The 137,244-nt window shown below is 61.6% G+C and overlaps 2 protein-coding genes and 2 long non-coding RNA genes across 16 annotated transcripts in view; 1 reads left to right on the plus strand and 3 right to left on the minus strand.

The window, feature by feature from the left end:
* Positions 1-3,218: 3,218 nt before the first annotated feature.
* Positions 3,219-116,932, plus strand: CAMK2B (calcium/calmodulin dependent protein kinase II beta). Of its 13 annotated transcripts, XM_058296685.1 has the most exons (24): positions 3,275-3,516; positions 49,817-49,911; positions 65,890-65,949; positions 73,616-73,670; positions 79,243-79,308; positions 86,132-86,204; positions 89,739-89,841; positions 89,906-89,989; positions 90,477-90,571; positions 90,855-90,977; positions 91,483-91,566; positions 92,522-92,564; positions 94,300-94,374; positions 99,211-99,248; positions 99,399-99,470; positions 101,585-101,629; positions 103,092-103,140; positions 105,193-105,306; positions 105,403-105,483; positions 107,317-107,430; positions 112,921-112,996; positions 113,143-113,237; positions 113,971-114,205; positions 114,778-116,932. In XM_058296685.1, exons 1-23 carry the CDS (start codon positions 3,452-3,454, stop codon positions 114,201-114,203), a joined length of 1,938 nt encoding a protein of 645 aa, XP_058152668.1. In that variant the 5' UTR covers positions 3,275-3,451; the 3' UTR covers positions 114,204-114,205; positions 114,778-116,932. The 13 variants fall into 13 exon arrangements, with proteins under 13 accessions (XP_058152675.1, XP_058152678.1, XP_058152676.1 ...); XM_058296689.2 differs by lacking the exon at positions 105,193-105,306; XM_058296686.2 differs by lacking the exon at positions 101,585-101,629.
* Positions 38,041-40,890, minus strand: LOC131278453 (uncharacterized). Its single transcript, XR_009185734.1, has 2 exons — positions 40,553-40,890; positions 38,041-39,076 (listed from the first exon to the last, which is right to left on the minus strand). It is a non-coding gene; the product is annotated as an uncharacterized lncRNA (long non-coding RNA).
* On the minus strand, positions 110,696-112,314 carry LOC139439012 (uncharacterized). The gene is made up of 2 exons (XR_011648779.1): positions 111,903-112,314; positions 110,696-111,002 (listed from the first exon to the last, which is right to left on the minus strand). It is a non-coding gene; the product is annotated as an uncharacterized lncRNA (long non-coding RNA).
* An 11,240-nt stretch (positions 116,933-128,172) lies between the features above and the next one.
* Positions 128,173-137,244, minus strand: part of YKT6 (YKT6 v-SNARE homolog) — a 12,205-nt gene continuing 3,133 nt past the window's right edge. The window contains exons 3-7 of the mRNA XM_004467591.5: positions 135,638-135,738; positions 134,318-134,422; positions 133,993-134,058; positions 131,438-131,539; positions 128,173-130,310 (exon numbers count right to left, since the gene is read on the minus strand). Coding sequence (XP_004467648.1) covers positions 130,275-130,310; positions 131,438-131,539; positions 133,993-134,058; positions 134,318-134,422; positions 135,638-135,738 — 410 coding nt within the window. The 3' untranslated portion in view covers positions 128,173-130,274. The remainder of the gene's footprint in view (positions 130,311-131,437; positions 131,540-133,992; positions 134,059-134,317; positions 134,423-135,637; positions 135,739-137,244) is intronic.

Genomic DNA, 137,244 nt, shown 5'->3' on the forward strand with positions numbered 1-137,244 from the left:
CCCACCATCCTCACCACCACCACCACACCACCACTACCATCACACCACCACCACCACCACCATCCTCACCACCACCATCACACCACCACCACCACCACCACCACACCACTACCACCATCACACCACTACCACCACCACCACCACACCACTACTACCATCACACCACCACCACCACCACCATCACACCACCACCACCACCATCCTCACCACCACCACCACCACCACCACCACCATCCTCACCACCACCACCACACCACTACCACCATCCTTACCACCACCACACCAGCACCACCACCCACCACCACCACCACCCATCACTATCACCACCCTCACCATCATCACCATCATCACATCATTACCAGCACCACTACCACAATCACCACCATCCTCACCACCATCACTGTCACCACCGCCACCACTGCCATGATCACTGTCACCACCACCACCATCCTCACCATCCTCATCACCATCACTCACGCCATCATCCTCCTACGTGCCTGCCACAGGATCCTGCATGGGCTGCCACAGCAAGAGCTGGATGGGTGAGGGTTGCTGGATCAGGGGCTTCAGTACCTGGGGAACCATTGTCTGCTCTGAGGGACAGACAGCTGAGCCTGGGAGAGGCAGTGGCAGTGACATCCCTCCCATGCAACAGCAGCCCCTGGAGGTGAGGAGGATAGGGGAGGCCATGGTGTTCCTTGGGAGAATGAACCCCATGCGCAGCACTTTTGGCTCTGCAGATGTGATGCTCGTTGCCATGGTGACTGTCCTAACAATAACCTCCCAGAACCAAAATTCCCCACACCCGCCCCAGCTGCCACCTGGGAGGGAGCCCTCCTCTCTTACGAAAGCGAGCCCGAAAGAACACGGTGGGAGGCAGAGATGGCATGGGGGCGGGGTGGTGGGGAGCAGGGCCCTCGAGGGCAGGGATCGGGTGGGTCTGGGCCGCTCTGACCAGAGCAAAGCCAGATGGGAGGGCTTTGGGGTTGCCAGGACCCCAGAAAGAGACGTGGCCGGAAGCCTTTCTCCCTGGCAGCTTTTCCACCCTGCTAGGGAGGACCCTCTGGTTCTGGAGGTGGGGAGTGGGCCACTCTGTGAGCGGGGCGGCGAGGGGTCTGGGCAGGGACAGTTTGGGGCTTTTTGGTAGCTCACCCCCTCCCCCATCGCTGGTGTCCCCGCTCACCCCCACCTTCCCAGCCTCAGCGCACTCCCGCCACCCCTGGGCCCGATGTTCCAGGGAAGCTCAGGTGCCAGGAGGAGCAGAGTGTGGAATGGTGCAGGACACGGGGCCCCTTTTGTCAACCCAACCCCTGGTGTAATCTTGGTCCTGGGCAGCCTTCCCGCCCAGGGGAGAGTAGCCCTGAGCCTGCTGTGTCCTCACCTGGGCCTGCCGAAAACTGTGTATGTGCAGGTGTGCACACGTGTGCATGCCTGTGTGTGGGTGTCCATACATGTGTATGCGTGTCTACGCATGTGTATGTGTAAACGGGGGAGGGTGCACGTGTATATCTGTGTGTGTGGGTATGAGTGTGTGAGTTAAGATAAAAGGCAAGGGACCCTTTCTGGGAAGCGGTTAGGAGCCCAGTCCCAAGGCCAGGTGGCTGGGGGTGGAGTCCGACCCACTCCTGAGTCGGATGACCTTGGGCAAGTTCCCTCATCCCTGTCTCTCCGTTGCCCCAAGGCGTAAAATGGGGATAATAATAGGATATGTCTCCTAGGAGTGTCTGAGAGTTAAATGAGATAATGCATGTCAAGTGCACGTCAGCATAATCAGAGCGAGCTGTGATTATTTTTAACACCGCTTATATCATCTTGTGGACTCTGCTTTCGGAGGCACCGGTGGGAGTGTGGGGGACTTTGGCAGCGGCGAGGGTCCTCTAGGTAGCCTGGAGAGAGCCTGCTTCGCCGAGGGAAGTGCTTTGGTTCTGCTTGTTTTTGCTAATTGTCTTCTATTGTGTGGCCCTGCCTCCCTCTCTTTCCGGAGCCCAGAAATGGAACACCGCAGATGCTCCCAGCATGTCTGGGGAGTGGCTCCTGTTGGGTTAAACAAACCTCAGCTGGGTCTAGCAGGGACCTGCGCCCTGGCCGCCGGCCACGCCAGGGGAGGAGAGTGTCCGGGCTTTCGGTGCAGACCCCTCTCTGTGCTGATGACCTTTCCTGCCTGGGGCTCTGCCAGGGCAAGGCCAGCGCACTCCCCTGGACGCCCGCAGCCCCCGCCCTGGACCGCTCTGCCTGAAAGTCCAGCAGAGGCCTTGATGCTCTCCGGGTGTCTGCAGAGCCGGCCAGGGCCAGGCTTGTCACCTGTGGCCCTTAGGAGGGCCCCTGCTCCTCCGCCCAAAGGCTTTTTGCTCAGAGCATCCTGGAGGGCGGCGGGCGGGTACTGTCCCAATATCAGACCCTTTCTGTGGCCTCTGGGGCAGGTCCCTGGTCCCAGCACAGGGTGAGAGAGCAGAGCTGTGCAGGGGGGATAAAGCCAACAGGTCAGCTCAGGTCTGGGCCGGATCCAAACTCGGCGCTGGCTACGGGAAGCGTCCTCTCTAGGGCTTGCTCCCTCCAGGTCGTGTGGGGGTGCCTGGCAGAAGCGCGTGCTCTCCGAGGCCTCAAGTCCTGGTTTCTGGACGTGCGGCCTGGGGAATCGGCTCCGCGCCCAGGAAGGAAACGGGGTCAGCCCAGCCTCTCCCGCGTCCCTCCTCCTTGGCTCTGCCCAGGGCCCCTTTCACGAGGGGTTTCATAGTCCAGGTCGGAGCAGGGGACAGGCGAGTGGGCCAGGCCCCAGAGGAGGACGGCCCCGGGCCCTCCGAGTGGCTGACGACGCAGCCCCGGTGCCCCTGGCTCGGGACGCCCTCGGCCTGGGCTCAGAATGCCTGCGACCCTGGACCCTCAGCATCCAGGCCTCAGAGGACCACCTGAGGGCGGGGCTGCGGCCACCAGCCTCTCCCTCTCCCAGCCCAGTGCCCCTGCCCGGCCTGGGCCGCGCGTGGCGGAGAGGGGGTGGCGGCCACAGCTTTCTCTGTGCGGATGGCGCACGTGCTCCGGTGCCGCGTGCGGGCCCGAGGCACGGTGGACCCTCGGGCACCGAGCCGGCCGGGGTCTTCGAGAGTAGTCACCTGCGCGAATGGGGAGCGCGGGGCGCGGGGGGCGCCCAGCAGGGAGCAGAGGCTCCGGTCGCGGCCGCCTGCGGGGTCCGGGTGCGCGGCCGGGAGCGCGCGCGCGTGCGGGTGTGAGTGTGCGGGGGGCGGCGCGGCGCCCGCCTCCCGCTCGTAGGTGTGCGGCGCGCGCCCCGCGGGGCCCGAGCGAGCAGATCTCGCGTGCGCTCGCCGCCCGGCGCCGCCAGCCGAGGTGTCGCCCGCGCCCGCGCCCGTGCCGCCGCCGCCGCTGTGCCCGCGAGCGGGAGCCCGAGTCGCCGCCGCCGCGCGCAGCCCGAGGCACGCCGAGCCCGTCCGCCGCCGCCATGGCCACCACGGTGACCTGCACCCGCTTCACCGACGAGTACCAGCTCTACGAGGATATTGGCAAGTAAGAGCCGCGGCGGGGCGCGGAGCGCGGGGACGGCGGCGCTCGGCACGCCCGGGGACCCCGCGGGGCCGCGACCCTTGGACGCCGCCCGCCCGGGCGCACTGCGGCCCGCGCGCCCCCGGCTCGCCTCGGGTCGGGCCCGGAGCGCACGGCCCCGCGCCTCCGACCCCCGCGCCCGGCCGCCGGCCCTGCCCTGCCCTGCCCGCGCGGCCCGGCTCGGACTCGGGCTCCGGGCGCGGCGCGGCGGGGGCGGCAGCAGGTGGCTCGGAGCGCGGGCAGACGTGACGCATTTGGCGGCGGGAGGTCGGAGGGGAGGGACGGCGGGGGCGGCCGCGCGGCCTGGCGCTCGGCGGAGGGGCGCCCGGGTCCCCGAGGGCCGCGCCCGGGGCCGGGGCAGCAGCGGGCGTGTGGCGCCGGCCCGCGCGCTCCCCACCCCCACCCGCGGTGGCGCGGGCCGGCGAGCGGCCGGGGTGGCGGCGCCGCCCGCGGGCTCCGCGTGTCCCGGCCCCGGGGCTGGAGCCCCACGGCTTGTGCGGATCCCCAGGCACAGGTCGGCTCGGCAGCGTGGGAGCGGCTTCTGCCGCGGGCTGTCCCGGGGAACTGGGCTCTGGAGGATTTCCCCCTCAGATTCTTCTGGAAAGGGAGAGTCTGGGACGCCAAGCGATGAGCTCAGGTCACAGGGGAAGGAGGTGGGCTGAGGGGGGGCGAGGCGGGGAGCCTGGCTGGGCTCCGGAGTTTTAGGGCCGTCGAGGTAGGTGGGGGCTGCTAGTGTGGGGGGAGCTCTGTTTGCAGTGAGGGACCCCCGGGGCAGGGGCTCGTGGAGGCGTGGTTTCAGATAGGGATCCTCACCCAGGCGGAAGGGGCTGCGTGGCTCTTAGATCTGCTTGGCATTGCGGGTCCCGACACCCGCTTGGGCCCCCCAGGATCAGAGACGAAAAGCCAGGAGACTCTGGAGAGCAGCGTCTCCTGGTGAAACCTGCCCTGGGCCTCCTCTGCCCTGGGGTGCCCCTCGGAGTCAGGGTGCCTGGACTTGGCACCCCCGGGGGTCTCCTGGCTTCAGAACCCTGGGGTGCCTCCGCCTGGTGCCTTCCTGCCTCCTGCATGGGAGGAGCTGGCAAGGTCCTTTCTCTTCCCCCTTTCTAAAAAACTGTCTTGGTGATACCTTGTGGTGGGCGAGGGCCGCCGATCATTGATAACTGTAGAGTGCGGCGCCGGAGGCGCGTGGGGGTGTGTGTCCACGAATCTTCTCGCACGTGCCCGAGGTGGTTCCGGGTCAGGCGGGGGTGGGGGTGGGGGCTGAGGAGCAGGAAGCACGTGCGCAGGGGAGGGCCAGGCGGGGCGGGGCGGTGGGGCCCCCCAACCCCAGGGCTGGTGGACGCCCCCAAGGCTTCTGTGGCCGCAGGGAACCTGCCTGTGAGGAAGCTTCCAGAGAGGAGGGGACCTCCGAACGGTGGAGGAGAGGGCCAGGGCTGCGCCCCACCATGGGAAGAGACCCCCATCTCTTTTTCCCACCGTGCCGTCTCCCTTCCTAGCTCTGTCGGGTGTACCTCCTTTTGTGGGAAGGCGAGGCTGCCCCTCTGGCCCTGGGCACCGTTGGGGCAGGGTGTGCGGGGACTGCGGAGGGGGCAGGCAGTGACCGTGTAGACCTCACAGGCGCGTCTGGAGAGCTTCCCCTGTCCCGGCACACTCTCTTCAGCCTGACGCTGCTTTGGAGCTGGGTCCCTCTTTGCTCGGTGACTCTGTTTCCAGCAGCATAGCCTCTACCGGAGCACACAGGGCCAGGGGCAACTGGTCAACCCTGGCGAGGTGAGGCCTGGAGGTCTTTGGGGCATCTGCGAGGGACGCCCGACGTGCCTGGGAGACCAGCTGAGGCTCCTACCCTGGGAAGCAGGCCAGTGAGCAGCCACGAGGGGAGACGGGGCACCCCAGGACGCGGGGGTAGGTGGCCCAGGAGAAGAGGGCCAGGGCCCTGCCAAGCTGGGGGTGGGCCGCAGAACTGAGTCGACCCACCACCCCTCTCCAGAGTCTATTTGGAGCTGGCCCCGGCGAGGGTTCCCCAGGGAGCCTGGTCCCAGCCCTGCCCGGGGGCTCTCGGAGGAGACGCTGCTGCACACGGGCAGAGTGGGGTGCTGGGAGGCTGGGCCGGTGCCCCAGATGCCATGTCCAAGGTGGTGGGAAGAGCTGGGCATCAGGCACGGCCTGTGCCGGGGCTCCTGCGGTGGCCGGGCTGGTTGCTGACGGAGCCCGCTTGCTGCCCAGTTGGTGCTGCTTCCCTGCCCAGGGGAGGCACATCCCAAGTTTATTTAAAGCTACAGCTCCTGGCACCCGGTCAGGCGTCACTGAGCTCCCTGCTTGGGGCTGCCCGCCGGGCACCGTGGCCGCTGCCCGCTGCGGCCTTTGCTCCCAATCCTTTAGCTGGCGGCCGGGCCGCCTGGGGGGCGGGCCTGCCCAGGAGCACTGGCCTTCCCTTGCTCAGCCGCAGACGGCTGCCCGGCTCAGCTGCCCTCTGGAGCCACCGCCTTGCCCAAGTGGGCAGCACCTGCTGGGATGAGGCACGGCACGGACACCCTAGCATGGCCTGGGCTTCCAGCCAGCCTGGAGCGGGCAGGGAGCAGGCCCGGGCCGAGGCGGAGTTCGGTTATATGTTGGATGGAGTTTAAAAACCCAGAAAAACACCTGTGTCTCTTCCATCCAGAACTGAAAACTGTTGCTGTTTTGTTTTTTGGGCTTTAAATTCCTTTAAAAAATAATCAAAAGAAGTGGAACCTTACAAATAAATAAATACGTTTTCCTCCAGCTGTCCTTGCACACTCGGTGTTTATCTTTCTAGACTCTCTGGTGTGGTCACACACATAAGTATCCAAAACTAATACCTAAAATTCTTTGGTGTGTGTGTTTTATTGTGACCTGATCTAGAAGTCCGGCCTCTCCAGTTTCTCCCGCTTAGCACACTGCTCCTGGCCTCTGGCGCGCTCTCGCCGCTGCGTGTGACCCGCGGTTCCACCTCGGCTCTGTCTGCTCCCCTCTGGCGGGAAGCCGGGCTGGCCTCTGGCTTTAGCGGGGGGAGCGTTGCCTGCGCGTCTGCGGGGCTGGCTGTGGTCTGCTGAGTGGCCTGGTTCCGCGGGCCGCGCCCTCCGTGGGCCCCTCCCGGGGAGCGCCGTGCGGGCGTTGTCCTGCGCGTTTCGGTTTGTGGGGCAGAAAAGGGGCCTTTCGTTTCGTCTTTGGGCTTGTGTGTCTCCCACTTTGGCGAGTTGTCATCACCTTTAAAGTAGGGACTGTCTCCCTAGGAGCAAGGTTTTGGGTGTGATCTCAGGGGTTCACGGATGGCCCCGGGGCTGAGAACCAGGGGTGCCCGTCTCGGGACAAGAGGTGGGGAAATGGCCGCGGTGGGCTCGCGGCCCCTGTTGTGAGGACATGTCCGCGGTTCTGAACACTTGATTGCTTTGATTCTCTCAAAAGTGGTGTCAGCCGCCCGGGAGGGCTCCCCCCCGCCCCAGCCCTGGGCTCGGGAAACTGCCAAGCCTCGCCAGCGCCCGGGAAAGTGAGGCGGTGGGGGCCAGGGTCTCCCAGCACTCCCGCCCTGAGCCCCCGCCACACTCCGGTGGGTCCCGAAGAGCTGACCTTGGCTTGTCCTTGACTCTGTGCCACCTCCCTGCAGCTGGCAAAACCCGTGGGATGAAACCACCGCACACGAGGTAGTTCATAGATAAACTTGGGAGGTGGAAGCAAATCCGACCTGTAGTCTCCTGGGCTCCAGAGGGAGGAGGGTACCTGGGGGACGCTGCCCTCGAGCGTGGAGGCTCCTCTGGCTGCAGGGCCTGGGCCAGCACCGGTCTGCCTGCCCCTGATAGCCATGCAGTGTCTCCCCTCCCACCCAGCCTCCCCTCTCCCCTCCCTGCCTCCGCTTTCTCCCCAGACTGGGAGCCATCTGACATGCCGCACGGTCCCCTCATGGAATCCTGCTGGCTGCGCTCTCCTGCGTCAACGCCCCGCACAGGCGAAGATGGGGGCGTCCCACCCACCACACGGTCGTCGGTCGTCGTGTGGAGTGGGGAGTGGACCGGTGCTCCCCCTGCCTGCTGGGTGGGCTCCAAGGATGCGAGCGGGACTGGTTGCTTAGCACAGCGCGTAGTTGAAAGAGAGGTCTCGGGTGTCGAAGTTGCTGGCAAGTTGTCCCTTCAGGTGATGCTGGTTTAGTTACTATTGAACGGTATTTTTATACCATAACCTACTTTGCTGGTAGCTAAGAATATGTCTGCCTGCTTGCTCCTTGTGTGCTCTTTTTTCGCTTACAGCAGCTAGCACCTAAGTGGTGCTTGTTTCTCTGTGAGATAGGGGCTGTGAGCATTCCCATTTTACGGAAGAGGCGACTGAGGCACAGAGAAGCCTCGTCACCTGCTCGGGGGGCCCATGGGGCACGGTTTGAAATCCAGGCAGTGACTTTGGAGCCTGTGCTCTCCTCTCAGACGCTCAAGGCCCAACTCTGTTCTGTGCTTCTAAAAATTCTCCCCTTCCACTGGCTGACTCATGGCCAGTCTGTGGTCCACTCTGACCCTTTGGCTTCTGGGGGACGCATCTGTCCTTAGCTGGCCACGCAGTCTGTTCTGCGCTCTTCCCACACGAGGGCACCGCCCACGGGTGCCCTTGGTAGAAACATCATTTTCTTCCACCGCTTCTCCTTGACAGCCGACATTCTGACCCCATTTGGGACCAGCAAGCCTTGAAATTTCTATTTTATTAATTAGTAAAGTTACGAGGGCAGTGTATTCTTGTAAAAAAGGAATCAAATAACATGGAAGTATGTGCAGGAAAGTGTGACTTTTTTACGCTTAAGTTTCCTCACTCCACAGAGGTGTCTACCTGGAAGGTTTATTTAGATGTGCTTGTAAGGAGATTTTATGTATGTAAAGTTATATATAGATTTATATATTACAATTGCATATAGATCGTAGATATATAATTATAAACATACGGGTCTTCTACCGATTTTTCACGTAAGTCTTTTCTTAAAGCCTGGTGCCCTCCAGTTCTGTAGTAGCAGAGAGAGGTGTGTGTTTTGAACCAAATATCGGGGCACTTCCTCTGAGGAGGGGGCCCAGGAGGAGGACAGGCCCGTGCTTTGAACCGAGGCCCGCAGGGCTGTCAGGAGGCCGGGTCAGCTGTGGATGAAGGGCTTCTGTCCAAGGGGCGGCCACAGGGGCGGGCACGGCTGAGTCCCGCGTGGGGCCCGCGAGTCTGGCCTGGAAGAGGCTTTCGGCCGCGGAGCCGAGGGAGCCCAGGTGTCGCTGGAAAGAACCGCCCGCCCCGGAAGCCGCCAGACCCGGAGGAGGGAGGCAGCATTGGAGTTTGCTTTCTTCTACTTAAAAATAGATTATACCAGCTATGGGCCCCTTATTTTTGCTCCATTTTAAAAGGAAAATTTTTGTTATTTGAGAGTCGTGGGTTCACAGAAAAATGATGCAGAAAATATAGTTTCCCCATATTAGTGTCCCCTCACCCCAATACACAGTTTTCCTTATTACTGACATTTTGTATTAGCGTGGTACCCTTTTCTGTTGGCTTTTAAAAGTCCATCCTGAACCATCCTGGGATTTAACAAGTGCTTTAACAGAAAGGACCAAATCTAAATAACGTGCGCCCCACCTGTTCCTGGGGAATGCTGTGCCTGTTGGCTCTTCGCTCCCAGCTGCTTCCCCCTTGGTCCACGCAAGAGGTGTAGCGTTTCTGGAAATTTAAACTGTATTTTCAAAAAATTTAATTCCCTCCCTTTCCCCAAAAAGGAGCCAGGGAGCAGAGACATACATATTTGGTCATTGGAAAAGCATTTATGACAGATGCACGTGTCTTTGCTAGTGTGGAAACAGAACAATGCATTATATATCAACATGGTTTGTGGGAAGTGGACTTGGCCAAATGGTTAAGGCGTCCGCCTACCACATGGGAGGTCCGCGGTTCAAACCCCGGGCCTCCTTGACCCGTGTGCAGCTGGCCCATGCGCAGTGCTGATGCACGCAAGGAGTGCCCTGCCATGCAGGGGTATCCCCCACGTAGGGGAGTCCCACGCGCAAGGAATGCGCCCTGTAAGGAGAGCTGCCCAGTGCGAAAGTGCAGCCTGCCCAGGAATGGTGCCACACACACAGAGACCTGACACACAAGATGACACAACAAAAAGAAACACAGATTTCCGGTGCCGCTGATGAGGATAGAAGCAGTCACAGAAGAACACACAGTGAATGGACACAGAGAGCAGACAACTGGGGGAGGAGGGGGAGAAATAAATAAATAAATAAATCTTTAAAAAAAACAACATGGTTTGTCACCGTGATCATATTGGAATAACACTAGAAAGGTGTATTTTATTTACATAAAAGCCTGATCCTATTGCAGATGAAATCATCTTGTTGTTGGAAGTAGAGTTCACTGCTCAGCCTCTGGGGGGCTTTATCCTCGGGACAGGGAGTTGTACTGTTGTCGGAGCTCTTGGTGGGCCCGGAGCATTTTTCCTTGCTACAATGACCCTAAAATAGCTGAGGTTACAGAGCTCCCTTATGTCAGCCACAAGCGTCTGTTGAGTTCCAGGACAGACTGGCAATAGCCCGGCAAAGTTTTAAGACAGCGGTGCGGGAGGAAGCTGGAAGCAGCCCTGTCCTCCAGGGGACGACCTGAGAACTCCTGCTTGTTCTCCTACCTTCTGAGCAGCAAGTGAGGATGGGATAGGAGAAGATGCTGTCCCGTCTCCCTGAAGGCGGAACGGTGGGGGTTGAGTTAAGCCCTCCTGGCATCAGGTGCAGCAAGGAGCCGAGGAGCAGCCCTGCGCCGCGCCCCCCCCCCCCAACTCGTGCTGCGTTGAGGTGCCTAGAGCCGTGCCTGGGACCCAGGTGAGTCAGCACCTGAGCAGGCCAGAGCTTTGACCCGCCTGTCCGCGTCGAGACCCTTTCAGGCTGCGAGAGGCGGGGGGCTTGGCCGACCCTGGCCTCGGGAGGCCCCTCTGATCCCGAGTGCCTGTCTTGAGTGCTGTTTTGGAGCCACTGCAGATGGTCGTCATCCCCCACCCCCTGGCTGAGGGTCTCAGCTCCCAGGGGCCGGCAGGGGCCAGCCCAGTCCTTAACGGAGTTGAATGTTGGGGCACAGCCTGATTCTCAGTGGCCCCTATAAACGCAGAAACTTCTTAAAAGATGGGTTTTACCCATCTCGTTGGACACTTCCTCAGTCAAGAGCTCGGGTCCCGTCAGGAGCAGGGCCTGCTGCGGAGGTGACCGGGCAGTGGCTGCCAGCCCGCTGTGTCTCCCGGGCCCCTGGGAGTTGGAGCGGATCCCGACTGCACCCAACCACAGCAGAGTCTGTGGGCTGGGACTTGGGGCCTCTGAAAGCTCCCAGGTGGTCCCGAAGGCCACCACGGAGGTAGGATCTCGGGAGGCACCTCCCAGCCGCCCCCCTGATCTTTACCACCCGTCACTCACCGATCGCGTGTTTTGCATGGACCTTCATTTTGCTGAGTACTTGCAAGTGATATTAACCCAACCCTGTCTGAGTTGCCGGGTGTATCCAGGGCATTTTATTTAACCCAGTGTTTTCAAAACACTGTTTCAACATGTAAGCAATATAAAGATAATTATTGAATTGTTTATCTTTCTTTTTTTTTTTTAATTGTGTTTTTGAAGCTCGTTGTGTATTTTACACTCAGTGCATTTCGGTTTGGACTCACTGCGTTTCAGGTCTCATAGCTCACACATAGCAGCCACCGTGTTGGATGGCGCGTGTCTGGAGCTTCACGGTCGCTCTTTAAAGACGTGTGCATTCCTTCTTCCTGGCTTCTTTGGAAGAGAACAGCTTCAGTTTGCATAACCATAACCTGCTCCGGACTTCCTCTGGCTTCTGCAGACTCACTCCTTCGTTCAGCATGTCTGATTGTACCCCTCCACCCTCTGGGCGCTTTCTGGGTGCTTGGGAGGCAGTAGCCAGCAAACCAGTAAGAATGCCTGCCCTGGTGTGGGGAGGCAGGCAATATACATAAAAAATAAATGATGTGATTAAGAGCTCTGGGAGCTCAGAAGCACCAAGTAGGAAGGTGGCGGTCATGAAAAGGACAGGTTGGGAAGAGAGATGACTCAAGTGACTGAACACAGGAATGAAAGGGACATTACTACCAACCTAACAGAAATAATAAGAATCATAAGTCAATACTATCAACAGTTGTATGCCAACAAATTGGATTACCTAAACAAAACAGGAAAACTCTTAGAAAGACCCAAACTATTGAAAATGACTCAAGAAGAAATAGAAAATCTGAAGGGACCTAAAATAAGTAAAGAGATGGAATTAGTAATTATAAACCTCCCACAAAGAAAAGCCCATGTCCAGATAATGTCAACAGTAAATTCTGCCAGACATTTAAAGAAGAATTATGAATCTTTCACAAGCCCTTCCAAAAAACCAGAAAAGGAGGGAGCACTTCCCAATTCATTCTGTGAAGCCAGCATTATCCTGACATCAAAGTCAGATAGAGACATCACAGGAAGAGAAAACGACAGCCTCCTGTCCCTTACCAATATTGGTTTAGTTTGCTAAAGCCACCAGAGGCAATATACTAGAAATGGGTTGGTTTTTACAATGCAGATTTATTAGCTCGAAGCTTAGAGTTCTGAGGCCGAGAAAATGTCCAAACCAAGGCATCATCAAACCAGGCGTTCTCCCCGAAGACCAGCTGCCGGTCACTCCTGTGTCACATGGTGAGGCACATGGCCCCTGCTGGGCTCTCCCTTCTTTTCTGGTCTAATTGCCTTCAGTCTCTGGTTTCCTTGGCTACCTCTTTCTTTCTGTCTGAATTTCGTTCTCTTAGGAAGGACTCCAGTAAAAGGATCAAGACCCACCCTGGGCCACGCTTTACTGGTGTAACCTAATCAGAAGGTCCCACGTACAGCAGGTTTACACCCACAGGGACAGTAGAACATGGTTTTGCTGTGGTCCGTATAGCTTCAAAGCGTCGCAAATATAGATGCAACATCCCCAACAAAATACTAGCAAACCTGATCCAGCACCGTGTAAATTGGATTATACACCAGGACCAAGTAAGATTTATCCCAGGAATGCAAAGTTGATGCAACATATAAGAATCAGAGTACAACATCACTTTAACAGCAAAAAGGAGGAATCATCTCAATAGATGCAGAAAAACATTTAACAAAATCCAACACTCTTTTGTGTGAAAAACACTCAGCAAACTAGGAACAAAAGAGAGCATCCTTGGCTTGATAAAGGGCATCTATGAAAATCCCACGGCTGACATCATGCTTACTGGTGAAATACTGAATATTTTCCTCTAAGACCAGGAACAGTTCAGGGCTGCCTGCTTTTACACTGCTCTCCAGCCTCGTACTGGAACTCTCACAGCATGGATGGACTTTGAAAACATTACGCTATGTGTAAGAAGTGGGCACAAAAGACCACCTCTTGCATGGTTCCTTTTACGCCGAGGGCGCAAGGCAGGACTGGGGGATGGAGAGTGGCGGCTGATTGGATGGAGCTTTGTTTTGGGGGTGATGAAAACTTCTGAACGTTGATTTTGGTGATGAACGCACCACTCCATAACTGTCCTAAAATCCAGAGTCATGCAGTTTGAATGGATGGGTGTCTTGGTGTGTGAATTATATCCCCATATGGCTATTTTAAAAATACAAGTTGAAAGGCTCCAGCCTGGGAGGGTCAACGTTCAAACGATGAGAGGCGAGCTTGGAAACTAAGGTGACCTCCAGCTCCCCGGCAGGGCCCACGGTCTTTGTTAACGCTCAGGACCGGGTGGGAAGCGCAGCTCTGCCGGCACCCCGGTGAGCGGGCTTTATTCTGCCGTGGACGTTTCCTAAAGGGAGAAGGGGGCAGCGCGGGGGCGCGCTCTCTCCCGCAGGCCCCTGCTGCGGTGGTGCCTGGTGACCGTCTCTCAGCGCCCAGCTCAGCTCGGTCTTAGAGGCCCTCGGGGCGCCTGGCCTCCGGGTGCCCGCACCCCATTTCGCACTCCAGCCCCAGAGCGGGGGCTGGGCCGCACCCCAGAGTCACGGCCGAGAGCCAGCAGGGGGGGAGGCGAGAGGGCTAAGACTGGAGACCCCCGCCCCGGCACCTTGGCTTCCAAAGACTCCAGCCCACCCCTTCCTCCAGAAAACACCCCCCAATGCGAATCTCAGCCAGGTGAGGGTTTACTGGACATCTCGGCCCTGGGCGGGGTTTAGTCCGGCACGTTCTCAGGGTGGAGGGGACAGCGTTGTGGCGAGCAAGGGGCTGGACGTCATCCCAGAGGCGGCTGGGGCCCCTTTTCTCCTGGGTGGCCTGGGCCGAGGATGTTTCCGGAAGGACCCAGTCCTCGCCTGGGCGGGCCGAGGGCGGAAGGTGGTGGAGAGGACTCAGGCTGCCGCGAGCAGGTCGAGCAGGTGGGCTTCAGTGGGCGAGGCAGGCGAGGGGTGGTCCCAGGCGGGGCGGGTGGCAGGTGTGGGAAGCGCGGGCGTGGGCACGGAGGGCTGAAAGGGGCTCCGGTCCCCCGGAAAGCGCTGCTGTTCCGGGACATCTGGCCGCCGCCTATCGCAGCCCGCGCCTGCCCACTCCCCTAGCTGAGGCTCTCGCCCTCCGCGCTCTGTCCCACCTCTCTCGCTACCCCTTCTTCTCCTGCAGGGGCCTGCCCCACTCCACGGCCCCCTCCCTGGCTCTGTTTCCTGGCCCCCCGCCCTCCCCCATGGGCCCAGTCCCTAGGGCTCTCCAGCAGGCTGCATTGGATCGGGGTCACCAGCCCCCCGGGAGCCCCGCCCCACGCGTGCTCCCGCTTGCTTTTCCGAGGGGCGCCTTGGCCCCCATCCGGCCCGCTCACCGCTCCCCGCTTCTTCCTGGGCAGCCTTGGGCCGTCCACCCAAGATGCCCAGGGCTGGAGCCTGGGCTGGACTCTCGAGGCCCTCCGTGCTCCAGCCGCGGGGCGGCCCGGGGTGCTCTCTGTCTGCGAGCTCTTTTGGGGCGGGGCGCACCCGGGGAGGGTGGCGTGTGAGGCTGGGGTCCCCCAGGGGCTGGGTGGAGGCCCTCCGTGCGGTGGCTGGACTCCCGCCGGCGTGCGACGTTGGGGTGCAGATGGGGGCTCTGGAGACGCGAGGAAGACGCTGCCCACCGGTTTCCAGCAGGCGCAGCCCCCCGGCGAGTGGAGGAGGAGACGTGGACCCTGAAAAGCCGAGTGAGGGGCTGTGGGGGGGCCCGGGGGTCCTGCTGCCCCCTCTGGGGACCCTGCGTCCCGGCCCCCTGCTCTGCTGTCTCTTGTCACAGCCCCTGGGAACTGCGCTCAGAAAACAGTGTCCCCTGCCAGAGCCCTCCCCGATCGCTACTTCTGGTGCTTTCCGGAGACCTCTGGGGCCGACGTGGGCTCTGTGCCTCCCGTTTTTCTTTTTCTGGTCATCTGGACCCCTTGCCCAGGGCAGCCTTTCTTACTGGAGGGCGCTGCGCTCCCCTGCCCCCCACCCCACTTTCCCGTGGCAGGCAGGGCGTCGCCTTGCTCCTCCTTGGCTTGGCGCCCTCCTGCCCAGGCCGCCCCTGTGTGGGCTGAGGGCCCCGGGCACCCGCGCCTTGGTGGGTGGGTACAGGCTCCGCAAGGCTGCCCTCCATCCTGCCTGCCCCGCCCCCCGCCCGCCCTCCTTCGCCCTGGCCTTGCCTCAACCCCCCCCCCCACCATCACCTGAGAGTCTTCAGCAGTTCTCGAGAGTGCACTTTGTTTTTTTTCAAAGATTTATTTTTATTTTTCTCTTCTTCCAAACTGCCCCCCCAGTTGTCTGCTCTCTTTGTCCATTCGCTGAGTGTTCTTCTGTGTCCACTTCTATCCTTATCAGTGGCACAGGAATCTGTGTTTCTTTTTGTTGTGTCATCTTGCTGCATCAGCTCTCCATGTGTGCACCACCATTCCTGGGCAGGCTGCACTTTCTTTCGCGCTGGGCGGCTCTCCTTATGGGGCGCACTCCTTGCACGTGGGGCTCCCCTATGTGGGGGACACCCCTGCGTGGCATGGCACTCCTTTCACACATTTGTACTGCACGTGGACCGGCTCACCACACGGGTCAGGGAGCCCTGGGTTTGAACCCTGGCCCTCCCATGTGGTAGGCGGACGCCCTGTCCGTTGAGCCGAGTCTGCTTCCCGTGACTGCGCTTTGGAGAACATCCTGCTGCACGTCTGTGTCAGCAGCGAGCCCCGGGCTGGACGCTGTGGGGTGGGTGGCCCTGCAGCCCCGTTGGGGGATGAAACCCAAGCCAGGGTGTCCCTCCCCTGGCTGTGGAAGGGGCTGCAGGCCGTGCCTGCTGTCCCCGCCCTGCAGCCACGTTTCAGAGCCCAACGGGGGAAGGCAGCTGGCTGCTGAAGGGTGCTGAAGGGTGTGTAGGAGTTGGCTGGCGCGTCTCCTGGGCTGGCATGTGCCGCATAAATGGGTTGGACCTGCCCGCCTCAGGCCGTGGCTGCGTTCTGAGGTCAAGCATTGTCCTTGGTGGCTGGTAGGTCACCGTTTACTGCCCACAGTCTATTGGGACATTTTTATTCTCTGAATTTTTCTTGTTTGCTGCCAGAGATTGAAGGAGCTTTATCCCAAAACCAGATTTTAAGGACAGAAGCACAAGTGCTGTTTCCCTTCCTCCTTTCTGGGTGATTTCTCGGTGATGTAGGCAGGGCATTGTTTAAAGGCACAACTAGCCGCCGGGCCCTGTGACTCGGGCCGCCCACCGCGTCCCCACCACAGTGAGCCAGGAGGGTTGGGTCAGGCGATTTTCTGGGGTCCCTTCTGGCTCTGTATATGGATTCTACAGAAACCCCATTTCTCTCCTCGCAGACTTGCCAGAAAGTTCACCGGTCACTGCTCAGGGCCTCCCACAGGGCAGTCCTGGACGTTTCTAAGCTGGTGTCCAGCCTCCCAGCATCCTCAAGAGTGAAACATAAGGGGAGTGAATGCTGGCTGATCTCTGAGCTTAGAAACGGGAACCCCGAAGCTCAGGAGGAGAGAACCGAGTGGACATAACTGCCCTCGTCGACTCCAAGTCCTGTGCGCGCTCCCGGGCGTGTGGACTGCCGCCCTGCTCGGGGCTCCGTGGGCCTCCATGGGTGGTGAGGGAGAACACTGGGCACCAGCTGCAGCGCGGGGCCACGCTGCACCCACAAGCTGTCCACTGTGAGCACGGTGGGCGCCGGAGCCAACGTCCAGCTTCCCAGCTGCTCTGACTGTCCCCGTGCTGCTCCCTCACTGTCCCAGGATGTCCCTTTGCTGCCCTCCTCTGTCCCCTCCCTGTCCACCGCACTGTCCCCTCACTGTCCCTCTCTGTCCCCTTGCTGTCCCCCGCTGTCCCTCACTGTCCCCTCGTTGTCCCCCGCTGTCCCCCGGCTGCCCCCCCCGCTGCCCCCTCACTCTCCTCGCCCAGTTGGCCTCCCCCAGCATCCACCCCGTCCCTGGGAGCCCGGCCCCTGTGCGGCAGGTGTTGGACCCTTGGGCTCCGACGGCCCCGGCCGCTCGAGGCTGCTCTTCCAGCACGCGCTGCAGGTCCTCCAGGGGAGCGCGAGGCCACTGGTTCTGCAGAGGCAGCTGCAGGCTGCTGGGGACGCACCTGCGCGGTCTCCTGCCGCTCTGCGGGGCTGGGCGGGGCTCCCAGGCAGGACGCAGCGCGCCTCTGTCCCGGCGACAGTTCTGAGCCGTGGGCAAAGGAAGCCGGTGGGGGCAGCCCAGGACCCGCAGGCAGCAAGGGCCAGGTCCCCACAGCTGTCCCCGACCGCGCAGATGCTGCCGAGGCCAGCCTTGTCCCTGTTTTACTCACGGGGAAACCGAGGCTGCCTGAGGCTTGCACAAGGCAGCGCTGCTGGGAGCTGGTGGAGCAGGGTGCCGTGCAGACACAGGCGCTGCTCTCCTTGCCCCGAGCCAGTAGCTCCATTCTCCACCACCGGGGCTGGGGTGTGATGGAGCCAGATCCAGTGCCGCGCAGGGCAGCACCCTACGCTGTGTGCAGGGGCCTAGAAACCACCACATGGGAGCAGGGGCCTAGAAACCACCACAGGGTGGGGAGGGGCCTGGAAACTACCACACAGAGGGCAAGGGCTGAGAAACCACTGTACAGAGGTGTGGGGGCTAAGAAATCACCCCACAGTGGAGCGGGGGCCTAGAAACCACTGCACAGTGAAGAGGTCCTGGAAACTACCACACAGAGGGCAAGAGCCTAGAAACCACTGTACAGGAGAATGGGGGCTGAGAAACCCTAACCCTAACTCTAGGGGCCTAGAAACAACCACACAGGGCAGTGGGGACTTAGAAAACACTGCACAGTGAGGAGAGTCCTGGAAACTACCACACAGAGGGGAAGGGTCTAGAAATCACCATACAGGGGAGTGGGGCCCTAGGAACCCTAACCCTAACCCTAGGGGCCTAGAATCCACCACACAGAGTAGTGGAGGCCTAGAAACCACTGCACAGTGGGGAGGGGCCTGGAAACTGCCACACAGAGGGCAAGGGCCTAGAAACCACTGCACAGAGGGTTAGGGACCTAGAAACCATCACACAAGGGAGTGGGGGCCTAGAAACTACCGCACAATAGGGAGGGACCTGGAAACCATCATACAGAGGAGAAAGTGCCTGGAAACCACTATATAGAGGGGTGGGGACCTAGAAACCACCCCACAGTGGGGCAGCAGACCTGGAAACCAGAAGACAGAGTGGAGGGGACATGGAAACTACCACACTGACAGGCAGGGGCCCTGGAAACCACCACACAGAGAGAAGGGGCCTAGAAACTACCACACAGAGGGTCGGGGGCTTAGAAATCACAGAGGGGAGGGCCCTGGAAACTACCATACCCAGGGGTGGCAGTCTGGAAACCAGCACACGGCCCCTCCCGACACCCTGGTGCCTTCCTGGGCTCGCTTCTCTGGCGCTGAGCCTCCCCTGTCCCCTCCAGGCACGTGCTTCGTTCTGAGAGGCCACCTGGAAGTAGAGGTCAGGCCCTCTCCCCACCTGCTCAGGAGCGGGCGTGAGCCGCTCCCCGTCAGCCCGAGCCCCCTCAGGAGAGCCTGGGCCCTGGGAGCTGGTGTGGGAGGCCAGCTGGCACGGGCCTCGGGGCCTCGGGGACACTGCGGCGCCCGCGCCCGGCCTGGTTTCGCTCTGTGACGCGGTTGCGGTCGTTCCGGCAGGTGGAGCAGCTTGGGACCAGCACACGGGGCCTACGAGGCCCTGTCACAGGGCATGCGTCCCTGGCCCAAGGCCTCTGGTGGCCCTCGCCCTGGCCTGGGCGCTGGGGGCAGCCGCCCCTGCTGTGCGCCCCCTGCACGCACCCTTCCCCGCCAGGGCCCTGCCGAGGCCCCCGGCTCGTGCCCTCCCCTTGGCGCTGGGCCTGCAGGAATTTGGAAGGAATTGACCTGTGCAGGGTGGGTGCTCGGTGAAGGAAGAATCCCAGTGCCCGGGCACTTCCGCCTGGGGGCCCCGCGGGGCGCTAGCAGGGGCTGCTGCTGTGCGGGTCGGCCCTGCGGGCACCGCGTGCCCCAGCGCGCTGGGCCCGGCACACAGGGGCCCTGAGCCCCCCTTCTCGCCGGCTCTAGTTCCTGGTCTGCTCACACCTTTGGCCTCCTTGGGCGACACGTGGGGAGTCTGTGGAAAGGAGGAGCAGAAGGCCACGGTCCACCAAGGGGCCCTGCCACACCCGCTGGTCTGTGTGGACCGAGTCCACCTGTCCAGCTTCGCCCAGGGAGGGCAGCAGGGACCTTCGGGGCGTGGAGAGAGCCGGTGGGGCTGGGGGCCGACGGTGTGGGGGGTGGAAGGAGCACCTGTATCAGGCTTCCCCAGGACCTGGGGGCCCCGCACGGGTGTCTGTGTAGGTCCCAGGCCACCGGCTCGGCCACCGGTCAGCTGTGTCACCTTCCTTCAGCTCGTTGAGCTCCCCTGCCTGTGAAAAGTGAAGAAAGGAAATGAAACCAGCGTTGGGCGGTCATCAGCCGTGTGCCGGGAATACTCACATTTCCTTTAACTTCAGCGTCACCCTCCAGGACCCGTGTCTATGTGCCTGTGTTAATCACTTCATTTGTACCTGCTCCCTCTTCCCCTCCGCCCCCGGTTTAGATCCCTAAAAGGCCCTGGGGGCAGTCGACTGGAAGGACTGGCTTTTTAAGCGGATGTGTGTTTAGGTTACAAGCTCACAGGTGGGAGGCCGTGGAAGCGTCGCGCTCGGGGTGCCAGCAGAGATGCCGTCTGCCCGAGTCACAGCCGCGGGCGACCGGGCACAGGGCGCGCAGAGTGGCTCTGGGCCCCCTCCGGGCTCGCCTTCTCCCCAGCGCAGCCCCGGGCGGCCAGGCGCCCCCGCCGCGTCTCTCAGCCCCTCTCCGCGCCCCTGCGCTCTGCCGGGTCTGGCCTCCAGCCTCAGGGACCTCTCTCTCCCCCTCTCAGGCTGTCTGTCTCTGCAGCTTTTTTCCTCTGAGTGTCTGTGGCTTTTTAGTCCCGTGTTTATTAAGGACTCCAGCTAGAGGGTTAAGACCCACCCAGGCCACACAGTCCAATCAGAGGCGCTCGTGTAAGCAAGAGTTCCCGCCTGCGCACACGGGAGACGCTTAGAGACAGGCCCCCTGCTTCCCGTTTCCAAAGGTCGGCAGTCGCGGAGGGAACGTTCCTGTGGCCACAGGGGCAGACTGGAAAGAGAGCAGGTCCCAGGTCCAGGCGGTTCTGGACGCCGGCAGGGCACGCTTGGTTCGATTTCCGAGTCGGTCATCTAAAGAACGCGGGGCCCTTCTCGGGGCTGCCCCCCCGCCTTCCCGCCCTTTGCCCGGCGGCCCTCTTCTGGCTGCCCCTCCTGAAGCACCTGGGTGGCGCCGTGCTCTCAGCCTCACCCTCCACGAACACTGGGGTGGTGGCCACACTGTCCCCAGTCCACGGGGAATGCGCCCCACCCTCTCTGGAGCCTGGGGCAGGAAGATCAACATGGAAAGCCCACCCTGTCCACACACGGCGGGGGGGGGTCCTTCTCCTGGCCCGAGAAGATGTCTTCATCCCAGACCTCAGCTTCCACGGTTTTGCCCTTGAAGTCCATTTTTCCTCCAGTCTCTCCATTTTTTGTCCGGGCTGACAATGGTTTCATTCATAGAAATCTCACAGAAAGCTCGTTGGCCTTGCCCACGGGAAACGGGTCGAGGGTGCCAGGCGGTAGGACTGCCCGCAGACCTTTCCTGCATAACCTCATCTCCAGTCCCGACCTACACGGAAAGACTAACTGGTTCCAGGCTCAGCGGAGTCCTCACCTGGGGCTCTGCTCTCTGGGGACTCGTGTTCCAGAAGCTCCTAATTTCCACAAGCATCAATTTCTGGTTTCTTTGTGCCCGGGAATCCAGTCTTCACCTTGTCTCTGTTCTCTCTCATTTTGCTGTAAGTGACAAGGAGGAACCAGACTGCGTTTTCCATGCTTTGCTTGGAAATCTCAGCTAAACGTCCAGGCTCATCACTTTCGAATTCTGCCTTCCGTCTGACATCAGGAATCCGTTTTGCCAAGTTCTCTGCAGCTCTCAAACAAGGATCACCGTCCTTCCCATTTGCAATGACACAGCCACTATTTCTGTCTGAGGCCTCATTGAACGTGTCTTTAGCGTCCATATTTTTTTTTACCAATAGTTTCTTCTAAGCAATCTAGGTCTTTTCTACCAAGGACTCACAGTTCTCTCAAAATCGTCCCTTTACCCATTTTAAAAGCCCTTTAAACATTTTTTCGGTATCTGCAACAACAGCACCCCACCCTCCTGGTACTGATTTCTGTTTTAGTTTGCTAAAAGCTGCTGGGAGCAATATTCCAGAAATGAGCTGGCTTTTTACATGGGGATGTGCTTAGGTTAAAGGCTCGCAGTTCTGAGGCTGTGGAAGCGTCGCAATCAAGGCATCATCAGAGATGCTGCCTCACCGAGTCACAGCTGTGGGCGGCCAGGCGCGGGGCAGAGCGTAACGGTGGCTCTGCGGGCCTCCCCCATCCCTGGTGACCTCTAATCTACCTTCTGCTTCAGTGGATTTTTTATTTCTAGTCATCTACGTCTAGTATGTAGTCACATAATAGTTGACCTTATGTTTCTTGCTCATTTAACTGAGCATACTGTTTTCAAGGTTCTCCGTGTTGCAGCAAGTCTCTACAGGTATACAGGTACCTGTTTGAGTCCCTGTTTTTATTGGGTGTATTGGTGGGTCATCCGGTAACTATATTTAACTTTTGGAGGAACCACCATATTGCTTTGCACAGCAGCTGCACCATTTTGCATTTCCACCAACAGTGGACAGGGATTCCACTCTCTCTGCATCCTCTGCAACACTTATTTTCCCTTTTTTTTTCAGTAACAGCCATCCTTGTGGGTGTGAAGTAGTGTCTTATTGTCCTTTTGATGTACATTTTCGCAATGGATAATGATATTGAGCATTGTCTCATAGGCTTTTTGGCCATGGTATAGCTTCTTTGGAAAAATGCCTGTTCAAGTCTTTTGCCCTTTTCTTAGTTGGGCTGCTTGTTTTTTGTTTTTTTTGTGTGTAAAAATTCTTTATATATTCTGGATATTAAGCCCTTATCTGAAATATGCCTGAAGACTGACATGGAGGCATCTGCTGGGCTTTCCCTTCTCTTCGGGGTTTTGTTGCATTAGCTTCTGGCTTCCTCTCTTTTGGGTTCCGTTGATCTCAGTTCCTTGCTCTTGTGGCTTTCTCTCTCTGCTCCTGTTGCTTTTTCTATGTGTCTCTCTCTGTATTCATCCTGTTCATACAGGACTCCAGAATTAAGCCCCACCCTGGGACACGCCCCAACTGAAGTCACCTAATCCAGAGAAGGTCCCCCCTACAACAGGTTCACACCCACAGGAGTGGGCTCACCCTGATTTTCACACTAACACTGACCAATGCAACCACTGTCGCTTTGTAGTACAAGTTGAATTTGAGACATGTAAGTCCTCAACTTTGTTCTTTTTCCAAGTTGTTTTGGCTACCTGGGCCCCTTGCAATTCCCTATGAATTTGAGGATAGGCTTTTCCATTTCTGAGAGAAAAGGCTGCTTGAATTTTTGAGTTTTGATTTTGATTTTGAAATACTTTCAAACTTTCAAAAACAGTTACAAAAATAATACAAACCCTATATAGAAAACTCCAACATACCCCAGATATCCAGATCCACCAATGTTAACATTTTGCCACATTTGTCTTATTGTTCTCTTTATCTCTTCATCTATTAATCCATCTGTCAACCCATCAGTCAGTTTGTCACTATCAGTCCATCCATCCATCCATCCATCCATCCATTCATCCATTTTCTGCATACTTGAGTATAGATTGTTTATATCATGCTCCTTCAATGCTTAATATTGCCATCTATATATCTATATTTCCTAAGAACAAGGATATTCACTTATATAACCACTTTAAGTGCATTTATCAAGTTAGCAAATTTGACACTGATATCAAGTTTACAGTCTATATTACAATTTTTTCATATGTTCCAGTAATGTCCTGTTTTGTTTTTTTTTTTAAAGATTTATTTATTTTATTTAATTTCCCCCCCTCCCTGGTTGTCTGTTCTTGGTGTCTATTTGCTGCGTCTTGTTTCTTTGTCCGCTTCTGTTGTCGTCAGCGGCACAGGAAGTGTGGGCGGCGCCATTCCTGGGCAGGCTGCACTTTCTTTTCACGCTGGGCGGCTCTCCTCACGGGCGCACTCCTTGCGCGTGGGGCTCCCCCACGCGGGGGACACCCTTGCGTGGCACGGCACTCCTTGCGCGCATCAGCGCTGCGCATGGCCAGCTCCACACGGGTCAAGGAGGCCCGGGGTTTGAACCGCGGACCTCCCATATGGTAGACGGACGCCCTAACCACTGGGCCAAAGTCCGTTTCCCAGTAATGTCCTGTTGAGCCTTTTCTCCTCCCTTGTTAGATCCTGTCCAGGACCACATATTTCATTTAATTGTCATTGTCACTTTAGTTGCTCTTTTTTAAATTGTGGAAACATAAGTACAACATAAACTTTCCCATTTCAATCACTCCCAAGCATACCATTCAATTGAATTAATCACATTCACAATATTGCAGTACCCTCACCACCTGACATTAAGAAAAGTTTCTCATTTCCCCAAACAGAGTTATGCAGTAACTCCTTAGTGCCCCTGGCCCCCCACCTCTGGAAACCTGTGCTCTATTTTCTGTCTCTATGAGCTTGCCTATGCACTGATATTTTCTTTGTGTTTACCATGGGGCTTAAACTTAACATCCTAAAACTATAGCAATCTTGTTTGCTTTGATACCACTTAACACCAATAATATATACAACTATGTTTCTATCCCCTCCTTCCGCCCACCTTTATGTAGTTCTTGTCACAAATTACATGTTTATGCATTATGAGTACAAAACCACTGATTTATTGTTGCATTTTATGGTTTTACCTTTTTAGATCCTGTAGGAAGTAAAAAGTGGAGTTACAAACCAAAAATATAATAGTGCTAATATTTATATTTACTCGTATCAGTACCCTTACTGGAGATCTTTATTTATTCACATGGCTTTGATCTATTGTTTAGAGTCCTTTCCTTTTGACCTGCAGAGCTCCCTTTAGCATCTCTTGTAGGGCTGATCTAATGGTGACAAACATCCTCAGCTTTTGTTTATCTGGAAATGTCTTAATCTCTCCCTCATTTTTGAAAAACAGTTTTTCTTAGTGTAGAATTATTGGTTGGATTTTTTTGCTTTCAGCACTTTAAATATGTTCCAATGAGAAATTGGCATTTAATCTTATTGAGGCTTCCTTATAAGTAACATATTGCTTCTCTCTTGTGGCTTTCAGAATTCACTCTTCATCTTGGGCATTGAACAGTTTGACTATAATATATGGGTATAGGTCTATTTGGGTTTATCCTATTTGAAGTTGGCTGAGCATCTTGGATGTGTATATTCATGCCTTTTGTTAATTTGGGACGTTTTCATCCACTATTTCTTTGAATATTCTCTCTGCTCCTTTCTTTTCCTTCAGGGACTCCCATACTGTATATATTGGTACACTTGCTGGTGTCTCACAGATTGCTCAGACTCTGTTCTCTTTTCTTCATTCTTTTTTCTTTCTGTTCCTCAGACTGGATGATTTCAATAGTCTCATCTTCAAGTTCACTGATTTTCCTTCCAGCTCCAATCTGCTGTTGAACTCCTTTAGGGAATTTTAAATTTTTGTTCCTGTGGTCTTCAGCTCTGTTTGTTTCCTTGTTATAATTTCTAGCTTTGTATTAATACTGTCTTTGTGTTCATCTATCATTTTCCTCATTCCTTTACTTCTTTGTCCATGTTTTCCTTTAACTCTTCAAGCATACTTAGGAGCATTTCTTAAAACTCTTTTGTCTTTTTGTATGTCCCAGGTCTGGTCCTTCTTGTTGTTGACTTCTCATGCATTAGTCTTACCCTTTGCCTGTGCCATCATTTCCTGTTTCTGTGCATATTTTGTAATCTTTTGTTGAAATCGACTCATTTTGATATTTTAATGTGTTGTTGCTGGATTATAGACTCTGAGATGCTTGTTCCTTAAGCTTGTATCCAACAAGTATTAGGATAGAGCTTTGGGAAAGCCAGGAGCTAACAAAAAAAAGAAAAAACATCTTTCCCAGTCTTTGGGTATTGTTCTGTAAGAATGCTCTCCACCAGAACTTGTTCAGACAGTGAGTTTAGAGACTAGCTCGAGGCCAAAACAGAGGCCTGCCTGATCCTTTCTACACATGCACATAGGTATGCATGTGTAGCTGTAGAAATTCCCCCATTTATGAGAATATGAATATCCCTTCTTACCTAGGAAACCTTTTCCTCACTTCTCTGGGCACTGTACTGTGTATCTTGCAGTCAGCAGTCCTTTTTCCTAAGCAGCTAGGACTTGACTGCTCTCCCACAGCACTCTGTAGAGAGCTGTATGAGTTTCCTTCTACATGCAGGGCAAGTTCTAGGGTAGAGAGCCTGCAATGAGTGTCCTGGTTCAATCCCTCAGGTTGCCTCCAAAGAGGTTGGGGCAGATGTACATACTTCCTGTATGTGCAAGAGAGTTACTCTGCTCCTTCTGGAACGGGGAACTGGTCCAGGCCAGCTCCCTGCCGAGCCAATGAGAGGATGGGGAAGGGGCCAGCCAGGGTCTCAGGAGATCGTACCCCTCTTTAATTGCCCTTTTCTTGATTTGGCACTTGCCCTGATACTGCAGTCCTTTTGACTGTTTTCTGGAGCTTTGAGAAAGATATTTCTACCAGTTCTTGCTAATTGTTCAAAACTTCTTTGGGAGAATGGAGCCTGAAGCTTCTCACTCCACCATCTCTTTCATGGTAGCCTCCAGCTGCTTGAATTTTAAAGGGATTACTCTGAATTTGTAGACTGCTTTGCATAATATTGACATCTTAACAATATGAAGTTTTTCAACCCGTGAAATGTCATTTATGTAGGTCCTCTTTTAATTTAATTCAGGAATGTTTTGCAGTTGTCTGTGTAGAAATCTTTTGTATCCTTAGTTAAGTTTATTCCTAGGTATTTTATTCTTTTATGCTATTGTAAGTGGAATTGTTACCTTAATTTCTTCTTTGGATTGTTCATTGCTAGTGTATAGAAACACAATAGATTGTTGCATGTTGATCTTGTACCCTGCCACTTTGCTGAAATCATTTATTAGCTCTAGTAGTTCTCTTGAGGATTTTTAATTTTAACAACTTTATGGAGATATAATTTACATACCTTGCAATTTACACATTTTAAAGCTTAAAATTTTAAAATTTTAAATGATTTTTGGTGTATTCACAGTTGTGTGCTACTGTTACCATGGTCAAATTTAGGGCATTTTCATCACCTAAAGAAGAAAACTTGGGGAAGCGGACTTGGCCCAGTGGTTAGGGCATCTGTCTACAGATGCAGTTCAAACCCCGGGCCTCCTTGACCCATGTCGAGCTGGCCCATGTGCAGTGCTGATGTGCGCAAGGAGTGCCCCGACACTCAGGGGTGTCCCCGTGTAGGGGAGCCCCACGCGCAAGGAGTGCGCCCCGTAAGGAGAGCCGCCCAGCGCGAAAAAAAGCGCAGCCTGCCCAGGAATGGTGCCGCACACACGGAGAGCTGATGCAGCAAGATGACGCAACTAGAAGAGACGTAGATTCCCATGCCGCTGATGACAACAGAAGCAGACAAAAAAGAACATGCAGCAAATGGACACAGAGAAGAGACAACTGAGGGGAAGGGGGAAGGGGAGAGAAATAAATAAAAATAAATCTTTAAAAAAAAAAAGAAGAAAACCTGTATCTTTTAGCTATCACCACCCCATCACTTCTCCCTCCACATCTTGCCCCCCAACTCCCCTACCTTTAAGCAACCACCAATCAGCTTTCTGTCTCTATAGATTGCCCTACTCTGAGCCTCATATGAGAGGAATCATAGTATGTTGTCTATGTAACAGTTTCTTAAACTTAGCATAATGTCATCAAGGTTCATTCATTTTGTGGCATGCATCAGTACTTTGATTTTTATAGTCAAATAATACACCATGGAACATACGACTTTTTATTCATCCATTCATTTGTTAATGGACATTTGGGTGGTTTCCACCTTTTGGATATTGTTAATAATGCTGCTATAAACATTCATGTACAAAATTCTGTGTGGACATATGTTTCATTTCTTTAGGGAAGCAGTAGAATTGCTGGGTCATATGGTAACTCTATGTTTAATCATTTGAAGAACTGCCAGACTATTTCCCAAAGGAACAGACCATTTTACATTTCCACCAGTATGTATGAGGGTTCTGATTTCTTCACATTTTCTTCAACTCTTATCTGACCTTTTGATCCTAGCCATCCTTAGCAAATGCGAAGTGGTATCTCTTTGTAGCTTTGATTTGCATTTGATGACAAATGAGTTTGAGCATCTTTTTGTGTGCTTATCGTCCATTTGTGTATTTTTGGAGAAATGCCTTTTCAGATCCTTTGCCCAGTTTTTATTTGGGCTATTTGTCTTTATTATTATTATTATTAAGTTGTGAGAGCGTATATTTTCTGAATACAAATCCCTCTTCAGATATATGATTTGCAAACATTTTCTTCCATTCTGAGGGTTGTCTTTTCATTTTCTTGCTAATGTACTTGAAGAACAAAAGTGTTTAATGTTTATAAATCCATTATATCTATTTTTTTTGTTGTTGCTCATGCTTTTGGTGTCATATCTGAGAACCCCTTGTGAAATCCAAGGTCATGAGGATTTACCTCTATATTTTCTTTTAAAAGTTTTATAGTTTTTGCTCTTACAATTAGGTCTTTGATCCATTTTGAGTTAATTTTTGTATATGGTGTGAGATAGGGGTCCACCTTCAGTCTTCTCCATGTGGATATCTAGTTTGTCCCTGCACAATTCATTGGAAAGACTATTATTTCCCACATTGAATTGTCTTGACACACTTGTCAAAAGTCAATTGATCATACAATAAGAAAACAAAACAAAACAAAAAACAAAAATCAATTGACCATTATGTATGGGTTTATCTCTAGACTCAGAACTTTATCCTGTTGATATGTATGTCTGTCCTTGTACCATTACCACGCTGCCTTGATTACTGTTGTTTTGTAGTAAATTTTGAAATCAGGGTATATGAGTCCTTTTAATTTATTCTTTATTCTGCTTTTTCTAGGTCCTTTGCATTTCCACATGAATTTTAGAATCAGCTTGCCAGTTTGTACAAAGAAGGTAGTTGGGAAGCTGATAGAGATTGTGTTGAATGTGTAGATCACTTTTGGGACTCTTACCGTCTTTTAAAATGCCAAGTATTCCAATCCATGAACATGGGATTTCTTTCCATTTATGTTGCCGTTATTTAATTCCTTCGAATACTGTTTTGTAGTGTTTAGTGTATAATTCTTAAACCCCATTTTAAAATTTGATTGCTAAATATTTTTTATGCTATTGTGAATGGAATTGTTTTCTTAATTTCATTTTCAGACTGTTCATTGCTAGTGTATAGATTTTTTTTTGCATATTGGTCTTGTATTCAGCAACCTTCCTGAATTCATTTTTTCAGTTCCAGTAATTTTTTAGTGGTTGCCATAGGATTTTCTGGATACAAGGTCATGTCACCAGCAAATAGAGATGGTTTTACTTCTTCCTTTCCAATCTGGTTGCCTTTTATTTCTTTTTCTTGCCTTGTTTCTCTGGTTAGAACCTCTGGTACAATGTTAAATAGAAGTGATGAGAGCAGGCAGCCTTGTCTTGTTACTTATCTTAGGGGAAAGCATTTAGTCTTTCACTATTAAGTATGTTGTTAGTTATGGGTTTTTCTTAGATGCCCTACATAAAGTTCAGAAAATTCCCTTCTTTCCTAGTTTGTTGAGTATGTTTATCATGTGAGGATGTTGGATTTTGTCAAATGCTTTTTCTCCATCTGTTGAGGTGATCGTGTAATTAATGTTTTTTATTCTATTGATATTATTTATTGCATGAATTGGTTTTTGTGTGTTAAACCAACTTTGCACTCCTGGAATCAGTTTCACTTGGTCATGGTGTATAATCTTTTATACATTGTTGAATTCGGTTTGCTAGTATTTTTGAGGATTTTTGCATCCATATTCATAAGAAATACCAGCCTGTATGTTTTTGTCTGGTTTTGGTGTGGTATCAAGGTAATTCTGGCCTCATAGAATGAGTTGGGAAGTGTTCTTTCCTATTTTGTTTTATTATATTAGCTTTATATTTTCTTTGAATGTTTGTTAGAATTTTGTGGTGGACCCATTTGGGCCTGGGGTTTTTTATATGTGTGAGTAGTGTGTGATTGTTAATTCATTCTCTTTATTTGTTATAGCCCTAATCAAATTTCTAGAATTTTTTTCATTTTGTCTAGCTTATCTTATATGTTGACCTAAAATTATTCATAGAATTCCTTTATAATCTTTTTTATTTCTGTAAGGTTGGTGGTAATTTCCCCTCTTTCATTTCTGATTCTAGCAATTTGAGTGTTCTTGTTTTTCTTGGTCAGACTAACTGAAGATTTGCCTGGTGTTCATTTCAGTGAATCAGCTTTGTTTCATTAATTTTCTCTACTGTCGTTCTATTCTCTTTCTTACTAATTTCTGCTCTAATCTTTAGCCTTCCTTTATTCTGCTTGCTTTAGGTTTAGTTTGCTCTTTTTCCCCCAGTGTGTTAAGGTGGAAGATTAGGTTATTGATTTTTACATCTTTCTTCTTTCTTACAGTAGGCTTTTACAGCTCTAAATTTCCCTATAAATGTTGCCTTAGCTGTATCCCGTAAGTTTTGGTATATTGTATCTTGCTTTTCATTCATTTCAAACTTGCTTCTGATTTTCCTCTATTTCTTTTTGATTCATTGGTTATTAAGGAACATGTTGCTTAATTTCTCCTTATTTGTGAGTGTCCTAGTTTACTCCCTGTTATTGATTTCTAATTTTATTCCACTGTGGCTGGAAAACAGACTTCGTATTATCTCTGCCGTCATAAATTTATTGAGGCTTGTTTGAGTGCCGTGTGGTCTCTTCTGGAGGGTGTTCCATGCACGCCTGAGAAGAGTGTGTGTCCTGCTGTTGTTGGGTCCATGTTGTTTTTTAGATATCTGCTAGGGCTTGTTAGTTTATAGCGTTCAAGTGTTCTGTTTCATTGCTGATCTTCTGCATAGTTGTTCTATCTATTGTTGAAAGTGGAGTACTGGAGTCTCCAGCTGTTATTGTTGAATTCTTTGTGCCTCCCTTCAATTCTGTCATTTTTTGCTTCATGTATTTTGGTGCTTTCTTAATGGGTGCAAATGTGTTTATAATTGTTGTATTTCCCTAATGGATTGACACTTTTATCATTATAAAGCAACCCTCTTTATCTCTAGTAAATTTGTTTTAAAGTTTATTGTTTCTGATAGTAGTATATAGCCACTTCAGCTTTTCCTGTGATTGCTGTTTGCATGATATATCCTTTTCCATCCATTTACTTTGTTTGCATCTTTGAATCTACAGTGTACCCTGTAGACAACATATAGTTGGTTCATATTTTATTTCCCAGTCCTAAAATCTCTGTCCCTTGATTGGATTGTTTAATCCTTTCACATTTATTGTTATTATTGATATAGTTGGAGATATGTCTGCCATCCTACTGTTTGCTTTACATATGTCTCCTGCTCTTTTTGTTCTTCTGCTTTTCCTTTACAGCTTTCTTTTGCATCGAGGGGATATTTTCTAATGTATCTTTTTAATTTCATTAGAGTTTTTTTTTTTAGTGGTTGTTCTAGGGTTTACCATATCCATCTTATTAGAATCAGCTTCAGATTTATATTAGCCCAATCAGTAATATCTAGAAACATGACTCCTATAGCTCTATGCCTGAGTGTCTTTTTTATGGTATTATTATTATACACATTATATCTATGAATGTTACAAACCTGACAATATGATGTTATAAAGTAATATAACAATACATTGTTATAAAATAAAGCAGCCATCTGTCATCATATCTTTAGCCCGTTACAATTTTTGCCCAGCTTCTTTCTGTTGTTATTGTCAAGTATATTATGTATATATTACATTTCTGTATCTTATGGGTCCAACAGTACATTATATAAATATCATTTTACTTAATTGCTTTTATGTCATTTAAGAGAAGAAAGGAGATAAGTGCATTAATAGTGTCTATTTTAATTACATAATTACTTTTACTATTGCTCTTTGTGTGGATTTGAATTCAACTGGGTTCACTTGATTTCAGCATGAAAAACTTCCTTTGGTATTTCTTGTAAGTAGGGTATGCTAGAAAGAAATTCTCTGTTTTTCTTTATTGGGAAAATCTTTATTTTTCTTTCGTGTTCAAACAATAGCATTTGTGGATATAGAATTACTTTTTTGTTGACAGTTCTGTTTGAGTGCTTTGTGACAGCCCACTGCCTTCTGGCCTCCATTGTTCCTTCCGAGTAGCCAGCTGTTAATCGTGTCTGGGTTCCTTGGAAAGTAAACGTCCTTCTTTTCTTGTCACTGTCAAGATGTTCTCCTTGTCTTTGGCTTTAAGCATTTTTACTGTGGTTTGTCTTTTTTTGAATCCCTTTGCATGAGCTTTCTGGAGGTGTGGGTTGTTCTTTTTCAGTAAGTTTGGGAAGGCTTCAGCCATTGTTTCCTCCAATATTTTTCATTCTCCTTTTGCACGCTCCTCTCCTTCTGCTACTGCTGCTACCCCTCTGCTGACTTAGTGGTGCCCCACATTTCTCTGAGACTCTATTCATTTTTCTTAATTCTTTTATCTCTGTCTTCTGGCTTACATAATCTCCTATCAGTCTATCTTCAAACTCACAAATTTTTCTGCCAGTTCAAATTTACTGTTGAGTCCCTCTAGTGAATGTTTTATTTCAGTTATTGGACTTTTCAACTCCAGAAATTCACTTGATTGCTTTTTAAAATGTCTCTCTTAATTGATATTATCCTTTTGATATGACATTGTTATCATACTTTCCTTTACTTCTTTAAGCATACTTTCCTTTACGTCTGTGAACATTTTTGTAATGGCTAATTTGAAGCTTTTTCTGTTAAATTAGACAAGTGTTCACTCTCCCAGGCAGTTTCTTTTGCCTTTTTCTCTATAGGATATGGGTCATACTTTGCTGTTTCTTTTCATGCCTTGTAATTTGGGGGTTGGGGGGAATTGGACCTTTTAGGTAATAGATTATAGCAACTCTGAGTACTGGTCCCCACTCTGGGACTTGTTACCGTTATTTGTTTGTTTGTTTGTTTAGTTACTGGCTGGACTATTTTAGTGAAGTTTTTTTCTCCCCATAGTGTTAAACCTCCGGAGTTGCTCCGCAGGGAGGCACAGCTTTGGCTAAGCCCACCAGCCCCTGGGATGACAGTAGAACTCTCTTCCACACCCGGTTGTTAAAGTCACTAATTGCCAGCAGTGGCATTGTTATTTTAAATGGTGATTGAGGGTATATATTCCTCTGCAAACTAATGCAATCCAATTGTGACTCCTTTGATGGAAGTTTCTGGGGTCAGTGTTTGTCTTGTCCTGACCCCAGGAGGGTGCTTCCCAGCTGCCGTCTTAGCCCGTGCCTCCCTGCATTTAGCCAGCCCAGGGTCCAGGCTGCCTCTGCCTTGGATTCACACTCTCCTCCCCTCCCCTTCACCACGACCTCCACTGACTTTGAGAGTGCTCTTAGGCTTAAATTTCTCCGCCCTCTGTTGCAGGTGAGGTCAGTTTCTTTAGGAAAAGATGAGAAATGACTCTTTTTGTGGCAGGCTTCTCCCCCATGCAGAGCTCTGGAGCTGGAGGGGTGGGGACAGTGGGGAGCTTCTCTCTGGGGACCCTTCTGTTCCAGGCGGGTAGTCCCCTGAGGGTCCTCTCGGCTCCCTTTTCCTGGCATGGAATCACCAGCATCCTGAGCTGGGGAAAGAGTTACTGGGGTCCCAGTATTCTCAGCGTGCCGTGCCCAAGGTAGAGCCGCCCTCCCATGTGGGAGTTGGGAGGTGGAGGGAGCCCCCACCTCAACCACACCCACCTGGGGTAGGCTTCGAAGCGGGGGGGGGGAGGCAGGGGGAGCTCCTCCTGGGCCGAAAGGCCCCGCTGGGAGCCGGGGAGGGGGCCCACATTCTTGGGGGGCAGTGGTCTCTGGGTGGGGGCGCTGCCTTGCTAAGCAGGGGAGGGGGCAGGAAGAGGGAGCTGTCTTGACTCTTGCCTTCCTTACTGAATTTTTGCAGAGTTTCTTTTTTTTTTAAAGATGTATTTATTTTATTATTTACTTCTCTCCCCTTCCCCCTTGCCCCAGTTGTCTGTTCTCTGTGTCTATTTGCTGTGTGTTCTTCTTTGTCCACTTGTGTTGTTGTCAGCGGCACAGAAATCTGTGTTTCTTTTTGTTGTGTCATCTTGCTGTGTCAATTCTCCGTGTGTGCGGCACCATTCCTGGGTAGGCTGCACTTTCTTTCGCGCTGGGCGGTTCTCCTTACGGGGTGCACTCCTCGCACGTGGAGCTCCCCTACGTGGGGCACACCCCGGCGTGGCAGGGCACTCCTTGCACGCATCAGCACTGCGCGTGGACCAGATACCCGCGGGTCAAGGAGGCCCGGGGTTTGAACCGCAGACCTCCCATGTGGTAGGCGGACGCCCTAACCACTGGGCCAAGTCCGCTTCCCCAGAGTTTCTTGTATCAGCATTTCTTGGTTTGCCCTCTGCCTGTGGGGTCCTTTCTGAGGCTTTAAATGGCTCTTTTCAGTTGATTTTTTTTCCGTCTCAGGGCAGTGGGTCTGCCACGCTGGAAGTCGGCCTCTCTCAAATGTCTTAAAGTTTGCTCTCCACGTCCAGGTCTTTAAAGTCTGCCTGGAAGGTGGCTCTCTGTGAGGTTTGAGGTAGGCGCATGCTCCCTCTAGCACTTACAGATCCCTCAGGATTAAAACCCAGGCCAGGCTGGGCCACAGTTCCCTGTCTTCTCCTCTCCATGTGGCCTGAGGCCAGAATCGGGGCCTCGATCCTCTTTCCTGAACCTCCCAAGGCCGGGCTGGTGGGCCACGGGGTGGACGCTGCGGCTCCCACCCGCCCTGACCGATGGGCCGTCACATCGCCGAGCCCCTGGGCCACCCCACCCCCTGCCTCCAGCTCCCTGCTCCCCTGGGACCTGCCCTTTGCCGCCAGCCCACGACCCCGGGGTGGGAAGGGGGGGCACGTGGGATCTGGGAAGAGGCACGGCCCCCGGGTCCTTGCCGGATGCCCCGGCCTAGCACAGGCAGCCACAGCCGCCTGCCTGGGAGGTGAGGGGGCCGCGGCCGAGGCGTGGCCGCCCTCCGGGGAGAGCCCTGTTCAAGGCTGCCGGGCTGCAGAAAGCAGGAGGAGCTCACTGGCTTTTACAAGGGGGCGCATTAGCTCACGAGCTCACGGGCCGTGCAAGTGTCCAAGCCACGGCAGGTCAGGAGAGGCTTTCTCCCGGACGCCAGCCACCGGCGACCCTGGACTCCTCTGGCGTGTGGCGAGGCATGTGGCGCCTGCTGGCTCTCCCCTCTCCTCTTGGTTCCGTTATGCTTCTCTTCTGGCTTCCACGGCTCTCTCTCCCTCTCTCTGAATTCTATTCTCTTATAAAGGACTCCAGTAGGAGGATTAAAACCCACCCTGGGCCACGCCTGCCTGAGGCACCTGACGAAAGGCCTTGCCCGCAGCCGGCTCACACTACAGAAACGAATTCCCTTTCAGACATGACTTTTCTGGGGTCCCTAGAGCTCCCAGCCATCACATCCCTCCCTGGGGAACCGGCTGAGACTGGAGTCCACGACTGGCCCGTCAGGCTGTGCCAGGGCTGCCCCGCTCCCCTGGAAACGCCCGTTTGCCCAAGGCCAGGGGCAGAGTCCCAGGTCGCCTGGCGAGTGTGGACGGAAGGAGAGGAGCTTGTGAGCCAGGACAACCAGCGGGCACAGCGTCACGGGACAGACGTGGGCTCGAGGGCGGGTCCCCAGACTCCAGAATTATTCGAGATCAGGGATAGGAATCCCGCCACATGTGGCCCGGTCTCCCCTGCGCGGTGCTCGCTGCAGGCCTTGCTGATCGTCTGCAGCCTCTGAACCAGTTCTGATGCCGTGACCCAGGATGCTGCCGTTGGCTTAGCAGGCGTGGAGCGCTGCCACCTGGCAGGCCCGCGTCTGTCGCTGGGCAGAGGGTGAACAGTGCGTGCCTGGTGGTGTATTTTTGTCACTGCTTGCCTTCCCCGCCACATGCCTGTCCCTCTTGGCATCTCTCCCTCTGCGGGGCCGTCTGCTGCGCTGCACGGCTCTGCCTTCCTTACCGGCAGCCAGGGAGCCCGGGCCCTCTGGGGCAGCCCAGGGGCCGCCGTGGTTCTCCGGCATTTGAGCTCTGTCCCCAGAAGGAGCAGACTGAGATGCTCCAAAAGCCAGGGGGGCTTTGGCAGGAGGGTCCTGGAAAGAGTGGGGGAGGCTGGGTTAGGGGCCAGCCAAGGGCGGAGGGTTTCGGGGAAGAGAGCCACGGGAGACCCTCCTTCCTGGGGTGCCGCGGCTGCTCGGGAGTCCCAGGGCACCCCACGCCCCCTGCAGACCACCTCCCCCGCCCTGGCCCGCTGCCCACCGCCCCTCCCTGCCGGCTTTGCTGTGCGCGCTCTGTGAAACTTCCCCAGGGTGTCCCCTTGGCAGGGGGTCCACAGCCCGCTGGAATGGGGGTGGGGTGGCAGGAGACCCTGGTGAGTATGGGGGGCGCCGTGGATCTCGGGCAGGACTGAGGGTGACAGCGAAAGAGGTTTGAGTGGCAAAGCGTCTGACAGTGAGCCATGTGTGCTTAGCGCAGAGGAGAAAACCTGCGTCAGCTCGGCCGCTGGAGGGTGCTCTCGCCGGGGCACCCTGCTTGCAGCCATTCCCGTGCTGGTTTCGTCAGGGTGCTCTGTTTTGCCTGAGCCCTGCTTGGTTGGGCTGTGAACTCTGCTCCACGTGGTTCAAACGGAAGGAAAGCTTCTCCGCAGGTGCTTTCCTGATGCGCCCACCTCGGCGTGCCCAGAGGGGCCCAGGACCTCCCAGACGTGGGTTTGCTGCTGGGGGAGAGAAACAGTTGTCATCATGGAGTCTGCTTCCTTCACTTGTTGGGGAGAAGCCTCCCATTCCTGTGGGAGAAGGGACTCCGCTGGGGTGAGGCCCCCGGCCACGGAGGCTGGGAGGCCCAGTGGGGGCAGCTTCAGGCTTGGGCCTCCTGTGTACAGGGAAAGAGTCTGCTTCTCTAGAGTTTTTGGTCTTGAGATGTGCCCACTGAGTCGTGGGGCAGCTGCTGCCGTTTCTGTAGGCGGAATCGTTGTATTTCGGTGGATGCCCTGACTTGAACCTGCAGAAAGTTCCAGTTGACTGGCAGGTTTCTGTGCTTGCCATTTGCTTCTTCCTCAGCTTATTCGCTCTTTCAGAAGATGTTCATGGCTGGGCTTCAGCTGCCACCTTGAGTTTCAGGAAATGCCTAGGAATTCCCTCTCCCCGGCCCTTGTGGGACTTTTCTGAGTAAAGATTTCTGTGGCCAGAGAAGTTAGGGAAAGGCTGCACCTCATAGTCCTTTACTGGGGATTCACTGTACAAATTACTCCCCGTGAAAGGCTCTGAAAAGTCCTACATTAAGAAAAAAAAAAGATAACCACCCACAGAACCCCTTTTTACCTAACATTTGTTAACATCCTGCGGAGCTAATTGAAGCTCGTAACTTGGGGAACGTTTGCCCGATGCACGCTGCAGCAGGTACCGGAAGGCAGAATCGGGGGTCGGCGTGGATGTTAGGACTTTAGCTTCTCACCCAGGCCCCTGAGGTTGGGAGCTGGGGGGTCCCCCATGGCCCAGAGCACGAGGAGCCGTGAAGAGCCTTCCGGGGTGGCAGGAGCTGTCCAGGATCCCAAGACGGATTTGAAAGGCCAGGGCTGGAGCCTCGGGGCGTCCGAGAGACCAGTGCTGGTTCCTGACTGTCGGTCAGTGCCATCATTCTGGACGGCAGTGCAGCACGTTGCGCACGGCCTCTTGCTCCATGCCTTACCTTTGGAAATAAGCGCTAAGGAAATAACGGAAATGTCCGTGGCAGGCCACGCCACGCCCAGGAGGGGAAATTGGGAACAAGGCCCATCCGTGCCTGCCGTGGCAGAGGAGCATGTCAGGGCGAGGAACCCTTCTCTGTTCTCAAGGTGATGAGCGTGTCACCTAGGCTAAGGGGACATTGTACGAGAAGGAACGTTAACTACAAAGAATGCAATACTACTGAGTTGCATGCGTGGGCACCGAGGACGACCAGAAGGGGAACTGGATGCCTACAGATGGAATCGAGTGTTCTCTAGCGGTCGGTTTCTAGTTAGGGCTACCTCAGAACATCCCAGAACCAAGATGTCGCAGGTTGTGGGCAGAAATGAACAGACGTGGTTCCTGCCCTCGAGCCCACGGCCACGTGGCCCGGGTGCTGGGCCTGCCCGTGTCTGGCGTGGCTGACCTGGTTGGGGGGGGGGGGCTGCCCACTGGGGTAACTGTGCCCTGGTTCTCTCCAGCTCCCCCCGGAAGCCACATTGCGACCGACGGGGTCGCTTCTGTGCTGGGGACCCCCAGCTCCTCTCAGCCCCCCACGAACTCACCCATAAAACCCGCTGGACACCAGCATGCGCCTGCAGCTGCCCGGAGTCCCGGGTGCAGGGAGGCCGCAGCTCCGCGCAGCGAATCTCTGTGCAGCTATGGAGTTGCGTTTCTGGAGGATTTTTAATAGTGTGGGAAACACCGAGAGGGAGAAGGAGAACATAAAAAGCCAGGATCTCCTAAATTTGTAAGAAAAAAGCCTTCCTGTAGTAAAAAGCCACATAATAAGATGAATAAAATCATCAGGTGGGACTGTACCAGCGGCTTGTGAGCGAGGAGGCAATCCACCGTTTCTTTATACCATCTTCTATTTACTCCACTTTCTGCAGTGGGCGTGCTTTGTTTTTTATGATTATAGTCAGAAAAATACCGAGGAAAAAGCATAACCAGCTCAGCACTCCTGTTTTTTATCGAAGGTAATGTTTTCCACCAAATTGCTCAGTCAAGATGACAAATATGAAAGGATCCTCCTCTCCCAACAACTCATTTTAATCAGAGGTAGGAAACTTTTTTTACTGCTAACATAAATGAAGAACAACTTGATTTAGTTTCCAAAAAAAAAAAGCTCAGGGTTTCCCTGGAGTCAGCTTGAGGGGGCTGCTGGAACCTTCTCACCTGGCCTCCAGGCGCTGGGAGAATTGGCCTCCATGGCTGCGGGCTGGGTTCAGAACAGCCACTTACAATGCCCCGGCAGGGACTGCAGCTGTCAGACAGGCCGATGGCCCGTTCTGGAAAGATCTCCTTGGGGGACTCTGTCCCAGGGCGGGGAGGTCATGTAAAAGTGGACGGGGCAGCGGAGCGGCCGATCATCAGGAGCTATTTCCATCAAGCTGGTGAGTCACCCTCCGTGGCCATGGGGGCCGGCCCTGCCAGGAGCCGGGTGGCCTGCACATTTGTTCACTGGTCAGAGGTGGGGCAGAGGCGTGGGGGCCGCGGGAAGTGGGGGCCGAGGACGCCAGGAGGGGCTATGTATTGGGCCACTCCCTGGGGGCGCCGCAGGGTTTGGGGGCTGGGGGAGGACGGCCTTGGTGAGGGGGGAGGACACGGCCGGCTGAGTGTCCCTCGGCTGCAGGCCTCGGCTCGTCGGCCTCTCTGGGGCTTCCCAGAAACCCCGCTGGCTCCGCCCCTCTTGCGGGGGCAGGTGCCAGAGTTTTTGTAAAGGGCTGGCAGTCGGGGTCGCTCAGGCACATTTGATGGCTCCAGGCCGATGCGCGGCCTTTACGGCGATGACCGTCACTGAGATGGCAGAGAGAGCACGGCCGGAGCCGACCGCGTGGGCAGGACGCCAGCCTCGCTCCGCCGCCCGCGCCGCCGCACCAGCCCCGTGCCCGCTGCGCGCTGGTCCGCTTCGGTAGGATGGGGTCACCGTACCACGCGCGTGGCGGCGCTCGTCGTACCCCCGCACGTGAGCAGGCGGGCTTCGGGCGGGAGGAACTGCCACCTGTAACGCCAGTGACCGTGTCCGGAGCGTGGAGATGCCTGTGACTCCGTGGAAAAGACGGGGCTGGAGGAGCAGGCAGGGGCGTGAGCTCCACGGAAGAGGAGACGCAGCGCCTCTCCCGTCACCAGCCGTCAGGGAAGGGTGGGCAGACCCAGCGGGGCCTCCCGACCCGCGTCTCCCCACACCCCTTCACAGAGGCCCCTCCTCACCCCTCCCCTGCCCCCCACACGCTTCTCCACACGCCCCTCCTCACAGGCCCCTCATTCCCCGCAGTGGCCCCCACACCTGCTCCCACCTGCCGCTCCTCACCTGTTTCCCTCACCTGTTTCGCTGGCCTGCCCGCCCTGGGCTGCCCCTCCTCACCCACCGCCTTCCCCCACCTGCCTCTCCTCACCCCCATCTCCCCCCACCTGCCCCTCCTCACCCCTGTCTCCCCCCACCTGCCCCTCCTCACCCCCGCCTCCCCCCACCTCCCCTCCTCACCCCCCATCTCCCCCCACTTCCCCTCCTCACCCCCGCCTCCTCCCACCTGCCCCTCCTCACCCACCACCTCCCCCCACCTCCCCCTCCTCACCCCTCCCCTGCCCCCCACACGCCCCTCCTCACAGGCCCCCCACTCCCAGCAACGGCCCCCGCACCTGCTCCCCACCTGCCGCTCCTCACCTGTTTCCCTGGCCTGGCTTCCCTGGGCTGCCCCTCCTCACCCCCACCTCCCCCCACCTCCCCTCCTCACCCCCGCCTCCCACCACCTCCCCTCCTCACCCCCACCTCCCACCACCTCCCCTCCTCACCCCCGCCTCCCCCTCCTCCCCCCTGCTTCCTCTCACCTCCCCCTCCTCACCCCCGCCTCCCCCACCTGCCCCTCCTCACCCCCGCCTCCTCCTCCTCACCCCGCCTCACCCCACCTCCCCTCCTCACCCTCCCACCGCCCCCTCCTCACCCCTGCCTCCCCCTGCCTCCCCCTCCTCCCCCTGCTTCCTCTCACCTCCCCCTCCTCACCCCCGCCTCCCCCCACCTCCCCTCCTCACCCCCGCCTCCCCCCACCTCCCTCCTCACCCCCGCCTCCCCCTCCTCCCCCTGCTTCCTCTCACCTCCCCCTCCTCACCCCCGCCTCCCCCCACCTGCCCCTCCTCACCCCCGCCTCCTCCTCCTCACCCTGCCTCACCCCACCTCCCCTCCTCACCCTCCCACCTCCCCCTCCTCACCCCTGCCTCCCCCCACCTGCCCCTCCTCACCCCACCTCCCCCCACCTCCGCTCCTCACCCTCCCACCTCCCCCTCCTCACCCCCGCCTCCCCCCACCTCCCCTCCTCACCCTCCCACCTCACCCCACCTGCCCCTCCCCCCAGGTTAGGGCGAGGCCTGGGGTTGGGGCCCCGCCTCTCCCCCGCCTGCCGCCTGGCCCGTCCACACCTCCCCCCAGCCTGTAGCCGCAGCGGTGACTCCCGTGGACACCCTGGGAAGGAGCGGCGTGGGCAGGCGAGGGGGCGTAGAGCAGCCCCCACCGCGCCCGGGCAGGGCAGGCGGGCACATCACCCACCCCGCGGCCACGCAGAAGGGGTCCTGAGCGCGGGGATGAGCCCGTCCTGGGGAGGAAGGTGCGAGCGGGCGAAGCTGGGTGCTGAGTGCCTGCTTCCGTGTACGAGGTCCTGGGTTCAGTGCCCGGCAGCTCCTGAGAGAGAGAGATGGGGAGCTTTGACCTACAGGCAGAAACGCAAGGGCCGGCCCTTTGCTTTCACCCAAGGCTCCTGAGCCGCCTCTAGCTCGGAAACGAGGAAACCGTGAGTCCTGCCCCTCCCGGGGCCTGGCGCCTGCCCTGCCGCGGCCGCCGGGTCTGTTCCAGGCTGCCGAGCGTTTCTGTCCCTCCCCTCAACTGCCGAGGGAGGGAGGCGCATGTGCATCAGCCCTTCCGCTGTTGCTGAGCAGCAGGACGTGTTTGTGGGCCGAGGTGGAAGTCCGCGCGGCAGGTGGACCTGCAGGAACAGTGAGGACAGCGGCAGGGCCTCGGGGAGGTCGGGGCTCACGTCCCCCTCGCTGGAGGGGCGCCCGATTGGCCACCGAGGCCACGACCCGTCAGCGCAGACCTGATCTGAGGGAGGAAGCCGGGGACGGCGCTGGGGGCAGCAGCGACGCTGCTGCTGCTCGGGCCCTGCTGCTGCTCGGGCCCTGTGCCGAGCACAGGGCACCCCCTGGAACTCCTGAGGCACGTCGAGCCGGCCCCGACAAGCAGAAGCACCCTGTAATTAAACGACCCTGACCCTGCTGGGTGCAGGATCCCCACGGCTTGTCCTCGGGCTTAGACACGAGAGCCTCCAGGCGCCCCCACCCCGTGCCACCCGCTGTGACCACAGGGTTCCACGTCCCTATGCCCACCCTCCATGATCACAGGCGCCCCCATCCCCATGCCACCACCGCGACCACGGGTGCCCATGTCCCTGTGCCGCCCAGCACGGCCACAGGCGCCCCCACCCTGTGCCACTCACCAGTGACCATGGGCGCCCCCAGCCCCGTCCCACCCACCATGACCATGGGTGCCCACATCCCCGTGCCACCCACCACAGCCACAGGTGCCCCCGTCCCCATGCTACCCACTGAGACCATGGGCACCCACATCCCCATGCCCACCCACCACGACCACAGGTGCCCCCGTCCCCGTGCCACCCACCTGTGACCATGGGTGCCCCCATGCCCGTGCCATCCGCCAGTGACCACGGGTGCCCCCGTCCCCGCGCCACCCACCTGTGACCACGGGTGCCCCCATGCCCGTGCCATCCGCCAGTGACCACGGGTGCCCCCGTCCCCGCGCCACCCACCACAGCCACAGGTGCCCCCGACCCCGTGCCACCCACCACAGCCACAGGTGCTCCTGCCCCCGTGCCACCCACCGTGACCACGGGCGCCCCCGTCCCGGTCCCCACCCACCATGGCCACGGGCGCCCCTGTCCCTGTGCCCACCCGCCGTGACCACGGGCGCCCCTGTCCCCATGCCCACCAGTCATAGCCATAGAATTATTTCTAAGCTTTCCCCGTGTGCCAGGAACTGTTTCATGAGGTTTCTTAAGAAGTTTCTTGGTGGTAAGATACGTATAACATGAAAATTGCACTTTTAATCATCCTAACTGTACATTCAGTGGCATTACATTTGTAATGCTGTGCAGCCATCCGTTACCAAAGCTTCCATCACCCGGAAGGAGCTCCGTCCCCATTAAGCAGCGTGCCCCGGCCCTGGCTCTGGTAATCCTGCCCACTTCCGTCGCTGAGTGGTCCGTCCTGGATTCCTCCTCTAAGGGAAGCACCCAGCCTTTGTCTTCCTGAGCCTGCCTCGAGCTGAGTGCACACGATGTGTCGAGAGCTTTGTAAGGACTGCCTCGTTTAATCCTTACAGCAAGCAGCCTGACGACCAAAGGCACGTGTCCCGTCCCCCTTCTCAGACGTGGGGCTGGCACCGGGCGGCTAAGCCACTGGCCTGCGGGCCCCTGGCTACTGCGAGGCGGTGCCGGGGTGGGCTGGGGCAGAGGGCGAGGGGAGAGGTGCGTGCCCAGGTGGGCCGGGGGTGGGGGCAGTGGGTGGGCGGGGGTCCTGCCCAGGGGGGTAGACGCTTGAGGGGCCAAGTGGGCAGCGCAGACGGTGGCTGGGGGTGGGCGGAGAGTGAGCGCCCCGGGAGGGGGCGGTCCCGGGGTCTGACCTGTGGCGTCACTCCCCTTGGGGCGCTGCAGGCCCTCTTGCTCAGCAGCGTGGGCTGGGGGCACGGGAGGGGCTGTGGTGGGGACAGGGCCACAGACACGCACTTGGGGCCCAGCGCCGAGAGGACAGAGCCCCCGGCCTCGCGCGGCCTTGTGCGCAAGCACCAGCCACCTGTGCCGCTCAGGCCGTGAGTGGCCGGCGGTGGCCGGGGATGGGGGTTCTGCTGAGCTGGGTGCCCCAGGAGATCTCGAGCAGCCTGAGCCCCAGAGAGTGGGCCGCGTGGCCCCCGGGGTCCACGGCTGGCCTGGCGGAGGCATAGGCTCAGTGTGCAGCCCAGGGCTGGGGCTTGCAAAAAACCCGGGTGCTCTTGGGAAGGGGAGGCGGGGGCTGGGGGATCTGGCACTGGCGTCAAGCTGGGCAGAGGCTGGGGGCAGGCTGGGGTCCTTGCATGCGAAGGCTGTCGGGCTCGTGGCTTCGCCTGCTCGCCTGAGTCCACCGAGGGGGCCAACAGAGCTGGACACAAAGCACCAGGAACGCCGCGGGATCACCGTCGCCCAGGCCAGCTCCCCGTGTTCTCTGCATATCCTCGCGCCTGCCAGCCCTGTCGCCTCCGAGGACCGGGCGTCCTCGCCGCCGCTGGTCACAGGGTGCGATAGCGTCCCAGACGCCGGTACCTGCCTGTTGCCCGCAGCCATGTGTGCTGCACGGATGGACCAGACGCGCCAACGCAGCCGCTCCCCAGAGCTGACGGCGGAGGGCGGGTGGCCCCAGGGCCAGCTGCTCCCCCGCCCCTCGGGCCCGCCCCTCTGTCCGTTGATCTTTGCACACGAGAGCCTTCCACCAAGCCTGGCGCACGGCGAGGGTCAAAGGGCGTCCTGTTTCTTAGCTTTCCTTGGCTTCCAAAGCCCTGCCATACGCTCGGTGCCCGAGGGCCTTGGGCCTGGCAGGCTGTTGAAATTGCTCCCCACGTGCTGGCAGTGCCCCCCCGACACCCCATGGGCGACCCTGCCGTGTGGACGAGCCTCGAGCCGATGGCCCCCGGCTCCCTCCACGCCCCCCTCCCAGCCCCTTTGCCCACGAACTGCTCCTCCCTTACCTCCTTGACCCCCAGATGCTGAGGCCGCCTTTTCCCGGGGGCACCCCCCTGCCCACTGCTGCCCTGCAAGCCCCTCCGCAGCCACGCTGGGGAGGAGCTTCCCTGCAGGCAGCCCACCTTCTGGAACCTCCCGGGGCGATTCCCCCACTGCCGAGGACGCTCGGTGGAACAGGGCACATGGGCGCTTTCGGGGGGTTCCCAGCTAGGGCCACCCCTGAGCCCCTCTGCCGGCCCTGCCCACTGGTGTGCCGGGTGCTCCCGCCTGCCGTGCTGGAGGGCCCACCGCGCCCCAGGCCTCGGACGTCCCTGCCGCAGGGCAGGCCACAGTGCCCCAGGGCCAGGACCCCGCACCGCGTGGCGTGCGCTTCCTGCTGCTTCAGCTGACGCCAGGGCCCCGGGGGGGCGCTCACAGACTCCCCTCCATCAACAGGACCCCTGGACGGGCCAGCCCTCACCGGCTTTGGGGCACTGCCCACTGCCTGTCCTCACGGCCGCACGTGCTCCCACCAGTGGGCCCCCCTCCCAGCTGCCCCGGGTGCTGTGGGTCATTGCCCCCTCCACACATGGGATGGAGGGACACCCAGGGAAGGCGCCTCCAGGACCCCGCCGTGGAGAAGTAACCCTTCTAGAGGTGCACGCAAGGTGCGGTCGTCCAGACCAGGCAGCAGCTAGCTGCCTCCGGGAGCTGGGAAAGGCTTCAGGGAGGGCAGCTCTTTGAGATGGGTCTTCAAGGATGAGTAGGAGTTTGCTAAGTGGCAGAGAGACATGCCAAAGGGATCAGCCGAGGATCAGGTCTCTTGATTATCCATCTGGGTGGGCAGGGGCAAGGGCCTCGAGGGCTGGCAGTGGCTTAGCGCTGGCCTCGTTTGTGGCTGTTGTCGCAGGCGTCGGCCCCTCCCCAGCTTGCTGCCAGCCGGTGCAGGTAAAAGCGCTGGTGGCCGCTTGACGGGGTCTCCCCGCGCGTCCTGCACTATGCTCCAGAGGTGCTTCCTTGCGATGAGCTGGCATCTGGAGACTGGTGGAGCCCCGTGGTGGGGGCTGGGGGTCAGGGGGGTGGAGGGGGAGGCCCTGAGGCCCAGACGGGGGTGGGCGGAGGAGAGAGATGGGGCGGCGATGGCGGGGTTCCGGAAACGTCAGGGGCTGCGCAGACGCGCGCAGGCAGGCAGGCGGGCAGGCGTTTCTGATGGGCCGAGCCCTGAGGGGCGGTGGGAGGAGTGGGGGCTGGGGGGTGCTGGAGGGGGCAGCCCCCGTAGCCTGCCCCAACCCCACCAGCCACCTTCTTCGCCCGCATTGGGTTCCCGCGAGTTGCTGGGAGGGCTGTGTCTCCGCCACCCGCGCCTTGTTCCGATCGGGCCTGGCCCTCCTGGGTGGGGACCCCGAGCTCTGGGCCTCGTTCAGGAGGCCGGACGGTGGACGGAGACAGAAGGCAGGGTTCTTTCCCGGGGCAGGCCGGGGTTCCCGTGGCCTGTGCAGGCGGGGTTCTCGGGCAGGCTGTGCCCACCGGGGCTCTCTTGGGGTCCTGCGTTCTGGCACAGCGACAGGGCCCGTGTGCTCCTGCCGGGCCGCCCTGCTCTCCCTTGGGGCCGTGTCGCAGGGGCTTTGTCCCAGGGGAGCCCTCCCAGGGGCCTTTGGCCCCAGGCCCCTGCCTGGGGGCTACTGCCTTCCTGGCCCGGCCTCTCCTGGGTGGCCCGCCCGCGCCCCCTCCGCTCCCGTCAGTGACACGCCCATCTAGGAGGGCCTGGGTCTGCAGAGCGCGGCTGTGCGCAGCCCCCGCCCCACCTGCGCGTCCCTTGCTGAGCGCCAGCGGCATGCGGCCGCCCCTCCTGCGGCCAGACGCGGCCCACCGCCCATCTCCTCGTGTGCCGCAGTCCCCCGCCGAGCCCCCTGGCCCTTGCTGCCTGCCTCCGGGGTCGCATTTCCCCGACCCCACCCTGCCCCTGGCTGTCCGGCGACCCCGCCGTTGGTGGGCAGCTCTGCATCGTCTGCAAGAGAGGAGCCTGGCGGGCGGGGCGGCCTGGGCTGCTGTCTCTGTGCAGGAGGGTCTGTCCAGCGGCCCCCCGGGGGGAGCTTCTCCTCTGTATGGACACCCACGCCGAGCTGGAGAGCACCGCTCACCGTCCTTTGGTGTTTCCTTCCCCGCCTGCGGTGCTGGGCAGTGCTCCGGGAGGGTGTGTGGGACCCTCCTCTTCAGAGGCTCGCTCCCCCGCAGCTCGCCGTATGCGTCCTGGGGCCCTCCTGGTGCCGCGTGGTACCTGGCGAGGGCAGGCGGCCCTGCAGGCCCGGGGTGGTGGCACCGGGGGGCAGCTCACCCGCCTGCTGCAGGACCCTGGCTGGCATCTGCCAGCGGAGCTCGCCCAGCAGGGCCACGGGTGCCCATGGCCTTGGCTCTGGGTCTCCCAAGCTGGAAGCCAGCGCCAGGATTTGCTCCTTTCCTTTTTGTCTTAGAATAGAAAGAGTATCAGCTGAGAGCGACCCATGCACACATGAGCCGTTCAGACGGAGCAGGAGGGCACAGGGCGAGCGGCCCGCGCCCCCCGCTCCCCCAGGCCCCCTCCAGAGGCAGCCCCTGTCGTGGGTCGTGGGTTCTTGTTAAAAGCGAGCTCCAGGCTCCTCATGGGGTCAGCGGAGGCGCAGCTCAGCGGCTGCCAAGGAACACTAATTGCTCGCCGTGATCTGAGTCATCGAGGAAACGTTAGAGTTAATGTATATGTTTATTTTTTCCAAGGAAGTCATTAGTACATTTTTTTGGCAAAGATTTATATTAAAAGGGATGGTAGGAAAAGCAGGCGTGTGGTCCTTAAGTTCTGTTTCTGTTGCACAGAGCACCCTCAGCTTCAAAGGCAGCTGGGGGTGGGGGGCACTTAGCACCTGTCTGTCGGCCTCGGCCCTGCATGCCCTGCGGTCCCTGGTGGGAGCCGAGACCATGCCCAGGGCGGCCCTGGGCACGCGCGCGTGGAGCCAGCAGCCCCGGCTCTCGCCTCCCCCAGCGGGCATCCCACCCAAGGGCTGCTGGCACCGGCTGGGGCCGGGGTGGCCCAGCGCTGTGGTGGGGACCCCACTTGGAAAACCGCCAGCCTAGAGTATGCTGCACTTCCAGGGTGGCACCGGGGAACCCCGGGAGCTTGTGGAAATGCCATGTCTGCAACGCCCGGGGGTCCTGAGCGGTTCCACCGCAGCGTTCTCGAAACGGCAGGTTCCAGGCATGGTGCAGGGTAGTGGTGGTCAGGGCTGCGGGGCGGGGCACCCTCGTGGAGACGCCGGGTGTCTACACACGATGAACTGGAAGAGCCACACGCAGCACCCAGCCATGCACACCCACACACACATGAACACACAGACGCACATGCATGCATGCACATGGACATGCACGCATGAACGCACACCTGCCCATGAACGCATACAGATACACATGCACACACACGAATGCAGAGGTGCACGTGTGTGAGTATACACATGGACGTGCATACACATGTGAACACACCTGCACATGAACACACATACAGGTACATGTGTACACACAAACACATACATGCAGGCACATGAACCTACACGCGTGAACACACCCACACATGAACATTTAGATGCACATGTATGTGACTATGCACACGGGCATGCTTACACGCATGAACACACCCGCACATGAGCACTTGTACAGGTACATGCGTACACAAACACGTATGTGCAGGCACATGGTCATGTATGCGTATATGTATGGACATACATGCGCACAGCCATGCACACTCATACACAGATGCATATTGACATGTGCATGTAGGTCAACATGCACATACATGCACAGACACACAACTGTGCTCCCGTAGACATGTACGTGTGTACTAAACACGTTCCTGATCACATGCGGACATACAGCCGTGTACATGCATGCACAGGTACACACAACTGCACACAGGTAAATACACGTGTGGTAAACAGACGTGAACACACCTGCGCACATGTGCACACATGTACAAAGGCACACAGGAACGCAAACATGCATGTGCACGCGAGGGCGCGGGGGGCGGCTGAAGCCCGAGCAGCGCTGCGCCTTCCCCACGCCAGCCTCCTGGTCCTGGCTGCACTGGTGCCCGGGTGGCAGCCTGGGGAGCTGGCGCGGCGCGCCCAACCCGCCTGTGTGCTTCTTTTCACCTTCCCGTGGCTCTGAGCCTTTAAAAATGAAACCCAAGTCAAGAGCCAAAGACTGAGCGCCGCCGCCCACCTTGCGGGGACGAGAGGCGCCAGGGTCTCCTGCGCTGGGGCTGTTTAGGCCGGGGGCTCTGCCGTGCAGCTGGGGTGGGGACGCGTGAGCGCGACGGCCCCTGCGGGCAGGGGGCTGGTGGAGGCTCCCCGTTCCCGCCTGGGCTACAGACGGCATGTCCCCGGGTGCGGCTCAGAGCCCCGCCTTCCCTGCTTCCCCACCGGCCTCGAGATGGCCAGGAGCTCCCCCAAGCTTTCCTTACGCGAGTCATGCTTTGGGGTTGGGGGCGTAGCCGGGGTGTCCCTGGCACCTTCCTCTCGGGTACCCTGGAGGGCAGAAGGGAGCGGCCTTAGGGCCAGTGAGGGGGTCCAGGGTGGCTGGGAAGGCCCCCCGCAGGCCCCCCGGGCCGAACCCCTCCCAGGTAGGGTCAGGGCAGGAGAGGGACCTGCCTGCTGGTGGGTCTGCCCTGGAGGGTCTGGGCTGAGGGTCGGGGGTGGGCGGGTGGGGGCAGCCGCGGTGCCCCTGGCTGCGAGCCGTGTCCCGTTTCCAGCCAGGTGAGGCAGAGTGCCGCCCGCGGCGTGAGCTAGGGAAGAGCCACATATGCCTGTGCTGGCTTGTGTCTGTGCTTTGGCCCGGGTCAAACCAGAGTTACTGTCCCTGGGCAGGTGGCGCTGGCACGAGGGGCGGGGAAAGGAAGTTCCTGTGGCCTCTTCGGCCGCAGGTGGTCCCTGCTTTTCAGGAGGAAGTAGCACACTGGCGGAGGCTGGCGGAGGCCCTGCTGGGCCAGGGAGGCCGCCCGGGCTGGGCCAGGGCTGTGTTTGGAGGGAACCCAGCAGGTGTGGCCGCGGGAGGTGCCAGGGGGTCCCTGGGGCGCTGCCTTTAGGGGTGGGAGGGAGGCCTGCTCCCCTGCTCTGTACCCCTCCTGGGTAGGTGGTCGGCGTGGGCCCCTTTTACCCCAGTCACTGGTCCTGCGAATCTTCTTGGGAAGAGACCCCTTCCCTGTTTCCCGCTCCCTGACCCCGCCCCCCGCTGCAGTGGTGCCCAATCAGAACGCAGACCACCCTCTGCCAGGAAGGGGTGCCGTCCCACCTCCTGCTGCCGGTGGAGCTGGGACCCGGGACCCGTGCGTCTCCCATGGCGCTGGAGGCTGCGGAGGGCTCCCCCCTTCCCACGGGCCGCCCCCTCCCGCGGGCTCCCCCTCCTGATGGCTCCCCTCTCCTGTGGGCTCCCCCCTCCCACCCTCCTCACCTCAGGGGTTCTGCCCAGGGCGTCTGCCTGTGACCTTTGCCAGTCCTAGCGCATACTCTAGACCCAAGCTTCTTTCCTCTCCTCTCTTCTCTGGGAACTTAGCCACCAGGGCACACTGTGCGCCCTGCCTCCGCCCCTTTCCTCCCATAAGCGCCCTCTCCCCGCCCCGGGCTGCTCCCAGCCTCTGACGCGTGGGGTCTGCACCCCTCCAGCTGCAGGTGAGCAGCTCTCCAGAGCTCTGCTGGCCCTCTGTCCAGTGCTCCAAGCCTGGCCCCGCCGTCCACCTCCGGGATGAGCCCACGGCGCTTCTCCCTGACGTGGGCTGCAGTGGGGAGGCGCGTGCCACAGCCCAGGACCCCCCACCCAGGAGGCCAGTCCGAGAGCAGCCGCCTGGCCTGGGCGGCGCAGGCCCTGATGCCCTGGGGGGAGGGAGCCTCTTTCCCCCGCGCCTCCCCACTGAGGGTGGAGGCCGGCTGGGTGCTGGGTGTCACGGGGAAATTAACGGCTCTCTCTGTCTGTGTCTTGTCTCTCTCCATCCATCTGTCCTTGTTTGTCCTCCCCTGCCCCCTTTACCTCCCCAGGGGGGCTTTCTCTGTGGTCCGACGCTGTGTCAAACTCTGCACTGGACACGAGTACGCGGCCAAGATCATCAACACCAAGAAGCTGTCTGCCCGAGGTAGGGCGAGCATGGGGGTGTGGGGGTGCGGGGACCTGGGGGGTGCGGGGGTGTAGGGGTGCAGGAGTGTGGGGGGTGTGGGGCGTGGGAGTGTGGGGGTGAGGGGGCTGTGGGGGGTGCAGGGGCACGGGCTCTGCCAGGCCAGGCTGTTCTGGTGGTGTGGGCAGTTGGGTGGGCAGCAGGATCAGGTGTCCTGGATGGAGGGCTGGGGGCGGGCGTCCTGGATGAGGGCTGGGGGGTGTCCTGGATTTAGGCTGGCGGGGGGGCATCCCGCATGAGGGCTGGGGACTGTCCTGGATGAGGGCTGGGGGCAGGGCCGTGGGGGCATCTGGGGCCCCCTCCTGCCCTCCGAGCTCCTGGCCCCTCTGGTTTGGTGTTGACCAAGCCCTGGGTCCATGCCCCACCCCTAACCCCTAACCCTCAACGACCCCGCCACCGACACGAGGGGCCTCCGTCCGCTGTCGCTGTCGGAGCGGCACATGCAGGCTCTGCGAGCCAGCTGCTGCGGGCGGCTCCCGGCCCGGCCCAGCTGGGGACCTGTCTGCCTGCACGTGGAGCAGCAACAGGCACGGGCACCCCCCGGCCTGGCGCCCTGCTCTCCGCGGGCCCCTGTGCGTGGCGCACTGTCCGTCACCTTCCTGAGCCCTTGGGGTCAGGTGCAGGGGTGCAGAGTCGTGGACCTTCCAAGCTGTGGGTGCTCACAAGAGCGGGGGCAGTCAGCGGGGCGGGGAGGGTTTGGGGACTGGGGGGTGGGGGCGGGGGGGGGTGTTCGGGGACTGGGGGTTGGGGGCGGGGGCCCCGCTGGGCACTCGTGTGCGGTTGGATCGAGGGGCGAGGGCTGATGAAGCAGGAGGGCGTGAGCGTGGCCCGGGGCAGGTCCTCGTCCAGCCCCCGGGGGAGCGGGGCCTCTGGAAGCGCAGGCGCAGGCGGCAGACATTTGCATTGGCTGTGTTGTTACACAGCACAGACGGCCCATTGCGCCGTCCCAGGAAGCCAGGCTGCCAGATCGGGTTGGTGGGCTGCGGCTCCTCCCGCCCTTCCTTGTCAAAGAAGGGACGAGCTCATTTCCCTAAGATGGGTGGTAATCCACAACCCCCTGCGGCTGAGGGCCCCCGACTAGTGGCGGGGGCTGCTCCGCTGTTCCGTGCAGGTGCGCCCCGGCCTTTCCCTTAGACACAGCGGCGTCCCGGGCTGTCGAATGGAAATGCACATGGGAGGAGGCGGCGGGGCTGGCGAGGGCTGGGGAGGGCCGCTGGGCGCGTGGCGCAACTGCCCGCCCTCCCCGGGGGGCTGCGTGTCCTCCAGGTGGGGTGGGTGGGGCCAGCGGCCCCTCATCCCGCCGGATCCGCCCCAGGTAACCAAACGGCGCCAGGAGTGCGGGCAGAGGGCCTGGAGCCTCCCCTGGGCTGGCAGTGACCTGCCACCCCCCGTGGCCTTCCTAGCTTCCACTCACACACGTGACCCGACCTGACGGCAGGGGTCGGTGCGCCAGGCACGGTTGGGGCACCGGCTGTGTGCCTGGCCTTCAGAGGACGTTGCCCACCTTGGAGTGCTCCTGAGGCCAGCCTGGGGGCTCTGGGGGGTTCCAGGACCCTGGCCCTGATGGCAACCCCGCTCCCCGCCGTCACAGCCCCGGGAGGGGGTCTCGGTCGCCCCGCATCCTCTACGGGTGCCGTGGCTGAGGGCACGGAGGGGGTGGGTGAGTGAGTGAGGCTGTACCGGGTCCCGTGCACCGTGCAGCCCCCGAGATGGGGGCTGCGGAGCTGTCCCGGGGTATCCCCCTAACGCGGGGCCTCTGTGTGGGCGCATGGGGGTGTGACCGGGGCCCGCCCCGCTCCGGCGGCCAGGGCTGCCACGGGCTCCTTCGTGGCTGTCGACGCGGGACTGGTCAGCAGCCAAGCGGTCCTCGGGGCGTCCCAGTGTCCAGCCTGTGTGCCGGGGGCTGCCGGAGCTGCTGGGGCTGAGCCGAGAGGGTCGGTGGGAACCAGCCTGGCAGTCCCCCTCCCGGCCGGAGGGCAGCAGCCCGTGGCGGCTGGGGACGGGGCGGCCGCCCACGGGCAGTGAGGGTGCGTGATCAGATGTCGACAAGCCAGCGCCAAGGCTGTGGGGAGGAGGGGCCTCTCTGGCCATGCGCAGGGAGACGGAGCTGGCTCTGCCGCTGCGCTGGGCGGCTCGGCAGCCCCACGGAGTTCTGCGCAGCGCAGGACACAGACTGCTCTCGAAACCGGTCCCCCGCAGGTGGACTCTCCCCCCGCTGCCACAAACCACTGGCCCGGCCCGGGTCCCCACATGCGGCCCCTCTGAGGGGCTGCTCCCCCCGCCCCGCTCCTTCCTTCACCTGACCGTGTCTTTGGATGGAGGGTTTGTACCCGGCCAGCCGCCTGGCGGGACCCCTGGGAGCAGCGCTGGCCTTCTGCGGTGTGGGCTCCCCAGAGCAGACCCCCCAGTCGCCGGCAGCAGGGCCGGTGGGCCCCAGGCTCCCCGTTCGTTTCTCACTTGCTGTCCCTGCTGCCGCTCGAGAAGGTTCTGGTGTGTCCCGTAGTCTTGCCGGAGCCAGGAAGCCCAGGGCCACCCAGCTGAGCCCTTCTTGGCCTGGCCAGGGCCCTGGCCGGTAAGGATGGCCTCGGGGCCCCCTGGCCATGTGCTGGGGTGTGATGGGTGCACCTGGCAGCGCCTCCCCGCCAAGCGGTGCAGGTGCGTCAAAGGCGCCACCTGTGCCAGCACCCACCCCCGGCCTCGGGCGCCCACCCTGAATTCCGAATGCTGAATTCTGCAATGGGCACGCTGCCATGTGACCCGAGCGAGGCTCTGCTCCACCGGCCCGCCCTGGGAGCTGTGAACGGGCCGGCGCCACGGGACCCGCCCTGGCTTCTGTGTCCTGCGGACCGGTCCGTGGCTGGGGCCCTTTGCACTGCCCTGCCGTCCCCGGGCCCCACACTGCCCCCCCACCGAGGCCGGCAGCCCATGGCGGCTGGCGCGCAGGAGGTGGTGGCCAGTGTGGGACCGGCCTCAGTCTGCTGGTTCCTGCCAAGGCGGGTGCCAGGCGGGTTTGTTAACATAGACGCTCGCAGTTCTGAGGCTGGGAATGCCCAAGGCAGAGAAGGCCGGCCGGCGGCCCCGGGCTCTCGGTCCAGGGCAGGGTCCAGGGCAGGGCGGCGGCCCCGGGCTCGTGGTCCAGGGCAGGGCAGGGCGGTGGCCCCGGGCTCTCGGTCCAGGGCAGGGCAGGGTGCCGGCCCCGGGCTCGCAGTCCAGTCCAGGGCAGGGCAGTGGCCCTGGGCTCTTGATCCAGGGCAGGGTCCAGGGCAGGCCGGCGGCCCCAGGCTCTCGTCCAGGGCAGGGTCCAGGGCAGGGCGGCGGCCCCGGGCTCTCGGTCCAGGGCAGGGCAGGGCGGCGGCCCCGGGCTCGCAGTCCAGTCCAGTCCAGGGCAGGGCAGTGGCCCTGGGCTCTTGATCCAGGGCAGGGTCCAGGGCAGGCTGGCGGCCCCAGGCTCTCGGTCCAGGGCAGGGTCCAGGGCAGGGCGGCGGCCCCGGGCTCGTGGTCCAGGGCAGGGCAGGGCGGCGGCCCCGGGCTCGTGGTCCAGGGCAGGGCAGGGCGGCGGCCCCGGGCTCGTGGTCCAGGGCAGGGCAGGGCGGCGGCCCCGGGCTCGTGGTCCAGGGCAGGGCAGGGCGGCGGCCCCGGGCTCGTGGTCCAGGGCAGGGTCCAGGGCAGGGCAGCGGCCCCGGGCTCGCGGTCCAGGGCAGGGCAGGGCGGCGGCCCCGGGCTCGTGGTCCAGGGCAGGGCAGGGCGGTGGCCCCAGGCTCTCGGTCCAGGGCAGGGTCCAGGGCAGGGCGGCGGCCCCGGGCTCGCAGTCCAGGGCAGGGCAGGGCGGCGGCCCCGGGCTCGTGGTCCAGGGCAGGGCAGGGCGGCGGCCCCAGGCTCTCGGTCCAGGGCAGGGTCCAGGGCAGGGGCGGCGGCCCCGGGCTCGCGGTCCAGGGCAGGGTCCAGGGCAGGGCGGCGGCCCCGGGCTCTCAGTCCAGGGCAGGGCGGCGGCCCCGGGCTCGCGGTCCAGGGCAGGGCAGGGCGGCGGCCCCGGGCTCGCGGTCCAGGGCAGGGCAGGGCGGCGGCCCCGGGCTCGTGGTCCAGGGCAGGGCAGGGCGGCGGCCCCGGGCTCGTGGTCCAGGGCAGGGCAGGGCGGCGGCCCCGGGCTCTCGGTCCAGGGCAGGGCAGGGCGCCGGCCCCGGGCTCGCAGTCCAGTCCAGGGCAGGGCAGTGGCCCTGGGCTCTTGATCCAGGGCAGGGTCCAGGGCAGGCCGGCGGCCCCAGGCTCTCGGTCAAGGGCAGGGTCCAGGGCAGGGCAGCGGCCCCGGGCTCTCAGTCCAGGGCAGGGCGGCGGCCCCGGGCTCGCGGTCCAGGGCAGGGCAGGGTGGCGGCCCCGGGCTCCCGGTCCAGGGCAGGGCAGGGCGGCAGCCCCGGGCTCTCAGTCCAGGGCAGGGCAGGGCGGCGGCCCCGGGCTCGTGGTCCAGGGCAGGGCAGGGCGGCGGCTCCGGGCTCGTGGTCCAGGGCAGGGCAGGGCGGCGGCCCCGGGCTCGTGGTCCAGGGCAGGGTCCAGGGCAGGGCGGCGGCCCCGGGCTCGTGGTCCAGGGCAGGGCAGGGCGGCGGCTCCGGGCTCGTGGTCCAGGGCAGGGCAGGGCGGCGGCCCCGGGCTCGTGGTCCAGGGCAGGGCAGGGCGGCGGCCCCGGGCTCGTGGTCCAGGGCAGGGCAGGGCGGCGGCCCCGGGCTCGTGGTCCAGGGCAGGGTCCAGGGCAGGGCGGCGGCCCCGGGCTCGCAGTCCAGGGCAGGGCAGTGGCCCCGGGCTCTCAGTCCAGGGCAGGGCAGGGCGGTGGCACCGGGCTCGCAGTCCAGTCCAGGGCAGGGCAGTGGCACCGGGCTCTTGATCCAGGGCAGGGTCCAGGGCAGGGCGGTGGCCCCGGGCTCTCAGTCCAGGGCAGGGCGGTGGCCCCGGGCTCCTGGTCCAGGGCAGGGTCCCGGGCAGGGTGGCATCCCCCGGCTCTCGGTCCAGGGCAGGGTGGCCCCGGGCTCGCGGTCCAGGGCAGTGGCCCCGGGCTCCCCACCTCCCGGCCTTGCCGCCTCCAGCTGCCGCCTCCTCCGGCTTCCTCTGCTCCTGTGGCCGGCTCTCCCGGGTTCCCTTGATATCAGCTTCCGGCTTCCGGGGACTTCTCTCTCAGCTTCTACAGCTTCCTCTGTTCCTGCCGCTCCCTCTCCCCGTGTCCACCCCGTTTATAAAGGACCCCAGTAAGAAGATTGGGCCCTGCCTGCGCTGCGCCTCCCGACCCACCTGCAGTAGGCTCATGCCCGCAGGATGAATTCTGACGGGATCTCGGGGCGGGGGGCCGCCACGTGCTCTCAGACTTAGCCGCGGGGCGAGCGCGGCTACTCAGCGCTTGTCAGCAACCTGACACGCCCAGCGCCGCCCAGGTGCGTCGGCCTGGAAAACGGGGATCCACGCATGGCCTCCCTCTCCTGCTTTTCCACTTGTGCTGGAGGATGGGCCCCCCGCCTGCTCCGGGGCTGCCGCCGCCTCCTCGGCCCTGCAGGCAGCTCAGACTGGCGCTTCCTCGGAGGCTACGCGCAGGACCCCTCTGCTCTGCAGCCCCCCACCGGGGGCCCTGCGCAGGCCCCATCCGCCGCCGGCAGAGCTGCCCCCCACTCTGTGCCTCTCTATGCAGGTGAGGCCACCTGGGCTTCCCTCCGGAAGTGGCCTCCTCCCCGGGCGCCCGCCCAGGCCATGCCATCTGCTTGGACTCGCATCTTCTTGGCCGAAAGTTAGCCCTGCCAGCTTTCCCCCGCCCCAGGGCTGTGTCTCGGGCTTCCCAGCTCCTCCCCACAGGGAGGCCTCGGAGCAGTCCTGTAAAGCAGGCAGTGGGGAGAGGGCCCGTCCTCATATGTCCCCCACACTGCTGAGGGCGCTGCCCACTTGTTCATTCAACAAGTTAATTTAGTACCAGCGTGTGCCATGCGTCAAGGACATACCCTGAAAAAGATACTTGCCATTCAGGACTGGATGGGAGTACAGGAGAGGGGACAGGGGAGGCTGGGGAATACGTGAACAAAAGTAGCATCAGACTGGGTTTTGAAGGTTGAGTAGGAGTTTGTTAGGCTCAAACAGAGAAAAATGATATAATGCCCAGGTATGTGTCTTAGTTTACCAGCACTGCTGTGACAGATACCCCCATGGGTTAGCGAAAACAAGAGGGCTCTATTGGCTCACAGCTTTGAGGCAAGGAGAAGTGCAAAGTCAAGGCATCAGCAGGACGGTGCTCTCCCCATGGAGTCTGGGGCGTTCTGGGGCTGGCTGCCATGGTCCTTGGGCCGCCTGGCTCGTCTGTGCTTCCCAGCATGCGGCCGGCCCCTTCCCGTCTCTTCAGAGGGCCTCCCGGAATCTGTGCCAAGACCCGCCCGCTCTCAGCTGCCCCCTTTGTAAAAATAAGACACTGTCGAGGGGTGCTGTTTCGGGGGCTCCCAGCCACGAGGCCTGGGGGAGCACCGGCCCTTCCTGGCCCACGGAGCCAGCCTGGCGTTTCGGTGGGATTCCCCTCCTGCAGCCAGCCTCGCTCCCCTCTGTCCGCAGAGTGCTCAGGAGTCAAGGGAGTTCGAGCGCTGACGTGGCGTTCCAGCGTGTCCCCGGTCACCCCCTGGCCGCTGGGCCCCCTGGTGGCCGTCACCCCTTCCCCCACTGCTGGGCCCCCTGGTGGCCATCACCCCCTCCTGGTGGCCGTCACCCTTTCCCCACCCCCCCACCCCCCGCTGCATGCGCAGCCCACCCCCGCCCCGAGGTCCCTGGGCGCGGCCTCGTCAGAGGCCCGTCCCCGCCATTGTTCCGTCACAGGGCTCGCCTCCGGCAGGTGCGCACCGTCCTCCGCCCCGCCCAGCTTCACACCATCACGCGTGTCCCCAGAGGCACACCTTGAAGAGCGTGACCCGGGTGGGGCGATCGTCCCTGGAAACGGGCAGCCCGTCCTCGCTGCCATCGGGCACACAGCGGCGCCCGCCCCCCTCCCGCACAGTCGCAGCCCCCGGCCTCTGCCCTTGAGCCTGCTCTGGGGGGCGGGAGGCCATGTGGTTTGCCTGGGGCGGTGGTCCTGCCCCACCGTGGACGTCGAGGGTCCTGCAGCCAGTGAGCCGGGGCTGCCCGCCCTCCCGTGCCTGGGGAGAGCCAGACCCCCCTCAGCCCAGCCCAGGGGTTCCAGGAAACCCGTCGGGCACTGGCCTCATCTGGACAACTGTGCCTCGGTTTCCCGTCCTGCCGCCCACCCAGCCGGCCTCATGGACTGCTGGCCTGACTGTTCTTGGGGCTGCGGGGTGTGGCCTGAGCAGCACCCAGCGCATTGCCCAGCCTCTCCACAGCAGGCACCGCCCCCCCTGGCCCCCCACGAGCCCCCTCTGCTTCACCCCAGGGCTGCTCCCCTCATGCTGGGGCCTCCAGGGAAGAGGGGTACAGCTTGGGAGGCATCAGCCTCGCGCTTCATCCTGGGGGGCGCCTTACCTGCGTGGCAAGGGCAGGGTCTCGGGGCCTGGCCGAGAGCCAGCCTGGGGGTTTATGCACCTGGCTTTTACGTGCCCTTGGCCGAGCTACTTAGCAACCTGTGCCTCAGTTTCCCCAGACCTCAAAGGGGTAAAACATGGAGTCTGCTGCAGACGGGTGTGACACACCAGAGGGTGCAACCTGCTGGCTAGCACTGCTCCCCAGTGTCAGTCAGGCCCTGCGCCCCCGGCTCCCACCGCCCCCTCCCCGTATCCTCCACCCCCTCCTGGCACCATGCTCTGCAAGGACCCTGGTTTCAGCCTGCTGGCCCCGCCTCGCTGAGCCCCCCCCCCCCCCCCCCCCCCCCCGCCTCCCACTGGTAGTGATAGATCGCTGCATCGCCCAGGCCCTTTGGCTGCTTGTTCCTCGAAGGCTCCTGCAGCTGACTCTTCCCCGAGGCCTCCCCACTGGGGCTGTGAAGGCGCCCGTGAGGACACAGGGCCCCGTCTTAGTTCCCTGCGGCTCTGGCTGGGGTGAGGCCTCCCGCTCCGGGCCTGCCCTGCTCTCCTCTCTGGCCGTTTCCTTTCTCTCTCTCTCTCGGTTTCTTTGCTCAGACCCTTGGGCTCTTCCTCCCCGTGACCGCTCGCCCTGCCCGCTGTTCTCCGTCCCTGCCGGCAGCCCCTGGGGTGTACTGGGCTGCAGAGGGCGCCAGCGCAGAGGGACCCTCGGGCTTCAAGGCGTCCATTTAGAGTCCACCCCAGGCTACTTCCTCACCAAACTGTCGCCACGCATGGAAGCAAGAGGGCAGGCGGCATCCGCGAGGGTCCAGCCTTCTCTCCTCTCCAGCCCCGTGGGCCCGGCTGCCTCCCCCTCGGCGGCAGGCTAGCGTGGGGCTCGGGGGCCCTGCTCTCTTCAGCCACTCACTGGCGGGCGATGAGTCCGCTCCCTCCAGGCGCAGGATCGAAATCCTCCCGTGTTTCTATCTCCGTGTTCTCCTCGAGCAAGGGAGTCTGCGCAGCCCACTGAGGGGCAGGGGTTCAACCTGCCCAAATGACGTGGCCCGATCGAAGCCCTGACCTTGATTTACTCAGATCAAAGCGTGTCACGCCCCGAGGAGCAGAGCGCTTTTTTAAAAAGATTTATTCATTTCTCTCCCCTTCCCCCTCACCCCAATTGTCTGTTCTCTGTGTCTATTTGCTGTGTGTTTTTCTTTGTCTGCTTCTGTTGTCAGCGGCACGGGACTCTGTGTTTCTTTTTGTTGTGTCATCTTGTTGTGTCAGCTCTCCGTGTGTGCGGCACCTTTCCTGGGCAGGCTGCACTTTCTTTCACACTGGGTGGCTCTCCTTACGTGGTGCACTCCTTGCGCGTGGGGCTCCCCTACGTGGGGGACACCCCTGCGTGGCAGAGCACTCCTTGCGCGCATCAGCACTGCGCATGGGCCAGCTCCACACGGGTCAAGGAGGCCCGGGGTTTGAACCATGGACCTCCCATGTGGTAGGCGGACGCCCTAACCACCGAGCCAAGTCCGCCGCCCCGAGCAGAGCACTTTAACATTGTGGATGCCTCTGTTTAGGAATTCATCAATAATAGGCTGCGCCGTCGGGCCCAGGGCACGGGGGGCCCGTCGTGGGTGCAGCCTCCAGGACGGCCTCGCCCCCCCACACCACCCTGCTGAGGCTTTCTGAGAACTGCCCGGCTGGGAACTGGTGGGAAGCGGGAGCCTGCCCGGGCAAGAGAACAGCCCACCGCGTCGCCAAAGCCCGTACCAAGAACTGCAGCGCTGAGGGGGCAGAGAAGGTTGAGAATTCAGTAATTGAGGGAGGGCGCGGCATTCGGAGGCCCAAGGCGCCAGATAATTAGACATTATCAACCTGCCTCCCACAAAGGCAGGTGGAGGGAGTTAGCCAAGTGCCGGCAGAGGCATCGTTCTGTGTGGAGGGGGGTGAGGGCTAGCGGCCGGGGCGCTCCACCAAACTCGGTGTTCACACCTCAGAGGCTGCTCTGTTGTGAGAAAAGTTTGTTGACAGACGTGTCTCCATTTGAACGCTCGGGTTGAGGAGGTGAGCAGGGTCGTGAGCTCAGGTGTGAGGAGGTGAGCAGGGTCGTGAGCTCAGGTGTGAGGAGGTGAGCGGGGTCGTGAGCTCAGGTGTGAGGAGGTGAGCGGGGTCGTGAGCTCAGGTTGAGGAGGTGAGCGGGGTCGAGCGCTCAGGTGTGAGGAGGTGAGCGGGGTCGTGAGCTCGGGTGTGAGGAGGTGAGCGGGGTCGTGAGCTCGGGTGTGAGGAGGTGAGCGGGGTCGTGAGCTCGGGTGTGAGGAGGTGAGCGGGGTCGTGAGCTCAGGTTGAGGAGGTGAGCAGGGTCGTGAGCTCAGGTGTGAGGAGGTGAGCGGGGTCGTGAGCTCAGGTTGAGGAGTTGAGCGGGGTCGAGCGCTCAGGTGTGAGGAGGTGAGCGGGGTCGTGAGCTCAGGTGAGGAGGTGAGCAGGGTCGTGAGCTCAGGTGTGAGGAGGTGAGCGGGGTCGTGAGCTCAGGTTGAGGAGGTGAGCAGGGTCGTGAGCTCAGATGTGAGGAGGTGAGCGGGGTCGTGAGCGCTCAGGTGTGAGGAGGTGAGCAGGGTCGAGCGCTCAGGTGTGAGGAGGTGAGCAGGGTTGTGAGCTCAGGTGTGAGAAGGTGAGCAGTGTTGTGAGCGCTCAGGTGTGAGGAGGTGAGCGGGGTCGTGAGCTCAGGTTGAGGAGGTGAGCAGGGTCGTGAGCTCAGATGTGAGGAGGTGAGCAGGGTCGTGAGCGCTCAGGTGTGAGGAGGTGAGCAGGGTCGAGCGCTCAGGTGTGAGGAGGTGAGCAGGGTTGTGAGCTCAGGTGTGAGGAGGTGAGCGGGGTCGGGCGCTCGGGTGTGAGGAGGTGAGCGGCTGCAGAGCACGAGGCCACCTCCCTGGTCCTGGCGGAAGCCGGCACACAGCATACGAAACGCCGCTGCCGACGAGGGTGCTCACACCTGTCCCCGACCAACCAGGACAGGTCACCCTGCGCTGCCACCGTCCAGATCAGCGAAGGACCCCGTTCCGTGAAGGCACAGGCCGGCTGCCCTCAGCTCTCAGTGCTCACGGCCCTGCTCACCTCCCGCCCGAGCACCCACGACCCCTGCTCACCTCCCTCACCCGAGCTCTCACGACTCCTGCTCGCCTCCACGGGGTGTCCACGGGGGTTGTCCACGGGGCGCTGGCCACAGGGTTGTCCACAGGAGGGTCAGCCACAGAGGGCTGCTGACGGGAGGCTTGTGCACAGGTGTCCACAGGGGCAGCTAAGGATGCGGAGAACCCCTTGCCCGGGGGTGGGGAGGGGGCTGTCCGGGACACTCCCCTGCCCGCCAGGCACCAGGCGGGAGGGAAGGGCTGCTGTCGTGCCCGGTGGTCCCAGGCACAGACAGGCTTTCCCACTGCATTGCCACATCGCGTCCCACGGGCCAGCCCTCAGCCCCTTCTTCAGGTGAGTAGCTCAAGGCGGGCAGGGCAAGGGCTCGTCCCCACGCCACGTCCTCGGGGCCCGGCGCGCCGGCCAAGCCTGCGGCCGGACCAGGGTCCCCTGCGCCCCCTCCCAGCCCTGGGCGCCACAGCCCGGAGCCTGGGGTGGGCGAGGGAGGCAGCCCCTCCCCGCCCCCGGACCGGCGTTCCTGCTGGCTTCTGCCCGCGCCGCCTCCGCTGAGCCTGGCTCCCTGCGGGTGGCGGCTGTGCTGCCGCTCTGGCAGCTGGCGAGCAGCCAGGCCCGCCCACGTCCCTCCTGTCCCCCGTCCCTCGTGCTCCCCCGCTCGGCTCGCCCCGTGCCCCGTCTTGCCATGAGTCACCGCTGCCAGGGAGCAGGTGCTGAGTGGGAGGGCAGGGGCTCAGCACGTCCATTCTCAGCCTGGGGGCGGCCACGGCAGGTGAAGGGTGGCCGCCTTCCAGGGCCTGGGGTGGGCACGGTGGTCCGGGCGGCCGCTGCTCGTCGCTGGGTGGGCTCCAGCCCCCGCTGCTCGAGGAGCTGCCCTGTTCTCCGCGGCCGGGCTGGGGCCCTGGGCCCGTCCCTCTCCGTGCCCACGTCTCGCCTTTTGTGTGGCGTCAGGATTAGGGGCTCGTACTAGGAGCGTGGGACACATCCCTGCCTGCCCACGCCTGCCCCCGCCAGCCCCAGCCTCACTCTTGGCACTCAGAGTCCCAGAGGCGGCTCGGCCCTCAGCGCGGTGGCAAGCCCTGGGGCTGTGCCTGCCGGAAACTACTCGCAGGTCGGCGGAGGGTCTGGGGATGTCGCGATGGGCCTGCAGCCATAGAGGCCCGGGCACCTGCTGCCGCTGACGCCCTGGGTGGCCCAGCCCTGGACGCCGCTGCGCCCCGCCGGCCTGGGCTGCCCGGGCCATGCCGCGCCTGGGCCAAGGCTGTCGGAGGAGACCCTCGGGGCCCTCCTCGGGCCCAGCCAGTCCTCGGTTTGCAAACGAGCAGAGCATCTGCGCCCTGTGCCGGCCTGAGGGGACCTCAGAGTCCCAGCGGTTTATGAAGGAGCAGGTGACACAGGCAGCCTTCGTTGCCTGCAGCTGAGTAACAAAGCAGCCCGCGATGGTGGTGTTAGACCATGAAATCTATCGCCTCGCCATCCCGGGGGCCGGATGCCGCAGACCACGCTCCTTGCGGAGCCTGCGGGGAGGGTCTTTCGGCCCCGCCCGGCCCCGCGTCCCCGTCCCGTGGCCGCCTTCCCGCTCGTCCCTTCTCCCTAAGGATTGTGGATTGGGCCACTGCAGGACGACGTTCTCTAAGTGATTCCGTCGCTTAATTCCGTGGCCCTGATTCCAAATAAGGTTGTGTCCGGGGGTGGGGAGCCGGGGTTTCAGCAGCCCCCGGCCCACATCAAGGCTACGCCCAGGGAGCCTGGGCTCCGGGACGGGGCCTCGGCCTCTTGCCCCAGCCTCCGTGCCCACGGGGTTGCCCCGGCATGCTGGACCCCGCGGCGTCGGCTCTGGCCCTCGTGCGGCCCAGCCGGGGGCGGGGCTTGGTGGGGTGGCCGCCCTCCCGTGCACGCCGCCCTCCTCGCTGGCCCTCCCGGCTCCCCAGGCCGCCGGGCTCAGCCACTCAGCTCGCTGGCGGAATGCCCCGGGAAGCCTCCCCGCCTCGGCGTGCCCTGCGGTGCCGAGGCCCCAGGCGGCCAGACCACGTGGCCGGCCCTGTCGTGAGGCCTGGAGGTGGCCACGGCCACTGTCGGCCTTCCCGCCTGGGTGAGTTCTGTTTAGCCTCGCGATGAGCTGCCCTGGGGGCACAAGCGAGTGCCTGTTTACCCGGAAGGAGGCTTCCTGGGTGGGAGAAGTGGAGAGCCCTGCGCTCTGCCTGTGCCAGCGCCTCTGAGCCAGGCGCCCGGGGCGGGGAGTGCACGCACGCGTGCCGGGACTGCCTCCAAACCGAGTCAGTCGCTCCCCGGCCTAGTATAGGCCCCTGTGCGGGTTCTTTGTCCTTGAGACGCCTGGGCGTGGAAAAAGGGATGGAACGTACCAGCTCCTTTTTCCAGCTTCACATCCCCAGGGCCGAACCGGACGTCCCTGAGAACCCAATGCTTGGCCAGGAGGAGCAGCGAACTCCTACTCACCCTTCAAGACCCCACTTGTGCATCACCCCTGCCTTCTCTGGCAGCCAGGGCCGGGGCCCTGGTACACTCTGCCCGTCTCTCCGGTGCATGTGCACCTCCCTGCTGAAGATGGCCTCTTGGGGTCCCGGACCTTGACTCTGGATTCCCACTGCCGGGGTTGGTGCTGGTGGGGACAGCGAAAGGACAAGCAGGAAGGGGAGGGGAGCAGGGCAGGCTCCTTGGTTTGGAGGACAGCTTCCCTGTAGTGGGGAGGAGCGTGGGCTTGTCCCCTCTCCCCCTGGCCTGGAGGTCGCCCTTAACACCCCCTTCAGCGGGCACCTCGACAGTGAAGGAGAACATGGCCCCCGACCCAAGCTGGTGTCCCAGAGGTGCAGAGGGGGCCCCGGGAAGGGTGGGGCAGCTCAATGCGGACCTCGGTGGATATATGCGACGCAGGCTGGCACCTGCACAGCCTCTGTGGGGTGCTGAGGTTGGCTGTCTAGGGGCGGTTGGTGATGAGGACTTGGTGCTCCCTGCTGCCGGCCCCACATGGTGCTGGCCTGTACCTGAGTTCGGACAGGCGTGAGGCCCCTCGGGCCAGAGCCCCCGTGAATGGCAGAGTGGAGTGGCAGGGACAGGGCTGCCCCCAGAGGTCAGGGGCTTGTCCCAGGTCACTCAGGTCCTTCCACATGAGCGCCCTTTATAAAAGCCTACCCATTTCTGGTGCTTTGCCTCGGCAGCTCTTTAGCACCCTAAGATAGACGTCTGTCGTGGGAGTTTCGGGGAGCCCATCCTGCAGGCATCTTGTCTGGACTTGCCTGGTTCCATCTGCAGGGACACCGTTTCCAGGTGAGGGTGCCCCAAGGTCCTGGGGGCGAGGCCTGAGGCGTGTCTCCTTTTTGGGAACGCAGCTCCACTCATAACACCTGGAGAGAGACAGAGCACGCCCCTTACCCTCAGGTGCTTCTGAGCGCAGTGAGCGTTGCGTGCGGGAGGAGACAGTGAACCGTGGAGGAAAGCGGGTGCCTGTGCGCCTCGTCCTTCCCTCCAAGTTTGAAAATGGTTCCGAATGAGTTTTAACAAAACCCATGACAGAGAGGAAAAAACCCGGCTCCCAAGCCCCCAGGCCCTCGGACTCCTCGCGCGCCTTCTGCGCCTCCTGCGTTCTGCAGCATCGTGCTTTGCTTCTCGGGAGCTCGGCCCTCGGAGCAGGGGAGCATCGTTTGTGTGCCGCGTTGTGGCTCGGGGCTGCACAGGTGGACACGCGGAACCACGCCAGGTGTCCTGCCGCCGCGTGCGGGACGCTTTGCCAGGTCCCCGGGGTCTTGATGGCACTTAGGAGGCGTCTCGTTTAACTCCGTGCTAGCTCCGTGCATGCCCTCGTCCTCCGCCCCCTGCTCTGGATTCTGGGCCGTTTTAGAAGGGCAGCCGCCAGCCCTGGCTGAGGGTGGATGGCCCCAGAGGGGCCCCAGGGGGCTGCCTCCCTAGAGACTCACCCCTGTCCTGGGAGGGGAGGGGGCCCCGGATGCCTGCTGAGTGTGCGCTGTTTGGGGAGTGGGGGGGCTGGGGGCCGGGGGTGTCTGCCAAGGCAAGGAGGCCCCCCGATGACGGGTCATTTTTCCCTGTGCATGCTGGTTGCTCCCCGCAGCCGGGTGCTATGGGGAGCCCCCTGGTAGAGTTAGCCCCAGCCCACCCCGCCATGGTCGTGCGCAGTGCACTGAGATGTGCCCACACACTCGTCCGTGGGGCCCAAGGGGGCTCAGCTGGGGTGGGGGGGCCATCAGACGACCCCCAGTCTGGCCCCTGGGAGCCACCGCCGTCCTGGTGGTGGAAATCTTAGGGCCCGTCTGTGCCCCCGGTACCCTGTTTCTGCCCTTGCTGATACAAAAGCCCACGTGGGCCCTGCTCCGTGGGGCGCTCAGCGTCACGCTGGGCAGGTGCCCGCCCCGGGCTGGCTTCGTGGCCTTGCTGGGGCCAGCACCGCAGTCAGCTCTCCATGCCCCACCCCATGGGCAGGCCGTGTTTCTGGGTTTTTCCCCCGCAGCCTCCACCAGCTTTTAAATCCTCCTGGGACCTGGTTTGACCTGACTGATAAATCGTCATCCTTCTGGGGGGCCCAGCTAGCCATGCACCCAGGCCCCCTGGTGGGACCGCCCTCAGGGGCGCCTACCCCTCGAGTCAGGCGGTCCAGGGTGGGCGAGGTGGCAGGGCTCTGTGCCCTGGTCAGGGGGCCCTGGCAGCGCGGGTTGGGGTGGGGGGTCTGGCTCAGCCCACCTGGTCCCCTGCCCGGGGCGTCCTCGCCTCTGGCACTTCTGCCTCTTGCCCTGGCACCGCCGCGTGAGCATCCCGCAGGCCCATCAGAACGCGGATACGGCCCCGCGGCTCTGCGCAGTGGGGCGGAGGGGGCCCCGTCAGGCACCCCCTTGCAGGCACGCAGCCAGGCCTGTCTCTAAGGCGTGTCTCGTTCCACCACCCCCAGCCTCTCCGCCGTCTGGGGTCTCACCTAGAAATAGTTCTTCTCCGTCCCCCACGGCCTCAGAAGAGTGCGCGTCACTTCGTGGAAAGCTCTGCATCCTTACAGAATTGGGACAGGTGCTCAAAGGGTCCAGTCGGCGCTGTCGGCGGTGCTGCGGTGCTTGGCGTCTGCTGTTCTCTGAACGGTCGAGGGCAAAGCTTTCAGGCCGGCGGGCTCTGCACAGCCCACCCCTCTCCTGCCCCCAGCTCCCGGGCAGGCCCCAGGAGCACGACTGACGCACGGACGCTCCACCTGAGCGCAGCTGCTGGCGGGGGGCCGTGCAGCCGCGAGGTCACCGAGATGGGCTGGCCGGCTGTCGGCTGGGCCCCTGCCGGCTGGGTGGGTGCCGGGCCAGGCACACGGTGACCCTCTTTCCTTCTCTGTCCTCAGATCACCAGAAGCTGGAGAGAGAGGCTCGGATCTGCCGCCTCCTGAAGCATTCCAACATCGGTGAGCCCCGGCGACGCCTCTCAGCTCCGCAGGGGCTTCCTTTCCTTCTCTTCCCCTTGGAATGTCCCTGTCCTGAGAGCTCCAGGGGTGCAGGAAGCCCCAGGCCTGGGCACAGGGCGGCCTCTGTCCAGGACGAGGCTCCTGGGCCCGGGCTGGGAGATGACGTGGGCCCCTGCAGTTCAGGCGGACTCCAGAGGCCGAAGCGCCGGCTCGGAAAAGCCCCCAGGCCCTGCTGCCGAGAGCACAGCTGACAGGAAGACCACCCCACATGCCCACAGCCCCTGGGCCGCTGGCCAGTTTCCCGAAGGCCTCTCAGCAGCCCCCGCCGGCTGCGTCTCCAGGAGCTGTGGGCTGCTGCCATCTCCTTGTGAGGGCCCAGAGCCCAGGGCGCACATGCCCCCCATCCCTGTGTGGCCACGGCTCAGGCTCCACTCACGGAGTTTTATTTTAGGAGGTCTTAGGGATTGAACCCAGGACTGCGTACTTGGGAAGCAGGTGCTCAACCCCTGAGCTGCACCGCTCCCTGCTCACAATGCTTTTTAATCCGTGGACTCTCGCTCCAGGGTCAGATCCAGAATCCCTCACTAACAGGCACATGTCTAAGTCTGCCCTAGAAAGGCTGACTGGCAGGTCAGGAGCAGGCCTGGGAATCTGAGGTCTGCTGAGACCCCAGCCTGCTCTTTGCTGATTGTAAAGGGCGTCTGGCTCAGAGCACACCGTGGCCACCTGCCACTCTCCTCCACATCTCCCTGCCTGGCTTCCCACAGCCGCCCTGGGGTCTGAGTGGCCCTCGAATTCCCAGCTCACTTGCAGCTTCATTCCAGGGAGGTGGAGGCCTGAGAGCAGCGTGCTCTAGAAATCAGGTGGGAGGGCTGGAGCCACTGCAGCCCACAGTGATCTCGGGGCGCGCTGGAGGGGAAGGCTCTCTGGGGCATGGAGAGGTCAGCAGGAGCGTCCAGGAGATGAGGGGTTCCTTGTGAGCAGTCCCCTTCTCAGCCACCAGCCCACTTGGGGTCAGAGAGGCCTCTTGGGGAGGAGGGGCTCACGTGAGGAGGAGGAAGACATGGAGCCATATGGTGGGTGGAGGTGTGGTCTCCTGGGGCCTCATGGTAGGCGGAGGCTGGGTCTCCTGGGGCCACGTGGTGGGCAGAGGTATGTTCTCTTTGGGCCACTTGGTGGGTGGAGGTGTGGTCTCCCGGGGCCACGTGGGAGGATGTGGGGTCTCCTGGGACCACGTGGATGGAGATGGGATTTCCTGGGGCCACGTGGGTGGAGGCGAGGTCTCCTGGGGCCACGCAGTGGGTGGAGGCGAGGTCTCCTGGGGCCACGCGGTGGGCGGAGGTGGGGTCTCCCGGGGCCATGCGGTGGGCGGAGGCGTGATCGCCCGGGGCCATGCGGAGGGCATAGGTGGGGTCTCCCAGGGCCACGCGGTGGGAGGACGTGTGGTCTCCCGGGGCCACGCGGTGGGCGGAGGTGGGGTCTCCTGGGACCACGTGGTAGGCGGAGATGTGGTCTCCTGGGGCCACGTGGTGGGCAGAGGCGGGGTCTCCTGGGGTCAGGCGGTGGGCGGAGGCGGGGTCTCCTGGGGCCACGTGGTGGGCGGAGGCAGGGTCTCCTGGGGCCACGTGGTGGGCAGAGGCTGGGTCTCCCGGGGTCACGTGGTGGGAGGAGGTGTGGTCTCCCGGGGCCACGTGGTGGGCGGAGGTGTGGTCTCCCGGGGTCACGTGGTGGGAGGAGGTGTGGTCTCCTGGGGCCACGTGGTGGGTGGAGGCTGGGTCTCCTGGGGTAACGTGGTGGGAGGAGGCTGGGTCTCCTGGGGTCACGTGGTGGGAGGAGGTGTGGTCTCCTGGGGCCACGTGGTGGGAGGAGGCTGGGTCTCCTGGGGCCACGTGGGTGGAGGCAGGCATCCTGGGTGGGCCTAGGTGGGGTGGGCTGGGGGAGGGAGCACCCCTCCTTTCTCATCCTGGCTTGTCAGAGTTGTGTGTCAGGCATGGTGAGATAAGGAGCCTGTTTTTCCCATTTTCAAAACAGAACTGCCCCTGGGCCTGAGAGGATTGCTAGGAGGGTAGGGTCACCAAGTCCGCTCTTTCTGTGGGGACATCTTGGGACGTGGTATCTGAAGGCCTGGATTCGCCTGGTCTTCCCACTTGACAAGCCCCGGGATCACGTGACCACTTACCTCATTTATAAAATAAGGACACAGATGCCATTTAGTTTGTAGGATGGTTTTCATGAGTACATCGGTTAGCTATTGCTGCGTAACAAATGCTTCAAACCTTAGGAACTGTAAACAGCAAGCATCCATTACCTCACTTATCATAGATGATGATTCAGGAGCCTTTTGGATGGGTGGTCAGGGCCAGGCATGTAAATTTATGGGACCCAGTGCAGAATGAAAATGCATGGCCCCTTGTTCAGAAATTCTTAAGAATTTCAAGATGGCAACTGTGGAGGGCCCTGCTGAGCCTGGGACCACCCAGATGGCGCCTCCCTGGAGCCGCGCTCCCCGGGTCCCTCGGGCAGCAGGCATTCCAGCACAGCTGTCTCCTGAGGCCTGCTGGGGCACTGGGATCTGCTTCCGCCCACGGCTGGGGGCGCGAGGCCTTGGCTCGTCTCCACGGGGCACGTGTGTCTCTGTGGCACTGCGCTGGCTCTCCCAGGGCAGGGGGGAGGGAGCACCAGCGTTTGCACGACCTCAGCGTCCGGTGCTGAGCAGTCCCTCCTGCTTTACCTGCGTATTTAAGCCAGCTCCGAGTCCAGCCCGCTCGCCAGCGCCACTGCTTCAGGGGAGCAGGGCAGAGGATTTGGGGTTTCTCTAAGCACCCCCGGGAGCACAGAAGAGGACGGGCCTGTGGGTGTCTGCTGTGTGCGGTGTCTGAGCTGTGCCTCGCCGCGGGCTGAGCGGCCCTCGGGCTTTGCCCGTGCCCTGAGGGGCCGCAGTGACCAGACCTCAGCGTCCACCCTGGGGGCAGGGCGGGGTGTGGGCACGGGCCGAGGCTGGTCTTTGGACTCTTCCGGAACTTTGGGCTGCTCAGAAGCTGCCAGGCTGCCCAGGGGGTCTTTAGCCCTGTGTTGTTAGTGGGAGAAAGGCCCACGCAGGGCGGGCTGGCCCCTCCCAGGCTGGAGCTGAGCCCTGTGGTGTCCCCGAGAGCCCCCCCCTCTGGGTGGGGCCTCTGGGGCCAACGTAGCCCGGCTCCCTGAGGAAGGGACGATGGCACGGTGACGGCTCGAGCTCCAGCAGGCTCCCCTTGCCGCAGTGGCCCCGGCTGCTGGCTGGGCGTCGCGGGGGGCTGGTTTATGACGGACCCCAGCCCGAGGTGGCTGTCGTGTGCACCCAGCCCCGTGCCCCCCGCTGCGACCCACCTTCCCGGCCCTCGGCTGACACTCAGAGAGCCCTTGGAGAAGCCCGTTTGTCCTGCGCGGACGTGCCCCGAGCTGGAGGCAGCGCTGGAGCGGCCTCCGGGTTGCCTCATTGTAGTGCCCCGCGGGGGCCCTGGCCGGGGCTCGGGGGCCTTGGCTGGGGCTCGTGGCCCTCCATGCCGGCCTTCACGCTCCAGGCTGGAGGAGAGGCCTGCACCTGCAAACCCTCAGCTGCCCACGCCGTGACCCGAGCCCCGATGGCACGTTTTGACAAAGATTGCATAAACTGAACTTGCTGACCTCTGACCTCTGACCCCACTTCCCCCACGAGGGCCCGACTCACAGGGCAGTTTCCCAGCTCACTTGATGTGGTCGTTTGGGGCTTTTACGAGCCCTGGAAAATCCTGTCCTGGGAGCATCCCCTCCTGTGGTGTGAACCTGCTGCTGGTGGGACCTTTGGACTGAGGGGCTTAGTAGGACGTGCCCTGGGCGGGTCTAATCCTGTCCCCAGAGTCCTTTATAAATGGGATGAATATGGAGAGAGGAAGAAACCTGCAGAAGCCAAGAGGAAACCGTGCAGCCGGGAGCTGCGGGCGAGAGCCCGGCAGAGGCCCTGCGCCCTGTCGTGTGACCGGTGTCCAGGGCCCTGGTGGCGTCTGCAGGGAGAGCGTCGCCGATGTGCCCTGGTGGGGACCTGAGCGCCATCGGCCATTAGCCCCACCGGTCAGGCCGCCCGCGTCCGGCAGGTCGCCCCCGGAGGTCTTCGCAGACAAGAACCCTTGGTTTCCGAGCCCATGCCACCAAAGCAGGGAGCGCCAACCTTTGCTTCCTCGCGCCTCCCGGAGCCCGTGTCTCAGCCCTGCCACCAGCCATGCGCGGGGCCGGGCACGAAGGAGAGCCGGCCCCCGTGTTTCAGCCTGAAGACGAGCACCGGCAGAAGGTGGGGCAAAGATGGGCGATTTCCCGGCCTCTGGGATGCGCCCTGCCGGCTTTGCAGCTGTTGGCGCTCTCGTGAGCCGCCGTGTCCTCGGGTCGTCACTGGGCGCGCGCTCCCCGGCGGCGACGAGGCGGTGGGCGAGCCCCTTGGAGGGCCACAGTGTCCAGGCGTCCAAGGGGGGTTTCGGAGGATGCTTGGGAAGGTGAACGACAGGGGGTGTGTGTGTGAGGGTCTGAAGCTCTGTGGACCCCCAGGAAAGTGTGTTCTTAAAGGTAATCCTCTCCTGGGGATGTGGACGCATCGTGAGCACAACCTTTTGGCGAGGAGGGTCTTATATAAATGTGACCCACCTCCTCCAGGAGGGGTCTGAATCCTCTTACTGGACTAAAAGAGAATGAAATTCAGACGAGAGAGAAAGAGCGCCATGGAAGCAAGGAGCCGGGAGCAAGGGACCCCGGAAGAGAAGGGGGTCCAGCAGACACGCCGTGCGCCTCGCCGCGTGGCAGAGGAGCCCAGGATCGCGGGCAGCCGCTCTTGGGGGAGAAGGCATCCCCTCGACCGTGCCCCGACGTGGACGTTTTTCTCAGCCTCGGAGCTGTGAGCTTGTAAGCGAATGAACCCCATTGTAGAAGCCGCCTCCCCGTGGGGCCAGCTTGCAGCAGCAGCGCAAACTAGAGCAGTGCGGGAAGAGGACTAGGACGAGCTGTCCCGAGGGCGGCCGCCTGCCGTGGCGGAAGGCAGCGCCGTCTCCGGGGCCTGGGGCAGGGCTGCGTGGGGCCTAAAGCGAACGAAGGAGGCCGCTTCCCAGCCCACGCTCCCCTCGCACTCCAGCCGGGCAGGGCGCCCTGGCTTCACTGCCAGGTGCCGCCCTCGGGACGGGTTGGGTTTGGTGGTCTCTTTAGCACAGCTGTACCGCCGCGACACTGCTCTGATAACGCCTCTGAATGTCTCTTTGTAAGTCGGTTCTATGTCAACTCACTTGTTTCCTCCAGCGATGCTGCCTGTGAAGTCACGGGTCGGGTGTGCCAGTTAGGTGTCCTTCTGCACCGCTAAAATAAGTCTATTTTTAAAAGGTAAAAGCGCTTTAGAAAGCGTCCCCGTGCATGCCACCTAAACCGCACCGCCCACTGCCGGGACGTGAGAAGCGTGGGTCTCGGTCCCCGAGGCCAGAGGTGGGTTCGAGCGCTGCATCCCTGCACCCGCCTGCCTCGTGGGGAGCAGGCACCTGGGGGGGTGGCTCCCGAACCCCGAGCTGCTGCTGGCACTCCCCAAGGGCTCAGGCAGCTTTTACAGGTCCCGGACCTCACCGGGGGCTCAGGTGCTCCTGGAGGTGCTCAGGGGGGAAGGGGGTTGCTCCCACGCCGTGCGGAAATGCGCTTTTCTCCACGCGGCTCTCTCCCAAGGAGGTGTCGGGATGATGTGTGGGGTCCGCAGAGCGTCATGAGGAAGCAGCAGGGGCGGTGGGGGCTGCTCGGGCCCCCCGGGCCAGCTAGCAGCAAGAGGGAGGGAGCTTTTCCCTGACCACATGTCTGCCCCAGGGAAGCCATGGGCTGGAGCTGGTGACCCTCGTGGCGGGCCAGCCCGGGTGCAGCAGGGCCAGTCAGGAATGGGGGGCCGTGGGGAGGGCCCTTGCCACAGGGCTCAGCTGGGGGCAGGGGCTGTTGGACACCCAGTGGAGTCCGCGTCTCCTCCCTTGGACGCAACTCTCCTGGCGACGAGGCTGTGGGGCTATGCGGGCGGGGGTCCCCAGGGCACGGCTGGCACTCGGGAGACCTTGCCTTTAGGGGGCTGGAGGATGGGAGACGGGGTGCCCTTGAGCAGAGCAGAAGTGGGGCACGGCAGGGAGCGGGGGTCCGGGCTGGGCGAGACCCCCGGGGCTGTGGTCTCCTGGCCGGGCTCGGACTAGGAGCTGGGTGCTCCCCGGTGTCCCCAAGGCTCCTCTCCCAGCCCCTTCCTCACCAGGGCTCTGACAGGGTTGGGGGCTGCCCGGGGAGAGTGCCCCCTCCGGCCTCACAGCTGCACAGCTGCCCCTGCCTGCGCCCCCGCGTGCGGCGGCACCCCGGGCTGCGGCACCTCTGCGCAGCAGCTCGTGCGCCAGGCGCGCCTGTTCCCCGTTTTAGGGGGCTGGGACCCCTCTCCTGAGATGCCAGGAAGGGTCGTTTGTCAGGGTGTCTGTGCGTCTACTTTTTAAAATTTTATTTTTCCTCTTAAGGCTTCCTGGCCTCCCTGGACCTTAAGCAAGGCCAGCTCCTGACGGGCATTCAGGCCCCCTGGAGCCTCCACTTGCCCCTCCCCAGCATCCTCTTACGGGGGCCTGCTACCCCTAGCAGGGCAGAAACGGGAGTCACCGCCTCGGGGCCCCAGGCCCCAACAGGCAGAAGCCGGTTTGGAGCTCCCGGGCGTGAGGTGCTGGGGGCCAGGGCCTGGGGGCAGAGCGAGAGGAGGGGGCGTGGGCTGGCGATGCGGAGCGGGAGGTCGGCGTCGCCCAGCTCCGCACACGGGCCAGGGGCCGCACCGCCCGCGTCCCGCTCAGCCGTCAGAGCCGCGTGGCCTGCAGCTGGTTCCTGGCTCCCACGAGGCTCGCTGGCCTCCGCAAGTGGTCCGCTCGTGCCCGTGCAGCCCCAGTGTAACGCCCTCGCTGTCCCTGTGCCGCCCAGCGCCGGGCGCCCAGAACGAGGTGGCCCTGGACCGTTGGCTCTTGGCATGCTGCCCCCGGCTTCGAGGACGGGGCTCTGGGGCTGTCTTCCCTGCCAGGGACGCACGCTGCCCTTCGCCCGCCTTTGCTGGCCAGTGCTGCTCCTATCCTGGCCACTCCTAGGCTCCAGGCGGGAGAAGCAGGCGGGGACCCCGTGGCTGTCACCTGAGCAGCGTGCACACGGGTGTGCCTTGGGTCTCAGCCTGGGCGGGGGCCACAGAGTGGCCCATCCCCCGCTGCTGGCCCAGAAACTGCGAGAAGGCCTCGCTGCGCCAGCCTGCCCGGAGGCGCCGCCTCTCACTGCGTCCTCACGGCCAGTGGGTGGAGGCAGCCCTCTCCGTGTGAAGCCGGCTCCCCCGTTGCTCCTTTCCAGGGGCCCAGGCGGGGTGAAGGCGCCCGGCCCCTCCCTGTCCCCTCTGCCCTGTGGAGAGAGGGCAGCTGAGAGGAGGAGGGTCAGTGGAGGGAGGTGGGGGCTGGCCAGGCTGGCGGTCATCAGGGGGCCCCTGCACCGTGCCCGGGGGCCGGAGCTCCTGGTCCCGCTTGCCGGCACACCCTCCCGGGCTCGCGTCCGGCGCCATCCTGGGCCCGGTCCCCACGGTCCCCTGGGCCTTGGCCACGTGCCTGGTGTCTGTCCCTTGCTGTGGACAGCGCCTCACGCCGTTCTGTCCCCGCAGTGCGTCTCCACGACAGCATCTCGGAGGAAGGCTTCCACTACCTCGTCTTCGATCTGTGAGTACCGCGCCGTGGGCTCACCTGCACCCTCCGCGCCCCTTCGTGCCGGAGCCGCCCCGCTGCTGGCCCCCAGGCCCCCTTTTCCTCAGGGCTTTAGACCCACAGGTCCTGCTTGCCGCGCTGCCTGTGCGCACAGGACTGTGGCTGGGCCTGGGCCACCGGACCGCAGGGGGAGGGCCTGGGCTGACCTCGTACATTCCCTCTCTGGTGTGTGCGCGTCCCCCCCAAGCTGCATGGCTGGCGTGAGCGTGCATGCACGTGTAGGGGTATGAGTGTGAGCACGTGGGTATGAGTGTGTGAGGGTGAGTGCCACTCTGAGTGTGCAAGTGGGAGGCTGCATATGTGACTCAGTGGGCGAGGGTGTGTGTGCCAGTGGAGCCTGTGTGAGCATGCAGGACTGTACATGCATGGAATTAGTATGAGTGGGTGGACAGGCATGCATGGGTGGATGTGGGTGTGTTAGCACAAGTGCATGTGTGCAAGTGTGGACATGTGCGTGCAGCGTGTAGGTACGTGAGTGTACGGGCGTGTGCCAGTGTCAGTGGGCACATGTAAGCGTGTGAATGGCATGCTGTGAGTGTACGTGCATTGCTTGTTGGGCATGAGCAGGTGTGAGCGTGCAAGCGAGCAAGGCTGTGGCGCTGAGCGAGAAGGCGTGGGGCCGTGTGGAGGCTCAGCTGCCTCCCACCTCGGGGTTCAGGAGACCTCACCGCCCTGATGGCAGCGCCCGCGGAGGTGGGGGGGCAGTGCTACATTTAGTGGCTCCGGAGTCAGTGCCAGGAACTGGGTGGGCAGGGCCCAAGGCCTTAGCCTGCGCGGCGTGGCGCCTGACCCCGGGCTGTGGCTGCCCTAGGCCCTCCCTGTGCCCCCCGTGCCTTCCCAGCCCTCCCCATGTCCCCCATGCCCCCTTGTCCCTCCCTGTGCCCTCCCGGCCCTCCCCATATCCCCCGTGTCCCTTTGGCCCTCCCCAAGCCTCCCGTGCCCCCCCCGTGTCCCAGCCCTCCCTGTGTCCCCCCCATGTCCCCCCATGCCCTCCCGGCCCTCCCCAGGCCCCCCCATGTTCCCCCGTGTCCCCCTGGCCCTCCCCGTGTCCCCCTGTGCCTTCCTGGCCCCCCCTGTGTCTCTCCGTGTCCTTCCAGCCCTCCCCGTGTACCCCCCATGTCCCCCCTTGCCCTCCCAGCCCTCCCCAACCCTCCCCATGTCCCCCCCGTGTCCCATGTCCCCCCTTGCCCTCCCGGCCCTCCCCAGCCCTCCCCGTGTCCCCCCCATGTCCCCCCATGCCCTCCCCAGGCCCCCCATGTCCCCCCGTGCCCTACTGGCACTCCCCACGTCCCGCCCATGTCCCCCCATGCCCCCTGTGTCCCCCCGTGCTCTCCTGGCCCTCCCTGTGTCCCTCTGTGTCCTTCCAGCCCTCCCCATGCCCCCCGTGTCCCCCTGTGCCCTCCGAGCCCTCTCAGGCCCTCCTGCCCGCCCCTCCCCGCTCTCTGGCGTGGCTGTGGTGGGATGTGCTGGAGGAGGGGCTCTCACCCCTCGAGTGAATGGCTGGCCCGGTTGGGGCCTTGCTGCCTGCGGGGGCCTTGGCGCCCCTGGCCACAGGTTGCTCCTGCTGCCCCCATGGGGTGCCTCCCCTAGCCTCGCTGGTGTAGCGCGAGGCCCCCGGTCCACTGTGGTGACGGGCAGCAGCCGCTCCTGCCGGGCTGTGAGTGAGTGCCTGATGCCAGGTCCGTGGCCCCTGAGGGGGGGCCGCTGCTGCCCTCTGAGCCTCAGTCCCACCAGCCACCACCCAGCTGTGTTCCACAGGGAACGGGAACCACTGGGTGCAGGGGAGCGGGTGGCTCCTGGCCCTGGGGGAGACAGGAAGAGAGGGCATGTGAGAACGTGTGCGTGCACGCACATGCATGGGGAGGGTGGGGTGGGAAGGCACTTGGGGTGCAAGTGTGAGTGTGTGAGTGGATGGTAGGTGGGTGCAGGGGTGCGTAATGGGCGTGAGGATGGGGTGTGGGTGTGAAATGGGTGTGAGGAGGGGAGGGGGGTGTGAGGATTGGTGTGTGGGTGTGTAATGGGTGTGTGAGTGGATGGGAGGGCAAGTGAGGATGTGTGAAAATGGGAAGGAGTGTGAGGATGGGTTGTGGGTGTGTAATGGCTGTGAGTGGATGGGAGAGGGTATGAGAATGGTATGGGGTGTGAATGGACGTGTGCTTGTGCTGAACGGGCATGCGTGGGGGCAGGTGTGCACTGGGTGGGTGTGCGCGAGGGTGGGCATGCACTGGGACGTGCATGGGGCAGGTGTGTGCGGGGCAGGTGTGTGCTGAGCAGGCATGCATGGGGGCAGGTGTGCACTGGGTGGGCATGCACAGGGGTGTGCACCGGGTGGGCGTGTGCTGGAGTGTGCATGGGGCAGGCGTGTGCTGGGTGGGTGGGCGCTGGGCAGGTGTCCATGGGGGCAGGTGTGCGCTGGGTAGGCACTGGGCGGGCGGTTGCTGGGCAGGCATGCATGGGGCCGGGCGTGCATGCAGGCGGGCATGTGCTGGGCGAGCGGGCGCTGGGCGAGCGGGCACTGGGTGGGTGTGCACTGGGCAGGCATGCGCTGGGCAGGCGTGCATGGGGCAGGCGTGTGCTGGGCAGGCACTGGGCGGGAAGGCAGGTGCTGGGCGGGCGGGTGTGCACGGGGCGGGTGTGCGCTGGGCAGGCATGCGCTGGGTCGTGCATGGGGCAGGCGTGCATGGGGCAGGTGTGCATGGGGCTGGCGTGTGCTGGGCAGGCGTGCATGGGGGTGGGCGTGCGCTGGGCGGGCTACTAGTCTCTGAGGCCGGGCCAAGCCCAGGGCGGCAGGAGCAGGGGCTTGGCAGCTGGACAGGAAGCAGGAAGCCGCGGTGAGCACAGAAGGGGCAGAGGAGGAGGGCGGCCTGCGACACGGTGGTCCAGGGCCCTGCGGAAGCCCGCGCCGCGGGGGACCGGCAGTGTCTCTGGGCCACCCCGATGGTCCCCCACTTCCCGGAGGACGCACTCGTCCGCAGGTGTCTGAGTATCGGAGCCAGCCTGGCCCAGCCGAGGCAGCCCGTGGTGGACCGGGTGCCCTCGGAGGCCGCGGGCCGTGCCGCCATCCTGTGCCCACCCTGCCTGCCTTGCCCGGTGTCACGAGGCCCAGGCTGGCTTCCGAGCTGGGGGCACAGCTCAGCCTTACCTGCAGGAGACCACAGAGGCCCCTGGGCAGTGTGGGTGCTCTGTGGAACCTGGGGGGTCGACTGATGGGAATGTCACGGGGGCCTGGGGACCCGGGCTGGGAACTGAGCGGCACATGCACACTTGCCTGCCCAGGGGAAGGGGCTGCAGGCCCAGAGCCCTGCCCAGGTCAGTGGGCTCCCGGGGTCGTGGGTGCCTGGGCAAAAGATGGGTGCAGGCACGCTGGCCCCCTCCAGGGCCTTCCTGGAGCAGCATGAGGCTCCCTGGCCAGAGTGGGGACTCCGGATTCTCCCAGCAGCCGTGGGCATAGCCTGGAGCTTTCTGAGGACACAGGAAGCCTGGTGGGCCCATCTCTGCCCTCTGGGCAGGGCTGCTCAGGCTCAAGGGGGCCGAGGCCCTGGAATGGGCCACCCACAGGACAGCAGAGTCACCAGAGCAAGCGGGGGCCTGGCCCGCTCCTGAGCTGGGCCTGGCATTGGGTCTTCCTGCTACACACCCACACGGGCACACGTGTACACACAGATAGCTCGCAGGCACACAGGAGGCTCCCCGTGCACGCAGGCATACGGGGGCTCCACAGGCACGCAGAGGGCAGCCCGGGAGCTGGCAGACCTCCTCAGGGTTTTCCAGCAGGCTCCAATCTGCTGGGTCGGGTGGGGTTCTTGGGCAGGCCCAGGGGTGGCTCCTGCGTGCACCCCATGGCTTCTTCATGCCCTGTTCCATGTCCCTCCCGTTTCCCAGCCCAGGGACCCTTTCCAAGTGCCCAGACCCCCCCAGACAGCCCGAGCCCTGGTCCATCTGGACTGTTGCCCACCGCCCGCTCGCTGGCAGAGGCACACGGCACAAGGATGTGCTGCTGGACGCCAGCCTGCCCCCGCCTCTCTGCTCCCCGCTGGAGAGGGGCTTCGAGCACTTTGAGCCGCAGGCCACTGCAGAGGCAGGTCCAGCCCCCGTGTTTTCTGGCCCTGTGCTCCTGCTGTGAGGGCCACAGCGCTGGCCCCGGGTGGCCTGAGAAGGGAAACCAGACCTTCTCGGGACCTGGGTGGAGCACTGCAGAGCCTGGCTCGTGGCAGGTCACTTAGAGGGTTGAAATTCAGTCTTTTTGTCTGTCACCTGAGTGCAATAATAGCAATGTCTCGGGATGACTGTGAGAATTAGAATGTTAAATAGCCTCGTGCGAGTGAGCACTGGGTAAGCTGTCAAGTCCTAGGTGAGGATGGTGGTAGGGTGGAGTTGGTGATGGTGGCATAGGGGGTGGTTGTGGTAGGAGGTACTGGCAGTGAAGATGGCTATGGTAGCCGTGTTGGGGATCGTGGCATTGGTGGTGATGGAGGTGATGATGGTGAAGTCATAGTGATGGTGGTGGTGATGATGATAGAGATGTGGTGGTGATGGAGGTGATGGAGATGGTTATGGCAGGTAGTAGTGACTACAAGCAGGAGATGGTGGTGGTGATGGTGGTGATGGAAGGGGTGGTAGGTGGAGTTGGTGGTGGTGGTGGGATGGTGGTGATGGGTAATGGTGATTATATAAAGGGGGTGGTGGTGAGTGGACTTAGTGGTGGCGATGTGGTGGTGGTGGTGGTAGTGATGTCTGTGGAGGTGCTGGTGGTGATGCATGGGGTGACCATGATGATGGAGGTGGTGGTGGTGGTGATGGTGATTACAAGCAGGAGATGGTGGTGGGTGGAGTTGTTGGTGGTGATGAGAGAAACTGTAGTGATGGAGATGGTGATGATGATGTTGGAGATGATGGTGGTGGTGATGGTGGTTATATGCAGGAGGTGGTGGTAGTGGAGGTCATGGTGGAGTTGGAGGTGGTGGTGGTGTTGGAGGTGGTGGTGGTGGAGCCGGAGGTGGTGGTGGAGCCAGAGGTGGTGGTGGAGGTGGAGGTGGTGTTGGAGGTGGTGGTGGTGGAGCCAGAGGTGGTGGTGGAGCTGGAGGTGGTGGTGGTGGTGGAGCTGGAGGTGGTGGTGGAGCTGAGGTGGGGGTGGTGGTGGTGGAGTTGGTGGTGGAGCTGGGGGTGGTGGTGGTGGAGTTGGTGGTGGAGCTGGAGGTGGTGGTGGTGGAGGTGGTGGTGGAGCTGGAGGTGGTAGAGCTGGAGGTGGTAGTGGAGGTGGTGATGGAGCTGGAGTTGGTGGTGGAGCTGGAGGTGGTGGTGGTGGTGGTGGAGCTGGAGGTGGTGGTAGAGCTGGAGGTGGTGATGGTGATGGTGGAGCTGGAGGTGGTGGTAGAGCTGGAGGTGGTGGTGGTGGTGGTGGAGCTGGAGGTGGTAGTGGAGGTGGAGGTGGAGCTGGAGGTGGTGGTGGTGGAGCTGGAGGTGGTGGTGGTAGTGGTGGTGATGAGGGAGGTCTCCAGGAACTGACTCCAGTGTGCTCTTCCTTCAGGGTCACTGGTGGGGAGCTCTTTGAGGACATTGTGGCCAGAGAGTACTACAGCGAGGCTGATGCCAGGTGAGCACCAAGCCAACACCGTCCTGCCCTCCCCCCGCCTCCCCCTCCCTCCCTGTTCCCTTGCCCCCTCCCACCCTTCCTTCACTCAGGCCACCCCTGGGCCTTCTTCTCACTCCCGTGACTGTCCCTGTGTACGCTGTCCCCTCCTGGCCAGGCAGCCTCTGGTCTTGGGCGCCTCCTGCTGGGTGGTGGCCAGGGTGGGCGGTGGTTCTTGGGCCAGGCGAGCCCTGGGCCCTGCAGGGAGGTGAGGGCGAGGCCTCCATGGGTGGACAGCCTGCCTCGGCCCTGGGGGCGCTGACCCCAGGCTGGGCCCTCCAGGGAGGGCTGCCGGGGAGGGGCACAAGCAGGCTCACTCACTGCTGTCCTCCCCACTCTGCTGGACGCCTCAGCCCACGTCCGTCGCAGCATTCTTGGCTGACCCTTTAGGCACCATGTGGCAGTTTCCGGATGCTTCTCCAAAGAAAGGGCCAGGCAACCCCAGCCATGGAGCCCTCCCAGGGCCCGGGCCCCCCATGGGTGCTGAGAAGGGAGTAGTGGGGCTCTCTGCTGGTGGGTGGCTGGTGAGGGGCCAGCTGGGTCTCCTTCTGAGCCCCCCGCCACCTCCGGGGGCAATGGGGGCCTCTTCTGCGTCCAGGTCCCTGTGCGCAGGCTCCCGCGGCGGCGCCAGGACGCTGGGGTGTGAGGAAGGGCACCTCGGCAGCCCCCTGCTTGGGCCCAGCCCCCACGGGGCTGGGGAGGGCTGGTGGCCTCAGAGATGGCCATTTGCACCTGGTGGCTCGGTGGCGGGACAGGCGGGACACCCCGTCGGAGACGTCAGACAGCAGCAGTCGACGCCCTCGTGGCCCGCGGGGGCCGTTGTAAGCAGGAGGCATGCAGCCCGGGGGCGGCCCGGGACGCTGGCGTGGGGGGTTCTTGGCCCCGCCGCCCCCCAGCCCCGTGCCATGCTCCGCAGCCGCAAAGGGGAGTGCGTTCCTAAAAGAAGGTTGGCCATGGGTCTCTCCCAGCGGATTTATGGACAGTTTTAACTTTCTCAGAAAAATCTGTTTTCAAAAAAAACAGCATCAGCCTGACTCTCGTAACCAAGAAAAAAGTTGTTTCACAAAATGAGCTTCCCGCGCTTCTGCGGTGCAGGGCGCCCTGCTCACGGGTCCCTCTCCCTGGATGGAGGTGGCCTTCGGGGGCTTGGGGATGGGTCTCCTTTCCTGAGGTCCTTGAGAAGGATCTCTTGCTGCCCCGAACAGCCCGGGAGTGGACAGTCCCCTTTAGGGGGGCGTGCACAGAGCAGAGCCAGGCAGCCCTGTCCTGCCTGAAGTGCCGGAGGAAAAGCCCGCGGGGGGGCGCAGCCTGCGCTGCCAGCGGGGAGGCCCGCGTCTCGGCCCCTGTTGAGCCGTTCCGGGCCGGCACTGGCGGTCATCTCCCTGCTGGGACGGCTGAGCGCCCCAGGCTCGTTGGCCTCAGGGCCTCTGCCGGCCCCCCCCCCCCGGCCCCCTGCCTGCGTGTGACCCCTCTGCACCTGCCGCCCTCGGGGCCACGCCTGATTCCCCTCCTCCCTGGCCTGTCCCCCCCTTGTCTCGTCTCTGATGCTCTCCTGCTCCCCACTCCTGCCCCCCCCCGGCCCCCCATGTGTCCTCTCAAGCACCAGCCTGCCACCTGCCTCGCCCTGGACTGCCCCCTGTGGCCGGGGCGCCGATGACACACATGCTCCATCCCCCAGCATGGGCTCGGGGGCCGGGGTCCCGACTGCAGCGGGCGCCCGCCCTGTCCTCTCTCTGGGTGGGTGACACAGCGCCCCCCACCCCGGCTGGGCAGCACCATGGGCCAGGCAGGCCTCGCACGGCGAGAGGAGCCCCGCCTGGGACGGGGTGCCCACACCCGTGCCCCAGCAGCAGGGCAGGCGCCAGCTTCCTCCCCGGGCACCTGCATCCCCGTGTGGAGAGCCCTCTGGCATCTGGACCCCCTCGGAAGGGGCCCCAGCAGTAGGCTCTGGGCGGAAGGCGGCTCCTCCTGGGACCACCCTGCTGCGCTCGCAGGGACTGGCACTCGGCGGGGCAGGCCCGGGGGGGCAGGGGGGCAGGGAGGGGCCACAAAGGCTGTGGGGTGGCGAGGAGCCGTGGAGGTGACCCACGTACACCCCGTCTTCCTCGTGTCCCATCGGACCCGCTGGCCGGAGGGAGACGTGCGCTCGAGACCCAGGTGCCCCCGGCCTGAATTGGGTCTCGGCGTTCTTGCGTCTGCCTCTAGGCAGCTGGGCCTGGTGGCACCTTGGGGACGGGAGCCCCAGCGCCCGTGACCCTGTGGGAGGACCTTCCCCTAGAGGGCTGGGCTTCCGGCAGGGTCACGGCCAGGAAGGGGCTGCTGTGGAGCTCCCCCCTCCGAGCAAGCAAGGGTGGGTGAAGATGGGAGCCGAGGGCGGCCTGCGCGGTGGGCACGGGCGGCGCGCCCCACGCGGGTGGCAGAGCCGCCCCCAATGGGGGTCGTGCTGAGCCCCCGGCGGCCGGCCGCAGCCTGCTGCTGCCGCAGGTGGAGCGTCCCGGGCGTTTCTGCGCGGGCTGTGCCTCGGGAGGACCGAGCGACACGGAAGTGGTTTTTCTGAAACTCTTTTCTCTCCAAGAGGTGGGATTTTCATGGTAGAGTTTGTGAGGAAACTCACGGGGCTATGTGCCCTTTCTTCAGCCAAGGAGAGCAAATTTCAGGACATTTAGAGCCTGTTTGGGGAAAGCACGCACACGCAAGCTGAAAAGGCGCGCGGCTCGGGAACGGTGGCCGAGGAAGCGCACCCTGGAAATGAAGTTCTGATGAGCCCACTGGGGAAGGCCCCGGGGGCCCAGCGGGCGGCAAGGCGGCGGGCGCGAGACAAGATGCGCTCCGGAGCCCCCGGGGCCAGCGCGGCGGCCGCTCTCACCCCCAAAGTGACGTTCTGGCCTGTTGAGAACCTTAGGAGGCCAGAGGGGCCGGCAGTGCTGAGCAGGACCTTGTCCGGAGGTGCCGCGGCCCATGGCCTGTCGCTTCTCCCTGCCAAGGGCCCGGCCCCCGGGGGCCCTAGGGTCGGGGCTGCCGTGGCCAGACTTGCTCTCCCTGCCCTGGCCGCCCCAACCCGCTGCAGGGTCGCCCAGCGTCAAGGTGGTCAGACCCGGGAATGCTGGGGCGGGGGAGGGCCACAGCTGGGGGTCCCGGGGCCGCCCCAGCACCACGTTCAGTGTAGAATTCTCGTTCGTGCCACGAAACGGTCACGGGCCCCGCTAAGAGAGGCCAGCGAGCGTCTTGTCCAGCCCTTGACGCGTGGGGACAGCAGCTGCACCTGCTCTGAGGATCTCGGGCAGGCGTGCGCCCAGGACGGGCGCGGTGTGACGGCGCAGGCAGCGCCCGCGGGCAGCTCTGGTGTTCCTGTAGACACGCCGGGCGGGTGGGCCACAGACTGTCGTCAAGAGCGGTTTCGCCGCGTTCGTGGTCTCCTGTGACGTCCTCGTGGGAACCGTGCAGGCTCCGGAAGGCGCATTCGCTGCGTCTCTGGTGTCGGTTTGGATTCGGCGTTGCTGGGAGGGCCCAGCCCCGTCTTAGACATGCCGGTCGACGATGTGGGTAGACTGACTCGTTGACACCACAGAAGTTTTTGGCCATCTGTTTTAACTTGCCGAACGCTGCTGGGAGCAACACGCCGGAAACGCCTCGGCCGCCACGACGCGGATTTACTAGGTTCAAAGCTCACGCGTCCGAGGCTTGAAAACGTCCAAGTCGAGGCCTCGTCAGAGATGCCGGCTCACCGGAGATCATCCACCAGCGATCCCGGACTCCTCCGTGGGGCGAGGCCCAGGGCCCCGTCTCCTCCAAGCGCACTTCCTCCCCAGCTCACGTGGCGGTCGCGGCACGGCGGTGCCCGCGTCTTCCTCGGGCCTCTTCGCCAGCTCTGCCTCGGGCTGCTCCGCCGGCGGCTTTCCTCTCCCCGGTTCGTTGGCTTCAGCGTCGGGAGGCCCCCTGTCGCTGCGGCGCTCCTCCGTGTCGGCGGCTTTCCACTCCCCTGCGTATGAAGGACGCCAGTAAGAGGACCGGGACCCCCCTGGGCCATGCAGGCCCATCAGAGGCCTCAAAAGGCCGCACCTACGACAGGTTCACAGGCCCAGGAACGATCGGCTTCAAGAACCGAACGCTGAGAAGCGGACTTGGCCCAGTGGTTAGGGCGTCTGTCTACCACATGGGAGGTCCGCGGTTCAAACCCCGGGCCTCCTTGACTCGTGTGGCGCTGGCCCATGCGCAGTGCTGATGCGTGCAAGGAGTGCTCTGCCACGCAGGGGTGTCCCCACGTAGGGGAGCCCCACACGCAAGGAGTGCGCCCTGTAAGGAGAGCCGCCCAGCACGAAGAAAGGTGCAGCCTGCCCAGGAATGGTGCCACACACACGGAGAGCTGACACCACAAGATGATGCAGCAAAAAGAAATACAGATTCCCGTGCTTCTGACAACAGAAGCGGGCAAAGAAGATGCAGCAAATAGACACACAGAACAGACAACTGGGGGGGTGGGGCAAGGGGAGAGAAATAAATAAAATAAATCTTTAAAAAAAAAAACGAACCAGATGCTCCATCTCACTGTAAGTCAGGCACCAGGCTTGGCTGGGAGAAGGCAGCAGCTGCATCCAGGGCGCCTGGAGGAGAGGTTCAGGACGAAGACAAGAAGATGCCGGCGTGAGCCAGCACCACGACCGGCGTCTGCCGTGGGTGGCCTCTGTGAGGTCTGAGCCACGCCGTGCCAGAGGACGTGCCAGTTCCTGCCCTCGGTGCTCTGGGAGGCGCGGAGGGACGCGTGAGCGCACTGTGCCTGGCCTGGCGTCCGAGGACCCACAGGGGCCCCTGGGAAAGCGCTCCAAGATGGGCTGGGCCTCGGGCGGCTGGGGACACGCATGGGGCCTGCGGGCAGGGAGGGAGGGACATGCGGTGGGTTCTAGAGAACAAGGCGCTCACCCCCTGGGGCAGAACCAGGGCCCCCGAGCGCGGCCCAATCTGGCCGTGGGTGCCGAGGAGCTGTGCGGGGGGCGCTGCTCCCCACCCAGGGCCGCAGGGTGGAGGAGGCCTCCGTGCCCAGGCTGTACAGCGCGGTCTCCGTGGGCGCCTGCCGTGGCTGGTCCGTACCTCTGGCTGGGACCCCCGGGGCCTGAGCACATGCTGGGGAGCCCCCTTCTGCATCGCGGGGATCAGGCCAGGCCCTGGAACTCTGGCTGCCGCTCGCCCAGGCCCCTCCCGGGGCTGTGGTCTGGGCCTGAGGGAGGTGGCAGGTCCCAGGGCCGGGAAAGTGGGCGTCCTCTGCTCGGCCCGGACTCCTGGGCCAAGTTTGGGGCGCAGCCCGCACTGGGGATGGGGTGGCCACGGCCCCGTCTGGCCTCCGTCTCCGACCACTGGCCTTCCCAACCGCAGGAGAGGGCCTGGCGGGGCACTGCCGCGGTGCGAGTGAGTCCGCATGCTTCCCTGGGGCCAGGAGGAGGGCCCGTGGGGACCCGGGCTCTAGCAGGAGGCGGGGGCAGCGAGGGCGCCCTCCCGGGGCATCCTGCTCTGGGCAGGCGACCTCGTGGGCAGGGCAAGGCTCTGCGTGGCGCGACAGGACGCTGGCCCCCTACCCCCAGGGGGTGCCCTGGAGGGGAGAGGGCCGGCCAAGGGCATCTCCTCCTGGGTTTGCCGGGCCCCTCCGAGCCCCGGATGCTTCAGCAATATGTCACCGCCTAGGAATCCTGGGTCTGTGGTTTCTTCTGGGCGGACACTGGGGTTTGATTTTTCATGCCGTGGAGGCTGGTCTGTGGCCAGAAGGGTGGGGGCCGTATGGGGAAGGGGCCGCCTCCCCCGTGGCCCTCAAACCTGCCCTGAGGAGGTCCTGCCTGCCCTCCCAGCCTTGGGGCCCCTCCCGTCCTCACCCCCCTCCCAGAGCCGCCCTGGAGCTTGTCTGCTCGCCGGGAGGACTCTGGCTCGACTCTGGCTTGGGGCCAGGTTTGCCGCCAGCCCAGGGAGCGGGTGCTCTGGGAAGGCCCCACCTGGCAGCCTCCCCCGCTTCCGGGGCCCAGCAGGCGGCCTGCTTTGGGGGGGCGCGGCACCTCCAGGCCTTTTGCTGACCTGCCTCCCCTTCCCTCATGGGAACGCCTTGAACCAGCTGAGGACCCCTGCCCCAAGAGTCACACTGCTCCACGGGCACCTTCTGCACCCCACACCCAGCCCAAGGCAGTGGTCCCCTGCTGCCCCTCCTCTCCCCCGCTTCTCTTCTCTCCCTCCTGCCCCCTCCTCCCACCCTCCCCTCCCACTCCTCTCCCCCCTCCTCTCCCCCTCCTGCCCCCTCCTCCCACCCTCCCTCCTCTCCCCTCTCCCTCCTGTCCCCTTCATCTCCTCCTCCTCTCCTCTCCTCCTCCCTCCTCTCCCCTCTCCCTCCTATCCCCCTCCTGTCCCCCTCCTCTTCTCCTTTTCCCTTCTCTTCCCCCACCTCTCCCCCTTCCACTGCTATATACTCTTCTCCTCTCCCTCTTCCCATTCCCCTCCCCACATCTGTGCTCCCCCTACCACCCTGGCTCCTCCTTCCCTCTCTTCCCCATTGCCTGCTGCTGTTGTCTTACCATCTCCAGACGAAGCAGAGAGCTGCAGGCCCTGCCCCCCTCCCCCCCCCTCCCCCCCCCCCGCGGCCTCCTGGGCTCTCACCTGACTCCCACCATTTCTAGGCGCCTTTCCCAGAGAGGACCTTGAGGGTCTCCACCCCCCCACCCCCTTGTAGGTCCTGAGAATGGCCTGGGCCCCCGCCCCCCCACCAAGCCCCCCTGCCACGACCCTCGCACTAACGCCCCCTGGTGTTTGCATGCAGTCACTGCATCCAGCAGATCCTGGAGGCGGTTCTCCACTGCCACCAAATGGGGGTCGTCCACAGAGACCTCAAGGTGAGTCCCCACCCTGCCCTATCGTCTGTTGTCCGTCCGTCCGTCCGTCTCTGTACTGCATGTGGGTTTAAAGGAGGCCTGGTTGGCAGGACAGCGCCTGTCCTCATTCCACCACCAGGGCTGGTGCAGGACGCGGCAGGTCCTGCCCGCGTGCCCCCCACGGAGGACTGTGTGCGTGTGTGCGCATGCATGCGTGTGTGTGTGCACCCCACGGAGGATCGTGTGTGCATGTGTGCGCACATAAGCGTGTGTATGTGTGCACCCCATGGAGGACTGCACATGTGTACGTGTACATGTGCGTGCATATGTGTGTATCCCACAGAGGAGTGTGTGCATGTCCACGTGTGCACATGCGCATGTGTGCATGCATGTGTGTGCACTCCATGGAAGGCTGTGTGTGCATGTGTGCATTGTGCATGCATGTGCGTACACCCACTGAGGACTTGTGCGTGCACATGCATGCATACATGTGTGTGCCTGTGTGTACATGTTTGCATGCTTGTGTATGCATCCCCGTAGAGGACTATCTGTGCATGCATGTATGTGTGCTCCCTACAGAGGACCGTGTGTGTGCGTGTGTGACCCCCACAGAGAACTGTGTGTGTGAACGTGTGTGCGCGTGCAGCCACCACGTGGCCCCCTGAGCCCCACTGGCCTGCAGGGGCATCTGGCAGAGATGAGCTCAGAGACCCACCAGGCACTTCTAGGCCCTGGGCCTCCAGGAGTGGCAGTGCAGTGAGGTGCTGGGGTGCAGTGGGGCCCCCCTTCTCTGAGGCGGCCATCCGAGGCTGCCGCTCTGGGCAGAGCAGCTGACTGTCCTGGAGGAAGCTTCTCCCGGCCAGGGTGGCGGGAAACAGGGCTGGGAAGGCAGCTGGGGGCACAGAGGCTTCAGTATGAGTCCCTCCCCTTCCCCCCACCTTCCTGAGCCCCAGCGCTCTCCAGGGCTTGCCAGGGCCTATTTTTCTCCTGGGGGCAATGTGTGCCCCTGGCTTATCGCCCCACTTGTCTGAGTGCTGGTGGCCTTGGGGAGGGGACTTGCCCAGGGCTGATCGGGGACCGCGCCCTCCCTGGGGCGGCAGCAGGGGCCCGGCGCACACCTGCAGTGCCCCGGGGGGAGCCAGGCAGGGGGCACGGCCTGTGTGGCCTCTGGGAGCTGCAGGCCCCCACCTGCCCACCCCGCACCCCCAAGGGCCCACCTGTGTGGCTGTCCAGCTGTCCTCTCGTGCCACCCCGCTCTCTGTCATTGCTGGGCTCTCGGGGAGGTGGGGTGTTGGCAGGGTCCTCCGCGAGGCCTTCGTGGTCCTGGGCACGGGCTGGTGACATGCTCGCCTCATGCCCTGACCTCATCACAGCCGAGAGAAACTGAGGCAGCACCTCTTTCCAGCCCAGGTGTGACCTGGGAGCAGATAGGATCCCTCCTGAGAAGAGGAAAAGATGGGGATGAGGAGGCGGCAGAGGCCTGTGGCCCCACCTCCCTCGTTGGGCGTGGGGGTCACCCCTCCCGTGGAGAGAAACCCACCCTGGGGCGCGTTGACCACAAGAGGCGAGGCTGCGCAGGCCACGGAGGGGAGGCGGTGCCGGCTCTCGGGGTGGGGCCACTGGCACAGTGTAGACAGGCGGGCGCGGCACAGGCCCTGTCCCCCGCCGCCCCGGGAGCCGGGGAGCTGGGCGGTGTGGCCTGCCTCCTGCCCTCCTTGGCGCCTGGCTGGGTGCTCCCTGGGCCAGGGCCGGTGGCAGGACCTGAGTCCTGAAGCGGCCCCGACTGCACCCAGGGCCAGGCGCTCCCTGGGAAGGCCCCGAGGGACCTCTGTGCCCAGCTTCCCAGGAACGCTGCGCACCCTGGCCTGGTGGTCCCCAGCCCTCCTCCTCCCATGTGGGGAAGAGGGGGCCAGCAGCCTCTGGCTTGGGACAGAGATTCCCGTACTCCCACCCTGTGCCAGGTCCTGGTGGAGCTGCCAGGGAGCTGCTTGACGGTCGAGATGGCGAGAGCCCAGCGCATCACCTCAGGGACAAACAGGGCCCCAGCGTGTCACCTCAGGGACATACACGACCTTGGCTTGTCACCTGAGGGACATGCATGACCCCAGCGTGTCACCTCAGGGGTGGGTGACCCCAGTGCATCACCTCAGGGACACCCACAACCCCTGGCTTGTCACCTGAGGGACATGCACGACCCCAGCGTGTCACCTCAGGGGTGGGTGACCCCAGTGCATCACCTCAGGGACACACACAACCCCTGACTTGTCACCTCAGGGACATACACGACCCTAGCATGTCACCTCAGGGACATACACGACCCTGGCCTGTCACCTGAGGGACATGCATGACCCCAGCATGTCACCTCAGGGGTGGGTGACCCCAGTGCATCACCTCAGGGACACCCACAACCCCTGGCTTGTCACCTGAGGGACATGCACGACCCCAGCGTGTCACCTCAGGGACATGCATGACCCCGTCACCTCAGGGACGTGCATGACCCCCAGGTGTCACCTCGGGTGGGTGGCCCGGTGTGTCACCTCGGGGACAGGTATAACCCCTGGCATGTCACTTAGGAGTGGGTGTCATCTCGGGGTGGGCGTGACCCCCAGCATGTCACCTTGAGGGCGAGTGCGACCCCGGTACTTCATCTCAGGGACAGACGTGACCCCAGCCTGCCACCTCCTGGCCCCCGAGGGCACAGGCCCTCCCACTTGGGTCTCCCATGCCTTTCTGGTTCTCGGCCCCGTCTCAGCGTTGAAAGCCTCCGTTTCGGGCGGGTGTTACGGCGCGTCGACCAGGCAGCGTCTGGTGGCCTTGCTCTCGGTGGCGCAGGAAGCCGCGTGCAGTGTGGGCCTGACAGTCGTGGCTGGCCCAGCGCCGGGCGAGCGGCGCGGAGCATTTGGGTCAGCACTGCCAGCCCTTGCCTGGGGACAGCCTGGGGTGGGAGGCCTGTGTGCGGGAGTCGCCTGCCACGTGCCTCTCCCAGGACGGCAGCCCTCCTGGCCGTGCCCATGGGGCTAGGGGCCCCACGCCTGGGGGGCATCGAGTGCGGCCGGGCGGGCAGCAGGACTGGCAGGTGGCAGTGCAGGCCCTTCTAGGCACACGGCTCTGGGCTGCGGGGTCTTGGGCAGCAGCCCCCAAGCCGGCCCACCCCCGTTCTGAGGGGTCCCTTTCGGGGCCTGGGGTGCTTCTGTGCCGAGGGGAAAGCCCACGCAGCCCCAGGGGCTGTGTCTCATCGGCATGGCCGCACTCCTGCACGTGGAGCGAGGTCCCCAGCCGCCAGGATGCTGCAGGGGCCACAGCGCGGGTGCCCGCCCACCAGGGGCTCCGGGGTCGCTGGTCCAGGAGCCGGTGGGATGGCCCCAGAGCCTGGGCCTCTCTGGGCTTCCTGGCCACCCCGGAGGCGGGTGGTGGTCTGACAGCAGGAAGTGTCTGGGTGGTCCAGCTGGAGGCACATGAGCCCCGCGGACCCCCTCAGTCAGGGGGCCAGGCCTCCAGGGCCCCCGCAAACTGCCACGGCCTGTTTGTCTCCGCACGCCCCCCGGGATGCCGCAGCCCGAGAACCTGCTCCTGGCCAGCAAGTGCAAGGGTGCCGCGGTCAAGCTGGCCGACTTCGGCCTGGCCATCGAGGTGCAGGGGGACCAGCAGGCGTGGTTCGGTGAGTGCCGGCAGGGGTGGGGGGGCCCTCGGCAGCCCGCGCTCACCCCGCTCCTCGCCCCCAGGCTTCGCTGGCACGCCGGGCTACCTGTCCCCAGAGGTGCTGCGCAAGGAGGCGTACGGCAAGCCCGTGGACATCTGGGCATGTGGTGAGGCGCGGGGCAGGACGCAGCGTGCTCGGGGCTCCCCTGCAGGCGGGGGGGGGCTAACGTGAGGCCACCGTGGAGAATGGCTGTCACCCAAACGCCCAGCTCTGCGTGCCGCCAGCACCGGTGCAAGACGGGGGGCTGTAGATGGTTCTCCTGACATGTCGGGGTCACCCTGGCGGCAGCGCTGCAGCTGGGCTGGGAGTTGAGGCACGGGCACAGGGTGTGTGCAGCGCTCGTGGTGTAACGGTGACTCTTGAGTTGCTGGTAGAGATGCAAACACTGGCCTCACCAGCCGGGGGCGTGGCAAGGAGCTGGGGGGCCGGGCCTGTGCCGGGAGGGCGGAGAGGGGCTCCCTGGGAGCACATCTGATGGCGAGCGGGTCCCATCGCACGGCAGGACATCATCTTCTGCAGGGCCCCCCAGGATGGTGGAGGGCGGTGGGAGGGCGGCCCGGGCGGGGCTGCGCGCTCACAGCCCCCGCCCCCAGGGGTGATCCTGTACATCCTGCTGGTGGGCTACCCCCCGTTCTGGGACGAGGACCAGCACAAGCTCTACCAGCAGATCAAGGCGGGAGCCTATGATGTGAGTGTGGAGTCCACGCTGGGCCGTCCCCTCTGGGCAGGGGGCGCAGCTTGGTGGGGGGGGGTGCACGTGGGCTGTTCCCCCAGATGAAGGGTTCCAGCCCTGAGCTTTCAGGCCCTGTCCTGCCAAGCCCCCGAGGCCACACCAGCAAGCAAGGGGAACCTCACGCCCCACCCCAACCCGGGAACCTCCCTGCAAAGGTGGGGCACAGCCTCCTCCCTCGCCCCCTGTGTCGCTGGCATCGGGTGGGGGCTTCAGGTGCCGCCCGGGCCTTCTCCTCTAGTTCCCATCCCCCGAGTGGGACACGGTCACTCCCGAGGCCAAAAACCTCATCAATCAGATGCTGACCATCAACCCCGCCAAGCGCATCACGGCCCACGAGGCCCTCAAGCACCCGTGGGTCTGCGTAAGTCACTTCAGTGCCCGCCGGCCGTCTCCTGGGGGAGGGAGGACTTGGGATCTGTGCGGTCCTTGGGGGCTCGGAGCCTGCAGGGGAGCAGTCGAGCAATCCTGGGGGGCCCCCAGAGCCAGCAGCCCACAGGAGGGTGGTCCTGGGGACCCCATACCTGCAGGGAATGTCCGGGGGGGGGGAGTCCCGGACCTTGCGACCTTCAGAGATTTCAGTCTCTGAAGCGTGTGTTCAGGCCTCATCTCGGGAAGACGGGTGCTTGGAGGGCATGCAGAGGTGACCCCAAGTTTGTGTGTGACAGTGGCAGGCTGTGGGGAATGACGAGGCTGTGCTGGAGCAGGGGCGGCTGGGGTCACCCACGGACAGGGATGGGACCCGCAGTCAGGAGTGGGGCTGTGGCAGGTGGTTTTGGGCTCCCGGTCCGTGGTGGCCCCTAAGTGTGACTCCACGCTGACTGCCTCGGGGCCCTTTGCGGACGTGTCACCGTCCTCTCTCCCCACAGCAACGCTCCACCGTGGCCTCCATGATGCACAGACAGGAGACTGTGGAATGCCTGAAGAAGTTTAACGCCCGGAGAAAGCTCAAGGTGGGCGTGCCTGCCCCCGCTCAGGAGGGGCGGTGGTACCCTGCAGTCTCTGTGGTTCGTTCTGGAAGCACCGCTGGCCTTGGCCCCCTGTAGCCACCCTGGAGGGGCCTGTGCTGGCTCCCTGGAGAGCCCCTGTTGGGGGGATGGAGGGGCCTGGGGGCAGCAGAGAAGGCTGTCCTTGCAGCACTGCATTGGAGGAGAGTGACCGATTCTGGCAGCAGGCTGCTGGCGGGACACCAAACGTGGCAGATGGATTCATTCCCAAGGGCCCTTCCCTTGGGAACCCAAAATGCCCCCCACCAGCCCCCTGAGCATCCCCTTCTCGGGGTTGTCTTGCCCATACCATGTGTTCCACACCTGGGGGTCCCGGATTCCCAGGGACCAGGTGTTGGAAGAGAAGAGTTTTGGGGGTGTGAGGGTGGCAGCATTGTGGCCTGTGCACTCTTACCAATCACTCCTCAGATTGAGCGAGTTTGGAAGTTGTAGTAAGGAAAGCAGGGGTGCAGGGTGCGAAGCCAGGGAGCCAGGTGGCCCCTGAGGAGGCAGGCGCTGCAGGAACCGGGCACAGAAAGGCCAGCTGACTCCCCCCAGCTGCCCGTGTCTGCCCAGGACAGGCCCTGTCACCTCCCGACGAGAGGGTCCCCCAGGAGCCCTGGCTTCCTCAGTCTGCTGTTGAATGGCAGAGCAGTCCCCAAACGGCCGGTCCAGCCATGTGGGGCCTGGGTTATCCTGGCAGTGTGCAGGGAGGGGTGCTGGCAGAGCAGGGCGGTAGGCAGCCGTGGGGTGTGGGTCGCCCAGCAGGGGCTGCAGGGGCTGTGCCCGTCCCCTGGGGCCAGCCAGCCAGCGGCTTTGGTTCTGGAAGCAGGTGACCCCTCTGGGTGCAGCTGGTAAGTTTCAAGGAGCCAGGACCCCGCAAACGGCAGAAGCTGGGCTTATCTGTGTGCTTCTTCCCCAGGGGGCGATCCTCACCACGATGCTGGCCACGCGAAACTTCTCAGGTGAGGGCATGTGTCACCAGGAAGGGCAGAGCAGCTGCCGCCTCACCCCGCCCGCTGGCCAGCTGCGAGTGCCACCTGCAGACTCGGGACAGCCGCAGGGGCCGCCCCGCCCATCTCCGCCGCCCGCCCGCCCACCCCCATAGCCCCGCCTATCACCGCTCGGCTCATCGCTGCCAGCCCCGCCTATCCCCCATAGCCCCGCCTATCACCGCTCGGCTCATCGCCCCGCCCATCCCCATAGCCCTGCCTATCACCGCTGGGCTCATCGCCGCCGCCTCGCCCACCCCCATAGCCCCGCCTATCACCGCTGGGCTCTTCTCCGCTGCCCCGCCCATCGCCGCCATCGCCTTGCCTATCTATGCCCGGCTCCTAGCCGCCCCACCCATCTTCCCCACCGCCTCATCACCGCCCCGCCCATTCGCTGCCTTGTTTGTCACTCGCCTTCGTCCATTTCTGCCGCCCCCCACCACCCCTTTCCCAGTCCACCTCTCCCCCGGTCTCCCACAGCCACGCCCATCACCTCGCCCTTCCCACAGCCACGCCCGCCCAACTTCCCAGTTTATCCCTGCTGTCCCGCCCATCTCCTGTGGCCACGCCCACTTCCCATGGCCACGCCCACACGGCGTGCCAGTCGCTGCCCCGCTCATCTCCCGCGGCCACGCCCATGGCCACGCCCACTCGCTTCCCGTCCATCGCCCGGTCTCTTCGGCCGCTTCCAGTGCGCTCCGGCCCCTGCTCCTGGCCTCGGGCCTCGGCCCCCACAGCCCGCGGAGACCTGGTCCCTGGCTGCGCCCCTCCGTGGCCTCCCCAGGCGGCCCCAGGAGGCCGCCTGCAGCCCCGTGCCGTGCTTGGTCTGTGTCCTGACGCCCCCCTGTGTCTCGGAGCCCACGCCCCCTGAGTGTCTGTCTGCCGCTGCCCGGAGCCCGCAGTTCCGCCGTGTGTCCGTCCAGGCGCTGGGCGGGCAGCTCTGCGCCCTCGTCCTGTGTGGAAGCCCCTGGGCACCCCGTTCTGTGTGTGCGACGGGGCCGCAGGGCCGGGGCGAGCGGGGCTCAGCGAGCAGGGTCAGGCAGCCTGCTTCTCGCTGCCGGCCCCGGGCGCCCAGCGGGGAGGGGTGCTGCGGGCTGGGGGTCCTCGGGGGCCCAGCCCCCCCGGAAGAGCACTGGGGTCCCTGTGGCGTCTCCGTGGTCGTGTGTGCGTGCCGGCTCTGTCGTCTGTGCCCCCACCCTGCCCATCCCCTCGCTGTGGCCCTGCATCGCTGGGGGCTGCACGCTGCCACCTGGCACTGGCTGGTGCTGGGGGCTGCCATGGGGGCCTCATGGCCTTGGCTGCCCCCAGGCCCCGCTCACCCAGAAGCCCCCCACCGGGGTTTTCTACGGAGAAAGGAGGCAAATGCTTTTCAAACCTGACTGACCCAGACCTGGTTTTCGCTCTCCTGGAGCCAACAGTCTCTCTCACCTGAACTTGAACTCTAACCTTCTTCTGCTTCCTTTGTCTTTTTTCTTCCTTTATCTTGCTCCCCCCCTCCGTGTCGGCCCCTCCCCACCCCTCCATCATGGCTACCCCCCACCCACACCCGCCTGTGTCCTCCCCCACCCCTCCCCCCGCTCTTCCCTTCCTGCCCCCTCCCCCGACACGGCTCCCTGCCCACCCTGACATGTCTGTGTCCACTGCCCCACCCCTCCACCGTCACGGCTCCCCCTCCCCGGCCCCTCTGTCTCTAACCCGGTGCTAACAGTGGGCAGACAGACCACCGCTCCGGCCACAATGTCCGCCGCGGCCTCCGGTGCCCCCCTGGGGCTGGTGGAACAAGGTAGATGTGTCTTGACCAGTGTCCCGCCCGCTGCCCGCTGCCCCCCTGCCCGGTCAGCTCCGTCAGCATGCACCTGTCACACGCGAGGCTGCCCGCGGGGACTCACCCCAGCCAAGACCACCCATGGAGGGCTCAGGGGCCGCCCAGCTTTTCCTGGGCCTCCCTTTCCTCTTCTTCAAACAAGGGCTGGGCTGGTGACCCTTAAGGGCAGCCAGCGTGCATTTGGCTGAAGTGGCCTGAGAGGACGCTGCTCTGGGCCCTGGGAGCTGGGGAGTAGGAGACCCTCTTTCCACCACGATCTCTGTCAGAATGGCTCTGGTCCCCAGGAAGGCTGTGGGTCTGCTGTCGGGGTGGCCAGACCCCTAGAGTGGGGGGCAGGCCGGAAGACTCCAGAAGCCAGAGCCCCGCCGTGACAGCCGCTGGGGCCCCAGTCGGTGCCCCCCTCCTGCCCGCTGCCGCTGAGACCCCATGTCCCTTGGGCCTGGGCCCACCGCGTCGCCCTCAGCAACCTGTACCCCGACGTCTTCGCCTGCCTCTTGCACGGCCTGCAGTGCTGAGGGGCCTGCCCGCGTGGGGGGCTGTGGTCTGGAGCCGTGACCTGGTGCTGCCTAGTGCCCACCTGCATGTCCGAGCCCGGCGGCTGCCCTCGGCCCCGGGCAGGGCTGGGGTGTCCCGGGACCCTCCTGCTTGTCTGGCCCCATGTGGGGCAGCGGCTCTGCCCCCTGCCTTCTGGGGCCATGCAGGGACCCAGCTCTCAGGAGGCCCAGGCATGACCCTGCCACCTCTGGCCTATTTCTTCCAGTGTGCAGGGGCCTGGGGATCACCAGGCCTTCGGGTCCACAGCCACAGGCCTGGCCGAGGCCAGTGCACGTTCAGGGTGGCGGGACCTGGCCACGGCTGGTCGTGCACCCTTGGGCGGCAGCCTCCTTGGAGCCTCAGGTGGCCGATTGTGACGGGGCAGGATGCTCCGAGGTCTGGGGGGTGGGGGCTGGCTGTGCACCCTCGACTCACTCTCCAAGACCTGCCCCAACTCGGGGAGCTGGTGGGGGGTGAGCAGCCGGCACCTTCTCCCCCAGAGCCCCCGCAGGCCCCCTGAGGGCAGCTCAGGTCCAAGCCGCCCCCTTGCGTGGGCCGTGGGTGCTGCAGTTAAACCCGGGGGATGTGGCAGCAGGCGGGAGGCCCGGGGGTCGTCCCGAGTGGAGGGAGGGCCGGGCGTTGGCAGGACAGGTCCCAGCAGCTCCCGGGCAGCCCAGGAAGCAGGGCCACGGCACAGGACTGGGGTGCCAGCTCCGCCTCGAATGCCAGCCTTGCCTGCCGATGCCGCGTGGTGGCCTGCATGCCGCGTGCATGCCCCGGCTCCGCCCGGGCGCAGGGGCGTCCTGCATGAGGAGGAGCCCAGCATGGCCGGTCACGGGCGGCCGGCCAGAGGGTGTGAGCGAGTGCCGCCGGAGCCGGCCCCCGGCTGGGGGTCCCTGTTCCCGGATCACCGCCTCTGCGTGACGCTGCCCTGCCGTGGGTCTGGCCCTGGCGTTCGGCGCTCCCGAGGCCGGCTGGGCGCCCAGGGCGCTTTGGGCCCAGCAGCGGCCGTGTCTGTGTAGGGCTCCCTGGGGCTCATAAAGGCACCCCCTCCAAGCCCCCACCTGGCCATCAGGGGTCCCCCGCTGGGCAGACCGGTGGGGGTGGTCTCGGGGGCCCCCCGTCAGAGCGTGTCGTGGCCTTCCTGGGGGATGCCATCGCTGGCAGGGCCGGGGAGCCCCAGCCAGGTGTCGGGGTGCCTCTCCTACCGTGCTGTGGGTGCATTTAACCTGCGAAGGCTGGGCTGCTTCAGGGTGGGAGCAGCAGGGCTCCAGGTCTGGGAGAGGAGCTGGGAATGCCTCCCGGGTGGAGGGCACAGCCCTGCACTTCCCTCCTCGGGGGGAGGGCGGCAGCTGCTCGGCATAGTCAGGGTCCCCCAATTACTTATTCACAGAGCCTGCGTAGAAAGGAGGGGGGGGCGGGGCGTCGTAATGCAGAACTTTTGAGGATTGACTGAAGCCTCTCGGAGTCCTGGCTGCAGGACTTCTCAGAGCCTTAGGTAGATAGTGGTCCTTTCCAAATCCAAGAGGAAGGCTGGGTTGTGCAGCATGTCCCACCTACCGAAGCATGAAACTCTTCTTTTCTGTTTTCCCACCCAGAATGGCAGGTTGCTCGAGTAACGTAGTTTGGGGATGTGGGTGTAGGTCCCGCTAGGGATCTGAACTTAATCTCAAGGCCAGGGGCAGCCCGGCAGGCAAGCCCTTACTGAAAATGCCGCCAGGTCTGCCTCAGTCCCCATGGGCCTGCGGGGCGTGGAGGGGGCTGCAAAGCCACCTCCTGCCAGGTGCCGGGCTGGTGGCAGAGACGCCACCGGCCAGGCTGCATGGCCCAAAGGGCGCGCCCTTGGCTCTGCCTGCAGGGCGCGGGTCAAGACCCTCTTCCCCGAGTCAGCAGGGGCGGACTGGCGGGGTCCTTCCTTCAGAACCCGGGGGTTTTGCTCTCTCGTCTCTGCTCCGCCCGATTAAGCCTTCACGGTAAGGCTTAATGTCGACTTAGGCCCACCCTTGTCACCCCTGCACGGGCCGGAGGGTCAGCCGGCAACCGGGGGTCCAGAGCCCTGGGGCTGAGCGCGGTGCCCTTGGCTCAGTGTGCCGCCTGCTTGGGGACGGCTCGCGGTAAGTCGGGCCGACCGGGGCTGGGCACGCGTTCCCGGCGGCCAGCGCCGCGAGGTCGTTCAGGCGGGACGGAATCTGCTCGCGCCGTGTGCTTTGGGCACGGGAGGGGGGAGCGAGACCCCCGCGGCCCTGAGCGTCGGAGAAGCCGGGGCGACCAGGGGGCCCCTTGGCTGTGTGCCCAGAACTGGCCTGGGAAGGAGGGCCAGTGTTGCCCCGCGGCCGGGGATCTCAACCGCCAGGAGGCAGCGCTGTTTAACACCGGCTGTGCAAGAGTGGGTGCGCCACCCCAGGCAGCGGGCATCTGCTAGGTAGGGCTGCCGCGCAGCATCGGCGAGGGCCTGCGTCGGGCCCGGTCCTCGGGGGTCAGGTGCAGAGAACAGGCCAAGGCGCCTGGCTGCACTGGGTGCCTCCTTGATCATGGAAAGTCTGCTCTGCAGCTCTTGCAGGGGTCGTCTGGGGCCTCGGGCACATCTTTGGAAGGAGTAGCAGGAAGGCGGGAGGGCTGAGACCCCGGCCCACCGCAGTGGGTGATCGGGCCGTCCTGCTTGGGTCCTGGGGTCCCCCACACCAAGCAACTGGCCAGCGAGGTGGCCGGCTGGGGGACGTGCCGCCGGGAGCCGAGACTTGGCCCACCTCCGTCCTCACCCAGGCCCGTCCCTGAGCTGCCACCTTGGGACCTTTGATGGGAAACCTTGACCGAGAGCCGTGCTTCTCGGGGGTTAGCAGGTGTCGGGATCATCCGGAACGCTAGTTCGGCAGATGCTGAGCCCGCGCCGGGGTTAGAGATGGCGCAGGACCGGGTGGGCCCAGGGACCCCTTCTAAGCAGTGGTGACCCTGCAGCTCCAGCCCCAGGGACCCCTTCGGGACGCACTGTAGATCCCTGGTCTCAGTGGTTTCCTGACTGCCCGGAGCAGATGCAGAAGCTCGGCCCGCCGCGGCAGCCCAAGGCCCCGTCCCCGGGCTCAGGCTGGTGGTGTGGCCTCCAGACAGGCGGAAGAGGCTGGGGCAGCCTGGACGGCCAGAGTGGATGGGGCGGGCAGGCTGCGCGCTGTTTCCCCTTGCCCTGAGAAGCACCCCGTCCCCCCAAAATCCGAGTCTGCAAGGCAACCCGTCTCTCTCCTCCCTGTCCCCATGAGGCCATGGCGAGCGTGGCGCGTGGCTGGCAGGAGGGAGGGCAGCAGGGTGCGGGCAGCCTGGGGGGGGGGTGCCAAGAGCCCCCGACCTGCCGGCCTCCTGCCTGGACCAGCACCAATCTCGCTTTCTCTCTCTCTCCCCTCCTGTCTCCTCTTCTCGCCTTTCCTTCTCTGGAAGGTAAGCCCACTTCCTTTTCTCTAGGGCAGTAATTCTGTAACACGCCCTCCAACCTGCCGCGCGGGATTTAGGTCCTGGGGGGTCACGGCTTCCCACGGGGGGCGGCAGGGGCCGGTTCTGAGGCTCGGGAAAGCAGAGGCAACAGGGCCCGCGCAGCCTGGCTTCTCCCAAGTGTATCCGTCTTGCTGACCCCCACTCAGAGCCCAGGACCCTTTGGGGGTGGCCAAGGGCCCAGGCTGGGCACAGCCGGTGCCTGCCAGGGGCAGGGTCCCCAGGCCGCCGGGAAGCTGGGGGCAGGACTGGAGGAGGGCGCGCAGGGCTGCAGCAGGTGCTCTGCGCATTGGGCCGTGCTGCAGACCTCAGGGCCCTGCTACGTGGGGCGTGGGGCTGGGGCAAGCCCCTTTTCTGTGCAGGTGACCAACTGCCTGTCTGCTTCTGGAAACTTCTGGGGCTTATGGAAACTTCTGAGGCCCCTGCCCTCTCTGAAAGCCAGGCCCCTTCCCAGGCTCAGCTTGCCCACTGTGCCCACCTGTGCCAGGCTCTTTGCCAGGCACACGGGGCGGGGGGGGTGATAGCCCATACCGCAGCCTGTGGGTCACCCTAAAGGTGAGGGACGTCATGGGCGGGGAGGGTTCCCCGTGCCCACTGGTGCCCCTGAGCCCAGATTGGAGAAGAAATGCTGGTGTCCCAGGACCATGAATAGAGGGCAGGGGTGGGCCTGTCCCCGAGGACCGAAAAGCAGCCCTGCCTCGTGGCTGCTCGGGGAGGAGCAGGTCTGGGTGCCGGCTCTTCGCAGGCCATCCCTCATGGTGCCTCTTTCCCTCCCTGCAGCAGCCAAGAGTTTACTGAACAAGAAAGCAGACGGAGGCAAGGTGAGGCGCCAGCATGGCTGGCTGCTGCGGCCCCCCCACCCCTCTCTGCCTGTCCCCTGTCCCCGCCCCGACCCCAGAGCTACCCCCCGGGACCCCCAGCACAGCCCCTCCTCCGCACCTAATCAAGCTCCTGTCCTTTTCTCTCCACAGCCCCAGACGAATAGTACCAAAAACAGCGCAGCCGTCACCAGCCCCAAGGGGTCGCTCCCGCCGGCTGCCCTGGTACTGAGCTCCTTCTTGGCCCCCCTTGCGTCCCCAGGCCACGGGGTCACTTCTGGGCGGGTGCTCCCAGGACGGGGTAGGGGAGGTCAGGCGCCCATGCCCGTGTCGGGGCCCAGACCACTGTGGGGAGCTTCTCGCTTGGGGCGCCTATCCCGAGGATGCCCTTCAAGCTGCAGAGACTGGGGGTGCAGGGAGGGTCCCAGCAGCACCCACGGTGGTAGGTGGGGGGGGACGATCCCAGCAAAAACTGTCTCAAGGGAACTTAGATGCCTGGAGCCTGTGCGGTACCTTCAAGGTTGGGGTGCCGGTCCAAGGGTGGCAGAGGTGGCTTGGGGTGCCTGGACCCGAGACCATCCACCCTGGCTTCTCTGCCCCGTTGCAGTACACTGCCGAGAACAGGGCCGGGCTCTGTGCGAGGGGACAGAAACCAAGAGTGTGGTGTGCGCATGGCCCCTGGGGGAGCTGAGGGGGCTGAAGTGCGGGGCGGGACTGGGGGGTACAGGGGGGGATGGGCTGGAGGGGCACAGGGGGAGCTGGGCAGGCTGGAGAGGTGCTGGGGGTGCTGGAGGGGTACGGGGGAGCTGGAGGGGTGCAGAGGGAGCTGGGCAGGCTGAAGAGGTACTGTGGTGCTGGAAGGGTACGGGGGGAGCTGGAGGGGTAGAGGGGGAGGTGGAGGGCTGGAAGGGTACAGGGGGAGCTGGGCAGGCTGAAGAGGTGTAGGGGGCTGGAGGAGTACAGGGGGATCTGGGGGGTGCAGGGGAGCTTGGGGGGCTGGAGGGGCACGGGGGGACCTGGGGGGATATAGGGGAGCTGGGAGGCTGGAGGGGCACAGGGGAGCTGGGCAGGCTGAAGAGGTACTGGGGGGGCTGGAGTGGTGCAGGCGGCCAGGAGGGGCACAGGGGTTACGGGGCAGGCTAGAGAAGTGCAAAGGGAGCTGGGAATGCTGGAAGGGTACAGCGGGGACTGGAGCAGAACAGGGGGAGCTGGGTGGACTGGAGAGGTACTGGGCGGGCTGGAGGGGTGCCCATTTCCCAGGGGGGCAGGCCATGGTGGGCTAGGGTGCTGGACTTCCCGCAGCGGCCCTCTTCCTGGGCCCCTGTGGGCCTCCGGCGTGTGGGAAGGTAGAGGCGCTGTCCCTTCCCGTCACCGTCTTCCTTCTCCTGGGGAAGGAAGGGGCTGGTCCTGGCTTCTGAGCCCTCCTGGTGACCTGAGAGAGACAGCCAGCGCCCCCAGCCCCAGTCCAGCCCCCGCACGGACTCCCCAGGCCCAGCTCTGCCCGCCAGCCCCAAGGGCCCGTGGGCTCTACTTGCCCCTCTGCGCCCCACGAGAGGGGGCAGGGCTGCGGAGACACCTTCAGGGGCCGGCGACGGCGGGGGGGCTGTGGTCGCCGGGCTGCTGAGGGGACAGCAGGCGGGCGTTTCTTCACGGGCCGTGAATCTAAGGGGGGGGTGGTGCCCCAACTGGCTCAGGTGAGCCCTTTGATGCGCCCCCGTAGGTGGGCTTGGCCTTGGCCGGCTGGTGCGCCAGCGGCGGCCTGTTCAGAGCCACCGAGAGGTGGGGCTTGTGCCGGCGCAAAGCTCCAGAAGTTGGCTCAAAAGGAAGCCTGTTTGGATGCCCCCTCGCGCCCCCAGGGACTGGCATGGCCAGCGTGGGCACCGGGGGCATCTCGGCCTAGGACCCCGTGCCCCCAGCGTGGGGGGAGGCAGGGGGAGCCGTTCAGGGAAGTGGGTGGGGGCAGGAAGGCCGGCCGCCCCAGGCCTCCCCGCCACCCACCACCCCATCCCCGCCGGCTTCCCGCTGGGGCCCTGCCGTGCCCCGGGTGGGTGGGTAGGCAGCGCCGGAAGCAGCCGGGCCCGCTTAACGCATACCACGCGCCCCATCGCCCTCGCAGCACCCTGCTGGGGTCGGCCCCAGCCCTGGGCTTCTCCCGGACTCGCCCCTGCCGCCCTCCATCGCCCTCCATCCGCTGGCCCCTGCCGCGCCCGCCCTCCGCGCAGCGTGCGCCCCTGCGCCGCACCCACTCTGCCTCGCCACGCCGCCCCTCCCCGGGGCCTCTGCTCTGTCTTTCTCACTTTCCCTCTCTTTCCTTCCTCTGTGTCTTCCTTCTTCTCTAGGAGCCTCAAACCACCGTTATCCACAACCCTGTGGACGGGATTAAGGTACCGCTGCCTCTTTCCACGTCACCCCGGGGAGGTCCTGCGCCTTCCTCGGCAAGATCCTGAGGCACAGGGGATGGGCCCGGGGTGTGGTCCAGGAGGCGTGTGCCCGAGTGGCGGGGGCAGCCGCCAGCGCCTCTTCCACGCCTCCAGGGGCCCGGCCCGGCGAGTCCCTCTCCAGAGGGTCCCCGCGGGACAGCGGTTTGCGCTTGGCCCCGGTTCAGACAGCTGAGGGACACGGTGCTGCCACCGCCGAGAAGGCACCGGGCCCCACGCCCATGTGGCCTGGTTAGGTGCACCGTGCGGCCAGCACTCCTCAGGCCGGGCTCGGGGCGGTCCTGCCATTCAGGAATGGGGTCTTTTGCCCCAGTAGAGGCGGCCCACCCGCCCAGCTAGAGAGGGCACGCCGCCTGGGACTGTCGCCAGCTTCCTCTGCCCATCTTCGGAGGGGCGGGGCTGCTGGCCGAGCGAGGAGAGCAGCACCCGAGTCCCCCGCAGTGGCTTCACCCATCGTGCATGCCCTGCTGCCTGCACCCACCGCTTCCTCCCCCACCCGCTCTAAGCCATCAGCTCCCATCTCGGCACATCGGCGGCGTCCCTGAGCTCAGCAGAGGGCAGGCGCGGGGTGGGCGCGGCACGGCTGTGTCCCACGGGGTCGGCTCTTCCCTGCCTGCAGCAGGAGGGTGAGGGCGGGTCCCCCCAGGGCCACCTGGCCCTGCCCTCGGAAGCACCTGCTGGACCTGCCGGCACCTGTGCCCTCGGGCGGGGTCAGGGCTGCAGGCCCACGTGCTCTCCCAGACGCGGATCCTGGAGGCGCGGTGACTGGGTCGCAGTTCTCGGGCCATGGGTGCGTCCCACCTGGGAGGCCGCATCCCCGCCGAGGGGCTGCCGGGCAATTCCTGGGGCTGTGCTGCCCCGGCACCTAAGGCAGCCCTGGGTCCAAGGCAGGGGTCCAGCCGGGGCTCCTTGGTCCAGCTGCCTCCTTGGGGAGGCGGTGGCAGGTGACGGCTGCAAGTCAGCCACCAATGGCCCCGCCTTTCGGCCCCGCGGCCCCTCAGCTGCAGGGTTCCTGGTGGCGCAGCCAGGGCCTTGTGGGGAAGGCGACAGGGGCCTCTGCTGGGGATGAGCTGAGCGGCGAGGGTCTGCCCCAGTCCGTGTGGTTTTACATCGGGGAAGCTCTAAAAGCGCGTTTCCCCTTCCCCTGTGGTGCCCTCCGAGGAGGTGGCGCAGGCCGCGAGGCCAGAGCGGCAGGGCAGGGGCCTCGGGGCTTGGTCCCGAGCCGTCGCAGTGGCCCCTGCGCTCCCCGCCTTTCCTCCAGCCAGGCCTGGCCATGGCCAGTGTCCAGCGCCCTGGCCTGAGCGTGGCTCCGGAGCTCACGCAGCCTGGGGTGGAAGCCCCCGGAGCGCCCGCCTCCCCGAGCCGCACCTGCAGCCAGCCACCGACCCTCTGTCCCCTGTCTCCCCAGGAGTCTTCCGACAGCACCAGCACCACCATCGAGGACGAGGACGCGAAAGGTACGGCCGCCCACGCCCCCAACCCGCTCCCACGCCCCCTCCCCAGCCCGCTCCACTCCCACTCCTCTGCTCCTCCACTCCCCGTACTCTTCACACCCGCTCACACACCCTCCCCTCACACCCATCACACTTGCTCACACCCTCCCCGCACCCGCTCACACCTGCTCACACCCTCTCACACTCCTCACACCTCACATCTTCTCACACCTGCTCTCTCCCCACCCTTGTTCACACCTACTCACATTTGCTCACATTTCATCACACCCACTCACAGCCACTCACACGTGCTCACCCCCTCCCCTCACAGTCCTCACACCTCACCCCCTCCCTTCACCCCCTCACACCCGGTCACAGCCACTCCCACCTGCTCACACCCCTCCCCTCACACACCTGCCCACATCTCCCCTCACACCTACTCACACTCCTCCCCTCACACTCCTCACACCCATGCACACCTGCTCACCCCTCCCCTCAGCCCCTCACACCTACTCACACCTGCTCACACCCTCCCCTCCCACTCACACCTGCTCACATCTCCCCTCACACCTGCTCACACCCCTCCCCTCCCACTCCTCACACCCGTGCGCACCTGCTCACCCGTCCTCAGCCCCTTGTACCCACTCACACCTGCTCACACCCTCCCCTCACACCTCACATCTCCCTTCACACCCACTCACTCTTCCCCTCACCCACTCACACCAACTCATACCTGCTCACCCCTCCCCTCAGCCCCTCACTTCTGCTCACACCTGTTCACACCCACTTGCACCCGCTCATACCCACTCACACCTGCTCACCCCCAGCCCCTCACACCCACTCACACCTGTTCACACCCACTTACCCCTTCACACCCGCTCACATCCACTCACACCTGCTCACCCCTTCACACCCGCTCACACCTGCTCACCCCCACCCCTCAGCCCCTCACACCCGCTCACAGTGCCCCCCCAGCGCCCTCCCCTCCCCTCCCATGCCTCGTCCCGCCCTCCTGGTCTCCGGCCATGTGCCCTCTCTTTGGCAGCCCCAGCCGGGTGCATCCAGGAGCCGGCGCTGATGCCGGGGAGGAGGGAGCCGGCCCTCTGCCGGCGGCGTGGTCCTGCGCTGTGAGCTGCCTGTGGGTCTGGCGGGGGCCCACCAGCCAGGCAGCTGGGGCAGGCGCTGCGTCTGCACGGGGCCTCGCTTCCCCCACCCTGTGCTCGAGTCTGCGCATCATCTGGACGGCGGCCTCGGGGCAAGGCGTGGCTCCACGGGGCAGGCGGGGCCAGCTCCAGGCAGGAAGGGCTGGCGGGCAGAGGCTGCCCAAAGGCGTTCTCATCCTCGCCAAGGCGCCTAGCTCCTCGGCCGCAGCTCGGCCCGCTGTGGGCAGCAGCCTTGGCGGGCGTGCGGGACCGCCTCCCTGCGCTCGTGGCGGGCGGGAGCCTCCCTGTGCTGGCTCTGCCGGCTGGGAAGGGGCCACGGGTGTGTGGACCGCGCTCCTGAGGGCTTCCTCGAGGGGACCCCAGGCCCAGCCCACCTCACGCCCCTCTGCAGCCCCCTTCCCCTCACGCCCCCCTCCACCCAGCTTCCGCCCGCCGAGCCCTTCTCCATCGCTGTCCAGAGCGGCATAGCGCGCCAGCCTCAGCACAGCGCCGCCTCCAGGCCCCACGTGGCCCCGGGGCGCCTGGACGTGATTTCCCACGGAAGACGGAGATGCGCCAGGCTGCCCTCGCTGCAGGGCGCAGGCTACTGGAGAGACCCCTGCCAGTGGGGCCTGGGTGCCACGCCGAGCCTGGGGCACTGGTGGTGGCGGAGGGGGCCCTGGCGTTTGGCCCCTCCGGCCGGCTGGGCAGGGATGGCAGGGGCAGGGCCAGGCCTGCACGTGCCCAGCGGCGGCAGGGGCCTGGGCGGCTGCCCTGGGTTCACAGCGGAGTCACACCTCACCAGGTTCGGCTCTGGGCCCAGGGTGGCCTCGCTTCTCTGAGCCCCTCCTCAGGCTGTCTCCCCCCGTCACTGTCTCCCGGCGTGCCCCTCGCCCTGCCTGTCCTTCACGTCCGTCTGTCTGTTCCGCCACAGCCCCCAGGATCCCTGACATCCTGAGCTCGGTGAGGAGGGGCTCGGGCGCCCCGGAAGCCGAGGGCCCCCCGCCCTGCCCGTCTCCGGCTCTCGTTAGCCCCCCGCCCGCCCTGTGTAAGTAGCAGGCTGCTGCCGGGGGCCTTTGGCAGCCTGGCGCCTGCCCTCTGCCCGCCTGCCACCTCGTGCTCACATCTGTCTGTTCCGCCCCAGCCCCCAGGATCTCTGACATCCTGAGCTCGGTGAGGAGGGGCTCGGGCGCCCCGGAAGCCGAGGGCCCCCTGCCCGCCCCGTGTAAGTAAGCCGCAGGGGCTTGCTACAAACAGCCTGGCGCTAGCGGCTTCCCTGCACCTGCGCGCATGGTCTCCACCTCCGGGGCTGGGCCTGGGGCCCGCGCCCCCCCCACGCGCCCTCACACCCCCGGCCACGCTCTCCTGCCACCGCACTCCGCTTCCCTGGGCCCTGCCTTGCAGCTGCCCCACTCCCCAGCATGCCCTGGAGCCCGCCGCTGGCTGCCCCTCCCGGGGCCCTCAAGCCCCAGCCTCCCCCCAGGGTCTGTCCTGTGGACCCAGACCCTCCTGGTGTCCGGCACCCAGACAGGGCGCGCCAGTCCTGCTGGAGAGCACGTCCTGCGCAGCGGCGTCCCACCGTGGGCCCCTGGGGCTGACCCCTGCCGGGACTGATTCCTGCAGGTGCTGGTGAAGGCCAGGAGGGGTCTATAGCCTGGACCCCCCCCCCCCCAGCTGCCCAGGGAGCTCAGAGCCCAGGAGATAGCACCAGAACACGCGCCTGTTCCCAGGCCTGGGGGCTCTGGGCCCGCTCTGCCTGTCCCCCCACCCCCACCCCCAGCCTGCGCGGCCAGGCCAGTCCCCTGGTCTTCGGTCAGCCTCCTCGGGGGTAGCTCCAGCCCAGAGCAGCTCTGCGTTCCACCCGCCTGTGGGGCCCCCACAGGCTCCTTCACCCCCTAGAGCCCTCGGCCCCCTGCACCACCATGTGCCCTTCACTCCCTAACGTCCTCTCCACGGCCCCCCAGCCCCTCCTCCCCTCATCCCCTCACCCCATGTTCCCCCCCCTCCAGCCCCCTCACCCCTGTTCCCACCCCCTCCAGCCCCCTCACCCCCTCATCCCCTCACCCCATGTTCCCCCCCCGCTCTCCATCCCCCTCACCCCTGTTCCCACCCCCTCCAGCCCCCTCACCCCCCTCATCCCCTCACCCCATGTTCCCCCCTGCTCTCCATCCCCCTCCCCCCTGTTCCCACCCCCTCCAGCCCCCTCACCCCCTCATCCCCTCACCCCATGTTCCCCCCCGCTCTCCATCCCCCTCACCCCCTGTTCCCACCCCCTCCAGCCCCCACCCCCTCATCCCCTCACCCCATGTTCCCCCCCGCTCTCCATCCCCCTCCCCCCTGTTCCCACCCCCTCCAGCCCCCTCACCCCCCACTCGCCGTCCCCCTCGCCATGTTCCGTCCCCTGCAGCCCCCTCACCCCCGTGTCCCCGTCCCCTCATCCCCCTCGCCCCCTCATCCCCCTCGCCCCCGTGCCCCCGTCCCCTGATCCCTCTCACCCCTGTGTCCCCATCTCCTCCATCCCCCTTGCCCCCTCGCCCCCTCATCCCCCTCGCCCCCGTGCCCCCGTCCCCTGATCCCTCTCACCCCTGTGTCCCCATCTCCTCCATCCCCCTTGCCCCCTCATCCCCCTCACCCCCCCTTGCCCCCGTGTCCCCGTCCCCTCATCCCCCTCGCCCCCATGTTCCCGCCCCCATCCCCCTCGCCCCCCATTTTCCAGTCTCTTCCATCCACCTCCATTCCCCTCGTCCCCCGTGTTCTCGTCCCCTCATCGCCTTGCCCCCTCACCCCCCTCATCTCCCTTGCCCCCATGTTCCCGCCCCCTCCATCCCCCTCGCCCCCCATCCCCCTTGCCCCTCCCATGTTCCCGTCCCCCCCATCTCCCTTGCCCCCCATGTTCCTGTCCCCCCATCCCCCTTGTCCCCCCGTGTTCCCGTCCCCCTCGCCCCCTCGCCCCCTCGCCTCCCCCCCGCCTTCCGGCTTGGCTTCTCAGCCCCTTGGACTCCCCACTGTGTGTCCCTGCCTGCCACCTCGTGTTCACCTCTCGTCTGTTCCACCCCAGCCCCCAGGATCTCTGACATCCTGAGCTCGGTGAGGAGGGGCTCGGGGACCCCAGAAGCCGAGGGCCCCCCGCCCTGCCCGTCTCCTGCTCTCCTAGGCCCCCCGCCCGCCCCGTGTAAGTAGCCGTCCTGGGGCCTGCCGGCCGCTGGGCTTGAGGGTGGACCCGGCTCCCCGAGGCCTGAGGCGGCTGGCGGCTTGGGCCACGTGGGGTCCCAGACCCCGCTGTGGGGAGCCCGTGGCCGGCAGGAGGGGCGGGCAGCAGGACGGGGGCAGGGCGTGGGGCCCCGTGTCAAGGCGTGAACCACGGGCAAGTGCCATTGACCTCAGCGGACTGAAATCATGGTTCAAGTGTGTGTGTAGAATGAGAAAACAAGGGTCTGTAGTTAAACGGGGTCTCTCGGAACCAGGGTGATCGGGAACCTCCTTCCAAAGAGAAGTGGGGTGCTGGTAGCAGCGAGGGCAGAGGGACAGGCTCGGGAGCTGCTCTGCAGCCAGGAGCTGCTGGGGCGAGGAGGCTTGTCGGGGGACACTGCTTGACTCAGGGGCCTGGACTGCCGTGCTTGGGGGACTGCAAGGAAGAGAAGCAGTGTCTCCTTGGGGCTGAGGTCGGGCTGGGGTGCAGGGCTGGGGGGGCCAGGCTGGGGGGCTGGGGGAGGGGCAGAGCTGGGGGGGACAGGCAGGACAGTGAGAGGGCGGGCTGGGGGAGGAGCAGAGCTGGGGGGGCTGGGGGAGGTGCAGAGCTGGGGGCGACAGGCGGGACAGTGGGGGGCAGGCTGGGGGGCTGGGGAGATGCAGGGCTGGGGGGAAGGGGCCCCGCAGTGGGGGGGCTGGGTTGGGGGCAGGAGTTGGTGGAGGGGAGACAGGCAGGGCAGCCTGGCGGGGCCTGGGGCGCGAGGCGGGGGCAGTCTGAGCCACCTCCCCGGCGGGGGGGCCGCCTGGGCTCCCCGCCTGCCTGCCGACTCCCGGCCACCAGCGCAGTATCGCTTACAGGGATGGATGACATCTCGGGGCGCCGCCGCCCCCACTGCTGGGGAAACACCCGGCTGGGAGGTGGCGCTGAGGCCCTCCTGGAGAAGAGGCTGCCGGGCCGGGGGGCCCGGGATGGCCGGGGAGGGGCTGGGTGAGTACCGGGGTCCCCTGGGCTCTGCCAGGCCCCCGGCCAGGACTGGCGGCCGTGCTGAGGTGACAGGCGGGGCTGGGGGGTGCTGCTCCCAGTGGCCAGGGCAGAGGTGAGGGAACGGGGTGAAGCCCCCGGAGCAGGGAGGGGAGGGGTCCTGGGCGCACAGCCTGAGGCCCCCAGGGGCGTTGGTCTCCGCTGGCGCCTGTGGGGGCACGGCGGCTGCCGCGGCAGGGTCTTGGTGGGCTGGAGCAGTTGGAGGCGCGTCCCCAGTGTGGGTGCTGGCCCTGTAGGCGTGGGGGGTGCAGCCTGGAGGCCAGAGGCACAGAGGGGCAGCTCGGCCTGGGGCCGTCACAGAGGCCCGTTTTCTGCAGCGTCTCCGAGTACGACGTGGGCCAGGTGTCCCCGTTTCCTGGGTGGGGGTGACCTGTGGGGCCGCCGGGCCCACGGCCCTCCCTCTGGGCTTGCCCTGCAGCCCGGGGTGGGGTGGGCACTCTGGGGAGGGCTGGCACCCTCAGGCTGCCCCGAGGGGCGGGGGTCGGCGAGAGCTGGGTGGCGCTGGGGGCCTGGGGAGAGGCGCTGAGAGGAGCTGGCCCAGCGCGCAGACCCGCCGGGGACCGCCCCTCCTGTGCTCCCTCCACACCCTGAGGGGCTCAGCCCTTGACTTGATGGAGCGGATGGTGCCTCCAGCGCTTGGGGGGTCGTTGGGGAAGGGGCTGTCATCGCAGTTCGTGTGGCCCTGGGGCTGGGATGTGCCCGCAGGGGGCTGGGTGTGAGCCCACCTGGCACGGAGGAGGGCAGGGCAGCTCCCAGCTGAGGCAGCGGGTCCCTGCCCAGGGGGGCCCTGGTGGGGGCCCCCCACCCTTTTCTAGAGCAGGCTCCACCAGCTGTCGAAGCTGGGGGTGGCGGGTGCCCACAGCCGGGACAGCCAGGCCCGCACCCAGTCCCCCGCCGCCCCTTGGCCGCGCCCCCCCCCCCCCCGCCCCTGGCCGCACCCTCTGCCAGGCCTGCGCCGGGCTGCCCGGCCTCAGCTGACAGTCCGTCTCCGGGCACGGGGTCTCCACATTCCCGGGGTCACCACCTCCCCCAGGGGACCCCGCGGGCACCTTGCACTCCCCAGTCCCAGCCCCTGGGGCAGACAGACGTGACCCAGTGCTGTTTGCAGAAGCAAGGACTGGCGCCGCGCCGCGGTCAGACTGGCCTGTGACCCGGCGTCCGGCGCACGGTGCTGCCTGGCGACTCGAGCGGTGACACGCGTCTCCCCTGCAGTGTCCGATGTCTGTCTGCTGACTCCCAGCCCACGGTCCTTTAAAGTTGGTTTAAAACCCGTGTCTCCTCGCGAAGCAGCGGCTCCATTTCTCTGAGCCTGAGACGGCTGTAATTGGGCACCCGCGGGGCGTGGGGCCCCCAGGCAGGCTTCCCCCGCACTGATTAGGAAGGTGGGGGGATGACCCTGGCCTTCCCCACGGCCTGACGCCACCAGGCCCCCTGGGAGACACCGGGAGACGGCTGCCACGGCCCCCGGTAAGCCAGGGGAGCAGGGCGGTACCGTCGGCGGGCGCGGCTGGGGGAGGTGTCCCAGGCCGTGAGGGTGCCGAGGGGAGCCCCTTGCGCGGGGGAGCCGAGGGTGGACGTGGTCCCAAGGCGGAGCTGGGAGAGCAGGCGGGCAGCTGGGTGGGCAGAGGGCAGGAGCAGGCCTGCAGGGGAGGGCGGAGAGTGGCCTGGGTGGGGGCGGCTGTGGGAGGACGGGCCGGGCGTGCCAGTGTGCGCCCAGGGCCACAGCACAAGCAGAATGGCGCGGAAAGGAAAATTCTCGGTGCGGTTCAGGGTCCCCAGCTTTTTGGGGTGAGTCGTGGATCTGGCAGCATCCCCTCTAAAAGCAGGGGAGCCCTGCTCGGGGGCGGGGAAGAAGTGGGGAGCCCTGCCTGGGGGCGGGGAAGAAGTGGGGAGCCCTGCCTGGGGGTGGGGAAGGGGCCCATGGAGGGCAGAGGCCCGGGAGGGGCGGCTCCAGTTCTGACTGGCTGGCGTTAAGTTTCTAACTTACGTGGTGGGGGCTTTCGAAGCGGGGAGCAGTTAACGCAGACACCTCGTTGTACGGCACCGTGCGTTTTTTACAGACTAAGGTGTGTGGCGCCCCAGTGTTGAGCAAGCCTGTTGGCGCCGTTTTGTAACAGCGTGTTTCTCTGGGTCACGCTTTAATTAAGGTGTGCACATTGGTTTTTTAAGGTGTAATGTAATTGCACATGTAACAGACTCTGCTATAGTGTAAACGTAGCTTTTATGTGACTGGGAAACCAGAACACTCCTGTGGCTCGCTTTCTTGTGACGTTTGCGGTGTCGCGGTGGTCTGGAACCAGATGTGCAGTGTCTCCGGTCCTCGCCTGCTTGTCGGTAGTACGGCACTCGTGTGCTCTCTCCCGTCGTTGTTCCATTGAGGTATGTCCACACACCACACGGCACACCCAAGCCATGCACTCAGCCGCCTTCAGTAGAACCACCGGGCTGCACGTTCATCGCCACGGTCAGCTTTAGATGTTTTCAGGGGCGCTGGTCAGCATAACCACTCAGTGCTGCAAAAATGCAACTTGGTTGGGACTGCTCGGTCTTAGAAAGCCCTGCCCTTGGTCGGTTTTTATCTTTAAAAGAGCACCTGCCATATCTGGGAAAGGGACCATTGTGTTTTTAGCAGAGGCTCAGGGTGCTTCACGGGAGCCAGCGGGAAGCGGGGTTGGGGGTGGGGGCTGCAGACAGCAGGATGGGGTGGTGTGGGCAGGAGCTGGGGACAGGGCGGCCCACGGGGAGGGGCTCCAGGTGCCAGCTCCCCAGGGAGGGCGAGGTGAGTCTGGATGGGGCCGGGACGTCCCTAAACCCAAATGCGACGTGAGGGGACAGCCCAGGAGTGTCTTGACCCGGAGTCAGGAGAGCTGCTCTTCCCTCTGGGGCAGGCCTGTGAGAGCTGGAGGCAGGCTCCGGCTCAGGCACCGTGTGCACATGCGTGTGGCGCGCAAATGCATGCACGTGCCGCAAGCGTGCTCGGCCTCGCACGCATTTCCCGTGCCCCCGCGGTCCCCAGCTCCAGGCTGCCCCCTGCCGTGCTGCACGGGCACACCCGGGCACCCAGGCTCAGCACTCAGCGCCTCTCCCAGGAGGTGCCGGGGAGGGGGGCTGAGGCAGCCTGGGAGGCAAGGGGGGGCCCTGGCAGATTGGCCCCCCTCCAGAATGGAAATGTGTGTTTCTAGAACCCCTGCGGGCTGAGTCTCCGGGTACAGGGCATGGGGCTGCTCCTGGTGCATGGTGTCTAAAGAGGGAAAGCAGGCGGTGTCCCCTGTGCAGCACGCACTCGAGGCTGGGGGCACGGGCGGGCAGCTGCTCCCCCCCTCCCCGTGCATGTGTGTCTTGTCCCTGCCAATCGCCGTGCTGTGGCGTGTGCGCACACGTGGCCGTGCTTACGGACATCCTTGAGATAGCACCTGCTCTGGGGTCAGTGACTGGAGGACGGAGCTGAGGAGGGCAGGTCCGCAGGGTTCAAAAGGCCTCCGGTGGAGACTTCAGCCTGCAGGTGTGAGGGCCTATCGTGGGCTCCTTCTCCATGTGGAAGACGTTCGCAGAACACAGAGGGACTCACTGGTTTAACCCCTAAGGCCAAGGCCAGCGGCCAGGAGGCTGTCCTGGACGGGGAGCTGGAGGCGGGCTGGCCGGCTGGGAGGCAGGCTGAGGCAAGGGCGAGGCGGAGCTCCGGAGCCGCCCCAGCTGGGTGTTCCGGGGTCAGGCTGGCAGTGGAGGTCGCAGCCCCCCTGCTGTGCCTAGAAATGGGGAGACTTGGCTGATCTGAGGAGGGGGTGACCCCAGCGTGTGGGGTTCTTCGAGGAGCAGAGGCCCTTCCCGAAGAGCCGCCGCCCGCCTCCCTGGCCGCTCAGTGCAGCCCTGTGCACCCGCCTGCCCCCGCGCCCTCCCTGGGCATCTTCGTCTCCCCGCTGGAGCCTGGACCCAGCCCGGGGCCCGGAAGTTGCCGAGTGGCCTGGGCACAGAATCTCTGCTGAGCAGGAAAGGCCAGGCAGGCCGCGGGGGGCGGGAGCTACAAGGAGGAGAGCCAGCCCAGGCGGCCGCTTGGGGCAGCCAGGGCAGGGACCGTCGGGGACTTCCCCACACACACGTTTCCTGGACGGCTCGTAACGCGGGTGGCATGTTGCTGTCGTTGAAAATGCTTTATGGGAAGATGGAAGATAAAAACCTGTTGGGGGTGGGGGTCCTGGGGGGCTGGAGAGAGCAGCTCGGGCTGAACCATGCCAGGTAGGGGCGAGGGGGGTCGTTTCTGCATGGCTGCCGTCTGCAGCTGCACTGGGCACAGGGTCCCGTTCCTCTCTCGGGGAGGGTGGTGGGCTGTGGTAGGGGCGGGCATCCAAGGGTGGGAGGAGCCAGTTGCAGCTGCGGGCCAGTCTGAGGGTCCCGCGCCGAGGGGCCCTCACTGGACGGTATGTCTCCTTCCAGCCCGCAAGCAGGAAATCATCAAGATCACAGAGCAGCTCATTGAGGCCGTCAACAACGGCGACTTCGAGGCCTACGCGTGAGTCCTCCGAGGAGGAGGAGGGTCCTAGTGGGCCCCTGGCACAGGCCAGGCAGGCTGTGGGAGGGCCGCCCCTCTGTTCTTTTGCTGACTAGCAGGAAAAACCGGTATAGGATGGGGTCCCCTCATTTGTGTCCGTCCCCCAGGAAAATCTGCGACCCAGGCCTGACCTCCTTTGAGCCGGAAGCTCTGGGCAACCTGGTTGAAGGGATGGATTTCCACAGGTTCTACTTTGAGAACTGTGAGTGGGGACCCTGGGGGCACAGCCAGGTGGGGAGCCAGGTGGAGGGAGGGGAAGGCTTGTGGCTGTGCCCAAGCCCCACCTCTCTGGCCTTCCTGCGACAGGGCCGTGTCCAGCCCACAGATCACCTCTGGGAGGGGCCTGAGTCACTCCTGGAAACACCAAGCCCATTAGACCCGTGGGGGGATACGGCTGGCATGGGTGTGTTGCGGGGGGAGGGAGCTGGGACAGACCGTGGGAGGTGGTGGGGGGAGCCAGGCTGCAGAGGAGGGAAGTGGGGGAAGCCAGGCCAGCAGGGGGAGGTGGGGGGAGCCAGGCCAGCAGGGGGAGGTGGGGGGAGCCAGGCTGCAGAGGAGGGAAGTGGGGGAAGCCAGGCCAGCAGGGGGAGGTGGGGGGAGCCAGGCTGCAGAGGAGGGAAGTGGGGGAAGCCAGGCCAGCAGGGGGAGGTGGGGGGAGCCAGGCTGCAGAGGAGGGAAGTGGGGGAAGCCAGGCCAGCAGGGGGAGGTGGGGGGAGCCAGGCTGCAGAGGAGGGAAGTGGGGGAAGCCAGGCCAGCAGGGGGAGGTGGGGGGAGCCAGGCTGCAGAGGAGGGAAGTGGGGGAAGCCAGGCCAGCAGGGGGAGGTGGGGGGAGCCAGGCCACAGGGGGAGGTGGGGGAGCCAGGCCCGCGTCGGGCTCGGGGAGCAAGTGGGGTTGCTGGGCTGGCATGGTGCCCCAGCGGCCGCGCTCCCCGCAGTGCTCGCCAAGAACAGCAAGCCGATCCACACGACCATCCTGAACCCGCACGTGCACGTCATTGGTGAGGACGCGGCGTGCATCGCCTACATCCGCCTCACGCAGTACATCGATGGGCAGGGCCGGCCCCGCACCAGCCAGTCCGAGGAGACGCGCGTGTGGCACCGCCGCGACGGCAAGTGGCAGAATGTGCACTTCCACTGCTCGGGCGCGCCCGTAGCCCCGCTGCAGTGAAGGTGAGACCCCGCGGCCTGCACCCCGGGCCGGGGACGGGCGCTGCGACAGACCCCTTCAGGCCCCAGGGGCTCTTCTGAGGTTCCCAGGAGCTGCCAGAGGAGTGAGGGGCACTTGGGAGGGCAGCGGGCAGCTCCTCGAGCCCCATTTCCATACCCAAGAGGTGGCCCGGGCATGTGGCAGGACTTTCTAAAAGACTGGGGCAGTCAGCAGGGGACAGAGCCTTGTATGCTGGCAGGAGGCAGGACCCCTCCCCCGGAGCTCTGTGGCACAGCCCGTGGACACTGTGGCCCTGAGTGGTGGGCATGGGGTATGGGCAGAGGCTCCCCATTCCCAAGAGCCAGCAAAAACAGAACAGACCCGTTAGAACTCCATGAAATCAGTTGCACGAGTGGCGGTGCCGGGGCAGCATGGAGTTGCATCTGTTCTACGGGAGTGCTGCGTGTGACTGGGTAGTGACACCAAGAGCCCCGTTTCCTGAGCCGGCCCTCAGCGCCCGGTGCCCAGCTTGCTTAGGAAGGTGGCCCCTGCGCTTCTCGTGGTCCTCACTCACCCCCGCTCACCTCTGTTTCAGAGCCAGCCCCGTGGTCTCCTCCCGACAGAGTTGGTGTCTGGAGCCAAGCCGCCCTTCGGGCGCACGGCCTGCCTGTCGCATGTTCGTGTCCGCCTCGTCCCCTCCCCTGGTGCCTGTGTCTGCAGAAAAACCAAGACCAGATGTGATTTCTTTTTAAAAAACAAAATGACGGCAACTACAACCACCAAACAACAACAACAAAATTGACATCGGATGAAATGGGAAAAAAAACTAATGAAGGAAAAAAAAAAGCTGTAAAAATCACTGGCGTTTGTGGGGCTTTGAAACCAACCAGCCGCTCCTTCCCCACAGCTCCACGTGTGTCCGTCTCCCACTCTTCGGCTCCCGGGTGACCAGGTGTGGCAGTGAGATCGTCCGCAAGGCTCCACCCACTTCCGTTGACCCCCGTGTTGAACAGTGTTAGTTTGTTAGATAACACACACACACACACAAACATACACACACCCTAAGGTATTTTGCATTCTCTCTGCCAACGCATGGGCCTCTGCAGTGGTGTGCTTGCCAGTGGCTGTCGTGAGCTGTCAGGTGTTTTTTGGGAACGGGGCTGTGGGTGTCCCTCGGGCCTTCCCTTCTCTCTCCGCTAGTTGTGCCTGAGAGTTGCTGCTGTTCCTTCCTGCTTTCTTTCTTCCTTTCCTTCCTCTCGCCCGTTGTGCCCCCCTCCCTGGGCCCAGCATTCCCACCCACCCAGCCGTAGCTGACGAGCACCCACTGAGGGCCAGGCTGGCCCCTCCCACCCCTGGAGCTGCCCACGGGCCATGGCAGGCGTAGGTTGGGACCAGGAAGCTGGAGCAGGCTGGGACTGGCATTCCTGCCAGGGCCCAGGATCCCATCTTACGCTGGGAGGATGGAGACACCGTGGAGGAGACGGAGAGAGGCTGGGGACTTGGACTTGATTTGGCCCCAGTGTGGAAAGGGCTCCAGCTCTCCTTCCCGGGGGCTGGTGAGTGCACATATGGGGCACACTTGAACTTCAGACTTCTTGCCTGGCAAGTCGGCCAGGAGGACTCTGCCAGCCGAGCCGCAGCGTCAGCACACCTGGCCGTGAGGCGAAGGCCTTGGCCTGGCCTCTCTCCATCGGGGACACCTTTCTCTTCTCAGCCGTGCCCTGCTGGTCAGCAGCTTGTGGATCTGTGGCCCCGCCTGGCAGCCCTCTCACAGGCAGCCTGGAAGCAAGTTGAAGGGCTGGGGGTCCTGTCCCCGCCCAGTGCTGGAGGAGGCTGGGCGGGAGGTCAGCAGGTGGCACAGGAAGTGGCCGAGGGTCAGGAGGCGTGAAATCAGGTGCCCGCGCAGCTCCCTGGGCAGAAGTAGGCTGCTTTCAGCCCCAGGGCCGAAGGTGCTCCCGGGGCGGGAGTCAGGGGAGGCAGGACAGTGCTTGAACGTGGCCTTCGGGGTGCCGCCATCCTAGCCAGCACCCACCGGGCCCTGGGCGTCGGTGCCATCTGCAGAGGGTGTGCTGGGGCAGCGAGGAGGAGAAACTGTGTGTCCAGGGTGTGAGGCCAGGCTTGGACGCCTGGATGCCAGAGGTTGGAGGGGCTCCTGCGGGGATGACCGGCCATCGGCACTGAGCCCAGGGCACAGCTGAGTCTGGGCGAAGGTGACGAAGGGGACAGGCCTGTGTCCAGTGAGAAGAAGGGCCAACTTGAAGGCAAGGGTTCCCCCACCGGCCTGTCCACATGCGTTTTCAACATGGGTTTTCTTTACCCCCCCATCCTCCTCTGTTAGTGGACACCCCCGCCGCCTGCAGCTGTCCCCAGGGCGGGCCTGTCCTCCATGCAGGGACAGGGTCCCGCCCCGTGGCTGCACAGGACGTGCTGTGGACAAGCATGGGCCGGCGGCTGTCCCTCCCCATCCTAGAGCCCCCCTCCTGCCGCTCTCCTGGGCGCCAGCACGGGCCGCCTGGGGGCGACTGGGATTTTTTCTGGGTCTAGTCCTCATTGCATGACCTCTAAAGAGAACGCGCCGCCTGCACCGCCCCGGGCCGTGGGGCGCTGCAGAGGCCCGCTGGCCGCCCTTCCCCTCCTCTTTTTGCTGAGTTTCATTGTCTTTTCTTTCTGAGCCTTGTAAGTGTACAAAAAAATTTATTCTTATTTTGTTCTGTCTTGGGAAACTGCAAATAAAACAAGAACAGGACAAACTGCCTCCAGTGCGGCTTGGTTTGTGCCCGGGCCCTGCCGACCGCCCTGTCCCCACGCCTTCACCAGGCCTGGGGCGGCCGCAGCGGGGCGGGAGGGAGGGGCCGTCGAGGCAGGGCCGCGCCCACACCTCTGTGCCAGCCGGGCTGTTCACCGCTGCACCCCCGTCTCCGGGCCCCTGGGACGGAAGCCTGCCCTGTGCACCCCCACAGCCCAGAGCCGCCAAAACGGGGCAGGAGGGGGTCTCCAGGTGGGAAGAGCCTGGCGGCCGATGCATCCCTCTGCTGTGCATGGGGCACCCCTGTGCACCCGTGCGGGTGCGAGGTGAGCAGGGCTGGTGGCACGGCTCCTGGAGGCACCAGGCCATGGGCCATCAGGAGAGATGCGGCCGGCGGTGGGGCCCAGGCAGGACCTGCCCCCCCCAAACCCCTCGGACTGGCTTGGGGAGGGGGGAGGGCCGGGGACGGCGCTGCAGGCCAAGGCGAGGCCAGTCCGGCCCCACAGCCCTGTCCCCAATTCCCAGCTCCCCCTCATACTGGCCTTCCTTGGGCTCGGCTGCCCAGAAGAAGCACATCCTTCAACTGCTTGCTGCCCCTCTAGGGCACGGAGGACACCTTGGCCACCAAGTCCCACCAGGAGGCTTTGGGTGCGCCCGCCCACTGCCCTGGGGCCCTGCCAGGCCAGGGCCCCAGCGTCCCCGAGCAGACCCTGCCCTGCCCCTGAGATGCTTTACCCTCGGCAAGCAAGCCTCACCACCAGCCCCCGCCCCAGGCTGCACCCCATCTCCCAGGCTGGGGCCCCGAGCTCAGGCCCTGCCAGCTGCCTCTTCAGCCACCGACCTCTGCAACTTTCCCAAGGTGAAACCCAGGTGGGCTTCCAACACACCTCTCCTTGGCGGCCAAGGAACGCCTTGGCCCCGATCTGTCAAGTCCCAGGCACAGAGGAGCTCCACTGAAGACCCCTCCACGTCCTTGACCCCGCGCAGCTGGCAGGACCGCACTTGCCTCCCCAGGCAGGAGCCTGGCTGGAGGCCCACGAGCCAGGTGGCCCTGAAGGCCGGGCACATGTCCAGGGCGGCGTGTCATCAGCGGTAATCAGACAAGGTGGGGGGCGCCCCCCTTCGTGCCCAGAGACCCCGCGCCCCAACGGGCTCTGGTTCCTGAGGGACATTGCGCCACGTTGGCACACAGATGGGATTCTCGGGGGGTCAGAGCATGCTCCTGGCCTGAGGGTCCCAGGGCCTAGCGCTGGAGGACAACGAAAGGTAGCGGGGACATCCCGGTCACTTTTTAATTAGCACATTGGGGCCCCTGGGCTCCACCACCACAGAAGGCTGAGTCAACCTCCACAGCGAGTGCTGAGCTGGACAGGGTTGTGCCTCAAGCGGGTCAGAGAAAAGGCCCAGCAGAAAGCCTTGGTTCCCAGGCCGCAGCAGGGGAGGGCAGAAGCCAGCCGGCTGCGTCTCAACCCTGATCAGGTTTCTTTTAGAGGCACGAGGGGGCAGGGAGCTGGAGGACTGGAAAATGGCCGAGAGGGGTCTGGAAAAGGTCAGGGGTCAGGCAGTCTGCAGTCTTTCTGAGAACAGTCTGTCCTGTGGGTTAGCAGTGCCTCATCTCAGCTGAGAGCTCAGGACAGGGTCAGGGGCCACCCGTGGACGGGGGGCGCAGCACAGGAAGCCGACTGAGGTCCGGACCATCTCCAGGGCAGTGTTGGACGAGTAGCGGGCCAAGCAGGGGTCTCTGGCAGGGATCCACAGGCCTCCTCTTGTTCAGAAGAAAGCGAGGCTCCTTCCTGTGAGCAGACACAGCTGCGGGGGGCTGCACTGCGAGGTCCTGGAGAAGGGTCCAAGCTGCCGCTCCCATCCTCTGTGATTCCACAGGAACGAGGTGGCCGCCTGGCGGCCGAGGAGGGTTAAAAGCGGCCATGGGAACCCAGTTCTGTCAGGGCGAAGACGCACTTGAGAGGAGAAACGCCTGGCTACTGAGAACGCAGCATGGAGCCAGGCCCTGGGAAGACGCCCCCGGAGCCATCAGAACAGGAGTGGAGCCAATCAGAGCCGGGAAGTGAGACGCTATTCTGGCTGCTTCTCTAGCATGGGCTTCTGCTGCTACTACTTCTTGGGAAACTTGTTTTTAAAAACTTTATTTCAACTTCAAAAAATATCAGACAAAAAGCAGCTTACTTTGGAAGTGTTACTTTACAAAATCCCGTACAGGCATGTTTATTTTATTTAAACCTAAAAACAAACTCAGTTTTTCCTCCAGTATTCCAAAAGATGAATAAGTGAGCACAGACTGGTTAAATGACATGACCAAGGTCTCCTTGTTTTTGAAGAAAATGGAAAAAAAGAGAAAAGCTTGATCATATTCACATCTCACAAAACAAAATCCCATATTCTTTATCTTTTACCTTTAGCACTGCTATAGTACCTTCTTTGCCTTTGCTATAAAAATATTACAGTATTACTGTTAACTATAGTCCATAAGTTACATTATGTACTAGTCAGCCAATGGGGTGCTAATGCAGAATACCAGAAACTGGTTGGTTTTTATAAAGGGTATTTACTTGGGGTAGGAGCTTACAGATACCAGGCCATAAGCATAAGTTACTTCCCTCAGCAAAGTCTCTTTCCATGTGTTGGGCCAAGATGGCTGCCGACTTCTGTGAGGGTTCAGGCTTCCTGGGTTCCTCCCTTCCGGGGTCTTGCTTCTTCCTGGGCTCAGGGTTCCTCTCTTCCTAGGGCTTGCTTCTCTTTCCTCTGTGAGCTCACTTCCTGAGGCTCCAGCTTAAGACTTCAGCACCAAACTTCAACATCAAAAAACCTTCAACTCTGTCCTTTGCCATGCCTTTTATCAGTGAGTCCCCACCCCGAAGACGTGGCCCAATCAAAGTCCTAATCATAATTTAATCACGCCCAGGTACAGACCAGTTTACAAACATAATCCAATATCTATTTTTGGAATTAAAAACCATATCAAACTGCTACACATTATCACTATACTCTTTTTTAACTATACTCTTAACATTTTGTAATAGAGGAACATTTTTGTGTTTGTATTATTAGCCACAATCTTCATCTACCACCAAAATCACTGTTATGCAGTCCCTAGATTATCCTCTTTCAATTAACACTAACCTCTCTAGAATACCCCTTTCGGCCCCAATCACATTTGTACATCAGCAGTGTTAATTCATTATAATGTGCCACCATCAACTCTATCCATTTCCCCATACTTAAAATCAGTGTTATTAAACATTCTGCATACATTCAGTATTAGCTTCCTCTTCTCAACCCACTTTCTGTCCCTATAGTTTAACTCCACGAGTGAGTTCATATCAGTGAGACCAAACCATCTTTGTCCTTTTGTGTCTGGCTTATTTCACTCAACATGTCCTCAAGGTTCAACCAAGTTGTCATAAGTATCCCAAGCTTATTTCTTCTTACAGTTTAATAATATTCCTTCATCTGTATATACCACCTGTTGTGTATCCATTCATCAGTAGACAGACACGTTGTTTCCATCTATCAGCAATCGTAATGTCATTATGAACACTGGTGTGCAAATATCTGTTGCGTTCTTGCTGTCAGTTCTTCTGAATATACTTCCTTTTGACTGTTCTTAGAAACACACAGCACTGGGTGCCCTCTAATGCACACTTGCCTCCTTAGGAAGATAGAATACAGTTTAATGCCAGTCGGTTTTGTAGGGTCATTTTACAAAGTCCAGGTACTTTGTTAGTCAGTGAGGTACTATCCTGTCCTAGGTGGGAGAGAGGTTTTTCTAATTCTAAAGCTGCCTTTTCTAACAACATCTGAAATCTTATAGCGTATCTTCTAGGTGGTGAAGAGGGATAATACCAAGAACAGAACACCCTGTGAGTTTGGCCCGAGTTAATGGCTTTTCCCCAGTGTTCCACTTAGAGCTGTCTCCAGGTCTGGCAATAGTCTTTTTTTTTTTTTTTTAAGATTCATTTTATTTCTCTCCCCTTCCTGCCCCCCTCCCCACACCCATTGTCTGCTGTCTGTGTCTGCTTTATTATCAGGCGGCACTGGGAAACTGTGTCTCTTTTTTGTTGCATCATCTTGCTGTGTCAGCCCTCCGTGTATGCCACGCCACGCCTGGACAGGCTGCGCTTTTTTCACGCGAGACGGCTCTCCTTGCAGGGTGCACTCCTTGTGAATGGGGTTCCCCTATGCAGGGGCACCCCTGCATGGCACAGCACTCCTTGTGCGCAGCAGCACTGCACATGGGCCAGCTCACCACATAGGTCAGGAGGCCCTGCGCATGGGCCAGCTCACCACATAGGTCAGGAGGCCCTGGGTATAGAACCCTGGACCCTCCATATGGTAGGCAGATGCTCTATCAGTTGAGCCATGTCTGCTTCCCTGGCAATAGTCTCTTGACGGGTTTCTATAGTGTGAGAAGAAGTCATGAGAACCTGTAATTTTCCCTTTTAGAAGCTTTTCACAAACAATACTTGGGAAAGGCATCAGCTGTATAAAAGGAGTATCTTGTGTGCCTTGTGTCCACATACAGAAGACCCTCCTTGAAGAGCATCACAAGGGCATCTCTGCCTTTAGGAATGGGATGTCAGCTTCTTGACTAGTTGGGTGTAACTCCAAAAGGAGGAGCATAATTGTCATCATCACTGTTAAAATTTCCTTTGCTTGATCTTTCAGCCCATGAGAAACTTATGCCTGGCGTGATATGGTGCTTGGATAAGGGTGCTTCTGAAGGGTGCCTGGCCCTACAGTATTTCCTGACTTGCGGCAGCAAAAGTCATGTCGTCTAGAAACTGAATATTCGCTCTGCCCTACGGGGTGGCTATTTCTGTCTATCTGATTCCTAGTAAAAAGCCACTTTCCTTGGTCTGAAGAGGCCACATTGTAATCCCAGTCATTCCAGAAAGATCTCTCTGATTGGGTATATCTGAGGCTTCCTGTCAGGGCCAAGGCTCTAGGTGCGAAGGGGATGGTGATTAGAGAAATACCAGTTTTGGGGGCTAGGTGGGGGATGAGCACAGACCCAGCAGTTACTTTGGTTTCATTTGCTGTATGGTGTGCTAGGAGGACAAAGGAATTGTGCTCACAGTAGGAGTACCTAGTACAGAATAGGGTAAAGAAGAGAGAGAATCTTGATGGAGATAGGGTGCTATTGCGATGGAGATCAGCTGTTGCAAGGAGCACAGAATGAGAAGATTAGACAGATGACAAGGAAGGGACAGGGACACAGGTAAGGAAATCCTGGCTCTGTGATCTTGGGAAAAGCTGACCGCTTCATGCAGTCACTTACTTGTTCTGAGGGCCTTAGGAAAGCCAGCAGCTTCTGGCTGCACTCTACTTCTGGAGGCTCCTAGCGTAGCCTCGGTTTGAGGTCTCCTATTGGGGTGCTTTTCCAGTCTGAATAGTTCTTACAGTTTTTCAGCTGTGAAGCATGGACCCAAGGTTGAACCCCACCCCACCCCACCCCCCATAATTTAATGACACACTCTAAGTTCCTTTCCATCTGGGTTCAGTTTCTCTCTTTGATGGTGACATTTCCAAAACACCAGCTTGCCTACCTACCTGCAGGGTATGCAGGGATCAATCAGGAAACTCAGATGGGAAGCCTGCCCTAGCCCGTTGTTTGTAGAAGTGGGTATTCTTGACTTGGTGCCTGCAGGTACTTGAGGCTGTCTGACTGAGCCAAATTTGAGTCTTCCGCTAGCCAGAACCTTCTCATAGGGCATTTTCTTAGGTCTTCCTGTGATGATTTCCAAGGGAAACCTACATGGAGGCCTTAAGTCATGTGGGCAGTAAGCAGCCAAAGCCAGTCCAGTTCCTCAGCTAATTTAACTAACTTAGATTTACGGCTTCCACGAGCCCTCGCGATAGCCCCCGAGGCCTGGGATGTTAAAGGCAATGGAGTCTCTGGCCAATGTGCCTTGTTCTTCCTACCTCTGATCTGAGTTTACCTGTGAAAGGAGATCCCCTATCAACTTGCATAGTTGCGGGGATTCCCCAGGTTGGAAGGAGGCATTCTAGAAACACTGTAGCAACTGAAGTCTCCATAGCATTTTGACAAGGGAAGGTTTCCAGTCATTGAGAAAACAAATTAAAGTAAGCACGTATTGGTACCCTTTGTTTTGGCAGTTGAATAAGCTCTATTTGCCAGTGACGAAGAGGCCCTGGTGAGGCCACCTCCTTCCCTTAGCCCCCTTTACAGCTTTTCCAGGGTCACGTTTTCAGCAGATGAGGCAAGTGGCAGCCATCTGACCTAAATAAAAGCTGAACAGGCCAAGCCATTGTTTTTCTAAAATATCCAGCATTTTGTCTTTTCCGTGATGTGTCAACTTGTTGGCCAATGGACTTAGGAGCTGCCAAGTGACCATCTGGATGTCTCCGGAGTCCACTAGGATGAACTACACATCCAGGCTTTCCCCAGCCCATCTTCTCTATCTCAGCAGCTGTGATTCGGCCAGCTGGAGCTCATAAATGTCTTTTGGAGACATATGAAAGAAATTGCAGTGGGGATTATGTCATGGAGAATAATCCCATGGGTTTGGTCCTATGGTTTAAGTAGCATCTGAATTTGGCCTTGAGGATCTGTAGAAGAGTTTAATGTATTTGTCAGTTTACTCCCTTGAGCTTTGTTTTCTGTGCTATACATTTTTTTTTAAGATTTTTAAATTTATTTCTCTCCCCTTCCCTGCAGCCCCCTCCCCCCAGTTGTCTGCTCTGTGTCCATTCACTGTGTGCTCTTCTGTGTCCACTTATATTCTTGTCAGCGGCACCGGGAATCTGTGTCTCTTTTGCTGTGTCATCTTGCTGTCAGCTCTCCATGTGTGTGGCACCACTCCTGGCCAGGCTGCTTTTTTTGCACTGGGTGGCTCTCCTTATGGGATGCACTCCTTTCCGTGGGGCTCCCCTACAAGGGAAACATCCCTGCATGGCACGGCACTCCTTGCATGCATCAGCACTGTGTGTTGGCCAGCTCACCACATGGGTCAGGAGGCCCTGGGTTTGAACCCTGGAATTCCCATGTGGTAGGCGGATGCTCTATCCGTTGAGCCAAATCCGCTTCCCTGTGCTATACTCTTGAATCTTGATAGCAACCCAGCGTGGTGACAGAACGGCTTCTAGGCACTCTGCCGTTTGTCATCCATGTTTAATTGGAGACCATACTTCCATCATGAAACCTCTTGGTTTCCATAACATCCCCAAATCACATACAACTCCAAAGGCAGAGTGGCTAGAAATAGACGGTAGCTCTCCTTCCTTCTTTTTTTAAGGAGGTACCAGAGATTGAACCCAGGACCTCGTATATGGGAAGCAGGCACTCAACCACTGAACTACATCTGCTTCCCCTTCTCTTCTGCTTTTAATCAAGCCCAAGTGAGAGTGATTCATTCAGATTTGGCAGGTTTGATAGGCAAGGGGATTGTGATTATGGGAGCAGCATAGCCAATTTGTAAAGTTCCATTTTCCCTCTGGAGGTAGGAGCACTGACATAGGTGATAAGGTCAATTTGTGACAAGGCCTAGGACAAGTCAGTGACTGGATTTCACTTTTACAGTCCTGAGTGGCCCGCCACTGGATAAAGGGAGTGGTGCTGAGGTTCTGACAGTGAAGAATTTTTATTGTGTGGGAGAGAGTAACAAGATTTCCTAAGAGGGAAACGGACTTTGGCCCAGTGGTTAGGGCGTCCGTCTACCATATGGGAGGTCCGCGGTTCAAATCCCGGGCCTCCTTGACCCGTGTGGAGCTGGCCCATGCACAGTGCTGATGCGTGCAAGGAGTGCCGTGCCACGCAGGGTGTCCCCCGTGCGCAAGGAGTGCGCCCGTGAGGAAAGCCGCCCAGCGTGAAAAGAAAGTGCAGCCTGCCCAGGAATGGCGCCGCCCGCACTTCCCGTGCCGCTGACGACAACAGAAGCGGACAAAGAAACAAGACGCAGCAAATAGACACCAAGAACAGACAACCAGGGGAGGGGGGCAAATTAAATAAATAAATAAATCTTAAAAAAAAAAAAAAATTTCCTAAGAAGGGAGTTGAGAGGCTGACAAATTTGTTCTCAGTAAGCAGTAAACTTTGCACAGTGTGGAAGACACAGATGTTGTGACGTAGAACTAAGGCCGAGGTGGCTTGAAACAACGTGGCAGTAGCGGCCAGGGAGCGAGACCTTTACTGGACCCAGAGTTTGGTTAAACACCCTTGCAGCTTCCAGTGTCCTGGAAGCTGGTGCAAAATACCAGAAACTGGTGGGTTTCTATAAATGGTATTTATTTGGGGTTAGGAGCTTACAGATACTAGGCCGAGAAATACTGGATTAGGTCTGTAAACTGATCTTTTCCTCTGGGCATATTAGATTATATTGGATTCAGAGGTTTACTTGATTAAGTAATTATGTAAACCTCTTGTGCCAGTAGGGCTTTGAGTCTCCGCCCATGGCAAAGGACAGAGTTAAGGGTTTTTTTGATGTTGGAATTTCATGTTGGAGTTTGATGCCAAAGCCTTAAGCTGGAGCCCCAGGAAAAGAGGAACCCTAAACCTGGAAAGAAGCAAGTCCTGGGAAAAGAGAAGAGCCCAGAAACCCTGAACCCTCGCAGCCGTCAGCACACATCTTGCTCCTACACATGAAAATAGACTTTGGGGAGGGAAGTAACTTATGCTTTATGGCCTAGTATCTGTAAGCTCCTACTCCAAATAAATACCCTTATAAAAACCAATTAATGGTATTTTGCATCAGTGCCCCTTTGGTTGACTAATACACCTTTTGGGAACACAACTGAGCTTGATACCCCAATTCATGAGGTCTCTCCCTAATAAATTTACTGGGGTAGAACCGAGAAGAAAGTTTTGCTGGCCTTGAGAGGACCATGGAAATGACTCCCAGGGAGATGGGCAGGCAATGAAGTGGACTTCAGGGTGGAATGAGTTGCCTGTGTTGAGATATGTGGTGGGATGCCCTTCAACTTGTCATTGCCCTTGGGGAGTGGGTGGGAAGTGAGGGCATTGGAGAGTTAGATCCTCAGAGGAGAGTTGACATTCCTCTCAAGGGAGAGGTGAGCCCTTTCTTTTCCTTCTTGGGCCCAGGGGCCTTTTTCCTTGCCATGGTGACATGTGTCCCAATCTACGACTTGTCCTTTAGGGTTGACTTGAGCTACAGTTCCCTGGCTTTTCTAATTGATTTCATTGTAAGGCCATGGAGCTGCATGGTGCCTTCTCCGTTTTCCTGGAGACAGTCTTCACGGCATTGGTTGTTTCGCATTTTGCCAGTTAGCATTATTTTTTCGCAGTGCATTACAAAGCTCTGGTTTATGATGGTTGACAAAGCTGTGGCCTGGGCAGGGGCTGTCTTATAAGATTTCCTTCCAACCTTGAATGTTCCTTCCAGATAGTTTATAATTGGCAGTGAAAATCTGCTGCTATTTCATCTTTTTGTTTTGAATGCACGACCAATGAATTTTAGTAGGATAAACTTGAGGAGTAATCTCTGAAAGTTCCGCCCCCCTCCAATAAAGTGGCTCAGGATCCTTCAAGGTCCTCTGGGATGGTGATCCATTTAGCCTTTTCAAACCATAGGGTAGTGTCTCACTAATAAGGCAATGAGTTGACAGACATCAGGAAATCCTGGAGAACACACTCCACTCCTAAGAGAATTCTAAATTGCTCAAGACAGTTTTCTCTCCTTCTGGCAGTGAGTGGAATCCTTAGGAGTAGTGCAGAGTTCGGCCTGTGACCAAGGCTTCAGTTATTCCTGCGGCTGGCCTAGGTTAGGAGTGGGCAGCCAAACCCGCCGAGTCTCCTCCAAAGAGGGAGGGGGCCAGCAAAAGTGGTAGTCAAAGGCAACTGGGAAGTGGAGGACATTCCGGGGAAAGGGCATAGGAGTAGGAGCGTCAGGAAGGAGGATCAAGAATAGCTTCACGAACTGAGGGGTTTTGAAATAATTTGAGGACTTCAATAGTCTGCACGAGGTTAGAATTAGTGAGCTGCTTTTCAGCTTCCTCAGGCCAAGCAAAATTAATCCAGTATAAACTGGAACTCAACAAAGCCCTTTTTCTCTAAGGAAAAAAAGAGGGTTAGGGCCATTGTGGCAGGTCATGTAGTCAGCAGGAGTTTGGGGGGATCTCGGATGGCTGAGAAGCCCCCAGGCCCTTATGTACAGGGTCTCACAAAGCAGCCCTGGCTCCAACCCAGCCTTAGGGTCCGTCCTCACCAGGCTGCAGCCGACCTCTGCCCTGAGCAATGCACCAGCAGCTACTCAGGTGAGCAAAGGACTCTGCCGAGGTGCCTGCTGGCTGCATCTGCACACCCAGCGGAGGCTCCAGCCAGGACCCAGTCACACACCACAGAAGCCGAGAAGCCAGCATTGGGCCATGATTCAAGGAGCAGGATGGGCTATTCCAGCTGCCACAGCAGGCCAGGGTGGAAGCCAGCAGCAGCCGGTCTCAGCTCTGCTCAGCAGAGGGAGCAAGGCTTCCTACTGGGCACGCGTGGGAAGGGAAGCTGGGAAATCAACAAGGTCTGAGGTGGGTATGGAAAGCTGCTGAGAGGGGCCGGCAACATCTGGGGAGTCTACCCTGTGGTTTAGACAGGACGGGGTACCATTGGGGCCGAGGTCCACAGAGGGATGTGGCCTAGTGCCGGAGAAGCCTCCAGGCTCCTGCCTAACAGGTGTCCGGGGTCAAAGCACAGGCTGGACACAGCTCCAGGGCAGCCAGCCTGGGAACCACAATCCAGCAAGCTGCCAAGGCTGCACAGACTCCCCGATGGGGGAATGGGCATGGACTGGTTGAGCGCCCTTTCTTTCCCTCCCATGTTCACTGTTCAGCTACCTCAGCAATTTTAAGTCTGACCAGCCCTGGTCCTTGGCACCTCCTGAGAGGTCTCCATTTGGGCAAGTGGGAAGGTCCTGGGGCCAGTGGGAGGGGGCAGGGACAGCAGGGGGGCTGCAGCGGGGTCTCTGGGGCCCAGCAGGTTGCCTGGTTGCTGTGACCAGAAGACAGAATCTGGAGGCAACAGAAATTCTTGCTACCCTGGGGCTCCCCCACCTGATTATGAACGAACTAGACAGCTCCTGGTAGGAATGTGTAAGGGGGGGGGGTTAAATAGGAGGGTCCTGGGCAGGGACTGCCCCCAACGATACCAGGGGACCTCCCCCTGCAGAGGTAGAGCATCAAGGCCCCAATCAAGGCCACCCCTTCCTCCCCGCGGGGCAGGGCTGGAGGAAGAAAGCCAGGTGAAGCCACAGGACCACCTCAGTGTTTCAAAACACAGCTTTATGCAGACGAGAACCCCTCCAACAGAACACAGGAGTTAGGGAGCGACGTGCTGTGCCAGGGGCTGACCCTCAGCACGCTGGCGGCCAAGGCATGTCCCAGCAGCCTCCTCTGGAAACAGACCTCACACGGCTTCCCCAGTTCACCCCCGCCCCGCGTCCTCCCTCGGCGTGCTGAATGGGGGCGCAGAGGCAGAGCCAGAAGCCCCACACCCTTGGCCCTCTCGATCCAGCTGCCAGAAGTGAAAAGAGCCTGTCCAGCTGACCACAGGCCAACACCCCCTTCTGGGCACCAGGACCACCCATAGGCAGGGCTGGCCGGCTGCCCCAGGGACCTGCGGGGAGAGACAGAGGGGTCCCCTAGCAGCAGGACACCACGCGGCAGGCTGCTTTTTAGGTAGAGATGAAATTCCTTCGGCCAGCAGTGTCCAGAGGACCCACCCGGACGGTGGCAGGTCGAGTAAGAGGATGAGAGACCTCAGGGCAGCCTCTGGCTTGGCAGCCCATGCGGCGAGTCCTGGGCTGCCCCACGCTTCCTGAGGGAATGGGGGCCACTGGGGGGGCAGGGACCATGGCACAGGAGGCTCAGAGAAGGGGTCGTGAGGATGTGGCCAGCTTCGGTGGAGACAGGGCTCAGGGTGCGTCTTGAGCATGTCCTCAGAAAGCAAGTCGGGGCCTAACTGGGCAGTCCGGCCCATGGCACTGGGATAAGGAGCCCGGGGGCCTGGGCAGGCTGAGCGCCCCAGGGAGCGTCCAGTCCACCCCACTGGCTGCCCCGCGTGTTCAGTTCTTGGGCACCTAAGCGCGGCGCCAGCTTCCTGCTGGGGCAGGGCTGGGAGGGCATGGGCTCAGACCAGGGCAGAGGGTTTCCCAGGCCCAGGGAGCCCAGATCTCCCTCAGACTCTGCCTGCAACCCCTGTAGCTCCTCCACAGGGAAGAACCCAGCCCCATCCCCTGCCGGTACAGGCAAGGGCGGTCCAGGCTGCTCCCCCGCCAGGTCGCACAGGTCCCAGGCACAGGTAGCTGCTGAGACGGTCCTGTCGCCAGAGGGCAGAACTTTCAGTGCAAATAACCACCACTTTAAGAGAGGACAGGATACACTGCTTTGCTCCAGGTGTTCAAAAAGCAAATCCTGAGGCCGGGCAGATGCCTTGCCAGGCAGCTCCAAGTGCACTTGGGTGCAGATCTCCCCTAAGAAGCCGACTCCCGGCTGGCCCTGCTGACACTGGGCCTAAGTCCTGACCTGCAGGCTGGACAGCTTTTGGCCACTGGCTGCTCCCAGGCACCTGCCACTGAAGTCACACTCCGGCGGCTCCATGGAGAAGCTGCTTAGGATGCGCCTGCCCTTGGCAGCAAAGAGAGCAAAGTTCCGGTCTTGGGAACCTGTGGAGCTGGTGACATCGCCTCAGAGCACCTTCTGACAGCCGAGCGAGCCACTGGCCGCCGTGTCACAAGGCATCGTACCAGGACCTTCCTTCCATGGGCCGTGACCCACTGCCCTGCCCTGGACCCCCAGGGGCCCAGAAGAGGCTGTGCCAGAGGACGCATGTCTTGAAGCTCAGCCCCTCCCCAGCCCTGCGGTCCCTCGGTCATTGGGGAACGCCCTCCTGCTCTCTGGAGTGGTTTTTTTTCTAGTGTTAATATAATTAAGATACAAATAAAACCCCAAGACATCACAGAGGACGAAGAACTGTTTCTGACCTTCCTGTGTGTGGGGCAGGGGGCCCTGTACAGGCCAGAGCCCGGCAACCCCTTACCAGGGGTCAGCTGAGAACTGAGCCTTCAGCATTTGCAGGAGTCACTGAGAGTTACGGTTTCATTTGGTCCCAAAATATACCTTTGGGGCCTCAAATTATCTTTCCAAAAATTACAGCTAGACACATGACTTTCAACACTCGTCCATCCCCCAGAGCCCGCTGACCCTCCCCTCCCCAATTCCTCCTGGGAACATCAAAATAGAAAACGGAGAGCCTGCCCCTGGGTCCTGCTCTGTGCTGTCATCGTCCTTGGCAGTGTCTTTCCGCTCTTGATGGAGTGATGGGTGGGGTGACGGGCGTCTCCATGCGGGGTCCCTGCTGGCTGGCCTCACATGACCGCACAGCAGGAGTTTTGTTTCCGGGCCTTGAAAGAAACAAACAGGAACTGAGAAAAGGACCAGGGAGGCCTAGTGGCTACAGGCTGCCCCACAGGGGGCTCTCGGGAACCAGATGCCACATCCACCAAGCTGAAGAAAGACGCAGAACCAGGAAGCAGGAAGGAGAAAAACGGAACCACCTCCAGGGTTCTCAGCGCTCCAGGAAAGGCCCACCAGTTCACCCACCAGAACTGGGGAGCCCCGTTTGCAATGCTGGGCTTGTGTCACCTTTTTCCTCAAACCCTATCAGTATCATTGGCAAGGAGATAAAATTCCTGCCGTAAAGCCAGATACAAGCCAAGAAGCAATTACGCAAACTGAACTGGCTGAATATCCTAATTTTGTCCCTGTCTTCCAGGCCCGCTCCAGGCACCTCTGATGGTTTCGCTGGAGGCCTTCACCAGTGCCGGCGTCCACCAGAGGACAGCTCCATGCCAACAGGCAGGCACTTCTGGGCTCCTGGGGACCTGCTGCCACCCGCCCCTCTTGCTTCCTGGTGGCAGACAACCCCTGCAAGGCACCCCAGAAGGGCAGAGCAGGTACATGGATCAAGTAAATCCACCCCATTCTGCAAACAAAGGGGCACCAGGCCCGTTTCCACATCAGGAGCCGTTAGACTGACCAGGAGAGAAAGAGCCCGTCAGTAGACAGTCCTCACTGATGAAATACCTGACATCGAAGAGAATGACACACAGGCTTCAAGCCTCTTCTGACAGGCTAAGTACTGGTGGCCTAAGGACTTACCCCAACTGCTCAGCAGGCAAAGGGGGGCGGACCCCAGAAGCAACCTGCCTGCCGCCTTCCTGGGTGTGTGTGGGTGTGGGTGTCATGTAGGGGACGGCGGGTGAGGCTGTTCACAGCCCGGCCACAGGAAGGTCTTTCCTCACACCTGCTCCCAACAGTGCCTGAGCAAACCTGCCGCAGTGCCTGCCTTCCTGGTATCTGACCTGAGGCACTTTCTTATCCACTCACTGCCCAGGTAGCTCAACACAAATCCACCATCAGTCAGCATTCCAAGAAACACCTGTTCTTAGTGGAACGTGCCAGAAGAGACAAGCCTGAGGCTGCTGTTCCAGGGAAGGGGACTCTCAGCACAGCCAGGGCGAGGACTCACAGTTTTATAGAAGGCTTTAGAGTGTACTCCCAGCACTTCTGATTTGGACACCAAGTCGTCTAGCTTCTCGCCTCGTTCTAACAAAGACTCCATGGTGTTATGCTGCGCAAGAGGAAAAAGAGAGAATTACTCTTTGGTCGATTCAGTGAGTGATGTTGCCAGAAGCCCTGGTGGCAGCCCAGTCCCTGGAAAGACGTCCCCACATGGCCTAGGCAGCACCCGCAGGGATGCGGGCACCGTCCCAGATGTGCGTAAGAGAGGAGGGTCTGGCCAGTGTTGCCTGAGATGGAGAGCACTTCCCAAAAGAAACCCTCCCAGGCCAGGCTGAGATAACCACTGCTCTCAGACGACGAGGCTCGGTATGAGATAAACGGCGTGAACCATCTCACCAGTCTTTTTTTTATATTGACCACACGCTAAAACGATAGTATTTGGATATATGCGGCTAAGTAAACGATACTATTAAAATTAACACCATTTTCCCCTTCCCATTTTTAACATGGTGCCTAAATTACATACATGACGTATAATAACTTCCCATTGGACATCACGACGTCCATCTCCCTGCTTCACTAGAGAAATGCTCTTTTTCTCAATGCAAGTCTCTCAAGTTTGACGTGACCACACACAAACCAGTGTTTAGAACAGATGGAAGGCAGGGGGCCTCACAGAAGAGCCCCTGGCCCCGCTGCCAGGGCCGCAATCTGCCAGGCCTCCCCTTCCCCACTCCACACTCCCGACTGCCCACTGCCAGAGCCTCTGCAGGGCGAGGAGCTTGGTCGACGGCAAACTCACTTGGAATAGCACCGCGGCAGAAGGGAGGGACTGGGGTGTGGCGAGATGTGCGAAACACCACCATGGGCTAAGAGGGCCCAAGACAGGGTGAGAGGGCCCGAGACAGGGCACGTGGGACGTTCTAAACTGACTGAGGTGGGGACAGCACTTGCAACGAAAATGAGAGCCACTGAGTGTGCACTTCGGATGGACTGTGCAAAGCATGGGCTGTGGTTAATAGGATAGGATAAATATGAGAACTTTCTCTCCTGAACAAATATAGAACTCTAACACAGGGTGTGAATAATCAGGTGGGTTGGGGGAAAACACACCAAGTGTAAGATGGGGGCTACGGTCGGTAGTAATATTTTGAAAGCACTCTTTCATAATTTGTAACCAATGACTCACAATGCAGGGTGCTGGTGGTGGGGAGGTGGTGGGTGCCCTATATGATGTTGTGTGTGTGTTTTTTTAAGTTCACAGCTTTCATTACATACTTATTGTTTATCTATGTTCAGGTATGAATGACATACTTCAAATAAAATTTAATTAAAAAAAAAAAAGAGTTGAAGACAGGTTAAGGCAAACAGCGAGATGCCTGCAGCCTTCCACTCTACCTCTCGTCCTGCAGCCCGCACGCCGAGGGGTCCGGCCATGGTCTGGAAGACCCATGATTCAAGTGCCTGGGCTGCTCTTAAGGAGCAGGCTCCTGTGTCCTACCCTAGGCCCGTGAGCTCAATCCCAAGAGGTGCTGCTGCCCAACCCCGGTCAGAGTGCTGGACAAGAAACTTTTATATTTGGGGCGGGTTTTTTCTGGGCTTCTTGGGACTTTCTATTTACTCACTGGATCCACTTATCCCCGAGCATCGACTTAAGGCACAATATTTGCGAGCAGGACTATGAAGGTAAAGGACACACGGTCCTGTTTGGGGGCCCACATGCTAGTCAGGAGATGCGCGCACAGGTCGCCACAGCACCGAGGCACCTGGGGGGCGCTGTCTGTGAGCAGGAAGTAGGGGTGCTGGCGTGAGGGCTGGGAACAAAGGCTATCAGAGGGGGCAGCCAAACCCGACACTGTTTGGGCTTCATCCCTGAGCTGAGGCAAGAGCTGCTGAAGGGCTGAAAGGGAGGGATGGGATCCCAGCGACTCCATTTGGTGGCATGCAGTGGGGCATGCAGTGGGGCTGAGGAAAGGCTCACAAGGACCTGTACCTGACGTGAAGGACCAGCCGGCTGCCTGTGTGCCAAACAGCACAGGTCCGGTTTTGTTTTTTCAAATTGAGGCAGCAGTTATGAATCAGATTTCAGATAAAAGCACAGGGTTCCAGCTTTTCCTCTAAGCCAGGTGGGCCTCACAACCCTGGGCTGACAGTTGCAGCACAGCTGCTGGTCTGGTCAGTGCAGGGCGCTTCAGCGGGCCAGCCCTCCACCCACACGCCATGCCCAGTCTCAGTGGTGTCTGACGGAGGCGCTAGGAAAGGGAAGGGCATGTGATGGCGCTGAGCACCCTGGCCTTGGCACCTGGACAGACAGGGGCAATGCCGGTTTCTGGCTTGGACCAATAGGTAAAATGGTGCTGTCAACTGAGGCAGGGACTATGGGGGGAACTAAGTCAGGGCCATTCGAAACTGGTTCTGCCCTTGAAGCATGGGGACAGAAGGGCAACTACCAGTTTCAAAACAGTGCTTTGACTGCCATTAAAACAAATCTCAACTGTTTCATCTGTTGCAAACCCCTGAGGCCCTCAGTCTTCCAAAGTGCTCCACCACCTTCTTGCTTACCAGAATGATTTTGGTCTCGTCTAGCTCAGCCTGCACTTTTGTCATGGGGTCAGCTTCTCGGGGGTTCTAGGAAGGAGGTGAAAGTAAGAACAGTCAGGATGGGAGTGAACTGGGAATTGAAGCTCAAAACAGAGGAAGCTGGACAGAAGTTTCACAAGTTAAAAAATCACAGCCTGTTTCCTCAAATGAGAGAGAAACAGAAAGCCTGCCAAAAAACTTGGATTCTTGGGTCCTAAAGCAGGTCTCCGCCTTCTTCAAGTGGAAGGTCACCCAGGGCCACACTACTCACTGCACCGCCTTCTGGGATGGGCCTCCTTAGCCCTACCTGGTATTTACTAAGGTGATGGTCCAAGGCCGCGTACGGGATCGTAGCAGGGGACCCAACTGGCCAGTCTACCCTGTCGACCTGCTTGGAGAACTCATCCAGTACCTGCAAGACAAAGACCGTCGCCAACGTGCCCACCCCGTGCTCACCGGCGCCCGTGGCAACAGGGCTCAAATCCTGGGAGCCTCACCCTAAAAGAGGCCCCAGGGCCCCCACGGCCCAGGGAGAAGAGGAAGGTAGCTAATGGCAAGGGGGAAATCTAGGTTAATGACCCCGCTTTTCCAACAATTTTTTTATTAGAACATTGCTAAGTATTCTGAGAATTGAAAATGAAGTATGCTCAGCCTCACTTGATGAATAATAAACTTATTAGAACCTTAAAACGACAGGTTTCCATCACTGCTTATCAGGTTATGAATATCTAAGATAGAAGGGCACTGGCCCTAACTATCCAAAGCAATTCCTCAAAAAATAAACGAGGCCCTTGGGAATTTATGTTATTAGTGCTTTGGGGAATAAGACAAGGTCTTCGTCTTCAGGGAGTTTATAATTAGCATCATGTGAAGAAATGAAGGAATGTTTAGGTACCAAGCTCTGTGGGGTAAACAGCATCAGGGAAGAGCACTTCAGGAACTTTAGGAGGCAGCGTGGAAAAAGTGAGACAATTGGGGTCAGAGAGAGCATTCGGGGTGGGGGACTCCTGGAGCAGGGGCACAGAGGAGGACCCGATCTGTGCAGGAAGGGCCTGACAGAAGGCGTTTCACCCAGGCAGATCATGGACCCGGTGGGATTCAGAAGGCAATGGAGAAATAGGGTGGGGTCCTGAACCATGGCCTGGGAAAGGGTGGAGAACAGAATACTGAGGGTGGAGGCAGGAGATGGGCCAGGACTGGGAGCTCACTAGCTGAGGAGGTGACGAGAGCTTGGATCGCACCACAACACAAAGTAGAGGTATGGCCAAGGGTCCTGTTTCACCAGAAGAGATGCTGTGACTCAGTGGCAGGTGGAGGTGGGAGGGAGAGAAGACACAAAGGTGGCTCTGGGGATCTTTGCCTGGGCAAGGGAATGTGAGGGCAGAAAGTGGTACTGGGAGAACATGGAAAAGGTTGTCAAATTGGTTCTTGGTTTGGGGCAGGGAGAAAAGCTGATACCATGCAAATTTTGGACATAAAGTATCCCAGTGGCAAATCACCACTACCCAGAGGTGTTAAGAGAGGAGTCATTCCATGCTGATACCTCATGCCTTGGTCCCTTGGCCCCCAAGGTCACTGAAAGCCCTCACAAGGCCCCCCAAATCCAATCCAGCCACCCCCAACTTACCTTTTCCAGCAAGGTGAAAGCCACTCGGGACGGGTATTCGCCATCAGCGATGACCACACCTGCAAGACTATCACTCCGCACATAGACGTGGCACAGATACTCTAGACAGAGAAGAGACGGGGTTTAGGACAGGGACGTGAGGGCTTTCAGTTTTTTTAAAACCACCAAAAGTCTGCCAAAGCCTCACAGTCCCAGGTTCCTGCCCATGGGTTGCTGGCAGAGCTCTCAAGTGTGTTGGAAGTTATATGATCCAAAGGAAGAGTTTGGTACAAGGGCCCCTGCAAAGTAGCCACAATCCATGGAACTGCTCATTTGCATCCCTATGAGTGGCTTCAGAGACCACAGGGCTAACCGTAACTCCAAGGTAAATGAGTCCTAAGATTACAGCTTACAGCTTACCAGTAAGAACCTCTCCTTCTTAAGAATCACACCCCAGAAGATTCCAACCAAAGGAGCAAACAAGTGGAAGATTGGGAGAGGTTCTGCATTTCCTAAATAAGAAAACTGCAGAGATAAAAACAGGACAAGGGGAGGGTGGAGACTTCCACCACTACTCTCCAGGCTATATATATTCCCAAGTAAGAGTCAAGCATGGAGGGGCAGGTAAAACACACACTCTCCATAGAAACTGAGAAGGTGGGTCAGCGTCCAAGGCAGATATAGCCTGAGGGAGAATGGGGAGACTATTTCAATATTCACAATTCCATTTCATTTCTGTGACAGGAAGAGTACAGGGTTCCCTTGTAGAATGGTTAGCTCTGATGCTACCGTGCGTCCTAACTGCTACTTCCGTTCTGAACTCAGTCTTCCGCAACACAGGGCTCAAGCTGAGCACGGCTGTGTGCCACAGCCCTTAAGACTGTTTTTGCCTGACACCTTTCCTAAAGTGCCTGCAAAACATACATCTCTAAAAGAAACGCCAAAAAATTGTTTCAGGAACCTTAATTATAAAGAGGAAGAAGTAACTATCAAGAGGAAAAATAATCAGGTTTTCAGATTGCTGTTTAAAAAGAAAAAAAACAAGGGCACACAGAATGTGGGGTCACCTCAACAACGCTGGCTACAAATCCTTCGGGAGGAGCCTGAAACTGAGGCAGGAGGAAGAACAAGCACGAAGGCTGACTACAGCTCCAAGAGGCCTCATCTTCTGTGGGTTCACAGTTGAGGGCGATTTTACCCAGGAAGCTCAGATGTCAGCGGCGGGCACAGAATTCTATTTCATTAGGAAGAAGAGGAGGAGGAAAGATGGACCAGCCCAGGTGACCATCGATGGACTAGTGGGTAAGCGAGAGCTGGTGTCTACATACAAGGGCGTATCTTTCAGCCATAAAAAGAAATGGGGTTCTGATATGTGACAACAGGGAAGATCCTTGAAGACATCACATTGAGTGAAATAAACCAGACACAAAAGGACATAGAATGATCTCCCCAATACAATATGAAATAATTAGAATAATCCAATTCATAGTCAGAAACCAGAATGCAGGTTACCAGCGGCTGGGGTAGGGAATGGGGAGTTAATGCTTAAATTGTTCAGTTTCTATTTGGGCTGATGGAAAAGTTTTGGTAGTGGATAGTGGTGTAGATAGCAAAATGTGAATACAATT

The sequence above is a fragment of the Dasypus novemcinctus genome, chromosome 5, assembly GCF_030445035.2.
Source record: "Dasypus novemcinctus isolate mDasNov1 chromosome 5, mDasNov1.1.hap2, whole genome shotgun sequence".
Lineage (NCBI taxonomy): Eukaryota > Metazoa > Chordata > Mammalia > Cingulata > Dasypodidae > Dasypus > Dasypus novemcinctus.

Bases quoted from the DNA above. Each gene is read 5' to 3' on its own strand.
- CAMK2B (XM_058296685.1), top strand. From the start codon at position 3,452: ATGGCCACCACGGTGACCTGCACCCGCTTCACCGACGAGTACCAGCTC. The intron at 99,249-99,398 runs GTGAGGCGCCAG...TTCTCTCCACAG, and splicing joins AGAAAGCAGACGGAGGCAAG to CCCCAGACGAATAGTACCAA. The intron at 105,484-107,316 runs GTAAGTAAGCCG...GTTCCACCCCAG, and splicing joins GGGCCCCCTGCCCGCCCCGT to CCCCCAGGATCTCTGACATC.